At 38.7% G+C, this 144,179-nt stretch overlaps 3 protein-coding genes and 1 long non-coding RNA gene across 4 annotated transcripts in view; all 4 read left to right on the forward strand.

The window, feature by feature from the left end:
• Positions 1-807: 807 nt before the first annotated feature.
• LOC131193446 (trace amine-associated receptor 5-like) lies at positions 808-1,833 on the forward strand. The gene has a single exon (XM_058173637.1). It carries the CDS (start codon positions 808-810, stop codon positions 1,831-1,833), a length of 1,026 nt encoding a protein of 341 aa, XP_058029620.1.
• Positions 1,834-19,734: 17,901 nt separating this feature from the next.
• On the forward strand, positions 19,735-60,344 carry STX7 (syntaxin 7). Its single transcript, XM_058171653.1, has 10 exons — positions 19,735-19,889; positions 29,504-29,644; positions 40,607-40,676; positions 41,580-41,670; positions 46,755-46,892; positions 49,046-49,095; positions 50,371-50,461; positions 51,541-51,613; positions 53,192-53,274; positions 58,647-60,344. Exons 2-10 carry the CDS (start codon positions 29,560-29,562, stop codon positions 58,740-58,742), a joined length of 777 nt encoding a protein of 258 aa, XP_058027636.1. The 5' UTR covers positions 19,735-19,889; positions 29,504-29,559; the 3' UTR covers positions 58,743-60,344.
• Positions 60,345-83,202: 22,858 nt separating this feature from the next.
• Positions 83,203-136,757, forward strand: MOXD1 (monooxygenase DBH like 1). The gene is made up of 12 exons (XM_058171667.1): positions 83,203-83,951; positions 102,952-103,098; positions 104,149-104,316; positions 104,432-104,515; positions 120,080-120,259; positions 121,768-121,870; positions 123,692-123,858; positions 125,983-126,174; positions 131,159-131,218; positions 132,724-132,866; positions 134,616-134,784; positions 136,291-136,757. The coding sequence occupies exons 1-12, from the start codon at positions 83,544-83,546 to the stop codon at positions 136,459-136,461; spliced, it is 1,992 nt and encodes a 663-aa protein (XP_058027650.1). The 5' UTR covers positions 83,203-83,543; the 3' UTR covers positions 136,462-136,757.
• A 3,951-nt stretch (positions 136,758-140,708) lies between these two features.
• Positions 140,709-144,179, forward strand: part of LOC131188532 (uncharacterized) — an 11,475-nt gene continuing 8,004 nt past the window's right edge. The window contains exon 1 of the long non-coding RNA XR_009152797.1: positions 140,709-141,093. This is a non-coding gene — a long non-coding RNA (uncharacterized LOC131188532). The remainder of the gene's footprint in view (positions 141,094-144,179) is intronic.

Raw genomic sequence — 144,179 nt, forward strand, 5'->3', positions numbered from 1 at the left:
AGGTCCACACAGGATGTCACCACCACACATCCATCCAGAAAGCAGACCCAAACCCACACTGATCAGGAAGCACGACCAAGGACCAGAAGCCAGACCACAGCTGCAACATTAGCCATTTCAAACCCCTCCAATCCATACATGCAGCAGACTGACACCCATTATGAAGATGTAGCACGACCACACGAAGCCAAACAGCAGCAGTGCAGCTCATCAGCTCAAATCCCCCTGCAACTCAGACTAATATATTAAAAAAAGTAAAAGATGTAACAGATGTGCATATTGATTGATGGTAAAGATAAGAACTAAGAATGATTCTACAGTGACAAATCAAGAAAGAGAAGAGCTGAATAATGTTGAATACTGGACCAATGGGATTATACCAGAGGGAATGATGGCACATTTTTCATTTAGCACCTTAGGCTACCGTAGCAATCTTTCAACCTCTGACTCATATTGTTTCCTAGTGTTGGGAATCACATTCTCTGCCTCGTGATTCACATAATCATATTTTTGTTTTGCTTTTTGTTATGTTTGTGTATAAGAGCACAAACGTGCCTACCATTCCTGTGCTATTGTTTTCTTTCATTATATCCAATTAATATAGTTATTACATGCTTGTGCTTATATATATATGCTTATATATTATATAGTTACTTTCATGCTTGTGCTTATATACACTGTTATGACAAAATAAATAAATAAATAAATAAATAAATAAACAAACAAACAAATAAATAAATAATCCCTCCCTTTTTATTACAGAACGTTTGCTGTAGCAGAAAGAGATTTAACGCAGTCGGAAGCCAAATGAGCTCCACAGCAGAAGAAACTATGCCAGTCTTGCTATGCTTTATGATGAATGGATCCTGCCCAAGAACCCTCCATCCCTTTGGAGTCCAGTTAGCCATTTACGGCGTCTGTGCTATTGGTGTGTTGGTTACCATTATGGGCAATCTCTTGGTGGTGATTTCCATCTTCCACTTCAAAATACTTCACACCCCTACTAACTTCTTGCTACTCTCTCTTGCCCTGGCAGATCTCCTCCTGGGCTTAACAGTCCTTCCCTTCAGCACAATCCGCTCTGTGGAGAGCTGCTGGTATTTTGGAGATGACTTTTGCCGGCTCCACACTTTTCTGGACACAGTCTTTTGCTTGACTTCCATATTCCACCTCTGTTTTATCTCTGTCGACCGTCACTCTGCCATCTGTGATCCTTTGCTCTATCCCACCAAGTTCACCCTACGGGTTGCTTGCATCTACATCACCCTGGGGTGGGGGGTTCCTGTGGTTTACACGTCCATCTTCCTTTACAGCAAAGGCATTGAGGAAGACTTAGGCCAGTTTCTGCAAGACTTGCCCTGCATTGGGAGTTGTCAGCTGCTGTACAATAAACTCTGGGGCTGGATCAACTTCCCGGTCTTCTTTTTTCCCTGCCTCATCATGATAGGGTTATACATCAAAATATTTATAGTGGCAACTAGACAAGCTAAACAGATCAGGAACATGAACAAAAAACCCAGAGGGGGCAAACATCAAACAGGAGTTGCAAAAAGAGAAAGGAAGGCAGCAAAAACCTTAGGTATCGCCGTAGGAATCTACCTCTTTTGCTGGTTGCCATTTACCATAGACACTATGGTAGACAGCCTGCTGGATTTCATTACCCCTCCTGTTGTGTTTGATGTTCTTATTTGGTTTGCTTACTTTAATTCTGCCTGCAACCCCTTGATTTATGTGTTTTCCTATCGTTGGTTCAGGAAAGCCGTGAAGCTCATTATAACATGCCAGGCCTTCTCTACAAGAACATCTGCAATTGATCTATATCAAGAGGAATAATCTATGGTTGGGAGGGCAAATACGGTTGGGGGGAAAATAGCATCCCCACACACCTTGCAATCAAAGCACATAGAACTGAAGGTCAATGGAGCTATTTTGGTATCAAGAGGTGAGAAAGTCTTCCTCTTCCTGACAATTAAATAACAATAATGAATTAAATAGCTCATCATTTTCTGCTCTTTCATGACACACACACACCCGCCCGCCAAATCACTTTCTTGGGTATATGCTTTATTTATTTATTTAGTTAGTTAGTTAGTTAGTTAGTTAGTTAATTTGTTTGCTGTACATTGCACCTCCTTTTACTTTTCCTGAGAAGAGTGCTAAAGTCCACTTTCAAAGGATTCCAACTTGATTCCATTATTTTCAAGGCAACCTAACTGTCTACATTTATTACAGGAATGATTTTGTTTTAGTAATGAAATGAGATCAGCCCAAAAGTGCTTTTTCAAGAGGCAGCTGGATTTTCTTGTTTTTCTTTGAAGACATTTCGCTTCTCATCCAAGAGCTGAAGAAGCTTCTTGGATGAGAAGTGAAACGTCTTCAAGGAAAAACCAGAAAGTCCAGTTGCCTCTTGAAAAAGCACCTTTGGGGCAACAATGACTTGGATGACTGAGAATCTCTATAGACAAATGGGATCAGCATTTTCCAGGCCTAGCCATTCATTTCAACCAAACAGAGTCAAAATAGGGTTGAAAGGTCATACAGGTTAATCAGGAAAAATAGGAACCGGAGATTAATTGTAGAAGGCAATTTTACTTGGTGACATCAGTAAATCAAAGCTCATTTGCTTTTAAAATAACACATCTATATTTCAACCAGAATAAGGAATAATAAAAAATTAATAAGGAATAATAACAGAAAGACAAATGGGAGTATATTAAAAAAGAAATGTTCTTTGTGAAAGATGTTATCTGTGGTTGCATGTTCAAAACCTAATCAACACTAATTATTTATTAGGAAATATTTTCCCCATGTTTGATCATATCCTACTTGCAAATAAGAAGCACAAATGAATCTCTTTGGAAATAATTATTTGATGGGAAGAAATATGTAACTATCAATAATCTGTTCCGTATCTTTGAGCTTCAATTATGTCTAAGCAATAAAAGCTAAGCTTTCTTGATCAACTGTATCTTGTCTCCTTTTTGCTTGGTATCAAAGCCATGGACATTGGCTTCTGCAGTTGTATATTAAGCTGCTTGATACATGGAACTATGCCATTATTCGTTTAATCGTATGTTGTTGGGTTAAAGGACAGGCTGAACCAAAACCAAACCAAGTGTATTGTGTATCGGCATCAGGGATGAAATCTAAAAATTTTCCCTACTGGTTTTGTGGGCGTGGCTTAATTGGTGGGTGTGGCTTGGTGGTCAGGTGACTGAATGGGCATGGTCAATAATAATAAATAATAAAAATAATAAAGTATACAAATAAATAAATAATAATAAAAAATAATAATAAAGTATACAAAACTTGGGAGGCCCCAGTCTACTTTCTTTAAAAATAGAGGCCCCGGTCTACCAATTGCCTTTTACTGACAGGCCCGGTCTACCAAGTGCCTTTTACTGAGAGGCCCCAGGCTATCAAGTGCCTTTTTTGGCAGGCACCGGTCTACCTTCTTCAAAAATAGAGGCACTGGTCTACTAACTGCCTACAGCGCTGATCAGCTGTAGTGCGGCCCTTTGAAGTGCCGCGGCAGTCATTTAAGGCTGTTTGCAGCTATATTACCACCGAGAGCTTCAGGAACAGAGAAGAGGAACAGCGAGGCGTGGGCAGTGGGGGGAGGGCAGGGATTTTTGCTACTGGTTCTCCAAACTACCTGCCCCCATCGCTACCGGATCGCATGATCCGGTCCAAACCGGGAGCATTTCATCCCTGATCGGCATGATATGCAAATCCAGCCCTTATCAATTATGATGTTAAGCCTACTTCAGATATGGGAAGAGAGTATGTTGCCACGCCATCCAGTTACTGTGAAGAAGTCAGGAATAGTTGCTAATCACACCTTGTCCTCTTGCTGTACCTCTCCTCCTCTCATGTGCAAATCTCTTTTTTAAAACTGAGCTAGATTCAAATGATTAATTATAACTATGGTCAGTGATGGGATTCAGCCGCTTTGCACCGGTTCGGGTAAACCAGTTGTTATATTATTCAAACCTTCCCCGCCCCACTATAAGTGGATCCTGGGTGCTGTGCTGCAATGGAGAAACAGGCAACTGAGTGGCCGGCAGGAGGGAAGAAGCTGCTTTCCCTCTTTCTTCTCCCTGCTCATTCTCCTCCCCTCGTGCTGGCCACTCCATTGCCTATTTCTCCATTGCAGCGCAGTGCCCAGGATCCATTTTGATAGTCGGGGAGGGGGGTGTAATTTAACAACCGGTTCACCCAGGGTTCACCATACAATTATGGTGGCAATGAAAGTAAAAGAGATTTCATGATAAGGAAGGAAGAAATGAACTGGAAGTGAAGTTCACCCATCCCTCTTAAGCTCACCATTCTGCTCTAGATTAGACAAATTTAGGCAGTAGACATTTTTTCTTAGACTAAAAAAAAAAAAGTTGAAACAATAATTTTCCCCCTCTCCATTACAAAATTAGATTGGGTAAATTTGGTCAGCTTATAATAAGCAATACTTTGGTCAACATTATTATGCTCATTTCAATCCACCATTGTGTAAAGCAAAATTGTTTTGGCTTAGGGGTGAAAGACGCTGAGCTTTTCAACCGGAGTACTTACAGCACCTAGCTGTTGTGGCTCCGGCTCCCGAGCCTGTCCTCATGGAGGAGGATGACTCTGAGAGTGAGGGGGAGGAGCCGACAAGCCTCCTTCTCCAGGTCCCTCTTTTCTGGCAACGCCTCAGGTGCCAGCTGAAGGCCAGGAAGAAGGCATGTTGGAGCCCCCACCGACAGAGGGCAAGGAGGATCAATCCTGGATTGATCCCAGGCAGCGTCGGAAGGAGAAGTGTGCGCAGCAAAAGAAGAGGTGTGGCAGGCCCAGAGAGTGCTGAGTCACTGAGCCACACCCCACAGGGGATAAAAGCGGGTGGAGTTGCTCTGTAGCCCCTGTGACAGACAAAAACTGCAAAGCATGAACTTCGGATCGGTTGTTTTTGAGTTAAGGCCTAGACTGTGAGAAGGAATTATTCTGTGAACTCTTGGCTGCCCCAGCAACGGCCTACAGACACATGGACTCCCATCTCTGCCAGTGATAAGGAACTTGGCAGGCATTTGAACTGTAGCTGCCAAGTCTTTTATCCACAAAGGAAATTCAGGTCGGTTGTAGAATAAATGACTGTTAGACGCTCACCCCTGTGTTCTTCTGTGTGAGGTGGGGAGGGGGGCAGAACACTAGCAGTTTGAAAGCATGCAAATGCAAGTAGATCAATAGGTACCACTTTGGTGGGAAGGCAAGAGCATTCTGTGCACCTTTGGCATATAGCCATGCTGGCCACATGACCACGGAAATAGTCTTTGGATAACACTGATTCCTTCAACCAAGAAATGGAGGTAAAGATTGTGCCCTAAAGTTGGACATGACACGATAGGAAAACCTTTTTGCTGTTCTCCCAATCTTGCAAGGTGCTTAAACTATATTGATCTGTTTTATCTGTTGCAGCACTATGGAGATAGATCTTGGTTCCTAATCTCAACAACACCGAAATGATGAAACATAACTTACAACATATGATGAAATATAACATATGATATCACAATTTGAGTTCCGCTCCTTTGTATTTGACTCACAATATGTGTGCCAATATGAAGGAAGGCAGACTTTCTGTAGCTGGGGATTTTTATAATTAACACATTAGATTATTCATTTCATCATGGCAAGAATGACAAAGAGGATGTCTTCTTTGTCTCACTTCAAATTTGCTTTCGAATGTTAGGTACTGGTTACATATCACTGAACCTTCATGAACTGAGGCAATCTATCTCTGAATAACCGACAAGGAAGATCTCCTGCCTTTGGTGTTCTTATTGTTTTCTTGAGATCTTGCTGACTGCTTGCTAGGAAAACAATGCTGGTCAGCTTTAATCTGACCTTCTTATATTTTTCACTTGGTTATGATACTCTTTCCCCATGAAAAAGGCTTAGAAAAAGGTGAAATATATAGTCCTCATTTAGTGATTGTCTCATTTAGTAATGGTGGTGAAAAAAATAACCTTACAAACAATCCTCATATTTATCAGAGTTATCTGCAAGATGGGTGAGAAATAAATTTGATAATAATTACAACCTTCACAGCTTTGTAAAGAAAAAGAAAGCTGGTATAACATCAGAAACAATTGCAGTGCCACTTAGCAACCACTTCACTTAATGACCAAATTGCCAGTCTCATTTGTGGTACTTAAACAAGGACTTCCTATAAACGTTTCATGGTACAATAGAATCCAACACCTTGTATTCTGAATAAAATCACAATAAATTGGGTGCATTTTACAAGAAAAACTGGTGGTCCATTCTTCATTTAGCTTAGAGGTATTTATCTGGATGCAATGTTGACAAATTGTTCATGAACAAACAACCACACTGAGCAGTATAAATAAGGAAGCTATGAAATGAAAAATGACACCCAAAATCTGCAGTAAAGCAGCAAATTCATTAAGTAGTGAATTAATTAGTATATGCTTTTGAATGGCAACAAACTTTTATTAGATAATAAGACTTCAGAATTTTAGTCAAGGGAAAAAAATATTTCAGCTATGTCTGTACTAGGTTATATTATTGTGAGAACAGTCTGGGTTTTCCAGTGGCCGGGATTCATCACTTCCAAAAGCTAAAATCTCACAAGTCATTATATAGTAACCAAAATATAAGATCTCATTATTCCAAGATGGTAAATATCTTCTGAGGTTCAGCACAAGTTTTATTATATATCAAATGGAAGTATGGATACCATCTAAGAATGGGATAGATACAGGGGTAAAATTCACTAGGTTCTGACAGGTTCTAGAGAACCGGTAGTGGAAATTTTGAGTAGTTCGGAGAACCAGCAAATACTACCTTTGGCTGGCCTCAGAGTGGGATGGAAATGGAGATTTTGCAGTATCCTTCCCCTGCAGTGCCCACCAAGCCATGCCCACCAAGCCACACCACGTCCACCAAGCCATGCCCACAGAACTGGTAGTAAAACAATTTGAATTCCACCACTGGATAGATACCTTGACATAGGAAGGTGCTGCCCTATGCATTTGCAGACTGGATCCTGAAACATACAAGGCAAAAATAACAACAGGATTCATACACAGTACTACATTATAGTTTATTTAATAATGAGCTGTGCATTAAACCACAGTTCGTTTGGTGCATACAACCAGCTGCCACAAACTGTTGTTTAGAAATCATAACAGCTGGGTTCAGACAACAGGCTAAGCCAGGGATAGTCAACCTTTTTATACCTACTGCCCACTTTTGTATCTCTGTTAGTAGTAAAATTTTCTAACCGCCCACCGGTTCCACAGTAATGCGCCGTGTATCGTCGTCTGCACATGCCTCTCACGCATCATGGAATGAGGTTGGGGGCGGCGCTGGCTACCAGCTCTGCTTATCTGTTACAGCTGGGTGGTGTGGGGGGAGATGCGCGAGCTATTCTGGGACGAGGCTCTTTTGTTTGCGGTCGCACTATAGCGCCATTTAGTTTCACTTACATAACGTGAACTAAACTTATGCGCTGGCAATACAAATAGTATATTTTCGGAAATTTAAATTGTCACGGGGAATTTTATGAAAACCTAATGAAAATGTTTTTAAATAATGCTATGAATTTTTTTAAAAAAGTCAATTATATTTTTTTAAAAAAGGAAAGTGCTTCAGTATCGGACAAAACCCCTACCGCCCACCATGAAAGCTGGAACGCCTGCTAGTGGGTGGTAGGGACCAGGTTGACTACCACTGGGCTAAGCCAATAGTGAACATTAAACATTCTTGTTTAATGCAACGTGTGAAACCACTCTGATCCTCACAGCTCTTCACAGCTACCCTAGATGATTTTTGTGTGTGAGAAGATATTATGTGAAAGTCTGGGGGAGCAGGAACCTTGCATATTGGTAAAATGGGTTGTCTGTCTGTTGCCAGGAAGCCATTGTTAGCTTTTGTTGTTCTCTACAGTATTGACTGTGGAAAAACTGTTACACGTGGGTTAAAACTCTGGATGGAAAACAAATACTCACTTACTATAAATGAATCAACCCTTCCATTGATGTTGTGGATGGTTTAATTGATATTATTCTGTGTGTGTTCAAGTTAACTTGATGGTTTAGATTTTTGTTGTATTTATATTTATTTCAACTCTCTCTCTCCCTCCCTCCCTTCTTCCCTCTCCCTCTCCTCTCCTTCTCTCTTTATGTTTTAAATTTTTCTTTAGTTTTTTGTATATGTCTATTGTTCTCCTTCTTTATGTTTATATAATAAAAACAAGTAAGAGTTTTTAAAAAACCCTGTAATCTGCAAAGTTTAAAAAACCTAAATAAATCACACATTCTTTTAACTGCAGATGAAAAGGAAGAGGAAGGTTTGCCATCAAACCAGAAGTTGTAGGTGCTCCATCACTGGAGGCTTTTAAGAAGAGACTGCTCTGGAATGGTATAGGTCAGGGTCTCCTGCTTGTGTGGGGGTTGAACTAGAAGACCTCCAAGACAGAGGTAGGATTCCCTACCGGTTTGCAAATGTGAGCATGTGTCACTTCTGCCCATGCGCAAAATCTTCTGCGCATCCTGTTTGCTCGCACATCACGTCTGGGTGGGTGGGCAGAGCCTCCTGATTCACCCGAACTGGACAGAACCATCTGAATCCCATCGCTGCTCCAAGGTTCCTTCCAATTCTGTTATTCTGCAGAGAAACTCAGAATAATCTCAGATAGGATTTAAAACTTTGCTAACCTCAGGTGAGGCATTGAAAAGAAGTTCTATGCAGCTGGAAAATGTGACAAGCGGTTTCTGAATGCTAAACCTATTGTTAACAACACAGCCTAACATGAAATTCATAACCAGCATAAAATAGTGTTAAAATGTTAGCTTAGGACAAAAATGGGAAACGGAATCTCTAGTCATTCTGCTCCAGAGACTTCAATTGATATCATTGGCCCATTTTCTATGCCAAGTTATCTCACAGGCTTGTTATAGGATCACTTAAGCTCTTGGAGGAATGGCAGGGTGGATATACTGTAAATCTAACAAACCAAAATTTAAAACAGATTGAATAAACAAAACAAGTTTGTTTGTGTGTGTGTGTGTGCGCAGCCCCCACAGGCAGCATTGGCTGTCTGTGGGGGCCTTTGGACAGCATTAGCTAAGTTTGGAAAAGACTTTATGAAACTGATATTTGGCTCCCCCTTGTGACTGGAGGAGATTTTGCATGTATTATCTACAGCTTGCTGACATTATTTCATACTTTCTGTAAGCTTGTCATCTTCTCCCAATATATTACTTGCCAATTGTCTACAGCAACATTTTATTCAATATTCCATTCTTGCATTCCATTAGGCAGAACCACTACTGGGTTTTCAGGATAAGATTCCCACTCCACACATTAAGGCTTCAGATGATGCTGTTAATATGGCTCTGCACTACATCCTACAACATCTTGAGTCTCCAAAGATCTATGCAAGGGTCCTTTTTGTAGACTTTAATTCAGCATTCAATACCATCATTCCAGACATTCTTCTAACTAAGCTAAACCAGCTACAGGTACCGGAACAGACTTGTAAGTGGATCACAAGCTTCCTAACAAACAGGAAGCAGCAGGTAAAGCTAAGCAAGATCATATCAAATACCTGTACAATTAGCACAGGGGCCCCCCAAGGCTGTGTGCTCTCCCCACTTCTCTTCTCTCTGTATACCAATGACTGCATCTCCAACGATCCATCTGTTAAGCTACTGAAGTTCGCAGATGACACAACAGTGATTGGTCTCATTCGAGACAATGACGAATCCGCATATAGACAAGAGGTCGAACGACTAGCCTTGTGGTGCAACCAAAACAATCTGGAACTGAACACACTCAAAACCGTAGAAATGGTGGTAGACTTTAGGAGAAACCCTTCCATACTTCCACCTCTCACAATACTAGACAACACAGTATCAACAGTAGAAACCTTCAAATTTCTAGGTTCTATCATATCGCAAGATCTCAAATGGACAGCTAACATCAGAAACATCATTAAAAAAGGACAACAAAGAATGTTCTTTCTGCGCCAACTCAGTAAGCTCAAACTGCCCAAGGAGCTGCTGATCCAGTTCTACAGAGGAATTATTGAGTCTGTCATTTGCACCTCTATAACTGTCTGGTTCGGTTCTGCAACCCAACAAGAAAAACACAGACTTCAGAGGATAATTAGAACTGCAGAAAAAATAATTGCTACCAACCTGCCTTCCATTGAGGACCTGTATACTGCACGAATCAAGAAGAGGGCCGTGAAAATATTTACAGATCCCTCACATCCAGGACATAAACTGTTTCAACTCCTACCCTCAAAACGACGCTATAGAGCACTGCACACCAGAACAACTAGACACAAGAACAGTTTTTTCCCGAAGGCCATCACTCTGCTAAACAAATAATTCCCTCAACACTGTCAAACTATTTACTAAATCTGCACTACTATTAATCTTCTCATCGTTGCCATCACCAATCTCTTTCCACTTATGACTATGACTGTAACTTTGTTGCTGGCAATCCTTATGATTTATATTGATATATTGACCATCAATTGTGTTGTAAATGTTGTACCTTGATGAAGGTATCTTTTCTTTTATGTACACTGAGAGCATATGCACCAAGACAAATTCCTTGTGTGTCCAATCACACTTGGCCAATAAAAATTCTATTCTATTCTATTCTATTTTACAACCTGACAGAATGGATTGGTTGGATTCAAGCCTAACTTGGATTAAAATAGTCCCATTGAAATCACGAGACCAAATTGGCTCTCGCCCAGGGGTGAAATGCTCCCGGTTCGCACCAGCTCCCCCAATTAGGTAGCGATGGCAGCTGCTGGACAGGTAGCAAAAATCCCTGGCACCATCAGCAGAGGTTTTTTTTTTTTTACTTTTAAAAGTTTTTCTTCAGCTGAAACATGCCTTGAAAAGTAAAAAAAAAACATCTGATGATCGCGGGACTGAGCAGAGATCATCAGAACACTTTAAAAGTTTTTCTTCAGCTGAAACATGCCTTGAAAAGTAAAACATCTGATGATCGCGGGACTGAGCAGAGATCATCAGAACACTTTAAAAGTTTTTCTGAAACAAAGCTGAAACATGCCTTGAAAAGTAAAAAAAAAACATCTGATGATCGCGGGACTGAGCAGAGATCATCAGAACACTTTAAAAGTTTTTTTTTAAAAAAAACCCTTCAGCCGAAGGGGAAAAAAAGAAGAAAAAAACTGGAGGTTTTAAAAGCCTCCTCTGGCGATCCCAGAGGAGTTTCCTAATCCTCACAGGTTTTTAAACTCACTTTTTAACAGCCCCCACTTACAAGAGCCCCCACCCAAGCCCAGCCAATTGCCCCTCCTCACTTACCTATAATTACTGCTCTTTTGGGCTGGCAACAGCATGCTTTCTTCAGCTACTGAAGAAAAAAAAAAGCTTGCTTTGACTTCCTGCTTTGCTGGCTGAGGAACTCTGGGAGTTGAACTCCACAATAAAATAAAATAAAATAAAATAAAATAAAATAAAATAAAATTTGTGCAGCTTTCTGAGATTTGGGGTGTTTCTGTAGTGTTTCACTCTAACTACACAAACACAAAAAATCTCAAAAAGCTGTATATGGCATTTTGTGAGTATGAGTTGTGTGTGTGTAAAATGTGAAAGTTGGTTTTTGAGCTTTTTGTGGCTGTGTGAAATGTGAAGTGTGAAGTATGAAGTGCAGCTGCTTTTACATTGTGTGTGAGTCAGTTGTGTTGTGTTGTGTTGTGTGTGTGTGTGTAAAGTGTGAAAGTTGGTTTTTGATACCTCTTATTGTTTTTTATACTTTGTTTATTATTTTTATTATTTATTGTTATTGGCCATGCCCACTCAGTCATCTGACCACCAATCCACGCCCACCAATTAAGCCACGCCCACAGAACCGGTAGGGAAAATTTTTAGATTTCACCCCTGCTCTTGCCTTTTATTTTTGGACTGATGTTTTTATTGTTGTAGCTATGTTAGAGCCCGTAGCACACACTGATTGAAAACTTTTCTCTTCAGGCATAGGGAGAGATTGTTCTTGAAAATTATGGATCAACTGAATTTTCTTGGGAGAATTTTGCAGTCATAATGAAGAAAAAATGATGATAAATTTATGCCTTTCATGTTGAACTGCAATATGGATAGAACTAGATACATAATTTCTTTTAAATCCATGTCCCTTTAAGTTTTTTCCCCTTCCTCGAATAAAGAAAAATAAGTTTCAATTTTCCATGTTTATGAAAAAAATGTGACAAAGTTTAAGAACAGTAAAGGTGCCTAGAAATATGAATGTGTGTATGTTACCATCAATGCAGGAAATTAGAATTTTTATAGAATGCCTAGGAAATTTATGGATTGCCAAAAATGGAACATCAAAATATGAAACACTTAATATTTCACACATTTCTTTCTGTGCCAACTCAGAAAGCTCAAACTGCCCAAGGAGCTGCTGATACAGTTCTACAGAGGAATTATTGAGTTTGTCATCTGCACCTTTATAACTGTCTGGTTTCGTTCTGCAACCCAACTCATATACTGCACGAGTTAAAAAGAGGGCTGTGAAAATATTTACAGACCCCTCACATCCTGGACATAAACTGTTTCAACTCCTACCCTCAAAACGATGCAACAGAGCACAGCACATCAGAACAATTAGACACAAGAACAGTTTCTTCCTGAACACCATCACTCTGCTAAACAAATAATTCCCCCAACACTTTCATACTATTTACTAAATCTGCACTACTAATCTTCTCATCGTTCCTGTCACCCATCTCCTTCCACTTATGACTGTCACTGTTGTGACTCCGGCCCTCGAGCCTGTTCCCATGAACGAGAGTGACTCAGAAAGTGAGGGAGAGGAGCCAGCAAGGCCTCCCTCACCAGGATCTTCCTCGCTGGCACCGCCCCAAGTTCCAGCTGCAGGCCAGGAGAAGGAGCTGACAAGGCCTCCCTCTCCCACACCCTCCTCCTCCTCCCTGGCAACGCCTCAAGTCCCAGCTGCTGACGATCAATCCTGGTGGATCCAAGGCAGCAATGTAAGGATAAGCGTGCGCAGCAGAGGAAAATGTGTGGCAGGCTCAGAGATTGCTGAGTCACTGAGCCACATCCCACAGGGTATAAAAGTGGGTGGAGTTGCCATGTGGCCCTTGTGATGGACAAAAAAGCTACCAAGGGTGCACTGCAGCTCGGTTGTTGGAGGGTTAACAGACTTTGTCAGTGAGTTTTGGCAACGGATCTTGGACACAAGATAACGGACTCAAAACTTGGCAGGCCTTTGCACGGTCACTGCCAAGTATTTCCTCAGCTGAAGAAAACCAGGTCTGTAGCAAATAAAAAGACTGGGAGACACGCGTCTTGCATTTGCTCTTTGAAGTGGGGAGGGAGAACAGAACAGTAACTTTGTCGCTTGTATCCTTACGATTTATATTGATATTGTTTCCTGATTGCTTATTTGTACCCTACAACTATCATTAAGTATTGTACCTTATGATACTAACGTATCTTTTCTTTTATGTACACTGAGAGTATATGCACCAAGACAAAATCCTTGTGTGTCCAATCACACTTGGCCAATAAAAATTATTCTATTCTATTCTATTTCCTCGGCATTCTATGCAATGCCAAAAGACAAACTGGCGAAGTATAAAACACTCCTGCTAAAATGCAGTCCTACTAGCCTTCCTTGTTCTGACCAATAGCTCAATACTGGTCTTTTCCCCCTTGTTTTTTCAGTAAGAAAGTCTTGTATTTTATTTTGCATTTTTTTTCTTTCATTTTCATACACATCTTTTCAATAAAAGGTTAAGAAGACATTTTTTTAAAGAGGGTATTAGACCACCATTTGTCCAAAATGGGATAAAATCTCCTGCTTGAGCAGGGGTGTGTGTGGACTAGAACAGGGGTCTCCAACCTCGGTCCCTTTAAGACTTGTGGACTTCAACTCCCAGAGTCCCTCAGCCAGCAAAGCTGGCTGAGGAACTCTGGGAGTTGAAGCCCACAAGTCTTAAAGGGACCGAGGTTGGAGATCCCTGGACTAAAAGACTTCCAAGTTCTCTTCCAACTCTGTTATCCTGTTATTCTTATAATAGTAAGATTATTCTTACAATAATCTTTCCACCTTTATTTCTTACATAATGTTCATCCATAATAGGATAAGTTAGCAATGCATTAAATAAATTAGGAACAAGATTGGAAAGCCTCAATAACCTGTTGGTACACAGGTAGTCTTCAAGTTACAACAGTTCATTTAGTGACCATTCAAAGTTACAATGGCACTGGAAAAAGTGACTAAATATTTACGACCGTTGCTTTGACCGTGATCAAAATTCAGACAACTGACTCATATTTATGATGGTTGCAGCGTCCCAGGATCATATGATCCCCTTTTGAGACCTTCTGACAAGCAAAGTCAATGGGGAAGCTAGATTTACTTAACAACCGTGTTAGTTGTTTTTTTTTTGTTTACATTTATATCCCGCCCTTCTCCGAAGACTCAGGGCGGCTTACAGTGTGTAAGGCAATAGTCTCATCCTATTAGTGACTTAACAACTGCAGCAATTCAGTTAACTGTGTCAAGAAAGGGTGTAAAATGGGGCAAAACTCACTTAGTAATGGTCTCCCTTAGCAACAGAAATTTTGGGCTCAGTTGTGGTCCTAAGCCAAAAATTATTCGCATAACATTTCTAAATGCATTAGGAAGAAAATCCCAACACGATGACTGAAATCTGCTTCTTGTTGTTATCAGTCTGCCATCTGGTGGCCAACATGAAAACTGTAACCGTGTCTATGTAGCTGTTCAAGAACAAATGTGCTTAGGTAAAGGCTCCCCTCACACATAAGTGCTAGTCATTGCCGACTCTAGGGGGCGGTGCTCATCTCCGTTTCAAAGCCAAAGAGCCAGCGCTGTCCAAAGACAATTCCGTGGTCATGTGGCCAGCATGACTAAACACCAAAAGCGCATGGAACACTGTTACCTTCCCACCAGAGGTGGTCCCTATTTTTCTACTTGCATTTTTTACGTGCTTTCAAACTGCTAGGTTGGCAGAAGCTGGGACAAATAAAGGGAGCTCTCCCTGTTACACGGCAGCACTAGGGATTCAAACTGCTAAACTGCCGACCTTTCGATCAACAAGCTCAGCGTCTTAGCCACTGAGTCACTGTGTCCCTTTAACATGCTTAATAGGGTCTAAATATCAGTTTATATAAATGCATTTACTTATGTACTTACTTAAAAATATTTGCCTGCCAGTATTTAAATTGTAGGAATTCAGATTTAATAATATAAAAACCAAACTATTAAAACATAATACTATAAAAACAAAAACAATTACAATAGCTGTCTTCAACTAATCTTCAGATATTTTAGAGTTCATCCCATCATAGTTTTCAAAGCCAATGTCTTTTTTTTTACCTAAGAATGCAAAAAGCACTATTTGATTTTTGCAAAGGTTGTGGACTCCCAGGCTCAGAAGGCCCTATATGAAGTGTATTATCTCCACCTTTTGCAGTCAGAATTCAGGAGAGACTTATTGTATTAAGACAGCATTGTTGATACTTGTGGATGACATTTGGAGGGCTCAGGATGGGAGTGGTCTGTCCCTTTCTGGACTCTCTGCAGCTTTCAGTACCATCAACCATGCAATCTTGCTGCAGCAGCTCTGGAGGTTGGGAGTATGAGGCACTGGATGGGGAGAAACCAGCTCAAGTCAACCATTGCAAGATAGTGTGGTTGTGGGCCTTGCCCTACTTCGCCAAGTCAGGATAGGTGATGACCTCTAACTCTTGTTTGGAGTGACACTAACACCCTCCCCCCTGGACAGAACTGTGTAATTTGGGAGTCGCTCTGTACTCATGGCTCCTGCCAGAACAGCAGTTAGCAGCGTAGCCAAGAGGACTTTTGCACAAATTCATCTTAATGTGTTCACTGCAGCTATTCCTGGATCACTTTGCTCATGGTTGCTCATGCCTTTAGTCACTTTCCGATTGGATTACTGCAGAGTGCTCTATGTGGGCCTACTCTTGAAGACCATCCAGAAGCTGGAACGGATACATAATGCAGCAGCATGTGACTTTTGGGGGTGCCCCTCAGTTTGCCAGAGCTGCCCCACTGTAACATGAGCTAAACTGGCTCCCAGTTTGCTTTCTGAGTTCAATACAAGATTGGTAATTGTCCTTAAAGCTCTACATGACACAGGGGCAGATTATTTAAAGGACTGTAAATAAGGTGAGCACATTCAAGGTCTCTTGTCTTAAACGGTGTCCTCTGATCGGACTTTGGAGGCTCATTTTCTCTACAACTACTGAGATCCTTGGGAACAGCTACTCACCTGAGATTTGAAGGCCCCCCTCCATGGTCTGATGTCAGACCCCTTTCAACTTCCAGAAGGTTGCGAAGACATGGTTCACACACACCCCCAGCCTCCCCAAGCAGGGATGAAATGCAAAATTTGTTACTACCCGTTCTGTGGGTGTGGCTTGGTGATGGGGGGGTAATGTGACTGGGTGGGTGTGGTCAACTTTTTTTTTTAATTTTTAAAAGCATTTTTCTACAACCTCTTCGGCTGAAGAGAAAAAATATTTTTAAAAGTAAAAAAAACAACCTCTGATGATCGCGCGGCTCAGCTGGGCATGGGGGGGAGGGCGGCAGGGATTATTGCTACCGGTTCTCCGAACTACCCGCCGCCATCACTACCAGATCGAGTGATCTGGTCTGAACCGGGAGCACTTCACCCCTGCCCCCAAGCATTGGGCTAGGGGTTGTGGTTGAGTCTAAAAATTAATAGTTTGGTTGGTCCGGCCTTTGGTAAGAAAGGTTTTCTTTTAATTTTATTTTTATTGGTTATTATGAGCTGCCTAAGATCACTGTATGAGATATAAGGACTTGTAAGTTATTCAAATAAATTAAATAAATATTAAAACCAACAGTAGCTAACAGAGCAGCTACAACAAATGCAACAAGGCAATAAATCAGGGGTTGGACTAGAAGGCCTCCAAAGTCCCTTCCAATTCTGTTGTTGTTATTATTGTTATTAAATAACTTCTAAGAGACTTGGAGATGATTGAAGTTGTAATGGGGCACATCTGATTGTGTGATTGTCCTCCCAGTCGGATATGGACAAATGGAGGATGCGGTCGTGTACAGGTCGTCCTCGATTTACAACAGTTCCATTTAGTGACTGTTCAAATTTACAGTGACCCTGAAAAAAGTGACTTATGACCGTTTTTCACACTTATGACCCTTGTGACATCCCCACAGTCATGTGATCAAAATTCAGACACTTGGCAATAGACTCGAAAACAGATGTATTATTTGTCTCAGTTGCTGGTGATCCTGGAATTTAAAAACACATGTAAAAAAAAAACCGAGAGTGCACCAACTACGGGAAGTTGGTTTTTTCACACTTATGACCGTTGCGACAACCCCATAATCATATGATCAAAATTCAGACATTTGGCAGTTGACTCATATTGTCGTGTCCCACTCCTCCGCTGACGGCCGGGTCAGGGAAATCCGAATCAGGCTTGCCTCTGCAGCTCTGCCCAAAGTCCTAGCAAAGTCCTCAGAGCAGGCAGGAGACCAGGAAGTGACTTCAGCAAGATAAGTTCGACTTTTGCCTGACTCAGAGACTGCCAGAAAGTAGATCCTTTATATAGGCCATGGGGTGTGGCTCCATGACTCAGCACTCATTAAGGCCTGCCCCTCCCTTCCTTCTGTTGCCTCCGCCTATCCAATCTTCTGATGCGAGGGTCACTCCAATCAGCTGTTGTTGGGGGTAAACCCTCCTCAGGCTCACCTGCTGTGGAGGAGGGGGAGGGGTCTAGCTGCTCCGTTTGCCTGGGCATGGAGTCAGGGCTGGGGCAGGGAGATGCTCCTTCTTCTGCAGTTTGTCTGGGCATGGAGCCAGGACTGGGGCTGGGAGGCATACATTCCTCCGTGTTCGGGAGCAGATAAGAAGGCCCCGGCTGCTCTGAGGGCGGGCAAGACACAACACATATTTACAATGGTTGCAGTGTCCCAAAGTCATGGATTGTATAGTTTTATTATTAATTTTAAACGGGGTTTTAATTTCTATATATTTTAAAATTTTAGGCAAAGTATAATAAGTTTTTTAATTTTGCATTTTATAGATTATTGTCTTGTCTGTTTTTATCTGCCTGTACACCGCCCTGAGTCCTTTGGGAGAAGGGCGGTATAAAAATTAAATAAATGAAATAAATGAATGAATGCTCCGTTTGCCTGGGCATGGAGTCAGGGCTGGGGCAGGGAGATGCTCCTTCTTCTGCAGTTTTTCTGGGCATGGAGCCAGGACTGGGGCTGGGAGGCATACATTCCTCCGTGTTCGGGAGCAGATAAGAAGGCCCCGGCTGCTCTGAGGGCGGGCAAGACACAACACATATTTACAACGGTTGCAGTGTCCCAAAGTCATGTGAAACCCTTTTCTCACCTTCTGACTAGCGATGTGAACGGAGAAGCCAGATACATTGAACAACCGTTTTACTAACTTAACAACTGCAGTGAGAAAAATAGTAAAATGGGCCCAAACTCACTCAACTGTCTCTCTTAGCAGCGTGAATTTTTGGGCTCAGTTGTGGTGGTAAGTTACTTATACTCTTATTTTCATGGATCTAAAATTCACTGTGGGGGAACCAGGATGTGAGAAAAGGAAGCCTGCCCCATGGAACTCACTAAAAATGTTATAATGCATATGGCAAGGGATTCAATGGACTGATATTAGGGGTGAAATCCAGCAGGTTCTGATAGGTTCTGGAGAATCGGTAGCAGAAATTTTGAGTAGTTTGGAGAATCGGTAAATACCACCTCTGGCTGGCTGCAAAGTGGGGTGGGAATGGAGATTTTGCAACATCCTTCCCCTGCCGTGCCAACAAGCCACACCCAAAGAACTAGTAGGAAAAAAAAATTGGATTTCACCCCTGGCTGATATATACCACACAACATGGTAAAACCATTATTGGCTTATTGAATAAAGTTTTAAGTGTGCATATTGTTCTGACATTTAGAGGTGCGTAGCATTTTGGAGAGCAGCCAAACAACAACAACACCCCGCTCTGTTCTTTTACAATATACAATTATTCACAAGGAAAAAAGGAAGGGAAGGTTCAGTTCAAGTAACATACTCTTAACTGTTTGGTTTGTATTACCTTTCGCTAGTGTCATGTTTCTGTGTGTGTGTGTGTGTGTGTGTGTGTGTGTGTGTGTGTGTGTGTGTGAGAGAGAGAGAGAGAGAGAGAGAGAGAGAGTTTAAAGCAGGGCTCTCCAACCTTGGCAACTTTAAGCCTGGAGGACTTCAACTCCCAGAATTCCCCAGCCAGCAAAGTTGGCTGGGGCACTCTGGGAGTTGAAGTCCTCCAGGCTTAAAGTTGCCAAGGTTGGAGACCTCTGCTTTAAAGGATCAGGCAGTTAAAAGATATTTTGTGGCAAATTGATTTCCGGGGACACAGTTTTAGTTGCCTCCACCGCCTTTTTTTCACACACGAGCCTGGTGGTTCGTTGTTGTTGTTGTTGTAGCTGTAGTTGATTGGGACAGAATCCCCGGCCAGCCAGGGGGGGGGAAAACACGTGTGCGCAAGACTCGTAACCGACCCACGCGTGTCTACAGTCTCCCCATCTCAGGTTGGGCCGACCGAAATCTCAGCTGTCAAGCGTCTTTTGGAAACGAGGCGGGGCCTGCCTCGGTTTTCTTCTCCTCCTTTTCCGGGAATAGCTCCTGCTGCAGTAAACGGGGTTGGGTTGAAGGGAGGGGCCATCTCCGGCGGATCAGCTGAGCGCTCGGACGATCCAAGTCCGGAACCCTGACAGCTGGCTGGCCCCGTCTGCGTCCACCCCCGGGACGCGCCGAGTGGCCAAATCTGCGAGCTTGGTGGGGGGTAAGAAGCGTCTGGATGAGGGGGGGGGGTGTCCTGCTTCGGGGCTGCCCCTGTTCCCTCGCGGGCTGTGTGCGTGGCATAGCTCAGGTGGACCGCCGCCCCGCTGCAATCCCAAGGGAAGGATTGGGGGAACCGTGGGGAGTGGGGCTGACACTCTTTGGTGGATGGGGGGGGGGCAAGATAAGCGAAGACTCGCTGGGCCCAATTTCCCAGCTGAACACTGAGGCTGCTACGCTGGCTGGTAGTTCCGCATTTCTCCCCACCCCTACATTGGGGGAGCCGCAGGTTAATTTGCGCCCGCAGCTCTCCTCCTGCTTCAAGTAGCCCCCTGCGCCTCGCCGATCCTGACCCTTGGATACGTTTGCTCCTGCGCTTTTCCTCGGGGTTATCCTACAAGCGGGCGAAGTCTCTCTCTCTTTCTCTCTCTCTGCCTGGCCTCCCCTGCTTTTCCTGCCCTTGGTTTCCTGATGCGGTGGAATTTCGCCTCCCTTTCCTGCTGAGCGGGAGAGCCAGCTCTGCGCTGCCGAGACGGGTTTTTTTTGTGTTGTTGTTTTTGCAGCATCCCTGGCAAGGCGAAGAGCGAAGGTGATTAATTGCGGGGGTGCCTTGTGCCGGCGGACTATGGAGGAGGCCCGTGTGGTTGACAGCCAGGCAGGGGAAATGAGCCCCATCCTTTTTCTGGCTTTTGCTCAGCGCCTCGTTTCTCTGGGCGGAGCAGTCATGTGAGGGTGATCATTTGGGAAAAATGCGATTCCTTATGGGCTAAAAAGCCTTCGGAGGAAGGGGAAACGGGGATTAAGCCTGAGCGTAAACATACATCCGTGCATGGGTGTTTTTTTACACCGGAGTCCTGAGTTCTTGTAGGTGGATGACCGTGCTGCTAAAGTCTCCCTTGTAGAAGTTTGCAATAGAATACATTGTTGGTGTGAAGAGGCCAAAGACGTGGAGAAAATCTGCCTAAAATGTATGCAATCCCCAGAAGTGGAAAACAACTGTTAATGGCACATGATCAATCAGTCACGAAAAGGCCCACATTCCTTCTCAATTTTAAGTGAACTAAACTCCTTTTAGTTTATTACAGTCTCCCTGTCATATATAGGTAGTGGGGCTATATACAGTAAGGCTTTGGGTTTGTTTAACCATGGTTAATTAAAATTGCAGTTGCCTGGATTCACAACCACTTAACATGTTAAAACCATTTTTAGAAAAGCTTGGTGTGGGTTGGCAGGACCGAGGACTATGCAACTGGAGAATGTTGAAAGACGTGAGATAGGTATCTCTTACCCTCCCTGCCATTGTTTTTCACATTGATAAGAATTAGCTACTAAAATTCAGATTGCCTTAAAGAAGCAAGACTAGTAGTAGGAAACAGAAGAAATCTCTTTTAAATTGTTTGTGTATGTATGTATGTATGTATGTATGTATCTTTTTTGAATGTAGCACATTGACTGGTATTCTTGTAACTTTACTTTTTCCAGTGAATGCTGTTAATCAGACCCTTTGGTTCTTCCTTGGAATTAACGCTTTCCAGTCTAGACTGCAAAGAGTGAAGTTTGACAACCTCATTCTGCCTCTTCTATCCTACCCAAAACAGGGTGATTGGGAAAGTCTGCAGTGAAACTCTTGAGAGTTAATGTGCACATTTGTCAATGTAAAGAAGATTAGAAAGTGAGAAAAAAGGCTTCTGGGTGAAAGAGTCCTGGGGGGGGGGAACTAGTTCACTTATTAAGTTCACAATTAATTAAAATTAATAATTGAACTTGGTTGATTGGAACACAAATGTTTGAACCCAACTAGACTATATTTATGACACACAAGACCAGCCTCTATTATAAATTTATAATTAAGCATGTAACCCAGGATTAACTTAACTCTTGTTGTCTTTTTTTTGGGGGGGGGGAATGCTGTGGTGTTGGAAGCCTTATAATGTTTTAAGAGGAGATTAAACAAAAATCATGGCACAAGGTTGTCAATAGCTTCTAAACTAGCTTGACAAAACTTAATAAGCCCTTGCTTTTCAGTGTATTGTGTTATCATTTATATTCTTGATTTATTGTGTATATGTGTTTTTATATATATGTACTGTATTTCCCCGAAAATAAGTCCCTGTCTTATATTTTTTTGAACTCTAAAATAAGCGCTTGGCTTTATTTTTGGGAAGGTCTTATTATTTTGGGGCACATAGAGAAAGATGGGGCTCCTCTTGCCATCTTACCTGATTTCCAGCTCTGTCTCCCTAACCCTAACCAGAGGAAATGGCAGGGACCAGCTGCACATGCGTTTAAATATTTTCGGGATGGGCTTATTTTCAGAGAGGCTTATTTTAGCGCATGCGTTCCAAAGACTGATTGGACTTATTATCAGGGAATGTCTTATTTTTGGGGAATCAGGGTGTATATATGTGTGTATGTATACACACACACACACAGCACACACACACACACAAATAGTAGTAATGGGTACACCTTAGGTCTAGGATCAGGAAGCAATACGTTTCTCATTGCTAATTGCTGGAAGGGCTGAACTGCATCCTCCCTCTGTGGGAACTAAATGCTGGATTGACCAGAAGAGTTGCTCCTAATTTCCTAAGTGGAAAAACAGGTTAGAAAAGATGCAAGTAATCATCCTCCATATGGTTTTCCTCTCTTTCCATTTGTAGTCTTTTGAGGGCTTTTGATTCTTTTATTTTTATTTTTAAATCTGAGTGGAAGAGACATTTCAGTCCATTTTTGCTGAGATGCTGTTTCAAAATTTAAGGAATGTTTGCAAAGTATTTAGGTAAGTACTTAAGTATTCGAAAGATCAAGGCTTAGTCAGGTTGGCATCTCAACTAGTTATTTGAATAAACCCCTCTGTTGAAAATTTGTACATTGCTGTTTATACGTTTTGTCATCAATAGTATAACTAATATTAAAAGGTTTTTTTTTTAGATTGACAGCAATTCTAATTTGAGTTCCATTGAATAATATTAGGGATGCCAAGGAATTGTGTGTGAATTTCTGCTGATTGTGCAATCAGTCTTGCAGTTTGAAACAATGGCTGTTTTCATTAAATGATATTAAATTATCATGTGGTTAGTTTGATTTTGGCTTGGTGTGAATCCACCCATACTGTTTTATAATGCCTGATTTATAGAGTCATGTGTTATGAGCAAACCAGTCAACTGGAATTTAGTTAGCAAAGTGCAGATAAATGAACAGTGGCATTACACTATGTAGGAAGTCAGCCAAGGAATAGTATCTACATTTGACTTCAGTTGAGGCCCACAAATGTAGATGTCTTCCTCTTGGAAGAGGGTTGGTGATATCATCCAGAGCAGGGGTCCAACCTTGGTCCCTTTAAGACTTGTGGACTTCAACTCCCAGAGTCCGGCTGAGGAACTCTGGGAGTTGAAGTCCACAAGTCTTAAAGGGACCAAGGTTGGAGACCCCTGATCCAGAGCATCATGGAAAATGTAAGTGCTACAGGGATATTGGCAGAAATCTCACACTCATGTTAATCTTCAAAGGGAAACTTCTGTAGGATCTCAACTCCCCCATTAATGGAATCTGCCTTTCCAATCTCAGAGAGACAACCATCCAGTATATTTGCCAGTTGAGATGAACTTCAACTTTATAAGCCTTCTTTAAGTTCAGAAAAGGCTGGTGCCTGAATATTAAAACATAAATCTGTGACTTTAAAATTTCCCGATGTATTTGAAAGATAGTCCATTAGCAAAATATCAGTGGAATGGCTTGCCTCCAGAAGTTGTGGGTACTCCATAACTGGAGTTTGTAAGAAGAGATTGGACAGCCATTTGTCTGGAATAGTATAAAGCAGGAGTGTCAAATTCACGTCATGGCATCACATGACGTATAGGGACTTTTTTCCCCTTTCGCTAAACTGGGCATGGGGGTGGCCACCGCATGACGCATCCGTCCTGTTGGCCAGGAGTTTGACAGCCCTGGTATAAAGTCTCCTGCTTGAGCAGGGACTAGAAGATCTCCAAGGTTCCTTCCAACTCTATTATTCTTAGTTAAACTATTTTAGTTGCTTTCTTTTTTTCTAAAACAAAATCAGAACCTAATCCCAGCTTTAAGTTAGCTAAATGTGCAAACAACATATTGCTGATGCTTCTGGTTGTTGTATAATCACAATTCAGTTAAAGAGTTCTTTGTAATAATTAAGCTAAAATGAATATCTATTTTTAAAGTGCATTTGTTTCACTCAAGTAATTTGCTGAATTGCTCCAGTCATCTTATTAGACTTTTCCTGGGAATTCTGGAATGTTACATATTGAACAGTTGGGGTGTCAAACTTGATTTCGCATCAGGGTTGTGTTTGACCTCGGAGGGCCGGTGGGGAGGGGGTGTAGTCATGGTGGGTGTGGCCAGGGGGCGTGGCCATGGTGGGTGTTTGACACAGGCTCAAGATGCATTTTTTCCCCTTCTTTCTTTCCACAGTTCTTTACTATAACCATTTTCCTATCTCTTCTACCAAATACTACTGGCAAACATTTATTACTTATTCTTCATACGCCACTAAACTTTTTATTTCTAAATTTATACCCTATTGTTTAATAGTAAATTGCTTTTTGGGGCAGAAAAGCTATTTATACTATTGTATTTTTATTATTAAACTAATAATAAAAATACAATAGCATAAATTACATGATAATACAAGATCTAACAGCAGAGGTAAATTTCCAGGATAGTAAATAGAAATGTCTATCAATTATAGATTGTTGATTGTAGGTTAAATGGACCTACATTATGTAAAATCTGACGTTAAACTGTAGCATTAACATAGGATATTCCTTGTTTTCTATCTAGATCAGGCACTTACTTGAGGCCACATAATTGTAATCCAATCCAATCCAATCCAGCCCTGCACCACTCTGCCGGCCAAAAACGGGCCGTGCGGAGGCCTCACACAGCCTGTTTTTGGCCAGAAGAGGCACTGCGGGCCAGTCCTTTGATATTTCCAGTCTGGCCTCATGGGCCAGATTTAAGCACCCTGCAGGCCAGATCCAACCCGCAGGCCTTGAGTTTGATACCCCTGGTCTAGTCAGTACTGTAGTACGATTATATGGATTTAATAAGTGTGCCTACTTTTATTCCATATTTCCTTTCTTAGATTGGCTTTGTCTTCTTAGATTCTGAGCGAATTATTAATCAGATTTGAAAAGATACCATGTTTTGAAAATGTTGAAAACCACCAGGTTCCAAATGTACATGGTACACCTGAAAAACCTTAAATGTAGATATGGGTTGCTTACAAAATGGCTGTGGAACTTGTTTTAGGTGTGCAAAGACTGGATTCATGCCTGACGATCAGAAGTATGCTGCTACTGTCCCCCTATATGGAAGGAAATGTAGCAAGAGTAAATGCAAAAAGTATGGTTAAATGTGTCTTGGAAGATATCTGGTGGAATTACGATGTTATCAAGGCCCACGCAACTGACGCTCAGAGATCAAAGAAGTTAGACTTTACTAAGGAATCCTTATGCTAATTTTGGGATAAATGTAAAAACTTGGAAACTGCAGAAGGAATTTATAGGTTTCATTATACTGAGTCAAAACCTTTTTGGATGATTTGAAGTGCTTTGTCCCAGATTTCTTGGCCTCCATTGAATTGTGATTTATAAGATGAATTGCCAATGGACTTGCTTAGATCAGGATTGGCGTCCCCACAATCTTTCATAGAATGAAAGGCAGAGAGCAACAGTTGAGAAATATGGTGTCAGGCACTGAGATATATATCAGTGTGAGAAAGTTTGTTCCACATTTGTTAAACTAGAGAAAGCACATAATAAAGTAAATAGCTTTGGGTTTTGGAAAGTTTTAGATGGAACTGGAGTGAGTTGCTGAATTCAAAACAAGACTATATGAGAGAAAAGCAGGTGAAAATAAATGTAAAACTTGAATATGGTTCAGCGATCAACAGGAAGGATAGGGCGTCATGGTTGTTTAATGCTTTTATGAATAAAGTATAAAGGATGTTGTGATTTTAGAAGGGGACTGGGTGTGCATGCAACTGTGTGATGTTCATGTTTATAATTACTGTCATATTGTTGGCTAGGTCCTGAATAATTTGGAACATATAGTAGCTTGCATGATGCCAAGAAGCATATAGATCTGAGAATTAATGTACCAAGAAGGCAAGGTAATTGGGTATGACAAGAAAAACTGAATAGTTCTTAGCTATGCATACAATAGGTGGCAAAATAGCTAGAGCAGGCACATGCATTTTGTACATTGGCAGAATGTTTTCTAAATAGGAGAAAAAAGCTAGATAAATTGTAAGACTTACAAATTTTGGTAGAAAGATGACACAGGGTAGTATGTGATCCATCATGGAGAAAATCTATATGGTCACTAAGAATCAAAATTGTCTTAATGGCACAAAATCAAACGTATGGTCCCTGGTGAGGAATGAATGTTAAAATAAGTAAAAATCAGCCAGTCAATCAATCAATCAGAATCAGAAGACCTTGGAGATCTTCTAGCCCAGCCCCCTGCTCAAGCAGGAGACTCTATAACATTTCAGACAAGTGACTGTCCAGTCTCTTCTTAAAAATCTCCAGTGATGAAGCACCTACAACTTCTAAAGGCAAGCTGTTCCACTGGTTAATTGGCCTCGCTGTTAGGAAGTTTCTCTTCAATTCCAGGTTGCTTCTCTCCTTGATTAGTTTCCATCCATTGTTTCTTGTCCTGCCCCTTTGGTGCTTTGGAAAATAAGTTGACCCCCTCCTCTTTGTGGCAGCCCCTCAAGTATTGGAATACTGCTATCATGTCCCCCCCCCTTGTCCTCCTTTTCTCTAGACCAGCCAAACCCAAATTCTGCAACCATTCTTCTTACGTTTTAGTCTTCAGGCCTTTAATCGTCTTAGTCAGGCATAAGAGTATATGTTCTGCCTCTTTTGTTAAATGAAAGGAGCAGTGGAGCGTGTTTGGAGAAATGTAAAAGTAAATAATTGCATGCACTTAAGACCTGAGTGGTAAAACCAGAAGTAGATCAAGAATGAATGGGAGCTGAATGAACGTGGATCAATACAGTGAGTGACCAGTATAAGAAGAAGTGGTTTGTTCAAGGAAACTGAATGAATGATTAACTTTCATAACAAATAATTGGAAGAAGTACCTAGCTGTTGGAGAGGGAGGGGAAGACTGGGAAAGCTGGAATTTTTGAGTTCTTGAAAATGATATAGATGGAAAGTCCAAAGATGGAAAGAAAAAACCAATTGTATTGAAATGATGAATCAGTTCAAACAAGGATGAACTGCAAAGATAGAAAGGTATAGTGAGGCATAGGGAAGGATGTTTGTAATACACTACATTTTTGCTATTTCAATATTTTTATTTACTTTGCTTTTTTATACCACAGTCCTTTGTTGCCTCACCTTATTATATGTTGCTTATCCCAAAAGGGGAATAGGGTGATAGGAATGGTGGTTGGTTTTATTTTAGAGTAAAAATATTTTGTGTTTTTAAAGAAAACCTGCTGATTTTTCAAGATTAATATCTTACACAATGGGATGAAGGAAACCCTGACCTAATGAGTTCAATAAGTCTATGGGAAACTTCTTTTACCTCTATATGCCAAATTCTGCAGAAATTGCTAAAGGCTGAAAACGGAGAAAGAGGAAATATCACCATGTGTAAAGATGACACTGTAGTAAAAGGAATTGAAAAAGAACTTAAAAATAGGTTTAAAAAACTGCAACTTGCATCTTTATTGTGGCTTCTGCTAGGATGTTTTTTTGAAATTGGGTGGAAGGCTTCATAATGTTCTTATTCATCGGTCTTAAGCATTCTTAGAAATATCTCAGCTACTTCTTGACTTATTTTCTTTTCTTTTTTTAAACGTACATCTGACAAATAAGTTTTAACAAAAGCGTTTTATGTACACAGAAGAGGTAAGTTTGCAGAGATAAACCTTCCTGAAATAGGCAAAAACAATTCTGTTCTCTTTTATCCTTCATGATGTCTGAGGATTATATAATTCACTGAACCTGGAAGATAACAGTTTGGGGAAAACTGATGCAGAATGCAGAATAACAGAGTTGGAAGGGACCTTGGAAGTTTTCTAGCCCAACCTCCTGTTCAAGCAGAACACCTTATTTCATTTCGGACAAATCGCTGCCCAATCTCTTCTTAAAAGTCTCCAGTGATAAATACCTTCTGGACGCAAGCCATTACATTGGTTAATTGTTCTCACTGTGAGAAAAATGCTTCTGAGTTCTAGAATGGATCTCTTTTTGTTAATTTCAATCTGTGTTAGATGTGTATTTGTTCAAGCGCATCTTTGTATAGAAATGCGTTGGTCTTTTCTACATAGACAGTTTTTCAGAGCTGCGTCTTCCTTCCCCATCTAGCTGTCCTTACTTATTAGTGTGATTCCTTTGGGATTTGCTCGAAGTCTTAACTGCCCTCAATGTCTCATTCTCCTGAACTCTCCTTTTGCTCCCTTGATAAGCTATCGTTCCTCCTTAGGGGTACAAATGCCAACATGAAAGCAAATCTTTCAGAAGAAATGGGAAAGCTATGAAAAAAAACACCATATGGAATATGAAAAGGAACTAAAACAGAATGTAACATTTCTTTAAAAATGTTACAGCTAGTAAAAGGAAAGGAAATTGTGTGCCATATTATTTTTTTTACATGGGAACCCAACAGTAACCTTTGGGATTCTGGTTATGCAGATGTACAGTATTGATATATTTGGGTATTTGTTACTGTCTGTGGGGATTCTCAGTCTTCTAGGTCAGGGGTCTCCAACCTTGGCAACTTTAAGACTTTGCTGGCTGAGGGATTCTGGGAGTTGAAGTCCACAAATCTTAAAGTTGCCATGGTTGGAGACCCCTGTTCTAGGTCATGGTTGTCCCAAAGATGCTTTTTCAAAAGGCAACTGGACGTTCTTGTTTTTTCCTGGAAGACGTTTCACTTCTCGTCCAAGAGCTTCTTCTATTCTGAAGAAGAACTGAAGAAGCTTCTTGGATTAAAAGTGAAACGTCTTCCAGGAAAAAACAAGAACGTCCAGTTGCCTTTTGAAAAAGCACCTTTGGGATATCTGTTACTGATTTCAAGAAGGATTGGATTTTTCTGATTGTAGAAATGTAGGAGATTGATAGCTACACATTTTTACCTTTAGGTGTTTTCTGTTTTGGCTAATCTGAAAAGGGGAAGATGTTCTATTATAGATTTTTATTATAGAAATATCCAGTAATGTGTATTTTTGGAATGATAATATGATGCACATATGGGTAATATGTTTTATTCAGATTAAGACATTATAATATATACTGTTGCTGTTATTATTTGTATTTATATTTTTAGTTTTGTACCTTTTGATAATCTAAAACAAGAGTTTATTTTATTATATAATAGTACTGATACTGAAGAGAGTTGGAAGTAATCTTTTTTTTTTTGTGTTATTCTTGTGTTTGTTTTTAATGTCAAATTTTAAACATTCCGGGTTATTCCCATCTCTCATCTTCTCTCTTTTTTTGTGATTTTGTATTTTAACCTTTTTCTTCAATTTTTTTTTTTAAAGAAAGGACTTCATTAATGTGGGTTCTACAGCACAGTTCCTCATTGTGCGTAAGTCCTTAAACTGTGTTTGTTTATTTTCAGGTATTGTTACTTAGTGGTTCCTGAACTCTATGACTTTACTGGGGTTATAATACACCATGGAGTATAATGCAAACAGTGCTGGGGATGCTAACCAGTTGGCCCAACGTATAACATCTAATATACAGAAAATCACACAATGCAGTAAGTTAACTATTCAAATTAACAATTTTTTGACTGATGCAAATTTAGAAACTTCATTTAAAAGAGATTTTAAATGTCCATAAGTAAATAGCATGCTGTCATTTTTGTAATGCTTGACTTTATTAGTTAGGCAGTGATATTTTGGGCCTGTTGTGTGGCAAATGTTTGGCACTAGCTAGTAATTAAACCTCTTGATAGTCTTATCTAAAGTATATATTTTGAGTGGTGAAGAAATAAGAGTGAATTCACCTTGTGTAATGTTTTTATGCTAAGAAAACACTGCAAACAAAATTGGCCTGGAAACATCCTTTCCCCACATAGAATCTGAATATACACCATTCAATTTCCTCGCTTTATTACCTGTTATTAAACATTGGGGGGGATTATAAACAGAAATTATTTTTGCTGTTTTAAATGATGAAGTGCTAATTCAAGACAGGTATTCATATGTAAAAAATAGAGCAAAGCTCTTGTTAAAATAGAAGTATTGCAGGAATGTTTATGCTTCATATTAATTGGTGAAATGAATGTGGTAAAAGGCGTCAGTATGAGGTTTACGCTTTTCATCCCCCAAAACCTAAAGAAAATTAGCAGTGCACAATGGATAACTCAGTTTTATTTGTTCAGCGCATTTGGCTTCATATGAATGTAGACCCAGAGTTTTATAAGAACAACAGAAAATGTATAATATATAATGTTATAGCGGTTGAATTTCATGAGTATGTGAATTAGATTTCTACAGAAATTCGTTGGTGTTTGTGCTAAAGATTTCCTGATGGTGTTTTCCCAATTCCTAACTGTTGATTCAGTTTGCTTGTAAGTACCATAATAGCCCAAGTGCTATTTTATAAGGGATGTGCCCCAAACAGTCAGTTTCAATTGGTCTCTCCACCCAGTTTGAAGCAAACAGATCCAGGCAGAGGTGGAGAAGTGAAGTGGAGAAGATGTAAGACTAGCAATGGCAGCATGTGGCAATTAGAAGAGGTCAGAAGTAAAGAAAAGGCTCTCCATTTTGGTTTGTCTAGACCAGGGCTATCAAACTCGCGGCCCACAGGCCATATGTGTCACGCGCTGGGCCACTCCCACCCCTGGTTTAGCAAAGGGAGAAAAAGTCACATAACGTGACGCTGCCATGACACCACGAGTTTGACACCCCTGGTCTAGACCAGGGGTCTCCAACCTTGGTCCCTTTAAGACTTGTGGACTTCAACTCCCAGAGTTCCTCAGCCAGCTTTGCTTTGCGGCAAAGCTGCAAAGTCCACAAGTCTTAAAGGGACCAAGGTTGGAGACTCCTGGTCTAGACTAAGCACCACTTAAAATTGTCCAAACAACTGAACCATGAAGTACATTTTCTGTTTTGTACCCTCCTCTATGTTATTACTTATTATTATCACCCAACTCCAGTGGATTCTAGCATATAACAATATATCTAATTTACAAAATGTGGATTCTCTTCCAGTGTGGAAATACTCAACCAGATCTGATGATTAATAATTAGTTTTTATGAGGCCCTGGTAATTTTCAAGGTACATGTTTTTCAGCATCTCGGGCTCCACATTATTATATAGCTTTGTGATTAAATGTAGTAAGGAAGTGGAGTCCCAGGAGGGAGGGGTTGCATTCCAGAGAAGTAAGAGGCAACTCAGTCCAGATGTCATGTGTGAGAAAAATGCCCTCCCTAGCAGTTCACAGAGTATATTGCAGTTCCAAATAGTAGAATCCTCAATCTGTCAAAACTTACAAGAGTGAAAATCGTAAAGAACTCAGCTTGGGAGAATCACCATATGCCATTCTTGTTTCTGGGCTTGACATCTTAATGCTGATATATTTCTGTCTATAAAATTACAATTCAACATTTGGATAACAAAGGTCTCTTTTTTTGTGAGCTCATAAATAAATCTATATAATAGAAGAGTGACAATAGTTGTAACATTTTTTTTATTTCGATGTATCTCCTTTTTAAAAATGGGAGTCCTAACATTACCAGTGTAACACTATTCAAATGGAGGAGGGATGCATCTTGGAAAACCCCAAAATTTTCAGAAATATAAAGAATCCTGGTCAGTTTAATCTGCAAAAGGAGCAGGCAAACTGTCAAGAATCATCTGATATTACAGTTTTTGAAATCTCATGCTAAATGACTGCTTTGCTTTGTTTTTCTAAAGGCATTGCTTTTCTTCGCACCATCCTTTTGAGTAGACACAATTTCTAATGAAACAATGTCCCTATTTAAAAATCTATACAAACCAGGGTTGTTGTTGTTGTTTTTTAAAAAAATCATCTGTGTTATGACAAACGCACAAAATCCTTACTACTTGAATATCCTTGCTTCTTTTCCTGTTAAAGATTGGCATTCAACCATGTTGCTATCCTAGATTTTCAAAGCCGTGAATAATTTTAGTGAATGCTCATTAAATCCATTCTAAAATCATTGCAGGCTTATTATGCATATGAATAACAAGCTGAACAATGGCGCTTTCAAGAATAGTAGAGAGAGCAAACCAAGAGTGGACTGATCTGGATGGCATATTGAACAAAAACAATTGTTTTTTTATTATGAGATTAAGGCTAGCTTGCTCCCAGGATTATACATTTGCTCTTCCTTCTCCCATGTGGCTACAGAGATATTGGAAAGCGTTCGCTACAAGCTAAAATTTATCACAGCTCACCAAGTCATTTGAAGCCAGATAAATGATAGTTTGCTTAGTTGGTGGATATAAGCAAACTTCAACCACATTTGATGAATCTGATTTGTGATCACTTACTATAGTCAACCAGTTTAAAATTCAGTTGGCGTGATAATTTGTGGTTAGCCCAAAACAGAATTGAACCTTTCGCTTTCCTTCTGACAAGCTTTCAGGAGAATATGAGGAAGTTTATGAGATTGTAAATCTTTTCAGAATTAATTTTGAAGGTGCTACAGAGAATTCTACAAACAGGAATGTCTCCCCCAGTAGAAGTAGAGATTTGCATTCAGGCTAGGAACAGGACTTCCTGAACCTACACAACTGATACACAATGAAGCATTTTTAAAACGTCTCTTTGTGAAGTACGTCCCAAGTGTAATGGGTTTCTCAAAATGCAAACATTTTTCTAAAACTACACTTCTGAGTTTTATCTCCCATCTGATAATAAGGCCTGTCTGCTCCATTTAACCTGTATGAAAGCCTTTATAGAGAGATATGCAGCATCCATATACGTATGTATAACTGTTAGCACCTTTTCCAACTAACACATTTTTATTACATGGCATATACTTTTGTGACTGGACTAACTGGTCCTGATCTAGGACTTAAATTTCAGTAAGGAAAAGAGAAGGAAAGATAGGACCAGGTTTTTATCACTTGATCATTGTATTGTGTCAAAAACCCACTGTGCTTCTTGAGATCTTCTGAAATTGCCAGATACCTTTTGATGTATATGAGTCAGTAACCTGTTGCTCAATAGCAGGGTTAAAGTCCTGTTTTCCAAAATAGCCAGTGACAAGATAGTCCTGGAAAGTTGAAAAGCTCTGATACTAACTTTGTCCTTGTTTTGAATCCTTATGTCAAATTTGCGTCCATTAATTCTTTTGTGCAAAGGCTATTCTGATTGCCCCACATTGAATTCAGAGGAGCATTGCAGCCTCCCTGGTCACATTATAGCAGACCAGTATGTGACCATTAAATATTATCTTTTTCATCTTTGAACTCTTAATTCTCCATTTTCAATTTCAGCTGAAATCCACCTGCCTCTATATCTTGTTTTGAATCTGGCATCTTTTATATGTGTGCATTCATACAAACGAATAGTGTAAAGTTACAAAAAAAAATCATTGTTCCATAGCTTTATATGTAATGGTTGACGCTAGAGACAATAACAGATTTAATACTTTTATACAACTAATCTTCGACTTACGACCACAATTGAGCCCATTTCTCTTGCTAAGCGAGACAGTTGCTAAGTGAGTTTTGCCTCATTTCATGAACCTTCTTGCCACATTTGTTAAGCGAATCACTGCCATTGTTAAGTTAGTAACATGGTTGTTAAGTAAATCTGGCTTCCCCACAGACTTTGCTTGAGGGAAGATCGCAAAATGACCCTGGGACACTGCAGCCATCATAAGTACATGTCAGTTGCCGTGTCTGAATTTTGATCAGGTGACCATGGGGAGGCTGCAAAGTTCATAAGTGTGAAAAACAGTCATAAGTCTCTTTTTTTTGGTGCAGTTGTAAATTCAAACAGTCACTAAATGGACTGTTGTAAGTTGAGGACTACCTGTATATGTTTAAAAGTATTTGTTAAGCTTGATTTATTCTACTTCCTCCTTTGCCTTCAACCACATTTTATTTAAATCACAGTTGCCCCATTTGTTTTCATACATGGACATGTAAATATTTACCAGTGTGGCTCATTCTTACTTCACATGCAAATAACATCCAAACTGCTTGGGAGATTTGTTTTTTATGTGTGGTGAAACTGTGGACAGAAGACAAGATACACAAAGATCCTTTCCGCTGAAAAAGCAATTTAGTTCTGACATTTTGAATTATAGCTCCCACTGATCAATCAGAATCAGAATCAGAATAGAGCTGGAAGAGACCTTGGAGGTCTTCTAGTCCAGCCCCCCTTCTCAAGCAAGAGACCCTATACCATTGGGTTAATCCTAACCCTAACCCTATACCAATTATCCTCACTGTTGGGAAGTTTCTCCTCAATTCCAGATTGCTTCTCTCCTTCATTAGTTTCCATCCATTGTTTCTTGTCTTGCCCTCTGGTGCTTTGGAAAATAAATTGACCCCCTTCGTCTTTGTGGCAGCCTTTCAATTACTGGAATACTATCCAGTATTTATGATACTTGCTATCATGTCCCCTCTAGTCCTCCCTTTCTCTAGACTAGCCAAACCCAAATCCTCCAACTTGTCTTCATATGTTTTAGCCTCCAGGCTTTTAATCATCTTAGTTGCTCTTCTTTGCACTTTTTCCAAAGTCTCAGCATCTTTGGATTTGGATGATTTCAACAAAATCATGTAGAAGCTCTAGTTCAAAATATCTGTAACAATCAATTGTTATTCATTTATTTAGGTTTGTAAGGCAATCCATCTCATTGTCATGATGCTAGGTTGTATTTTTAAATTCTTGTGAGCTACCCAAACAACAAATATACAATTGGAAATCAGGATAAAACTATAAACAGCTACCATGTTTCCCCGAAAATAAGACCCTGTGTTATATTTTTTTGAACTCTGAAATAAGCAGTTGGCCTTATTACCAGGTGTTCAAAAGCCCGATTGGGCTTATTATCAGGAGATGTCTTATTTTCGGGGAAACAGGGTATTAAAATCCAACATGAAAACAACTACTTCACAGGCTGTGCCATATATTCCATCGTTGTGAGAGAGGTGGCAGCTTTGATGGTAATAATACATGAAAGGAAGGCATTGTTACATGACAATCGCTTTGAGAAATGATAAGGCATGTAGTGTCTTAGTAATACTTGTGTGTGACCAGTCAGCATCACCTATGATTAGGAAGAGTGGAAGTTGCAACATTCAGGAGTTAAGACATCTGGAAGGCAACAGAGTATTCCTCCCTGTTTGAAGAACATAGACTGACATTGGGTTAACATAAATCTGACATGTAGTGATCAACTGGATCTCCTTAATTAAAAATATAATAGAACAATGTTAGCCACTAACAGTTCCCGCCCACCCTCCACTATTCAGCATTTGAATTCTTTCTTTTTTCAACTTCAGAACTTCAGAAATTGGAAAAGTCCTTGAGTAGGAATGACAGGAGGGTAAACACAGGCAATTAGATTATGCTGTTGACACAGTTCTGTATCTAACCTTACTACTGTGATTTATTAACTTCTGAATCATTCTAGATTGAACAAGATTCTGTTCAAGGGTCATGGAACACTTAGCATGGAATTGACACTAGGAATTTATCTTTAAAACTCCACATGAATCAACGAAACTGCAAAACTATGGTTCATTTGTATTTAAAATGGAGTAAGATGGATGGTATAAATAATTCCCCTTAACTGAATAGTAATTCTGTGCATATTATACTTTCATCCTATGTAGCTAGCAAGGCAGTTGTGATACATATTACATAATGCAAACCCCCTGTATTTTACTTCCGGTCATAAAAGCATTATAATTTTTATAATTTTCAGTTAATAAAATCTGCTCTTAAACTATATATATATATATATATATATACATATTGTTTACATTTATATCCCGCCCTTCTCCGAAGACTCAGGGCGGCTTACAGTGTATAAGGCAATAGTCTCATTCTATTTGTATATTTTTACAAAGTCAACTTATTGCCCCCCCAACAATCTGGGTCCTCATTTTACCCACCTTATAAAGGATGGAAGGCTGAGTCAACCTTGGGCCGGGCTTGAACCTGCAGTAATTGCAGGCTACTGTGTTCTAATAACAGGCTCTAACAGCCTGAGCTATTCCAAATATATAAATTTCATCAGGAAAGAAGAAATCAGTAAAACTAAGGAGGCAAAGCATACAGGAAATATGACCAGATGAGCTGTTTTTAACAGAATCATGCAAATATGAAAGTAAAATTTTCCTGCCATTTTTACAGCCTGAGAAACTAGGGAGGGTCCCTTCTGAGCCTCTTGCCCTGCCCATTGTTCAACTCTGGGCTATGTTCTCTCTTATCTGACCATTCCCTTGGCAGCATCTCTTTACCCTATAATTCAAGGTCTTTCAATTCAAATTCAATTCAAATCTTTATTGTCAATGCACCATATATGTACAATGAGATTGGCTGAGCTCCCTTAGTGCACCACCACCCCAACACAATACAACTCACAGTGAAGACAGAAAATCCCTAACCCAATAAATCATATTAACAAACACCCAGTCCTGTTGCACCTGTGTGAACATGTTACACGTTGTGCCAACCCTGCAAGTCCATCGTACTACGTACTTACATTATTTCATATTCAGGAGTCTGACAGCCCACAAATAAAAACTGTTCTTCAGCCTGTTTTTGCGGCTGGCTATGCTTCTATATCCCCTTCCCGATGGTAGGAGGATAAAGAAGTGCTGACCAGGGTGTGAGTCGTCCCTGAGGATTTTTCTCACTTTTCTAAGGCAGCGAGCCCTATCTATTTTCCCACATACCATTATAGAATGCTTCTTTACATAGTTCTATTCCTTGGGCCTTTTAGCTGCCGCCGGTAATCTGATGTACTAAAATATTCTTATTTTATAAAATAAAGATGAGCATATTTATTAGGTTCACATCTCTTGATGAATCATAATGCATTGACTGAGGGTGTAGTGAACTTTAATTCCTATGATTTACATCTTAGTGTTATAGCTTATAAGCATACTGTTATGCCAACCCAGGCAATTATTCACTACATTAGTGCAATATGTGAATTTGGTCATTACTGTTGATAATAACTTATTAAGTGGCTTAGAAGACCATAAACTTTCTTTTATAAAATAGTCATATTACTATCTAAAAAAACCCAAACATTTCAATTTAATTAACAGTTTATGGTTTAGAAATGTCTTAGGTACTAACTTAATGGTTGCTATTATGTGTAGTACAGGAATAAAATGATGATGATGATGATCTCTAATGTAGAGTCATCTGGTACCCTGAACACCATTTACATCTTTCAGAAGTAACATTATGAAACAATTTTTCTCTCTATTTATCTCAGTGCAGAACAAAGGAATAGTAATGATGCAAAGCTGTTTTATATATTTTTTTTTATTTCTTTTTGTCACAACAGTATACACAAACAAATGTCGTAGATAAAACAGCATATCTTGAAGAAAATATATATATATATAATTAAAATTATGCATCAACTATATTAATTGGATATAATGAAGGGAATAATAGGACAGGAACGGTAGGCACTTTTGTGCTCTAATGTCAAGCCATCATTCCTTAGAGGTTTTTTTTCAGTTTTATCTGTAGGGTGTGGTGTGAAAGTTTATGAAACTTCTCTGGAGCAAGAGTTTTTAGTTTGACTTTTAAGGCCTTTCACCATCATAGTTACATGCTGATCAATAATATTTTGCTGCTTGAGTCTCATAAAGGTGAGTACAGCACTTCCCCTTCTTGCCAAATATTTCATCAGTGTATGTGTCAAGCCATTTTAGTCCTAGAAGGACATGGTTTTAAACAATCAGCATCATTTACAATAAAGTTAAGTGCTTCCACCGGTCCACTTTTCTTTCTATATTCTTCTTGATATACTTATGAGTACAATTCTTGCGTTAGGTGATGCCTTGATCGTATTTGTAAGCAAGGCTGGCTTTTGCTGCAAACTCATTCTCTAGCCATTGGCCATGCTAACTTGATATGATGGGGATTCGAGACATTTGGACTATATCAGACTGCCCACCCTGTTCTAATCCAGCATAGTTAGAATTTTTTTAACCAATAAAAGCATAATTGGTTTACTGAGTTTTCTCCACTTTAGTGGCCCATCCAATATCTCAAATGCTAACATTACACGGTAGAAGTCAAGGGAGAGGTGTAAGAATATAGTTTATTTATTTTTGTAAGAAGCTGGCTTTCGGTCAACTAGATTCACTGTGACTAATTAAAGCCACGTTTTCAATCAATCATAACATCTCCTACAAGTTAAGCTCTTCTCCTGGCATCCTTGTTTACTTGGCAACATCTGGGAATTACCATAGCTTGCCATTGCCATCTGGATGTTCCAGCTTCTCCTACACTACTGATATCACCTGGAGATCTCCTATTCAAATGCTAATCAGACTCTAACCTACTTAATTTTAGAGCCTAGACAAGGTCAGCTAGCTATTGGCACCTATTTGTTCACATCAACAAAGAGACTGCTAAACAAATAGAATGTTTCCTTGTAACTTAGCCTAATCTTTATTTTTTTAAAAAAAATTGCTCTGAATTCATTTAATAGAAGTTTGTATTTCTTGGGCGAATTTTGACATGGAATTAATCTCTAAGGCTGAAGAAAAATGCCCATCAGGTGGCAGTCACCCAGAAAATGTGTTAGTGATCTGTATACCAGTGGTGAGCTGTTGCTGGTTTGGACCAGTTTGAGCGAACCGGTAGTTCTGACCAGCGGCTGGGCCCACCCACCTGCCCTGGCGCTATCACGTCCTATATAAATGCCAGTTTTTGATGCAGCGTGTATGCGCGGAAGATGCACGAGCGAAGCAAGCATGCGTGCCGCTTACATTTTTGGTTCCCGGAGAATAAGTTGTTACAGTATGTGACGCCCACCTGTTGTATACCAATTCAGACCACATTGAATATGGGCAATCAATTAAGTAAATGTAACATCCTTGAAAGATAGGTGAGTTCTGAATGATTAATCTTAAAAGCTTGGGTGTCAGCTTATGCATTTCAGGCATTTTCAGTAGTTCTGCAAATCATTTTTAGATATTTTCTCTACCACGATCTCTACAAACTCTTTAAGAATTAGTTTAAAATATTCTGGGAGGAATGGATACATGTTTAGCAGTCTTAAATTTGTTCTTTATTTTCATCTCGAAGATGGGTAGCAAACAAATTTAATAATAAATAATTTAAATTTAAAAAATACTGTAAAGCTATAAATTCACATTTAAATATGAACTACTAAAATCCTGCTAAATTTGATTTTAATCATAGCACAAAATATGGTTAATATAGTTTCACAGACCTAGGATATTTTGAACAGCATTCCCTACCCCTATCCCTGTGCAGATCAGATATTCTATGGCTTGGCACGATGATCCAATTCATACTAATTTTCCAGGATGTATGTTAACCATGTTGAATTCTTGAGTAAATTTATTCTGGTTCCCTCTGCCTTCAGTGACCTTGTCTAGTGTTCCAGTTTAACACAATTGGTGAGCATCAGTTTGGGGAGGACTACACCAATTTCAGGACTGGAATAAGTGAAATCTAAATTAAAAAGTAAAAAAGATTACTTGCAATTGATAAAGGTGTCCTTTCAACTTAACCACCCCTTTATAGGTGTGATTACAAAATATTTTCATTCTTGATTTCATGTACCAATTGATGTATGTGGAAAGGGTTAATTCTTCTAGCAAGCTTATCCCATAATTTGTGTACATTTGGATGAAGTTTTGGATTTTTAAAGATAGGATACCTAATCACAACATTAGGTCATGTCTACCAGAGGTGGGTTTCAGCAGGTTCTGACCAGTTCTGGAGAACTGGTAGCGGAAATTTTGAGTAGTTTGGAGAACCAGTAGTAAAAATTCTGACTGGGCCCACCCCTATCTATTCTTTGCCTCCCAAATCCCAGCTGATTGGGAGGAAATGAGGATTTTTCCCACCTTCCCCTGGAGTGGGGTGGGAATGGAGATTTTACAGTATCCTTCCCCTGACACACCCACCTAGCCACGCCCACCAAGCCATGCTACGCCCACCAAGCCATACACACAGAACCAGTAATAAAATTTTTTGAAACCACTGATCTCCACATACAATCTTCCTTTCCTTTTGTTAAATTGTAAGTAATCTCTTTACCTTTTTGGGGGGTTGAGAACTAGATTCAAAATCTTTATTTGCCAATATTTGTGACATCTGTAGTATATTCACTGCCTGAAATAATACAGAAAGCAATTATCTGTACCTTGTTATGGATTTGAGGCCCTTCTGGTCTATCTGTTTTGATGTACATTTCTTGTAAGATTGAAGATATGGAATTATTGATACCAAGTAAGAATTTTCTTAAGCATTTGGTGTTTGTGCAGCATCAGTTCTACTTAAAGCGCTAAAAGATTTTTAAAATGTGATTTGAAAGGGTACCATTATCTATTTTATATAGTCTGCATGGATATCACAATAGTTGTGTTGAATTTGATTTCCCCCAACCCTGTTAACCGGTATGTATTTCTGAATTTTCAATTAGGGATGCATGGCATTGGGGTGGAACTGTATCACTTACAAAATCTCTTCCTCTTCCCACCCTCTACCCCCAAACAGCTGCAGAAATACAAAGAGCACTGAATCAACTTGGAACCCCACAAGACACACATGAATTGCGGCAACAGCTGTAAGTGCTTCATGAGATGACCTTTCATTGGGTTGCACTGTAGATAACTTCTCAATAAGTGCTGGGATCTTATCAAAGTGTTCAGCATCTTGAAAACATTTGAGAGAACAAATGAGAGAGAAGGAGCGAACATTTATCTGTTTATTGACATGTTAATACATCAAGTATATTGTTGGCATTGCCAAACACCGGGATGGAAACAACAACAACAAAAAAACATTATTGAGCTAATAAAAGCCATCAAATTGATTCAGAAAGTTTGAACTACATGTTTGCTACCTTCGACATTTATCATTGAATGTTACAGTCAAACTGCAACAAACTCAGAATGAAGATTTTGTGAGCCTCTCTACGTGTTGTTGTTGTTAGTTGCGAAGTCGTGTCCGACCCATCGCGATGGGCCCATCGCGAGGGGCTCATCTTCCAGCGTCATATCTTCTTTCCTTTTTGTACTGTCCATGGGGTTTTCATGGCAAAGATATTGGAGTGGGTTGCCATTTCCTTCTCCAGTGGATCACGTTTTGTCAGAACTCTCCGCTATGACCTGTCCGTCTTGGATGTCCCTGTACGGCATAGCTCATAGTTTTATTGAGCTACGCAAGCCCCTTCATCATGACAAGGCAGTAATCCATGAAGGGGCCTCTACGTATAAGTACTAAAAAAATTTTGTGGAGTTTATGTCACCAATTTTGGTCAATTATTCTTTTTATAAAATGAAATCTGCTCCAACACTATTCAGTTCTCTATTCTTCATTTGCATTGAACTAATAAAGCCAGGAGTTATTTTGAATACATTCAGTAATAAACATCTATTTCCCAAAGGTTTATCTTAAAGATAGTTCATAGTGATACAGTAATGTTTGTAAAATAACCCAGCAAGTCATCTGTAATTTTCTATTCTAGGCAACAAAAGCAGCAATATACAAACCAACTTGCCAAAGAGACAGACAAATACATAAAAGAATTTGGATTTCTGCCTTCAATAAGTGAGCAGGTATAGGAATGTAGTGTTTGTATAAACATTTTGTTTTTTATAAAGTTGTTATTCTTTAAATCTGTGGTATGTGCTTGGAAACATTGATTCCTGAGGTAAATCCAGCAAAACATATTTTAAAAAGTTGGTGTATTTGTCATAATTAAGAAGCTAGATATTTCTGAACTGTTTGGATTATAAATTGGCCTGGTGATTATAATCCTTGTAACAATACAGACTGCAAAATTGTGCAATCATTTTATTGATCTTATTGGGCCTAAAATATACCCAGAGCTGCAATGAATTTCTGGAGTTGGCATATAAGCACTGGCACTAAGCTGACTTTGGAGCCGATATTGGTTGCTGTTTTATATGCAATTTTGTAACTGGTTACAAAAGAAAACATTTGCAACATAGCAGTCTAATGATAACACTGTAACAAATATTTAGAACCATCTTCATATCATAGCCTGTAAACTAGGTTGCTGAATTAAAAAGGACCAGAATAGCTCTTTTTTTTTAAGTTGCCTTTTTTTGGTGAGTACTTCTCACCAAATGTGTGTTAAACATGAGAGGAGTAAGGGTAAAGATTAAAGTCACCCCAAATTCTGGGCACTTAGTCCAAATTTCTGAAACAGCAGATTTTCCAAACATGTCTTGTTTAATGTTTAGGATAAAACACCCAAATTGAAATGTTCCATCAATTTCTTTTAATTGGTTATGTTCTGATGGGATAAATCTTGAAATTCTTTCAGAGATATCAATTAAATTTAGGATAAAGGCTGCAAAAGAAGGTGAAATGGCAGGCCATGCTGACTGCTACTGGACAGTGTTGCTGAAAAATCGGTGAATATAGTGTGTTTTTAAAAACAGTTTGTAAAATATCAAAATAAATCCCCAGAAGTACCAGGGGAATACAAGTCTGCTGTCACCTACTGAAAAAGCAGTTTGTTCAGATTAGAATCTTTATTGGTAAAGCTGAAGGTTTTAATTTCAGCAAAGAAGTATTTTTAAGTTCTTTAAATAATTCCTAAATTACTGGGGTGACATATTAATAGGACAGAAGAGCTAACATCTCAGCCGGTTTTCACTTAGCAGTTCTTCTTGCCTGCAGACAAACCAATCAGGCAGATACGCACAAGATATACTTTTAAAAAAATTTCCCGTGAGACGTTTCCTTAAAAAGTTTTCATAAAAATGCAGCATCGTTTTGTTTGTTTGTAGTAGCCATGTTATCTTACTAAGATCAAATATCAGGTTTCTCATGTCTCCTCCCCGAACTTTATTGTGATATTGTAAGTGAAGTTCTTGTTTGAACATGCAAATGAATTGCTGGTGTGTGTGTGTGTGTGGTGTGATACTGTTTCTTAACTTCAAGAATTACACCCAAGAAAACACATCTCCTATGAGCTTTAACTTCAGTTCATTATCTGAATACACGCTTAAGTTCCCTATAGCATAGAATCTTTTCAAAACAGCAATAATTTACTTGGCAGACACTCTCGTGTAAGTAGTTTCATTTCAAGAAATATAGAGAAGTGGAGATGAAGCTCACATTAAAATGCAAGTAAAATAATTTCTTCACCATTATGATTTATGACAAGGTAGAGTGATGCAGTGGACTAGAGGTAGAGCTCTCGCCTCACAGTCAGGAGGCTGTGAGTTCGATCCTAGGTAGAGGGAGATATTTCTCTCTCTGGGCACACTGAGAATATATCTGCTGGGAAAAAACTCTGCATTGGCGACAGGGAGGGCATCTGGCCATTAAAACTCTACCCCGCAAGGGATTATGGGGTTGTTAAATGATGATGACAAGGTCAACTGTTATTATAGTATCTCTGGATATTAATAAGCATAGTATAATTATTTAGTATAAGTATAAATCTTTAGACATTTAAATGGACATGGGGACAGCTACTAAGGGCTGCTAAACCAGTTCAAACAGACAAGTATTTTGGGTAATTGTGACTTACCCAAAGGTATCCATATTCTGGTAGCTCCTATCCCAAACTACTTAGAATTTAATAATCACATGTATATCCTGCCTTTCCTTTAGAACAGGGGTGTCAAACTAATAGCCTGCGGATCGGATGCATCACACGCAGGCCACACCCACCCCAGCTCCCCGAAGGGAAAACACCAGGGTGAAATGTAAAATTTGTTACTACCAGTTCTGTGGGTGTGGCTTGGTGTGTGTGTGGGGGGGTAATATGACTGGGTGGGCATGGTCAGCTTTTTTTTTCTTTTAAAAGCATTTTTTCTATGCCAAAGAAAAGAGGTTGTAGAAAAAATGCTTTTAAAGGGTTCTGACGATCCCAGCTGAGCCGCATGATCATCAGAGGCTTTTTTTTTTTACTTTTAAAAGCATTTTTTTGGCCAAAGAAAAAATGCTTTTAAAAGTAAAAAAAAAAACTTCTGATGATCACGTGGCTCAGCTGGGCATGGGGGGGAGGGCAGGGATTTTTGTTACCAGTTCTCTGAACCACCTGCTGCCATCACGACTGGATTGGGTGATCTGGTCCGAACCAGGAGCATTTCACCCCTGGAAAAAACCATCATGATACATCACGTGATGGCAATGTGACCCCACGAGTTTGACACCTGTGATTTAAAAGTTCAAGATGATACACATGGAAATTGCTTCTAATCGCTGCATCTGGGGATAACTAGGGCAGAGAACTAACTAAAATCATCAAGAAGAGGATTGACAAATAGATAATTCAACCTGCGTTTGTTTGGTTCCAGTCTTTCTGCCTTACGTACTACATCTGGTAGATAGGTAAATAGGAATGCAAGAAATATACAAGAAGTCAGGGTCCCGTTGATTTGGGAAGTACGTTTGGTGGGACCACCTTTTCAGCAGTAGCTTCTTCTCTATGGAACATCAACAGCCCACCCTGTTGCTTTTCCCAAAAATCCTAAAAACATGGTTTTGTCAGCGGGCCTGTGGACCATGAATATAGAAGGACCAATTGATTATTTGATTGTACTGCTGCCGCCATGGGGGTGACAGTTATAGGGAGTTGTGGTGGCACAACAGTTAGAATGCAGAATTGCAGAATGACTCTGCTCACTGCCTGGAGTTTGATCCTGACAGTCTTCCATCCTTTCGAGATCAGTAAAATGAGGATTCAGATTGTTGGTGGCAATATATTGACACTGTAAATCTATTTAGAGAGGGCTGTAAAGCACCATGACATGGTATATAAATCTAAGTGCTATTGCTATTATAGTTTTTTATGTTCTGGATTTTTATATGTTGTAAGCTGCCTGGAGTCAACTATGTGTGAGTTGGGTGGCCATATAAATTTGTTTTAATAAACCAATTAATTAATTAAACACAATTCACTGATAAGCTGAACATCTGTTTCTAACACATGTGTGCTGAATGGGCTTAAACGAAAAAGTTTGAATAACCTAACTTCTCCTTTCTCAAAAGCACAGGAGGCTATTTAGAGCCCAAACAAAATGAAACCAAATGTTATGCTATATGTCTTTTACATAAACATCCCCCAAGAGAATAGTTATCAGGAGGGATGTGTAAAACATTTCAGCCACCTGTTTTGATCTCGGAATAATACATCCACATTTCAAGGGTTTAAGTCCAATCTCACATCTTTTTTTTTTAATGTGAAGATTTGTTAAAATTCTTCCCCCCAGCCTAGTCAAAGCAGTAGTTGGCAATTAATGCTATTAATTTAGAAAGGGCAGGATGAGGTGGAAGAGAATACGGAGAAGAAAGCAATGGGTTAAAACCAGTGGTGGCGAACCTTTTACTCACCAAGTGCCAAACAGGTATTGTTCACTTTGCGCATGCGCGTGCCATCCATGCTAATGTGCAGCTCCTCCCCATGCACGGTGTGTGCAACCACACCATTTGCGCATGCAAGCAGCTTTCACATGCATCTCCACCGTGTACTGCGCACACATCATCTGCGCACAGCTTTCGTGCACACCCCCATCTGCTGTGCACGCAATTGCACAATCTTCGCATGAATGCTATCTGCGCATGTACACGTTGCACACCAGTACTTTCACATGCATGCGCAAACACGCACGCATGTGCAGGAGAGCTCCGAAGACCAGCTGGGTCCTCTGAATTGCACGCATGCTCTCTAGAGGCCCGAACACCAGCTGGTGCGCACGCACATGCACAGCTGCAGGTGAGTTGGGCGATAGCTCACATGCCCGGAAAAAATGGCTCTGTGTGCCACTTCCGGCACATGTGCCATTGGTTCGCCATCACAGGGTTAAACACAAGAGAAAATATATTTATATCCACATGTCCCCATTATTCCACATTTTGCAATGCAGTCTTGAAAAAGAACGGAAGAAAATTTGTATGTGGGGAATGTGGATGAAAGTGAACACATGTTTTTCCGCTAAATTAAAAAGAATTGCAAATAGGTACAAAATATTAATGATTTGCGTTTTGTGCTTCTTGGCTGCTTTTGTTTTAATTTTTATAATGTTTGTAATTGTTTTTATTTTAATTCAATTTTGTAAACCACTTAAAGTCACTCATTGAAATGGGCGACCATCTAAATTGGCTAGATGGATGATTGGATGGATGGATGGATGGATGGATGGATGGATGGATGGATGGATGGATAGATAGATAGATAGATAGATAGATAGATAGATAGATAGATAGATAGATAGATAGATAGATAGCTGTATCAGAGATATGAGTCAGAAGAAACTGAATTGAAATCAACATCTGTATGTACTTTTACATACATATACTTATTTAAATTATATACTTTATAAAATTACATAAAAAGAATTAGGGAAAGATGATTGCAGAATACTTTGTCATAGTGGCTGAATTTTTACCAGTTTGACATTCATTTTAAAGAAGGGATTTGATTTCCGATGGAATGAGACATGGAATTCTATAGGACAATTCTTTCCTGGGTTCACACATTACGTTATAGTGTAATATAACGGTATCGGATGATATGTGAAACCAGTCTATATGTGGAGGCCTGTCAAATTTGAATAATAGAACATGTATAAAATTAAAATTCTCCAAACTTCATCAGATTAAAGAACTGGTCGGCGGTGAAATTATTTTAATGTATTTGTTTGCCTTCTTTGTTCAGCGACAGAGAAGAATTCAAAAGGATCGACTAGTGAATGAGTTCACCACAGCGCTTACAAATTTCCAGCGGGTCCAAAGACAAGCTGCTGAAAAGGAGAGAGAATTTGTAGCAAGAGTTCGAGCCAGTTCTAGGGTATCAGTAAGTACAATCAATTAATCCATACTTTCACTAATTCTGAAAGATATTGAGATATGGAATAGATGATACCACTTTTTTTCTCATTACAATGTATGTTTTAGAGTGCATGAAGTACAGTATTAATATCATTTCTGTGCGATCCATTACTAAAATTCATTTAGGAAATGCAGTAACAGTTGGTCAAATGCCAAATGTAATAGCAATAAATCATTTGATTTGAGACAAGAGGAAATAATAACTTGAGAGATTTCCTTATGGCCAGGAATCATGCCAGCCCAAGTCAGATCTGAATACAGTGGCATGGTGGGCCAAAAAGGAATTCTGTCAGCCTTATTTTTTTCAGTGTGTGTGGGATTGACAGACACCTGAATAGAATAGTTAACACTGTATAATGTGCAGCTATATGATATTATATTTGCCTAAGTAAATATTTACTCTAAGACTCTTTCCATATTTTTTTTCCTTCTGTTCGATCATATCTGATTCTTAGACACTACTCAGACAAGTCTCTACAAGTTTTCTTGGCAAAGGTTTTTCAGAAATGGTTTGCCAATGCCATCTTCCTGGGGTTGAGAGAAAGTACCTGATCCAAAGTCACCTAACTGGCTCTGTGCTTAAGGCAGGACTAGAAATCTTAGTCTCTTGGTTTCTAGCTCGATGCCTTAACTAATACACCAAACCGTCTCTCTAATCATTGCTTTCTGCTATCTTTTTCCTATGGAGTTGAGATGTGCATTGAACAGTGGGTCCTATGCAGTTATTACTGAACTTGGAAATGTATTAGCTTCATCCTTATTTAGGTGAATTTAAAACTGATAGAATATTTTAATCTGTTGTGCCTCGCTCGCCCCGCTCACCGTAGCCGGGCCCTTCTCATCTCCTGCCAGACACTGATAGTACAGGAGAATGTCCTGGCATGCCTCCAGCCCCCAGTCCTGGCACCATGCCTGGACAGTCCGAGCAAGACGAATGGCCTGACATGCCTCCAGCCGCCAGTCCTGGCACCATGCCCGGTCAAACGGAGCAACTAAACCCCTCCCCCACAGCATGTGAGCCTGAGGAATATGAAACCAGTCATGAAATGGTATTACCAACAGCTGGAGGCTGGAGAGATCCACGCTTCCGGAGAATGGAGAGGCGACGTCAGCAAAAGGAAGGGAGGGGCAGGCCTGGATAAGTGCTGAGTCATGGAGCCACACCCCATGGCCTATATAAAGGATCTGCTTTCTGGCATTCTCTGAGTCAGGCAAAGTCTAATCTGGATTGCTGAAGTCACACCTTGGATTCCTGCCTGCCCTGAGGACTCTGATAGGACTTTGGCAGAGCTGCAGAGGCACGCTTGATACGGACTTCCCTGACCCGGCCGTCAGAGGAGGAGTGGGACACGACATAATCTCTTCATCCCATACAACCTCCTGCACCTTCCCCTCTCCCCTAAAAAGCCTTTATTAGGTTTAGGATTAGGATATGGGATAAAACTGCTGCTGTGGACGGAAAGGATAATCTAAAATTGGATCACTCTTGCACTCATCTCACAATATTTAGAGGAATGTCCCAACCATCTCTGTTCAGGATCACAATAACCAGAAAAGGCAATTTAGTCTTTAATTTGCAAGGAGTTCCTATTTTTTTTATTATTGTTGTAAGCAGTTGCATCTAACCTTATCCCAGTTGTTTCGCCTTGCACATTATAAGATCTGTCTGATATCCTAGACAGATAACCACTCTTGTTTTCTGAAAATAGGAAAATAAAATATTCCCAACCCATTCAGATGGCTAATCTCCAACCTCCATGATGTCCCATTTCTGCCTTCATTCGCTGTCTTTCAGTTTTTATTATCACAATGCACACATGTTCATGTCTATTTTTAATCAGATGTTAGGTGCATTTTTTTTGTCTTTTAAATGTTCTTTATTAAGCCATAGTCTAAATCACATTTATGCTTGGATCTGGCCATCACATTGTGTTGAATGCTTGCAGTACACAAATCTTCTAATATCAGGTTCTAGAACTACATTTCATAGACCCCTTGATTTCTTCAGTCCTCCAGATCTTTTATCTGATTAAGTGCTGAACCCTTGCTGATTAGCATTGAAGTACATTTGACTCTCCTTCCAAAGTTGTAACTTGTTATTTTTCTATTACTTGACAGGGTGGTGCAGAAGAAAGTTACAAAGAAGGAACCCTTGTTTCTTGGGATAGGTAAGAAAAATGATAAAATATAAAATCATTCCACAAAACACTATATTTAATTTTATTACAATAGCAATAGCACTTAGACTTATATAGCACTTCATAGTGCTTTACAGAACTCTCTAAGCAGTTTACAGAATCTGGGTCCTCATTTTGCTGACCTCTGAAAGGTGGAAAGCTGAGTCAACCTTGAGCCGGTTAGGATCGAACTCCTGGCAGTGGATGGCAGGGTTTAGCTTGCAATACTGCATTCTAACTACTGCACCACCACAGCTTCTTATTAGAGATATAAATCCTCGCAATCTCTAATAAGCAACAATAGTCCAATAGGATTGCAATTTAAATGTATGAACGCTAACCAAAATGCAGCTCAAAACTTCTTTAAAAGAATCCTTTAAGAAGTATCTTGTAGTTGAAATAAAAAAGGACACTGGGTGTTGTGACCTAGGCCCAAGTAGTTATTACCTGACGCAATCAGTCCTAAACAAAAGTATTTTATTAGAACAGCTGAGAATTACTTCATTCTCAACTTAGTCCAAATTAATTCCAAAACAAATCCGTCAGAAAAAGTCCTTTGGCCTTATCACAAACCTTTGTCTTCTTTGGCACCCTGCCAAAGACTTTTCTTGGCAAAGCCCCATGAAGTTCAGAAACAAGAGATGCCGACTAGAAACAATTGTAGCAACGTTGCTTTCCTACAAAGAGCCCAAGAGCCTTGCTGCTCTTTTAAGCCTTATGGGAGAGGCCAATCATCTCCTGGCTTTATCTCCCGAGTCATCCTTATTGCTTTAGCTGCTCTTACCTTCTGGCATCTCTTTGCATGCGTCCACTAGGAATAGGCTCCTCCTGTTCCTCTTCCTCTCTGATGTCTGCCTCTGGAGGCTCCGGAGTCCGCGCATCGCTCCCTTATGGCCCTGGCCCCATCTCTGCCTCCAACACAGAACCCTTGTCCAGGCCTTCCCCTGACTCCAGGACTGACCCATTGTCTTCCCCAGCCTCCTCACTCTCCGACTCCACTGCCAGCTCCGCAGGCTGCTGGTGGATCACAACGCTGGACTTCTTTCATGAAAGATTGAACGATTGGATTTTAATAACTAGGAATGATTGGGAGGATTGCTTACACCCATTACTTACTTCGAGGTTTCAGATATCCTGAATTTATGGTGCATCTCTTTTAATAGAGTCGAAATAGATATATACATACATACATTCCACATATAATAGCCTAATAGTGCATAATGTATGTGTAGTGCATAATGTGTTCTGTGTATGTTTAACCCAAAGCCAACCTCAGACCCAAGTACTAGATGAAGAAATCACAGAAGATGACCTTCGGCTCATTGAAGAAAGAGAATCGGCCATTAGGCAGCTGGAGGTGAGCACTGGCTGGTGAGATCAAGAAAAAGATGTTATTTATTACATTATGTCTGTGAACTAAAAGATGGAACTTGTTGTTCTTTAAGTTATTAGTTCCTATAATTTATGAATAAGTACTCCATTACTCAGGACATCACATAGCATTACCTTTCTTTACAAGAGTTTAAAGTTTGCTTTCTTCATGGATACCAGAGTGCCATTAAAATGGTCTTTCATAACCTTGAATCTTGAAGATCTGCTAGGATGTCAATTCCCATTGGAAGTTAGAATCTGATTCCTAAGACAAATGAATTTCCCCAGTTTTGGGGTAAATACTGCTATAGAATAACCTAAGCATAATCCACACATTCAGTAGAGAACTTGCTAGGACAAAAATACACCCATTTGTAAAATCCAAAGTCTTTGAATTTAATGAAGGCTATGGAACCAGAGATACTAGATACTTCTGTCCCCATTATTGTGGTATGATATAAACATGAATTGAATAATTGCCTCAGAATTCTTCTTAAGTTTTTTGTTCTTACTCAGGATGCCTGTGATTTTTAAATGATTTTATTGGAAGAATTAATTAAGCCTAAAATTATATTTTATAAAAGGTAGGAGATGAACATAGTCATATTCCTGTTTACATTCAGCATTTGCAACACATTTATTCTACTTTGTACTAAGTGATTGTTTTCATTTTTGGTTTTAATTAAACAATATGCACACAAATATACAAATATCTCCTGCCTGTGATATTGATACAGGTGATACACACACACACACACACACACACACACACACACACACACACCATATTTCACTGTTATCGATGTATAATCTCTCTTAATAACAACCCATTCATAATTTTTATCTTACCATTCAAACTTATATTCTTCGGTGGTGGTTTTCTACTCTTCTCAAACATACCATATTACAAATTGAAAATTGCTTCCAAACTAGCTGTCTCATCAAAACGTCTCCGTCCTACATCTGTTTTCTCCCTTCTTTCTACTCTAAATTGTTTGCAGTTTATTCCTGTGATTGCATTGTTCTGTGTTGAACATTGTTTTAATACAGTTTCTTTCTTCGTAGTCAGACATTCTTGACATAAATGAAATATTTAAAGATTTGGGGATGATGATTCATGAACAAGGAGATGTGATAGGTAAGCAAAGGTCAACCTTTTGACATCTTGCTTTTTTGCCGCATTTGGGCATGCTAGTTATATTGTATTCGCTTTTACAAGTATAAATGTTGTAGCAGTTGAGGAAAATCAAGAATTAATTAGGAAAAAGACTTGCATTAAGAGGAAATTTGGTACACCAGGATCTGAAGCGAGATTGATTTAAAAAGTTGTCTCATGCTCCTTGAACATATTATATAGCTAGGATGAGAGTTTTAGCATGAATTACATGGGAAGGGCAATTGGTTAGGGAATGTCTTGTTCAATTTCAGTATAATATCAGCTGTCATACAGGTACCTTCATGTAACAAAAAAAACCAACACATGTAACAAAAAAGCCAACACAGTTCTAGGCTGCATAAACAGAGGGATAGAATCAAAATTACGTGAAGTGCTAACACCACTTTATCATGCCTTGGTAAGGCCACACTTGGAATACTGCATCCAATTTTGGTTGCCACGATGTAAAAAGATGTTGGGACTCTAGAAAGAGTGCAGAGAAGAGCAACAAAGATGATTAGGGGACTTGAGGATAAAACATATAAAGAACGGTTGCTGGAACTGGATGTGTCTAGACTTATGAAAAGAAGAACTAGGGGTGACATGATAGCAGTGTTCTGATATATCAGGGATTGCTACAAAGAAGAGAGAGTCAAACTATTCTCCAAAGCACCTAAGGGTAGAACAAGAAACTATGGGTGGAAACTAACCAAGGAGAGAAGCAACTTATGACCGCAGGACATTGCAACCATCGTACATACATGCTGATTACCCAGTTCCCAAATTTTGACCATGGGACTGCAGGAACATTACATGGGTTATAAGTGCAAGGACTGGTCATAAGTCACTTTGTTTAGTGTTGTCGTAACTTTGAATCTCATTAAACAAATGGTCATAAGGACTACCTGTATTGGAAAAGACATGACGGCTCAGTGACTTAATGATGCTGGAGATGGTTTCTGCTCCAGTGGTTCGAGTTCTAACATTGTGTGTCGAGTGAGCTCCCGTCACTCACCTCAGCTTCTATCCACCTAAAAATATAAAAACACGTTCTATGAAAATAGATAAAATAGGTACCACTTTGGTGGAGGGGACGAATTGGTATTCCATACAGGCAGTCAGATTCCTACCCTCTGAACCCTCCTGGTTGCGGCAACCCATATGCGAGGGAAGGGGTCTTGGATGACACTACAGGAAATGCCTTTTGTTTTTCTTCTGGCGCAAAGCCAGCTCGCCCTCTTGTGGCGCACTATGGGAAGTGTGCGAGCATTTCTTACAACAGAGCTGGTACCTTGGCAGCCAAACTAGTAGTCTGCAATTGAACTGTAGTTTCCTGGCTAATGTAACAATGATATATACTACTGCTAATAATAATACCTGTATTGGAAAATGTACCATTGTATTTGCTTTTATTTTAATATGTTTTCAAATAATTCTCGGGATTTATCTCAAAGGCTACAAAATGGATCTAAAAATAAAGTCTCAGAGCAAGATGTTTCTGTATGCATGCACGTCAATTGTAGAAGGCAAATTGTAATGCTTTTTTCTCCTTTCTCAAAGATAGCATAGAAGCTAATGTAGAAACAGCTGAAGTCCATGTTCAGCAAGCAAACCAGCAATTGTCGAGAGCATCCGAGTACCAGGTAAAGATTACCATAAGCAAAAGTACCACAGATAATCCTCATTTATTTATTTATTTATTTATTTATTTTATTAGATTTTTATACCGCCCTTCTCCCGAAGGACTCAGGGCGGTGTACAGCCGAAATAAAATACAGAGTATATACAATTAAAAGAAATTAAAAGAAACTATTAATAAATGGCCGATAATTTAAAAAATTTAAAAAAATTATAAATATTTAAAATCTCTAAAACCCCAATTTAAAATCAACTATTTATGCCAGTCCTGCTTGAGTAAATAAGTATGTTTTTAGCTCACGACGGAAGGTCCGAAGATCAGGAACTTGACGTAAGCCAGGGGGGAGTTCGTTCCAGAGCGTTGGTGCTCCCACAGAGAAGGCCCTACCCCTGGGAGCCGCCAGCCGACATTGTTTGGCGGACGGCACCCTGAGAAGGCCCTCTCTGTGAGAGCGTACGGGTCGATGGGAGGCATACGGTAACAGCAGGCGGTCTCGTAAGTAATTTAGTATCTGCAATTGGTTCTGATGACTTAGTTATTATGTGAAATGGTTGCTAAGTGAACACGTAACACAGAGAGGAAGAGAGAGAGATGCTACCACATCATTGCTTGCTGCTCTTTCATTTAGATAAAGTTTTGTGGTGGTGCCTTTGGTGCTGTCTAACTTGATATTTTTCTTGCAGACGTTTCATTACCAAGCTAGGTAACATAATCAGTGAAACTTATGCGTGAAAATAACCAAGTTCAAAGAGCACTAAGGACCCCTCGCTTCAACCCTGAGCTCCAAATATTCTCTTCTACAGATAATGTTCTCTAGTATAATAATCTGGTACCTAGCATATTTCTTCGCCTCTTTTTGTCCTCGGGCAAGGCAGAGAGATTGCTTAAACAAGCTATCTCTTCCAGAGCTGTTTTTCTTGGCAGGACAGTGCAACCTTCAAGAGTGCTAACTGCAAGTTGACAAACTCAGTTTTGTGATCTTAGTTGATTAAAACCCACCAGCTAGGCGCAACTTGCCTGAAACTGACCAGACTTTAATCGGTTTCACACCTAAGGCTTTTCTTCTTATAAATGCAGGCATTGGTTAGAAGTTTAACTTTTTATTACCATGCTAAACGTGGAGTGGTGCCTGGAGGTGGAGCTCTCTCCTCACAATCAGGAGGCTGTCAGTTCGATCCTAGGTAGAGACAGATATTTCTCTCTCTGGGCACACTGAGAATATATCTGCTGAACAAAACTCTGGATTGGTGACAGGGAGAGCATCCGGCCATTAAAACTCCAGCCAGCAAGGGATTATGGGATCGTTCAATGATGATGATGATGATTTATGACAAGGTCGACTATTATTATAGTATCTCTGGATATTAATATTAATATTATTTAGTATAAGTATAAATGTTTAGACATTTAAATGGACATGAGGACAGCTATTAAGGGCTGCCAAACCAGTTCAAACAGACATATCTGCTGAACAAAATTCCACATTGGCAACAGGAAGGGCATCCGGCCATTAAAACACTCTGCTAGCTCCATTCAGTTGCCCAGAGTCCACCCCGCAAGGGATTATGGGATCATTAAATGAAGATGATGATTACCATGCTAAACATGGATTGCCTGTATTTTAGACATTTTTCATGTACTAAGAGCTTAAACTACATTTTAGATTAGGCATGCGTTTGCACTTCTCCTGGCTTTCCAAGGATAACCGCCCAGCCGCCCTGTTCCGGGTGACTCGCTCCCTCCTACATCAGGGGGAGCGGGATGACCCGTTGCAGGGACGTGCTGAGGAGTTTAACGGTTATCTATACGATAAAATCGTTCAGCTTCGGGATGGTCTGGACCAAGATTGCGGTGACGCGGGTGAGATGCTCGAGGGTGGTCTTGGCGATATTGTTTGGGATGAGTTTGACCCTGTGGCTCCCGAGGACATGGACAGGTTGTTGGGTAGGCTGAATGCCACCACGTGTTTACTGGACCCGTGCCCCTCCTGGCTGGTGCTGGCCACTCGGGAGGTGACACGAGGCTGGCTCCAGGCGATTACGATCGCTTCTTTGGTGGAGGGCGTCTTCCCAGCCGCCTTGAAAGAGGCGGTGGTGAGGCCCCTCCTTAAGAAGCCTTCCCTGGACCCGGCTGTTTTAGGTAATTATCGTCCGGTCTCCAACCTTCGCTTCGCGGCGAAGGTTGTAGAGAGTATGGTGGCATATCAGTTTCCCTTACACCTGGATGAAACTGTCTATCTAGACCCATTCCAGTCCGGTTTCTGGCCCGGTTACAGCACGGAGACGGCTTTGGTCGCGTTGGTGGATGATCTCTGGAGGGCCAGGGATAGGGGTTGTTCCTCTGCCCTGGTCCTATTAGACCTCTCAGCGGCTTTCGATACCATCGACCATGGTATCCTGCTGCGCCGGTTGGAGGATTGGGAGTGGAGGCACCGCTTATCGGTGGTTCTCCTCCTATCTCTCCGACCGGTCGCAGTCGGTGTTGACAGGGGCAGAGGTCGGCCCCGAGGCGCCTCACTTGTGGGGTGCCGCGGGGTCGATCCTCTCGCCTACTGTTTAACATCTACATGAAGACGCTGGGTGAGATCATCAGTGGTTTCGGTGTGAAGTACCAGCTGTATGCGGATGACACCCAGCTGTACTTTTCTACACCGGACCACCCCAACGGTTATCAAGTGCTGTCCCGTGTCTGGAGGCCGACGGGTCTGGATGGGGAGAAACAGGCTCAAGCTCAATCCCGCCAAGACAGAGTGGCTGTGGATGCCGCATCCCGGTACAGTCAGCTAACCGCGGCTGACCATCGGTGGCGAGTCAGTGGCCCCGATGGAGAGGGTTCGCAACTTAGGCGCCTCCTGGATGAACGGCTGTCTCTAGAAGATCATTTGACGGCCGCTCCAGGAGAGCGTTCTACCAGGTTCGCCTGGTACGCCAGTTGCGCCTTTCTGGACCGGGATGCCCTATGCACGGTCACCCACGCACTCGTGACGCCTCGCCTGGATTACTGCAATGCTCTACATGGGGCTCCTTGAAGGGCATCCGAGGCTGCAGTTAGTCCAGAATGCGGCTGCGCTGGTGATAGATGGAGCCCTCGTGGCTCCCGTGATAACACCCATCCTGCGCAGACTGCACTGGCTGCCTGTGGCCTTCGGGTGCGCTTCAAGGTTTTGGTGACCACCTTTAAAGCGCCCATGGCATAGGGCCGGGTTATCTACGGGACCGCCTGCTGCTACCGAATACCTCTCACCGACCCGTGCGCTCTCACAGAGGGACTCCTCAGGGTGCCGTCAGCGAGGCAATGTCGTCTGGCGGCGCCCAGGAAGGGCCTTCTCTGTGGGGCTCCCACCTCTGGAATGAACTGCCCCAGGACTTCGTCAGCTTTCGGACCTTCGGACCTTCCGCCGCGAGCTTAAAACATATCTATTTAATTGCGCAGGACTGAGTTAGATTTTAGTTTGTGGGTTTTATCTTGGGTTTTAATTTTTATATTTTTAATTAAGGCTTTTGAATAAGTTTTTTAATTGTTTTTAGAATTGTATTTATTGTATTTTTTGTTTTTTAAATGCCTGTAAACCGCCCTGAGTCCTTTGGGAGATAGGGCGGTATATAAATATAAACAATAAATAAAATAAATAATAATAAATGCTTCCTTGCCTCGGAGGCCAAAGTTTTGATGCAAGCCAAGCATCTGTGCAGTCTGAATTTTGTCACTGCAGCTCAATTCCCTCTTCTTCCTTGAGCTCTTCAGCTTCAATAGTTTGCCTCGAGACTGGCTGGAGTGCAGCCAAGCAATGGTAGTCAATTATTTTGCTGCATATGAAGGACACAATTTGCTGCATTACTAGCCAGAGATATGCACTTATGCGAAGTTTAATAAGCGCAGAAATCCTTCTCAATGAGAGAATGCTATTTCTTTGGGAAATATAAACACTCCATTCAGCTTTGGTTACAGGTAGTTCTTGTTTAGTGTCTGCCTTGTTTAAACAACCATTCACAGTTATGATGGTGATGAAAAAGTAGCATTATGACCAATTTGTGATCCTGTAAAGCAAAGGAAAGATGAAGGAAGCTCATAAACGCAGCCGTGGTTTTACTTAGCAACCGTTTTTCTTAACAATCAAGTTGTCAGTCCCAAATGTGATTCTTAAGTGAGTAGTGCCTGGGCAGTTATATTATTGTGCCTTTCATTTGCGAGAGTCCCTCAATAATTCAACTATTTAAAAACAGTTTTAACAATTTGCAGTTAACTTGCAGTTAGCACTCTTGAAGGTTGCACTGTACTGCCAAGAAAAAAAAACCCTTTAACAATTTGAACAAAGCAATTGAAAGACGAACAGCAATAGATGCAAGCATTTTGAACTGACGTCAGTACCAAACTTACAATAACACAGTTTAAAAACCAACTTAGAGCATAAGGTCATAAAGTGTTAGATTCAGCTATTGCTATTTCACACTTCAGGTTACAAGTTCTGATGCTTGCGTGACTGAAGCTCCGCCTGTATAAAAGCGATGAGCTGGTGTCCCTTTTCCTCTCAGTAGTTTTTTTCTGTGTAGAGGCTTCCATACTGAGCCACACTGCCCCTCAGCCTTACAAGACAAGATGCACTTCGCAGAGTGTACAAAAAAATTGTCAGTAACTCACAACTGCCAGTGCCATACTTAACCATTATGCCATACTGATCAATTGGAAGGCTTTAAATTGATACTTGCACAGCAACTGCACACTAACATTAATGTAAAATTGCAGTGGAAAGTAAATTGGATTATCGATTGTCCAGATTCTGGGGGAAAATATATCTGACCTGGCACAAACATTAGCGGATTTTGATGCTACTCGCCAAAGCTGGAAAACCCGGAATAGGATTCTCAACCTTGCATGGCATCTGTCAAGACTGTCTGTTTAAAGGGGGCAGAGTATCTTCCCCTGAATGTGACTGTGGTCCTCCTTGTCAAATACTGGATCATGTAGTGACTAGCTGCCATTTGAGAGCTTATGCAGAAGGAAAAGCAGATTTTTCTCCAACTAACAAACCCTGCGCTTAATTTGCTAGATGGCCTAGATCAGGGGTGTCAAATTCAAGGCCCGGGGGCCGGATCTGGCAAATGGGGCAAAATTCACTTAACGGCTGTCTTGCTTAGCAACAGAAACTTTGGGCTCAATTGTGATCATAAGTTGAGGACTACCTGTACCCTGTCATATGCTAAATAAATAAATTTGTGTAGAGGGAATCTAGGGCATAAAAGCCTAATATTGAAACAGGCAAAAACAACTCCATTGACACTCATTTGAGAGAGCAAGGGGATGATCGCATGTGATCAAATTTGTGTTTCTTTGGAAAGTTAAATTAATAGTATCCTTTTTTTTCTTCCCTTCATTCAGCGCAAGTCCCGGAAGAAAATATGCATCCTCATTCTTATACTTGTGATAGGATTAATTGTCCTTGGGCTAATTATATGGGCATCAGTGAAGTCATAGGATCAATTACCCAAGAGGCTTCTGGTCATGTCCCATTGTGAAAGCTGTTCAGTAAATGATATGTCAAACTTGATAATTTCTGCTTTATCACAAGGTGCATTTTTAATCCAAGAGTGCTTTTTCTTGGCTTCTTCTGTATTAGGATTAATTTGAAGTTATCATTTATATCTAATTCATCAATATTTAACCCTGGGATAGGCAAAGTTTTATATAGTACCTCTCCTTTGCATTTCTTCTCCTCTGGGCCAAACGACTTGGAATTCTGCATACGAGGACAATTTTAGCTCATTGGACCAAGTGGGTCAACCTTTTACACATGGATCAAAGGCTAGATAGAGGGTTGTGCGTGCAGGCTGTCGGTTGTCAAACACCAATTTTAAATATCAATTTAACTGCAACTTTATCGGAACAGGTTTTTTTTTTAATTTTTACAAAGGCTGTCTTTCTGATAGAAGTGTCGTATGTCCCATCTTTGAGATCGTTCATTGACTCATTCCATAAATCAGAGAACGGTCTGCCCATTTAGCTCACTCCGTGCCAAGCTTAGTTCTAATAGGTTCTTGGAGAATGCCTCTTGCCATTTTCCAAAATACATTGCTGCTTTTTTTTTCTTTTGCTTAAAAACTGTTGACTTTCTATTGCCACATTTTTGGTGTATAAACATGATACTGGGTATCGGCAAGCCTGACCAATTCTCATTGAACAAGAAGGCTTGGGCAATGTAGATTTGTGTATGTAACTTTACAGTTAGGACTTTGGGACACACTTAAAACTAGTTGTTTGCACCTTAATTTATGCACTCCTTAGGTGGTTGAAGTTTGAAGTCTACGGGCAAAGTTAATGTGTATAGCTGCTTAACTGCACATTTACTGCAAATGCCCATAGTTTGCACTTCTCTCTTTGGAAAACTATTATTAATTATGTTGTGGAACACAACTGAATGAGGCAGTGGGAGCTCTGTGAGTGGATTGAGTCATGGATCTGAAATCCTACATTCCTGTGTATATTTGTGAGCCACAGGGTCCCCAAGGAGTGGATGAAACTTTTAAACTGGGAGTGAAACATAGTCAGATCATCTGGCTCCCTATTTGCATGACCTCAGATTAAAGGGGGAAGATCTTGCGTAGAGCAATCAATCACAGTTTGAATTATACTTGAACTACTTCAATCAACTGCCACTATGAACAGCAGATCTTATATCCAATTTTTAATACAGCAATTAATCCTCTTTTCCTCATCATGTAACTACTTGGGTACTAAACCTTTTGATTTATGAAGAATTACATACAGTTTAATTGTCTCAAGATTAAAGGTTTTTAAAATTGCTTTTTTGGGTGCCATTTTGAGATAACTTAAATTTAAAAATTTGTTATTTTTGCCAGCTAATCAGTTCTTTGCTTTTTTTAAAAAATGTATTAAATTGTACTGTATAAATTAAACTTATTAAATTACTGTATAAATGTTACATTTTTTTGTACAGCAGTTTGATAGAAAAGCAGCATTTACAGTATGAACTCTTGAGACTTAAGATTTTGAGGGGGTGGGTGAACTAAAGCCAAACCTGGATGATAGCATCTAAATAAAGATACCTTAAAAAGTGAATATGTTGCTGTTTATGTTTTATTGTTATATCTTACGTGTAACATTTTGAAAGGAAGTAATCATAGGGTGAAACATACTCCAGAAAAAGAACACCAACAAGGCTAGTTAAAAATAATACTGCATCATCTGAATTTACTATAATTGTCCTGCTGGTGGTAGTGTTGTTACACTGATTCTCGTTTATAGATGGGTCTCTGCCATAAGGCAAACCTCTTGTCTCAATGGACCATAGCAATTTAGATAAACATTGTATGTGCAATATTTCCCTCTTGCAGGAAGTCAATTACAATTCTGTTTGTCATTTTATAGAAAAAAATGTAAAAACTATATCACAAAGAACAATCTTGTCTAAATTCTTAAAAGCACTTTTGAGCTTTGGGCGAACCAGAACACATTTTGATTGAGTTCCCTGAACAAATATACAATTGCCTAGAAAGTTAATCTTGCATTCTGCTTACCATGGCCCAAAGATACATTACTAATTATTTCTGACGCTCATGATGTCACCTCTATTTCATTCTCCACCCACTGCTGAGGCAATGTAGAATCATCATTAGTTGTTTGATTGTGGAAGGGGTAACTAACTCATTTCTCAACACAAAGCTTGTACAGGCAACATTGGCCACCTTGGAGACATAACTCTGTGTGTGTGTGTGTGTGTGTGTGATGTGATGTGATGTGATCCAAGACTGATCTGCTCAAGTCTAAGGCCATTTAAGAACCTTCCTGTCCACTGACTGGCCAATGCAAGTTTACATCCATTTTGTTTCAGCTATGTGAGAGATCCCCCTTTAACTTCATTTTTTTTATTATATTCTAGGCTTATAAATAGGAACATTAACCTAAAGGAAAACTAGTACTTAAAGAATCAAAGTTAATTTACTGTAACCTTAGAGGCCTCTTTAGATCCAGGGCCAGCTTTCGATATTTTGGTGCTGTAGGCAAAGTCATATTCTGACACCCTCTATAGTTTGGTTCAATTACTGATGAACCAAGCTATACCAGCTCCTAAATTATCTTGAGATTTATTTATTTTTTAGCTTTATGGTAAAGATTTTCAGTCTCGGATAGTTTTTTTTCCTGTGACATGTTCATTCTATTTGCTGTCTCACCCAATTTGAATTACATCACCCGTGTTCATAGGGCAATAATTTTGCAAAATTATATTTGATCCTTGAAAAGGCTTCCTGCGCAGAGATTGTACCATTACGACTTTTCACTTTTTTTTATTGTGTATGTCAGCCTTGTTTTTAAGTCACTTTAATACATTGAGGCACCTGTTGAGCCCTGAAGGCCAACTGGGTGACTTTGCACCAGGCATTCTCTCTCAGCCAACCCTCCTCACAGGGTTGTTGTGGGGAAAATAGGAAGAGGAAGGAATATGATGTCTGTTCATTACCTTGAGTTACTTATAAAGTAATAAAGGTGGGATTAAAAAAATCTAACAAATCCCCCCCCCTTTTCAAAATAAATTGCCTTTTCTGCTGTATCAAATATGAGAAGGAAGAACCAGGGGTGAAATGCTCCCGGTTTGGAAAAGATTACCTGATCCGGTAGCAATAGCGGTGGGTGATTCGGAGAACCGGTAGCAAAAATCCCTGCCCCCGCCCCCCATGCCCAGCTGAGCCACGCGTTCATCAGAGGCTTTTTTTTTTACTTTTAAAAGCATTTTTTCTTTGACCAAAAAAATGCTTTTAAAAGTTTAAAAAAAAGCCTCTGATGATCATGCGGCTCACTGGGACCATCAGAGCCTTTTAAAAGTATTTTTTTACAACCTCTTCGGTTGAAGAGGTTGTAAAAAAATGCTTTTAGAAGAAAAAAAAGTTGGCCACGCCCACCCAGTCACATTAACCCCACCACCACCAAGCCACACCCATAGAACTGGTAGTAACAAATTTTACATTTCACCACTGGGAAGAACATTAAAGTCACTGCCTGGATAAACCATGTGCAATTCAGAGTGAATGCATTTCAGAGAATATGGCAACAGATCTATCTCTGGATGACTTGAGCAATAACGCAAATGAGCATGATCAAGAACTCATATTTGGCATGTCACGCTGAACTGAGTTCCTCCATAAATCAAAATTTGGTTGACTTTGATGTACCCTAAAAGAGAGAGGGGGTAAAATGAGCTGTGTTATTTCCAGTTGAAACTAGAAGATTGGGAAAGATAGAGGGATACCTACCACCCAGAGTCCCTTTGGATAGCAAGACAGGCAGCATATGCATTAAGTAATTAAATATTTGTCTATTATTAAAATATTACTGGCGGTTTTGATAACTGGCTATCTCAAGATGAGAAAAGCTCTACCGTGTTTCCCCAAACATAAGACCCTGTCTTATATTTTTTTGAACCCCGAAATAAGCGCTTGGCCTTATTTTCGAAGAGGTCTTATTATTTTGGGGCACGTGGAAAAACCAGAGGAAATGGCGGGGACCAGCTGTGCATGTGTTTAAATATTTTCAGGGAGAGCTTATTTTCAGAGGAGGCTTATTTTAGTGCATGCACTCAACAGCCCGATTGGGGCTTATTATCTGGGGATGTCTGGATCTGGGCTTGACAGTAAATGAAAATTCAGGACTGTTAGAATATCCAGAACAACCAAAAAATATGGCAATAATCAACCTTATTGTCTTCTCTTAATGTCTGGTCTGTGACTTGCCATATGCACCAGGCAGCCATTTTTGAAAACCAGCAAACCCCTGAAGTTTATAAGGACACATAAAGCACACTTTTAACATTCAATAGCTGCCAAAAGTTGTGTGGCCCTGAATTGCACAAAGAGATTCTTGTTCCTCTACAACAGGGGTGTCAAACTCGTATTGTCACAGTGTCGTCACATGACATATCACGACTTTTTTCTCCATCGATAAACTGGGCGTGGACGTGATCAGCATGTGATGCATCCAGCCCACAGGCCGCGAGTCTGACAGCCCTGCTCTACAACTTCAACTGAAGAAGTGACTGTTCCAGTATAGAATTGTTCTTCATCCATCACACCAATCAAGGAAGAAATCCCTATTCTCAAGAAATTCAGAAGTCAAGTTTGAATATTATTTTAGCAGTTCTACTTTTTTCAGATTGATATTTTGTCACCATAACTGTACTGGAGAAAAATATTCCAGACCTTTACACCTTGATCTGTTTCTTAAATACAAGCTAAATCTATTTGTAACTACTAGTTCTTGCACATGAGTCTTTAACTTAGATAGTAAACTCAAGGATTGGCTCCTGCTACACTTTTAAGAGCACACAATTGTGTCCATTGTATCCATTGCTTAGGTAGCCTAGGTGTTTTTTTTAATGATTCTCTGAAGCCAACAAGATAGTTGCTTGGCCTTTGAGTCTCTCTTAATGCGTGGCTTTCCACTGTAAAGTTTTCACTCTGAATGCCTTCCACATATGGAAAAGTGGAATAGGGCATTATATGCAATCCTTTCAGTGACCTGTGCAGTTCAAGGAGAACAGTTGTCAATATGATGCATTGTAACAGAGCCCAGAGTCTTGTTAAGTCTTCTGCTATTGTCATTATTCTGCCATCCCATGGGATAAATATTGTTTGCACACCTTTTACTCATCTAAGAAAGTAATATTTTGTATATGTGTAGATAGATAGATAGATAGATAGATAGATAGATAGATAGATAGATAGATAGATAGATAGATAGATAGATAGATAAATAGTTTGGGAGATGGAAAAAATGAGAACTGCAGAAGAAAAAGTGTATCTTACTTGTACAAGGTATTTGTATCTTGTGTCCTAAAAATGTTGTGTCTAAGCAGCCTCTGAATCCAGAGTTCCTAGTCTAAATCCAACAATATTCACACAATCATCTATAGGCATGCTATAACAAACAATAAAAATTAATCTCATATGTCTCCCAGGTTTTTCTCCCATTTTCTAGCTTCTGCAATTTCAATTGCAAAAACTGCTTCTAAATGACTATGTTTTTTTCCCAGAATACTTCCTTGGTGTTTTCTTCTGCATATCCATGATCAAAGAACAATCAAATTGCATGATGTTCATGATTAGTTTACAGTTTATATGCATTAGGAGTTAAGGTTTGTTTGTTTGTTTTTAAACCATTTGATTTCAACACAGTAAAACCTAAGACATTGCATTTTAACTTTTTAAGCTAAATTCCTGTTTGCTCAAATTCCTAGCCCTTAACTGGAAGAAGAATAAAATGATGGGATATACAAATATTTTAGCCTGCATAAAAAGTATCAATATTGTAAAACGTTTTTAGTATCTTACAACCTTTAGAAATGTCCATGAGGACATAATTTCATGCTTGCTTGAAGATAGCCAGCTTTAGATGAAGCTATGAAGCTAATGGTATTGACTATTTTTTAAAAGAAAGCAGACCTTCTAGTGCACTTAAGGTCTCAACATGAAGCATGGCATCAATGTGTACAGGAAAAAGAATTGCATGTGGTTGCCTATTCTTTGAACTTTGAGGGCAGGGAGGTTACAGAGATGTTTTTTCTTGCTGCCGTAATTACTGAAGCAAAAATAATGATCATTTCAGAGAGCGTTGTGTGTGTAGGCTTCACCTGTAGAAACACTAAGCTTCCTTGTCTCCTGGTGCATGGGTGGAGTTAGAATAAAATTCTATGGTCTGAAATAGTCCTTTTTCTTACGCATTGTCTGTCAAATTGCAATTCAGCAAAAGCAATATTCACTAAGATGAGGATTATCAAGCAGTCCAAACTCAGTCAGCGGACATAGTGGCTTCTGGATGTAGTGTACAGCATTTAAAGACAGAGTATCAGAATGAAAGTAGAACACTTCAAGAGTTGAAAAGGTGTTTATTATGGGTTTTAAAGCCAAATGGCTAGTTAAATTCCTAACTTTTTAAGCACCAGCGAAGTAATCAGGATTACAGCCATGCCTTACTCCAGGGTTATTCCTGTTGCTTAGGGTGTAAATTTTCTTTTTTCTTACGAATCATCTCTTAATTATTTTTTGTTTTTTACATTGCAAGTACAAACTCTGGAATGGGCATGCATATCTTAAATAGCTCTTACAATACTAGACAACACAGTATTAACAGTAGAGACTTTCAAATTTCTAGGTTCTATCATATCGCAAGATCTAAAATGGACAGCTAACATCAAAAACATGATTAAAAAAGCACAACAAAGAATGTTCTTTCTGTGCCAACTCAGAAAACTCAAACTGCCCAAGGAGCTGCTGATCCAGTTCTACAGAGGAATTATTGAGTCTGTCATCTGCACCTTTATAACTGTCTGGTTTGGTTCTGCAACCCAATAAGACAGACACAGACTTCAGAGGATAATTAGAACTGCAGAAAAAAAAATTGCTACCAACCTGTCTACCATTGATACTGTATACTGCACAAATCAAAAAGAGGGCTGTGAAAATACTTACAGATACCTCACATCCTGGACATAAATTGTTTCAGCTACCCTCAAAATGATGTTATAGAGCACTGCACACCAGAACAACTAGACACAAGAACAGTTTCTTCCCGAACACCATCACTCTGCTAAAAAAATAATTTTCTCAACACTGTCAAACTATTTACTAAATCTGCACTACTATTAATCTTCTCATCATTCCCATCACCCATCTCCTTCCACTTATGACTGTAACTTTGTTGCTTGTATCCTTACAATTTATACTGATATTGATTGTTTCCTGATTGCTTATTTGTACCCTATGACTATCATTAAGTGCTGTACTTTAGAATTCTTGATGAACATATCTTTTCTTTTATGTACACTAAGAGCATATGCACCAAGACAAATTCCTTGTGTGTCCAATCACATTTGGCCAATAAAAAAAATTCTATTCTATTCTAACAATTAAAAAATGGGATTAAGGTTGGGCAGTCAGCCATGATCAAAATTACAATATAATTCAATTTACCTTAAGCTTTGATTCAATGAATTTGCATGCGTGTATGTACAGGAGTTCACTGAATCTTCACTGATTATTTGAAGGCACTGGATTCAACAAGTTAATTTCAAGGTGGAATTTGTGTTGAAACACAAAGAACAACGGAATGTGTAGATGATTAAAAGTAAAACACAAATTGAGGAAATGTAAAGTTCCTCCTTAATTGAAGTTGCTGTAAGCTTCTGACAGACTAACCTTAAATTATTACTATTTTAAACAAAACCAAATAACCACATTCACATGCACTTGAAAATTTTGCTTTGAGGCGAAAAAAGTAATTTGGCTGACGTAAGTGGGCAGGCACAATGGTGTGCGGGAATGGCCTTGGGAGACAGAGGGAAAAGCAGCAACCAGGCCAGATTAGAGGCAATTTAGCCCACAGAAAGAACTGCAAATGTCTCAGAAGTGACCCTCTCTATTTCTTGGGCTGTCAGGGCAATAGGGAAAGAAATGTACTTTCAGATTTCCAAAATTCTATGAATGTAACCCTACAACGGGGTGTCAAACTCAAGGCCTGGGACCAAATCCGGCATGTGGGGTGGTTACATCCGGCCCACAAGGCCACTCCGGAAACAAGAAAGAACCACCCCGTGGTGCCTCTGCCAGCAAAAAGGGAGCTCAGGAGAGCCATCCTCCCAAGCTCTGTTTTTGTTGGCAGAGGGTTACAGGGGGCTGTCACAGCCAAAAATGGCATTCAGGAGCCCATTTTCACTGGCAGAGCACTTGGGCTACCACAGGCGTCCCTGACATAAGTGACGTTGAACTGGCCACATCCACCCTGGCCATACCCAACCTGGCCCCGTGAGTTGAAACACAACTCTGATGTGGCCATCAATGAAATCAAGTTTGACACCCCTGCCCTAAATAAAGCAGAATTAGTTTATCTGGGCCTGCTTCTTAACTGGATTGCCTTGCAATATCAATAATAGGTGAAAAGGTACCATAGGCTGCTTGACTCCAAGAAGAAAGGCAGACAATTTAGCTCAGAAAAGCAACGATCATATTTCAGGGGTGGACTGGTAAACTGAATTTCCTCGCATGTAGTGGAATGAAGGGTCAGCAAGCAAACCAGCACTTTAAAATCCCTCTATTGTAGATGCCGATAAATGTATGCAGTATGAGCACAGATGCTTGCTTCTTTATGCAACTGTTTTGCAAACATGTTGCAAGGTTAAAGAAATAAATCTATCAAAAGCACCTGATTGGTTAGAAAGCATAGTAATAGAAATTGTTAGCATAAAAGCTTAAAGTTTTGGTGGTGGACATTAAAGCCGTAAGAGAAGAAAAACCAATCAAACCCTGAAAAATCTCTTGAGAATCAGAAGGCAAAAAAAAAGGGAAATGAGGCAGATGTCTACCTGTATTACTTCCAAATGCTTTCAGCTTCATGCAGAGACATATATAGAGATAAATGGTTTCCCCAATCAAATAAAGCAGATCTTTTATTTCTCATGATGGAGGAGGAACTGGAAATGAGGGAGTAGACTGGCTTTTCTTTGAATTTGTGTAATGAATGGCAGCTTCTGCTCCATTGAGGCCCAACTTTGCAAAACCACAGATCCTCCATATCAGTAGTGGGTTTCAATTTCGTTCGCTACTGGTTTGTTCATGGGCGCGCATGCGGGACACTTCTGTGCATGCTCAGACACATCCGGGCGGGTGGAAAGAGCTTCCTGCCACCACCGCTACCGGTTCGTCCAATTTGGGGTGAACCGGTAGCAACCCACCGTTGCTCCATATGCAAGTAAAGGTAGCATCCACAATAGTCAGCGTGGGTACTGATGAGCAATTACAGGATGGAGTGGCAAGGTTGAAACCAGACCTAATACAAGTTGAGTCCCAAATCTGAATTCTGGGGAAATTGTAAAGATCAGAGAAAGGAAACTGATTTTGCCATCCATTATATCTGCAATTATAAATTTAATTTTATCTTTGGTTAACCCATTTATGGTAACATTCAAATGCAGATACCTTCAAATACTGGGGAAGAATTTCCTCTTTCTGACTCAGAATTTGTTTTCAGTTTTCAAACTTCAGAATTCTTCCCTGTAAGTACAGCAGTCAATGTTGAATGAGATGAATGTGGCCTTTTAAAGACTTGTTACATGAAAATATATTTGATTTATTTGACCCAATGCTCTCATATGTTCACACATACACACCAAGGAAATACAAATATAATGATGTGAAATCTCAATCAGTTTTGCGGCTTTTTAGCAGCCCCAAACTGCTACATAAATAAAATGCAGTTGGTTATAAATGCAGTTTGATGAGGATTTATATGCCACCTAAAAAAAGAGCTTTTGAGGCACAGGAGGAGAAAGGGAGAAAATGCATTTCACTGAGAAATTAAGGGTAACTTTGACACTAAAAATGAAAGGAGAAGAAGATTTGGATTATTTTATAACACAGGAATTATTTTACATATCGTTAAATGACAGATATTGAGATTAGAGGAATGGAATTGGATGAAATATGGTCTACATGAGAAAGAAAAACTGACGAACTATTATTTTGATAGTTATATAATTGATACTTTGATGGAAGATAGTATATATTGTAAAGATGATTGATATTATTGCATATTTGTTTATACATTACTGTATATTTGTTTTTATATACAGTATATAAGTGATTATAGTGACGATGATGATGTTTGTATGTTAACACCTAGAGAATGCACTGCTCAACATAGAAATGGAATGTATGATAAAAAACAATAAAAAATATTTCAAAAGAAGAAGAAGAAGAAGAAGAAGAAGAAGAAGAAGAAGAAGAAGAAGAAGAAGAAGAAGAAGAAGAAGAAGAAGAAGAAGAAGAAGAAGAAGAAGAAGCATGCCCAGATTAACTAAGTCTGCTTTATTGTAGGGCAGGGATGTCAAACTCAATTTCTATGAGGGCCGCATTGAGGGTTGTGTTTGATCTCGGGGAGCCAGGGTGGGTGTGGCCAGGGTGGCGTGGCCAGTTCAGTGCTGCTCGTGTAAGGGACGCCTGTGGTAGCCCGAGCGCTTTGCCAGCAAAAACGGGCTCTCAAGCACCATTTTTGGCTTTGACAGCTTCCTGCAAGTCTCTGCCAACAAAAACAGCTCAGGGGAGCCTCCCGAGTTTCATTTTTGCTGGCAGAGGCACCATGGGGTGGTCCTTTGCTGTTTCAGGAGCAGCCCTGCACACCAGATCTAACCACCCCATGGTCTAGATCTGGCTGTGGGCCGTGAGTTTGACACCCTTGTTGTAGGGTCACATTCATAGAATTTTGGAAATCTGAAAGTACATTTCTTCCCCTATTGCCCTGACAGCCCAAGAAATAGGGAGGGTCACTTCTGAAATATTTGCAATTCCTTCTGTGGGCTAAATTGCCTCTAATCTGGCCTGGTTGCTGCTTTTCCCTCTGTCTCCCAAGGCCATTCCCACACACCATTGTGTCCACTTATGTCAGCCAAATTATTATTTTTTTGCCCCAAAGCAAAATTTTCAAGTCCTTGTGAATGTGGTTAATTGGTTTTGTTTAAAATAGTAATAATTTAAGGTTAGTCTGTCAGAAGCTTACAGCAACTTCAATTAAGGAGGAACTTTACATTTCCTCAATTTGTGTTTCACTTTTAACCATCTACACATTCCATTGTTCTTTGTGTTGCCTTTCAACCAGTGTATATTGTATCACAATATCTAAAGTAATATTGGTAATTCTTTGTGGGCTAAATTATAATATTTTTAATGTGCCTAATTTATCTCACATATTACATGGTGGCCTCTCCCTCTCTCAAGCAATTTCAAGACTCCCAGATAATTCTGGGTAGTTTACTGTTTTAAAAATAGGAACAATATAATATTCTTAGCATGGTGAGTTATATTTTCTGGAAGCAAAATCCTATGGAATATAGTAGATTAGTAGAATTGGCTAACAATAAACAGAAGCATTCTGGACGGAAGGGCCCTTCCAATGGATCAGGCCAACAATCTTACAGTACTCTTCTTCAAGGTTGTTCCCTATTTTGATTGTACTAATCTTTCTCTCACTCTTTCTTTCTGCTTAGTAGCTCATTGCAATTCAAAGAGAGTTTGAGAGAAAAAGAAACTAAGCTTCCAATCAGACTTGGAAACTAAAAAGAATAGACATATTAGAAAATTGATCATTAGGAGGTAGGTTTCACATGACCAATTTCATTCTTTGGGGGATTTCTAAGATGTGAGTAGCCAGATGTTATTATATGGAGGTCAAGCCCTCTACCAGGAAATTAGAGATCTTTACATTTGAGTTCATGATATACAATGCAGTGGCTTTAGGAGACACCTGGGTCTTAGTATTTAGCAGATATAGGAAAGGAGAGGGGGAGGGGGAGAATTCCTAAACCCCAGAACCAGATGGTTTAAAATTGGCTTTTGGACTAGGACTAGATTGATCTTCCCATATCAAGAGTTCTTATTCAAATAGCAATTGGAGGCCCAGATTCTTTTGATGGATGAATGAGGCCAAAATTATTTTTCCTTTTGCGTCTTCAATTTCAAAGCAATAGGCAGCTGGAAGAACAAGGTAAATATTTTCCTGATATACAATGGCAGACTGCATTGTACCTCCTTTTTACCTATGCTTAAATAACGTTCTGCTTTTTCTATGGTTGTTCTCTGCATCTTGATCTGTTGCATGATGGCTGAAGACAGTGTACATTTATTTTCATGGATCTATTGCCTATATTGCCTTCCTCCCAGCCATTCATCCCCTGCCCCCCAAATATTAGCTTTTGAATTTGGCTAGGTTAAGAAAATACACCTGAATATACTTTCTGAAGCTTTGGGTGTAGATCTCACAATCCCATATCAAAGTCTTGCTGGATGTTTGGAGATTATGGGATCTGAATGGGAAAAAACAGAATCAGGCCCCATCCCAGTAAGATTGAGTGGCTTCCAAAATTGAAATTTGAGAGATGCTCCCCTGCCCCCACATCCAGATTGAATTCATGCTTGATCAATTTCATCTATTTTTGGACTAGGAAGTCCTCCCAACAGAAGCTCAGCTTTGGTCAGTTTATGGACTTTGTTCTTTATGTGGCAAATCTGAAAGATCCCTCAGAGGCTTTATTCAATAAATAAATTACAAATCTTCCTATCATGTGTACATGATATATGTTGTTAACCCGGAGTAGATTTCACAGGGAAATCTGCAGGTTTCATGCTCACATCTTGTCAGTTCTGAGTCTGCTGGGGGTATCACGTGTGATTTAGGGCCCATTCATGATAAATATATTCATACCTTACTTTCAGTTTTCACCATTCACTTTTCAGTTACAGCCTTCAACACAACTGATATTCCTCATCAACAAAGGTGTCTGGTTGTGTAGAAAATAAACCTGTGTACATCTTATAAAGTTACATGTTTTCTTTTGTTCAGATCAATCATTCTGGTAAATATAAGAAAACTAAGATTAGAAAAAATGGGGCCTCTCTAGCACCTATTTTGCTCACAAATATTAACAAGTACCTTTCCCATCACTTTCAGTTTTGCTTACAATATAATGCTGACTCTTTATTTAGAGCCAATTTTAGTGGAGCTTATTTTCTGCTAAACATACAATTTTAGCCTTAGCTCTACTCAGTATTTTTTCCTCCCATTTACAGAAGAGATATGAATTAAAGACCAAAACAAAGGGTGAGTGTGACTGTTTATACTATGTAAGTTGAGAGGTCAGAAACCTATATACTATAAATATATATATAATATTTAATACTATAATATTTCCCAAAGTGAGTATTATATTTTGGGCAAATACATTATTATTCTTATAACTATGTCATGTATGATACTATGAATAACTTTAATTGTGTACCTAATACTTTCCTTAACTTCAATCTCTTTAAAAACCCTTTGCATATCTTTATATGTCAAAATGATGGGGGGTTTTATTCAGGTTTTCTACAAGAGAATTGTTGCAGCTATGGATTTGGCAGATTTTTATAACTGATTTTAAAAAAGTATGTTTAATTTAAATTTTACTTGCGATATTAAAACAAAAATACTTTAAAGGCTTCCTTGTCCTGACTCTAGCTCTGTCCATTAAAAGAAGAACTGAGCAGGGAAAATGTAGTAATCGTTGATTGTATCTAAAGTAGGTTTTCAAAGCTATGGAAGATGCTTATAGTTCACTGCAATGAGAACTGCCTAAACTTTCTCTCTCGCACCCATCCTCCACTCCCTATCCTGGTTTCCTCAACATTGCCAATATCTCCTGTCATCCCTATTAAATGAGGATTATGACAGCTGTACTTCAACACCTACAAAAGGTGCCATGCTGCGGAAGATTATCCTAAATGATCATTCATCTCAAGCCAAATGAAATATTGTAGAGCAAATAATGTATCTTTGGGGATGAACAACCAAGGTTGGCTATTTATTTGCTCAAACTTGCAGCAACTCGAAAGCCATCTGGAACAGGAAAAAAAAATAGTGAGGGCTATAATTACTTAACCCTTTGTTGCCTGCAATTTTTCCACTTAAAATTCCTCAAGTAATTGTTAGGGAGCAAAAGCTTTAAGAAACTTTTAGGCCAAACATGGGAAAGTAATATGTGTACGCTGGATTGGTACGGCTTTTGTCTTAAACGTTTTGAAATAAAAGCATGAAATCAAGATGTCCTTTTCCCCACTTACACAGAGAAGTTTACAATGGCTTTCTTTCTTTCTTTCTTTCTTTCTTTCTTTCTTTCTTTCTTTCTTTCTTTCTTTTTTCTTTCTTTCTTTCTTTTTCTTTCTTTCTTTCTTTCTTTTTCTTTCTCCCTCCCTCCCTCCCTTTCTTCCTTCCTTTCTCTCTTTCTCTCTCTATCTCTCTCTCATTCACACACAAACTAGATCAGCGGTTCTCAACCTGTGGGTTGCGACCCCGTTGGGGGTCGAATTACGATTTGCCAGGGGTCGCCTAAGACCATCGGAAATATGGGAAGTATACTTGCGAGTCGAAGAATCGCGCTCCAATGGTTGACTCCACAAGCAATCACTCCCAATCGCTAGCCTAATCTGGCTTCAGGTGCGATAAACTTAATAGGGGAGGAGTCTCCGCTTTAATGCCTCCGTCCTCAAGGCAATCGCAAGCAGTTCAGATCGCTAGCCAATACGGCTTCAGGCGCGATAAATTCAAAAAAACAGTTTGCCGCTTTTTTTCCCCTTCTGTGGCTGCTGAGGCACGCTGAGATTGCTGCGAAAATAATTTTACGGTTAGGGTCGCCACATCGTGGGGAATTGTATTAAAGTGGTCGCAGCACTATAAAGGTTGAGAACCACTGAACTAGATGATTCCACATTTGTAATGCCTAGCAAATTGTCTAGGTTTTCCATTCCTAACAAAACTTCATGATTATTTAGCTGTGCATCTTAACCCAAATAATTGGCATACTTATGAAATGGCAAAATTACAGATTGAACTATATGCTGAGCCTGTAAAAAACAACAACCAACCAGCTGAAGTCTGTACATGTTGTTTAAGGTTGTATTCTGAGCAAAATATGGTCATGTTAATTGGCCAATTATCATATTTGTATAATTAATTTTAAAAAATGGTATCTCAGTCCCATGATATTTCCAGGAGTGATTTTTGTTCACTTTTTTAGTGTATCTGGGGTTTTTTTTTAATGAATAAACAAGGTTCAAATAGAGTTCACATGTGCAAGGTCCCATATACACATACATTGAGAATAGAATAGAATAGAATAGAATAGAATAGAATAGAATAGAATAGAATAGAATAGAATAGAATAGAATTTTTATTGGCCAAGTGTGATTGGACACACAAAGAATTTGTCTTGGTGCATATGCTCTCAGCATACATAAAAGAAAAGATACATTCATCAAGAATCATAAGGTAAAGCACTTAATGATAGTCATAGGGTACAAATAAGCAATCAGGAAACAATTGTATATATAAAGCAACAAAGTTACAGTCATACAGTCATAAATGGAAGGGGATGGGTGGTGCAAACGATGAGAAGATTAATAAATGTGCAGATTTAGTAAATAGTTTGACAGTATTGAGGGAATTATTTGTTTAGCAGAGTGATGGCATTCGGGAAAAAACTGTTCTTGTGTCTAGTTCTGGTCTGCAGTGCTCTATAGAGTCATTTTGAGAGTAGGAGTTGAAATACTTTATGTCCAGGATGTGAGGGATCTCTAAATATTTTCACGAACCTCTTCTTGATTCGTGCAGTATACAGGTCCTCAATGGAAGGCAGGTTGGTAGCAATTATTTTTTCTGCAGTTCTAATTATCCTCTGAAGTCTGTGTCTTTCTTGTTGGGTTGCAGAACCAAACCAGACAGTTATAGAGGTGCAAATGACAGACTCAATAATTCCTCTGTAGAACTGGATCAGCAGCTCCTTGAGCAGTTTGAGCTTTCTGAGTTGGCGCAGAAAGAACATTCTTTGTTGTGCTTTTTTGATGACGTTTTTGATGTTTTTTTTTATTTACATTTATATCCCGCCCTTCTCCAAAGACTCAGGGCGGCTTACACTATGTTAGCAATAGTCTTCATTCTATTTGTATATTTATATACAAAGTCAACTTATTGCCCCCAACAATCTGGGTCCTCATTTTACCTACCTTATAAAGGATGGAAGGCTGAGTCAACCTTGGGCCTGGTGGGACTAGAACCTGCAGTAATTGCAGGCAGCTGCTGTTAATAACAGACTGCATTAGCAGTCTGAGCCACAGAGGCCCCTGTTAGCTGTCCATTATAGATCTTGTGATATGGTAGAACCTAGAAATTTAAAGGTCTCTACTGTTGATACTGTGTTGTCTAGTATTGTAAGAGGTGGAAGTATGGAAGGGTTTCTCCTAAAGTCTACCACCATTTCTATGGTTTTGAGTGTGTTCAGTTCCAGATTGTTCCGGTTGCACCACAAGGCTAGTTGTTCAACCTCCCGTCAGTATGCAGATTTATCATTGTCTCAAATGAGACCAATCACTGTTGTGTCATCTGCGAACTTCAGTAGTTTAACAGATGGATCATTAGAGATGCAGTCATTGGTATACAGAGAGAAGAGAAGTTGGGAGAGCACACAGCCTTGGGGAGCCCCTGTGCAGGTATCTATCTGATGTGATTCTGCTTAGCTTCACCTGCTGTTTCCTGTTTGTTAGGAATGGAGATATCTATGTATTCAGCAATTCTGCTTATTCAAACATCCACTACTGTATAGGTAAGATTACAGATTCCATATATACAGACTTATATTCAAAAGGGAAGAAGCAACAACTACTCTAAACTTTCTCTTCCCCTCCCGCCATAAATATTATCAGTTAAACAGGTAAAAACAGGGTAGGATGAACATTGCCTGTGCCTTTGAGGGCTGGATATGTACATGCATGCACACACTCGTGCGTAGTCTTATACCTGTCAAACTCATTTGCCATGCTCCAAGCAATATTCTTATTTTGCAGCAACCTTGCTTTAGAATACTTATTTCCCAAGGCAGAGAGAGCTCTCTTTCTCAGCAATGTCCTTGGAAGACACGTAACAACCCTGTTAATCGAAATGAGGCAGTCTTTGAACATGATCCTTAGGATGAGGTACAGGGGTGGGCTTCAAAAATTTTAGCAAGGGGTTCTCTGCCCGGATGCTGGGTGGGCGTGACCATGGTGGGTGTGGCCTAATCATCCTCCTGCACCACAATGAGTGGGAGGGACTCCAGGAGTGGTAAAAATGGCCTCCCCAAGCTCCGGAGGCCCTCTAAAGGCCGGAAACAGGCCCGTTTCTCCCCTTCCTGAATTTCCAGTAGGCTCGTTATTCACCCTTCCCAAGCCTCTGCCCATGCCCTGCACTTATCTGCATCCAAAATGGGCTGCGTGAGGACTTATCTGCATCCAAAATGGGCTGCGTGAGGACTTATCTGCATCCAAAATGGGCTGCGTGAGGACTCCTGGGAGCGGTGGGGTGGGGTGGGCAGGGCAGGGCCAGCCAGGAGTGGGATTTGGATGTTCTCCGAACTACACAGAATCTTAGCTAGAAGTTCTCCCAAACCCCTGTGAACCCCCAGCAGCCCACCCCGATGAGGTGGGATATGAAGAGAGGTAGAAAAACATTATGATTTCCTACATTACAATTGGTCTAAAGAACGTTGGAGAAATCTGATCAAGTTTACATAATTCACTAGGAATGAAAGAACTAGTGATGTTTAAGCTTGAGAAGATGAGAAGGTGAACATCTGTTCTTCCTTGTGTAGGATAGAGAAAAAAATGGAAATTTGAATATCAGGAAAACAATTTTAACAAAAAGAAATGTTTGAAAAGTTGAATTGATTATTCAGAAAGGCAGAGGTGTCAACCTCAGTCTTTTTTCTTTCCATTTGGAATAGCAATGCCATATTACTTTCAGACAATTTTAAGGTAAATAAATGCCTGAAAGATCGGGGGGAAAGGTCTTAGTGGCAGACTAATTCCAATTTACTTGCCTTCAGTAGTCTACGTAAACAGATTTGAGCCATAAGGAAATTGTGCACGCACACACACACACACACACACACACACACACACACACACATATATATATATATATAGAGAGAGAGAGAGAGAGAGAGAGAGAGAAATATATATAATATATTTCAAGATTTCAATATATATATATATCTTGAAACACATATATTTCAGACAATTAATCTAGATTTCTGGGTATATGTGTGCATGTACATATATGGAAAAATCTAGATTAATTATCTGAATACACCCCCACACAAAAATCTCCTGAATATATATATATATTTCAGATAATTAATTTAAATTTCTCCATATAGGTATGCACACACAAAGAAAGACATGGAGAATTACATGTCTCTCTTTGTATGTGCACAATTTCCTTATGGTTACTGTGGATAAATGAACTCAGAATATCTTTCGATTATTTAGATTTAAGTAGCCATTCAATATATCCTCTTTAATGGATCAAACATATTCCCCATTCTACATTGCTCCTACTTTTAGCAGTATTCTAATCCAGTCAATATTTTAAAGAGTTTCCCTTCATTATCTTGAAGTTTTCCCCCTTCACTTTTATTCAGAGATCTTTTCTCTCTTCAGTGGATACAGTTCTGCAAGGCTTGCTAGCATCTAAACAAATTAGCACATAGGTCTCTGATGGAAATACACATTTTAGATCTAGGAAACAAGTGCGTGGAAAAAGCCTGCTGGCTTGAAGGCAATGCTCTTTGAAATGCTCGGGGGACACTCAAGTTTCAGAAACATGTTCAGAACATCTGCTCCATTGAACTATGAGCTGTGGATGAAGGTGTTTGAGATGAAGTCGTGAAGGCCTGCAACAGGAAATGTTTTAGGTGAAAATGCCTACACAGCACAGCTTAGGAAAATTTCCAAATGGAAACCTAAAAAACAAATTGCAAAATTGTGATTTTGTGTTTGATTCCAGCACTTTGGCATGTATATATTTGAATCGTGTACGTAACAGAAAAAATCCTATTGATTTCTAAGAACTATCTTCTTTTTATGATTTATTTTTCTAAGCAATGGTTTCATCTTTTTATTTCTATTATGACACTACTGATTGGTTACTTGTATACCCTGCCCATCATTCAGCTACAGACTATTCCCTTCTCTTAAAACGTGCACTTAAATCCAAGATCTCATTAATGCAAATAATAATAAGTAACTGATTCACCCAATTGAGAATATTATTTTATTTGGAAGGCTCTTCTGCTTTCTTTTGTTTCCTTTTTTCCAGCAAATCCATTTTTATACCCAGAGATTTGGCTTGTTTGTTTAATAAGAGATGTTTCTATTAAAACCTTTCTCTTGATTATAATTGCATGGTTACGCAGCTATGACCTATAATTCAGGACTGGCCAAAGATTAAGTTTATTATTTCTTCAGGCTGCTGGGAAGTAACTCAGCTAGATATCCCAGAGTGTATCAAGATATTTTCCTAGTGATGGCCTTTCATAATGAACTTTCATAATGGAAACTAGGAAAGAAAGGGACTAAATGAGTCTTCCTCCCTGCCTGTAATAAATAAAATGAGACATTATTCTTGACATGGAAAATTGTTACATCGGAAATAATATTTCCTATTATCAGATATTCAGTTGCAAGCATGTTAACTAGGGCAATAAACACAGTTTTTTTGGAGCTTTCTGGGTACAATTTCTTTCACACCAGCTTTATTTCTGATTATTTCCTTCTAAGTTTCTTTCTAAGTTTCCTTCTAAGTTTCTTTCAGTATAGAAGGAGTTTCCCATTGGCCTTTTCTAGAACATTTTAAAAATTTCAGGCTAGCATGCAGACTTCAGACTGCCTGGATGAGAACACTCTCACTGAAATACTAAGGTCTTGTTCAGTTTATGGGACCTGATAAAATGCTTTTACCAGCTGAAGCAAAAGCAGAAATGAATTTTAAAAGGTTTTTAAAAAAAATAAAATAATATGGCACTTCATACATACTTGTCTTTGAGTCCTAATTTCATAACTGACTTGAACTTATTTGGAAGCCATCCAATTCGTTTGGGGTAAATAAAAAAAAAGAGTTTGGTAACTCTAAAATTCCATTGTTTAGTAGACAGATCTTACTGCTCCAATTAATTAGCAGAAAAAAGAGTATATATGCATTTATTGATATTTACAATATAATGTAACTTCAAATTTGATGATGATGGCAACAGGAGGAAGGGCCAGAAAATGTTATTAACATTTCAAAGCACTGGTTTTCACCTACATTCCTTGGCTCTATATTCTGTAGGAATCATTTGTCCAGAAAGGGTATGCCTGGCCAATGTGTACATGCAAGATCCCATCCATAGGATAATTCAGTCAGAATCAAGTCTCAAAGCAATCCTTCTCAGTTGTGGTCTTCATGCATTGGAAATGGACCTGGTATTTTTCTATCAGTCTTCAGCTATGTAGTTAAGATAATTTTATCTAAACAAAAATTGAGAGTTTGAGTTCTCTGAGTTGTTTTGATTACTTTGTTTTTAAACTCTATTGTAAACTGCTTAGAGTCAGGACACTATAATTGTAATATATAAATAAGCAGGATTTTTCTTTAAAAAAATGATTATATTGCAAGAAAACGTCCTTTCCTTTTGTAGAAAAATAATAATTCAAATGTTGAATTGAACTATATCAACAATCCATTACTTCAAATGAGGCGTACATTTTTCCTTCCATACTAATTTGGTTAGTCTATGACTCCTCTGCCAAAAATGCCTTTATTCTTGATGTCTTAGTAATTTTTCTCCCCACCCCCTCAACCCACCTTCAAAACATTAAATGTTCCTTGAAATTGAACCTGTTCAGTTTGGAAGTGTATGATAAGCTTAACTGAAATAGACTTGGGAGACAGTAAGAAAAGAAGTATAAGAATTCACCCACCCCTTTAATATCATGTGGTTGCATGAGCAATCACACAAACTGATTGCTGTGAACATGACCAGGTAATTTTAACTTGAACTGAAAAATACATTACAGAGGAAGAAAACTGGGCATATCACTTAATAAAACACTTAGTATTAGCTAGGACCAATATGAAAATATAATGTTTACACAAAAGTAGAATCAAAATGGAGCTAAAGGAGGTAGTCTCTCTATGGCCGACTGAGTTAATAAACTGGAACTAAACAGGAAGAGGAGGTGTGTTTAAACAAATTCAACTCAATCTCAGGCCAATCAGATGAAGTTAACAAGCTTGATGGGTTTTGCGGGTGGAGAGTTCCACTCTGCGGTCTTCCGTTCGGAGACCTTCTGCTGCATCTGAAGGTATAATGTTGGAGGAAGAAGCCAAGGTGGCAATTGGGGTGTCTACGGTAGGAACCTTGAGGAGTAGGAATGGCACCAGGGTGACCCCATTGATGTTGGATGGTGTCCAAGAAGAGCTTGGGTGAAGGAATTACCCGTTGCTCTGAGACTGGTTCAGTAAAGAGGAATTTGTTGGGGTCTGACAGATCTGAAGCTCCTTCAGATTGGCGTAAGGCAACCCCCATGTTGGCCGTAACTTTTGCCTTGTGTAGTAATGTGTAGAAAAACTCATGGCGAAAAAGGCCGGTGGGAGCAGGTTTGTCTGGGGCAGACTCTTCGTCTTCAGACAGATTATACTCTGCTATGTCTTCCTCCCCCAAAAAGGAGTCCTCACTATGGTGTGAAGGAGTTGGAGAGCGTGTGCGCAGCGCGCATAGTCTGGGTGGGTGGCTATCAGAATGGGGTCTTTGGTCAGAGCTGCCCGAAGGAGATGGAGCTGGGAAACCTCTCTGAGTGAAGGCATTGTCAATGCCTTGAGAAATGGTTTGCATGATAAGATGACGTATATCCTGAGAAATGGCAGGATTACTGTCCTCTCTGTGGGAGACTCCCGCTGCTGTGGGAGTGAAGGTGGCAGAAGGTGCCTGATGTGGGGGCTCAGGCATGGCTCTAGAAGAATCTCCAAAAACTGTACAAATTGTTTCCTGGTTTTCTCCTGAACCACTAGGGATAGTGGGGACCCAGATTGTTGGGGGCAATAAGTTGACTTTGTATATAAATATACAAATAGAATGAAGACTATTGCTAACATAGTGTAAGCCGCCCTGAGTCTTCGGAGAAGGGCGGGATATAAATGTAAATTAAAAAAACAACAACCCTCTTCTTTGCCCTTTGAAAGCAAAACAAATCCAGCTTTAAATGCTCCTGCTTGTTTGAGCTATAGTACTAGTAAACAGTAGAGACAAGACCTGAGTACCAAGTTTAACATTCCTCCCCCAAAGCATAAAGATTTAGGAATCTTGGTGTTATCATTTTGATATCCTGGTGGCACCCTAGATATGATGTTGCCACTCACATCGCTAAACTAAAACCTTGGAAAGTCACTTCCAGACAATCCAGCTTCCACTAGGTGAGTTGGGCTAAGTCATCATAAAGCAACTTCTTAAACAGGTTCAACTACAAGATTAACAGAACGTTATCATAAGAATATTAACTCAATAATGTGCTGTTAAAACAAGCTTTATTTAAGCTTGTTTTGTTCCTTCTTCTGACAAGGCAGTTGATCCTGATGGTCTCTAGAAGAAGAGAAGAAAATCCTACTTCCAGTCTGGTGGAGCAATATACATTGGAAAAAGCAATGGGTGCAGTTGACCTTCTGTTTTCTTCTTTGTCCATCTGATCTAATCAAAACTACACCTCTATTACACAATTGGTGCTTTTGTGAATTTCAACAGTTTGCTAGCCCTTGGGTTCAACATTTGGTTTAGAAATTTTCCAAGATGCTATCAGTTATGATTTCAACATTTGTTTGAATGACTGGAAAAATAACTTTAAGGTAACTCTTCTATGTCTTAGAGAGTAAAATTGATTATACATAGCAGCCCTTTCTGGTGCATAGAATTTATAGTTGTATCACATGACCTTCTGCAATAAACATTGTTTTGCTTGAGTTCATCCTTTGAATTTTCCATTAGTCAAATATAGTGTCTGAACTCTCATCATTCTTAAACTTTAACATTATTCAGAGCATGGTTACTTTAAACATTCTTTTAAAATGTCTTTGTATTAATATTCTCATATATTTTATACACGTTGCATAGAAAAAAAATGGTGATGAATAAACCACTTTGGTATCCATTTTACTAGGTAATTAAATGAAACGAGCACCTAATTAGCAGTTAAGATGAGTATGCATAATCAGTATTTTTCACAGGATTTTTACGTAAATCTTCTGGGATGCAGCTTTCACTCTGTTATGACCTGTCTTTAGGTCTTAAGATACAATAGCAGAAAATGTCAAAATAAGAAATGTTTCCACCCTGTGTAATTGCACGATATGCTGTGACTTGTCCAGACTGCAGTTTACCTCATGGTTAATTCAATGCTAGAATAGTGGGAAACAGTCTGGATGGTAGCCCAGCCAGTAAAAATGGTAGTGGTCATGATTTGATTCGTTTTTTGGTACCAAGAGATTTTTATTATTATTATTTTTGCTAAAGTCTCTCTTCTGAATCACACTGATTATGCCCTAACCTGCTCATCAGCTTGTTGGATTTCCACAGAAGGAATCTGGCATGCCAAATCTCTGCACCCAGCCTCTGAAGAAAGTTTCTCCTTGCAGCACAAAACTTAGGGCAGTTTCATAGTAATGTTACGTTGTCTTTTCCATCACAGGCCCTTGCTCTGCTTCTGCTGAGCCTTTGAACATCTCTGCCAACCTTGTGAGATAGTCCAGATAGAAAATAAATCCAGATGAACAAATTCTACTTTATTCATAGAATCTTGCAAGTCTGAAAGTGTATTTCTTTCCTTGCCATCCTTACAACCCAAGAAACCAAGGAGGGGCTGGTTTCAGAAACATTTGTCCTGCCCACAAGCTATGGCTCTTCCTCCTTTCTCTGACAGTCATTCCCACATGCCATTACACTTGTAGCCCTGGGACTTGGAAATTTTTTGACAGTGAGAACAATCAACCAATGGTACAGCTTGCCTTCAGAAGTTGTAGGAGCTTTATCAATGGAAGCTTTCAAGAAGAGACTGGTCTGCCATCTCTCAGAAATGGTGTACGGTCTCCTGCTTGGGCGGGAGGGGGGGGGTTGGACTAGATGACCTACAAGGTCCCTTCTGACTCTGTCAATCTGTTATAATTCAGTATGCAGACTGAATGATGTTGCCTTCAAGAGGCAATGAATTTCCTGAATCTTCCACCCCACTCTGGAAAAATAAAATCTTCAGCCTATCTTTCCTGTCCACCCTCTCTCTGCTTAATTTCACCTTTTTACAGGATTGTTCAGCAAAGCGAAGTGGCAGGTAGCCCATCCCTTGAATTGGCAGCAAATTGCTTTTAATTTTTTAAAAAAATATTATTTGTTTGCCAGGCAACAGGAGAAGAGCTGGTAGGATTTTCTGACTCGGGTGCCAAAAATAACTTGGCCGCCTTACTCGGGGATCAGGCTTATGCCCCGTGATGTGCAGGAGGAAAATGATAAAGATGCCCTGTTGCACTGTGCTTTAAGAAGCAAAATAAAGCCTCTCTCAGCCCTTCCTCAGCACCTGGGAAAGAGTTCCTAGCCTCAGGACCGGCAGAAAAGGGAAAGCTGCTTTGGCTGCTTGACTCTCTCCAGAATCGAGGACGGTCAAGCCAGCCTTTCCCGTGGTGGGCTCTCCGTCCCATCTTCAGCTTCTGCCCGCTTTTCCCCTCTCAGAAGGCGGCGTCTGTGACTCCTTCGACTCCCGCTCGCCACCCCGTCCGCTTCACGTCTAGGTTTCCACCTCCAGCTGCGCCGCCCCGCCGCTCCTTCGCTCAAGCCCTCGAGGCCAGGCGAGACCCCCGCCAATGAGGAGGCTCAGCGACTGGGGAGGCGTGAAGAGGCGGCGACGGCAAGAGCGGCAGCTTCAAGCCGAAGCGCAGTCCGGGCCCTCAGCAAAGGGCGCGCTGGCGCCAAGTCCGACTCCGCGTCCTGGAGCGCGCGTCGAGATGCGCTGCTGGCGGCTGCCGCTGCTGCTGGTGCTCTTTTTCTGGGCTCTGCCGCCCGTGCCCGGTGGGCGCCACTACCCTCACAGCGCCATGTTGGACGGCTCGTCCCGCTACCGGCTCTCGTGGGCTCACCAGGGCGACACCATCGCCTTCCGCCTGGAGGTCCGTACTCGAGGCTACGTGGGCTTCGGCTTCTCCTCCACGGGAGCGATGGCTTCGGCGGATATGGTGGTGGGCGGCCTCGACCGGGGCAAGCCCTATTTGCAGGTGAGCAGCGAGTGGGGTGGGAGGGGGGGGGGAAAGAGAGGGACCGTGAGAGGGCCACCTTCTCTTCTCCAGGCAAGCAGTCGTTCGTTCTGGGTTTTATTACCCTGCTAGCATTTTGAGTATATTCAGAGATAACTCCTGTTTCCACCTGAAGTTCGTTCATAAAGCTTAATACTTGAATTGGACTCGGGAGCAGCCAACAACGGAGGCGGTGGGACATCCTTCAGTTCCGACTTCTGAGTTTGAGTCGGCTGGTCCAGCAACCTCCCTCAGTACGTTTATTCGTTTAGTGTCAAGCAGATTTCGAGTGGAGTCATTTAAACGCACGCATGCATACAAATCCAATAAGTTTCTTGCTCAGTAAAAAGACAACACAACTGCTACATTTGACTATTATGATGACTCCCCCTCTCTCTCCTTCCCTCCCTCTCTTTCCTTCTCTCCCTCCCTTTCTTTCCTTCCTTCGCTCCTTCTCTCTCTCTCCTTTCTTCCCTTCCTCCCTCACTCTCTTTTCTTCCCTCCCTCCCTCCCTCCCTCCCTTTCCTTCCCTCACTCCTTCTCTCTGTCTCTCCTTCCTTCCCTCCCTCCCTTTCTTTCCTTCGCTCGCTCCTTCTCTCTCTTTCCTCCCTCCCTTCCTTCTTCCCTCCCCCCTCCCTCCCTCCTCTTCTCAATTTCTTTGCAGGGAAGATCTTGCAATCCTATGCTACTTGTCACAGAGAAAGAGTGAAAGCTGTTTTTAACAAGAACAACTGGCTTCTTTTATTATTTCCTTTTATCAGTGGTGCCTTTCAGACTTCCCTAAGTCTAATTGCAAAATGACCAGCATGCCACCTAGCAAAGCCACAATTACAAGGGAAGGGTTCCTGTGCATTTCATATATCGACAGGCAACAATTGTGTCCCTTTTATATTTTCAGTCAGTAAAGATGCATTTCAGCTTTATCTTAGTATCTTGAATTACACACTTCATTATTTTGCTGATATATATTTTATATTCGTGTTCTCAGAAGTACTGTTAATAATATTTGTCTTTGTGCTTTGTGTTTGCACAACAATTTGAAATACTCTTGTTTGCCAAGTCTCTGGTAGTGGCCCCAGGGCGAAGGCAAATTAATTGAATAATGTCTGTCTTTCTCATTTAATAGTTAATTAGCATTCAAATTTATAAATGATATGGTAAAAACATATGTGGACTGAATGAATGCATAATTTAATCTCTTAGAATCATGTAGCTGTGGATTTGGAATCAACTACAAACATTATCTAGTCCAACCTCTGTTTTTAGGTCATAATATAAAGTACGATGTAATCTCTAAGTATTTATTTAAATGGCTCTAGGCAGAAAAGTAGCAAATATAGATGCAACTTCAGATCAATTCCATACTTAGTGCAATGATCTTTGGTTATAGTTCTGTTAGCAGATAAGTTCTACCAAAATGAGAGAACCATACTAACAGTAACTTAATACTGCCTTAAAGAAAGTGGCATGGTTATGTATTTTAATTAATATTTTTATCCATGCAGTAATTAAATACATAATTTTTGTTCATAGTTTTAAGTGGGAAGAGCTGGTTGATTGGATATACTTCTAAAAAGTGAGATTCTCACAAGAAATCCTAACATAAATTGAGCAACTAGAACCACCTGGACAAGCATTTTGTCTGTCTAGCTCTATAATGACAACTCTAATTTAGACTGACAGCATTAGGATGTATATTAGTTGGCATTAATGAATCAATTTTTCTGTTTAGTATATGCAAATTTATCTACATTTTGGGTGATATTAATGATTCCAAAAAATACTGAACAAATAACCAACCATCAGTTACTAGCTTCTTCAAAAGCTACAGCATTTAAGAAGACCTACGGCACAGAAACTAAATTCTAGACTTGTGAAAAATTAACTTTTAAAGGAAAATATATGCTGTTTCCTTAGAAATGTCATCTGAAAGTCAGACACCGATACATGCAGCAGTGAATTTTGGTTCTTCAGTCCATCTACTTCAGTGATTCAGCTCTGCACTGAGTGCTCACAATAAGCTTCCAGATGTTTTCAGAATAGGAACTGATTATAGTGTCTTTTTATTTAAATATTTAATCATATTTTCTTGTTAGTTATATGTTTATTTCTATCCTTAAGTCAAGCAACTAGTCACAATTGCTGGTTATAATGTCATCAATATCTGTGGTGCTTTCCTTGTTTTAGTAGAATAAAAAAGACAGATCTCTGGTTCAAGGGTCATTGCAGGTCATATCAATTCTGAAATAAAATATATCACTGAGTTGGCCAATTTATATTTCTGAGATGCAAGTTGTCTTTTTAAATAAAATAATAATAAAAAAGATCTTCCATTTACTAATAGAAGAAAACGTTTTCCTTCCAGTGTTCATGCTGGTTCTAGAGGAAGAGGCTTTTCCTTTCATTGCAGTCCGTTAGTACAGAAATATGACTAGAAACCAGGAGACCATGAGATCTGGTCCCACCTTAGACATGAAAGCCGGCTGGGTGACTTTGAGCCAGTTATTCTCTCTCAGCCCAATTCACCTCATAGGGTTTTATAGGGAAAACATGAGGAGGAAGGCATATATGTTCCCGCCCTGAGTTGTCAATAAAAATAATAAAGGTGGGATATAAATAAATACATAAATATGTATATGTGTCTGTAAATTTTGGTCATTTATGACCAAATAATGAGTTGCGACACAAGAAGAATGTAGTTGATGCACACATAGAAACACAAATAGATACATACCAATTACATAAACAAGCCAGAATGTTCTTTTAAAAGCAACCTATTTTCTAGGTATCAGCAAAGGTTCTGATAAAAACATAAATAATACTTTTTGGGGGCCTGTTCATGTTGTCACTATATTCTATCTAAGGTTGCTGCTTTAAAATTTCTTAGGATAGAGTACAACTTAAAGCAGGGATCCCCAACCTTGGCAACTTTAAGCCTGGTGGATTTCAACTCCCAGAATTCCTCAGCCAGCTTTGCTGTATTCTGGGAGTTGAAGTCCTCCAGGCTTAAAGTTGCCAAAGTTGGAGACCCCTGACTTAAAGGATTCTTCTTTTGCCTCCTACAAATAGATCAATCAGGTTGAAGGGTGCAATTACATTGTAGAGACTGAAACACAAAAAGGATCTTTCTAAAGATACAGTACAGTCAGCTAATTCCATCACTGACCATTGGGGGCGAACTATTGGCCCCCACGGAAAGGGCTCGTAATCTGGGCGTCCTCCTGGATACACGGCTGTCTTTAGAAGATCATACGATAGCCGTCACCAGGGGAGCCTTTCATCAGGTTCGCCTGATACGCCAGTTACGCCCCTTTCTGGATCGGGCTTCCTTATGCACGGTCGCTCATGCCCTTGTTACATCCCGCCTGGACTACTGTAATGCTCTCTACATGGGGCTCCCCTTGAAGTGTGCCCGGAGACTCCAACTGGTCCAGAATGCGGCTGCGCGGGTGATAGAGGGAGCACCTTTTGGCTCCCATGTAACACCCCTCCTGCGTAACCTGCACTGGCTCCCAGTGGTCTTCCGGGTTCACTTTAAGGTACTTGTCATCACCTTTAAACGCCCATGGCCTAGGGCCGGGATATTTACGGGACCGCCTACTGCCACCATTAGCCTCTCACCGACCAGTGCGCCTCACAGAGAGGGACTCCTCCGGATACCGTCAGCTAAACAATGTCGGCTGGCGACCTCTAGGGGAGGGCCTTCTGTGGGGCCCCTACCTCTGGAACGAGCTCCCTCTGGGGCTTCGTCAACTCCCCGATCTCAAGTCCTTCCGCCGCGAGCTGAAGACGTTGCTGTTTCGAAGAGCAGGACTAGCCTGAATGTAGTTTTTTAAATTGGGATTTTTAAAAAAGGGGTTTAAATGAGGTTTTAAATTTGTATTCAAAAGTTAGAGCATCAATTGAATTCAACTATCTATTCTTTAGCTGTTTTTAATCTATTATATGTTTTCTGTTGTTTTTTGTCTGTGAACCGCCCTGAGTCCTTCGGGAGAAGGGCGGTATACAAATATAATAAATAAATAAATAAATAAATAAATAAAGGACTGGCACATTCAAAGGTATGGCTGAGAGGGAGTGTGCAGAGGATGATGTATTAATGATAAGGATTCTGGACTACAGAGAACCTAGTACTACTTGGAAAGTGTAAGATCCATGTTTAAACAGCAGGAATCTGTCAAATACGTGATTCATAGATTTGTGAACTTTATAACAAAGAAGACTCAGAACTGAGCAAACAGGAAAATACTACGAAAGTTTATAGAACGATGTAAGGCCAATCAGGAGCACGTTTTAAGGTCATTATGGTGATGCAGACTGGTGAGCTTATTGTGAATATGTTAAAGTATGGAGAATCGAACCCCCAACAGTGCAGTGATGGAAAGATGTTGGCTGGATAAATATAAGATACTGGCTGGATAAATATGGGTGCTGCCTCAGAGAAATTGTTCAATCTGTTCAGGCTTGTAGTTATATTATGCATGCAATATTGCCAAAGTAATTTTTTTACAGACTACTTGCCACAAGAATGCTCAAGGCAGCTCTAACCTTTGCATCTTTTTTTTTTTTACTATTAAAAAGCCTTTAGGGCTTACTTGCACACTCCTTGAGTTTCCATTCTGCAGCTCCATTCTTAACCTTCTCTTTCGTTGTCAAATCCTCTTTATTTTGGTCTGGGATTGTGCATCCCTAACTGTAGCTCCCAGTATCCATTTTGCAGAGAATAATCCTTCTTTATGAATGCGGGTTTTGTGTGATTTATTTAAGAAGGTTGCATTGTAAGGGCCTTCTGTTGAACTCTAACATAAAAATACATTTGAGGATTATTTTGTGAATAGCTCTTCATTAGTGTATGAAAAATGCTATACTCATCACACTCACTAGTTTGCTGGTACCCCAAATAAAGAACACCTGCTTATCAAATACAGTATACGCATGGAAATCATTTTGATAAGGAGTAATCGGATTTTAAATAGTGAAAAGCCACGGATGGAACTCTGCTGTTTTTTAAACATAGTCTTGACAAAGTTTTTAGCAAAGAAACAGAAAGATAGAACAAGGAGAAATGTCACAGTGGCACACATTTTAAATATCACCTGGTGTGCTTGATTGTAGATACTGCATGCCTTTGGGAAACTCACTGTATCTTTAGGAATCTTTTCTGGCATCTTAGCGTGAGATTAAAAAAAGATTCTTAAAAATGCAAAGTGTTCCCCAAAGGCATGCAATATCTACAGCCAAGCACCAGCTAAGGCATGTTAACACTGCTTAGCTATTGGTTTTTTCTGCTAGCGCAAGGATCTTTCTGGAAGAAGTCATCATTTGTTATGCTTTCCTGCACATGATGTTTAAAGAGCAGATGAAATAAAATGCATGCACAGGTCATTCTTAACCTGTGAGAGATCTTGGGCATTTTGGCCGCAAAGGCAAACCCTGTCTTCTGTTTAATTTAATGTATCCAGCTTTCTAAAAATGGTGACATTCCTTAATCACTCAATTCTTTTTCTTGTCAATTCAGTTCAATGCTCTGCATCAGTCCCTTACCCATTATGTACTGTATATTGGAATTACATAGAATTTCATATTTGTAATATTGTAATAGTAAAATTGTGGTTCTCCAGACATCCATGTAGTGGATTTTGGATATAATGGCAAAATTTGTATTCAGATCTCACCCCATAAATAACCAAGATCTACAAAAGAATGGAAAATGTAAAAGAGTGCAGAGAAGAGAAACCAAGATGATTAGGGGACTGGTGGCTAAAACATAGGATGAACCGCTGCAGGAACTGGGCATGGCTAATCTACTGAAGAGAAGGACCAGTGCTGACATAATAGCAGTGTTCCAAAATTTGAGGGGCTGTTACAGAGAGGAGAGGGTCAAGCTATTTTCCAAAGCATCTGAAGGCCAGACAAGGAATAATGGATGGAAACAGAACAAGTAGAGATTCAATCTAGAAAAAAGGAGAAATTTTCTGACAATGAGAACAGTCAATCAGTGGAACAACTTGCCTTCAGAAATTGTGGAAACTTCATCACTGGAAGCTTTCAAGAAGTGTCTGAATTGACATCTGCCAGAAATGGTGTAGGGTCTCCTGCTTGGGCAGGAGGTTGGGTTACATGACCTACAAGGTCCCTTCCATCTCTGTTAATCTGTATCTGAATCTACATCAGGGGTGGGCAATTAATTTTTATCAGGGGCCGCATGAGAAGCCTGAATTGTGTCAGAGGGCCACCAACTTTCTTTCATTGTAAAATACTTAAATTAAATATTTTGAATAGCTGGTACTGATAATCAGAAGAATAAAGCACTCTGTAAATATGTATATTAGGTTATGTGAAACTGTGGTCTATTGGTTAAATAAGAAAAACAATTATTGAACCAGTGCAATTTATTTTTTATGGTGTTTATGATTGGCCTCACGCGGGCCGGACAGGGACGTACAAAGGGCCGGATGTGGCCCGCGGGCCTTAATTTGCCCAGGTCTGATCTACATCTACCATTCTATTTATGTTTTCCAATACATACAAACTACATTTATGGGAGCGACTGAAAGCTGGGAGAAAGGCAGGCAATGCACTGAGTTTCTCATGGAGGGAGAAGAAATGAGCTAGCTTGAATGGATTCAGAACCAGAGAAGAAGCAAAACATCTAGTAACCAAGGATCAAGTTAAGGAATACCAGTCTACTGAAGAAAGCTACTATATGTTCCATGGTGATGCAAGATCACAAAAGAAAAGAATGGCACAATGAAGAATCCATATAATCTGTGCAGATTTCCATAAAGAGAAGAAGAACCAATTCTATCTACTTGGTGGAGATATCTGGAGTGAAAAAAGACACAATTCTGTCTATCTGGTGCCGATATCCAGGGAGAGAAGCAGGTCTGAATTTCACAGTTGTAGTAGCAGCTGTGAAAGGCTTCTAGCTAAGTTTAGTTAAAGCCCTTGATTAACTCTTTGGGGAATTTAGTTGCAGCTACATTTTAAGTTTGGCAGCTACATTTTATGTTAACAGAAGCAATAATGTTGCAGAGGAGAAAGTTAATTTCATAGTAGTAGAGCAATTAGGCCACAAGGCAATTCACTACATTCCTTTGAACACAGAAGGAAGCAGCTCTATTTACATACCTTAGCTGAATTCTATTTGCATAATTAACTGGCAGAAAAAGTCAGTCTGATGCCTATTGTTACGCTAAACATAGAAATAGACTTTTCATTATTTATTTATTTATTTATTTATTTACATTTATATCCCGCCCTTCTCCGAAGATTCAGAGCGGCTTACAGTGTGTAAGGCAATAGTCTCACTCTATTTATATATTTACAAAGTCAACTTATTGCCCCCACAACAATCTGGGTCCTCATTTTACCTACCTTATAAAGGATGGAAGGCTGAGTCAACCTTGGGCCTGGTGGGACTAGAACCTGCAGTAATTGCAGGCAGCTGTGTTTTAATAACAGGCTATCTTACAGCCTGAGCCACCACAGCCCTTTATTTTATTTATTTTGTCTGATCATGTCTAAGAAGTTATGGCCCAACTGATTTCCAAACACTTTCCAGGCAATTGATTTAATTTATATTATTTGCATTAATTTACATCATTTATGTAAAATGATGCAAAATGAAACTTTAAAAAAAAAGCAACAGTGATGTAAACTCAGATTTAATGGCCATATTTTCCTTCCTTAAATCCATTAAATTAGCTTTTGTTGCAGAAGAAAATGTCAGTATTATTTAACTCATTTAGATTATAGACATAAATAATCTTAAAAATTATCTGCTAATTTATTATTAGAGGCCAGGCTTTTTTCTATCAGAATATTTTATTTTAATAAATTTAATAAATATTACATTTATTAAAATATTAAATTAAATTTAAGCCCATGATATTTAATAAATAAATATCATGAGCTTAAATCTTTCTGTTTTCATTCATATAGTTCTATTCAAGATAATTAACTATTCATGAATAGTGAATCAATAACAAATAATATTGGCTCATTAAAACAAAATTCACGTAACATTGAAATAAAATAATTAAGGGTGTTTTAAAAACAGACAGTGGGAAACTTCCAAAGAATCTTTCAAAATGGTGATATCCAAAGTCAGCAAATGATGCCCACTTTGGAAAATACTTGCTAGAAGTGTAGTTTCTAATGAGAGAAAATAATTTGGATTGCTCAGTGAAAAATCAATCTAATATGAATTAAATGGCAAATTCTGAATTGGGGATTATTAGGAAAAATGTAAAATAAAACTCTGAATATCACCATTTATTTTCCACAGATTTCTAGCAGTTTTATTGTAAATAAGCAGAACAAAAATATTTGGGGGAAAAAATTAAAAAGAGTCTTAATTAGATTATAGAGTGAACCTATGCCAGAAAGGAAACTTTACCAGCTTCCAGAAAGTTGTTAAGGAAGACATGAAAACTGCTTTTCACTAAACAAATTTCACATTTAAGTGCTGGTACCAAAAGGCCTGTTCCATAGCTTTAAACAAGTTGATTCAGAAGTTGAACAAACAAGGGCCAATTCATAAATAAGAAGCAGCCTTTCAAATATCCTGGTCTTAGATGTTTCAGTGTTTTAAATGTCATCACCAAAAATACTATTTAATCCAAGTAATGTAAACTTGCTTTTTGGTTGAGGTTCACTTCTGGTAATTTGCGTAGAGACATATAGAGAGAGTTTTTCTTGGTTGATCATGAAAAACTAAGCTGACCAGATTGGTATAGAAATTGGTATATCCAGAAAGATTAGGGCTGTAAGGTTAGTCTAGGAAAAGAACAATAAAAAGTTCTTTGTACTGTTGCCAAGAAAACTACATGAATGTGTTCATTAACTCACCAGCTTAATGAAGTCTTACACTTAGGCAAGACAAACAAAAATTACACATATAGTCTGGGTGAAACCAGCCTTAATAGCAGTAACTGTGAGATGGATCTTGGAGTCTTAGTGGACAACCAATTAAATAGGAATCAACAGTGTGTGGTGGCAGCCAAAAAAGCCAATGCAATTCTAAGTTGCATTAACAGAGGGATATAATCAAGATCAAGTGAGGTACTAATACCACTCTATAAAGCCTTAGTAAGACCACACCTAGAATACTGCATCCAGTTTTGGTCACCACACTATAAAAAAGATGTTGAGACTCTAGAAAGAGTGCAGAGAAGAGCAACCAAGATGATCAGGGGACTAGAGGGGACTAAAACATAAAAAATGGTTACAGGAACTGGGCATGGCTGGTCTAGCGAAGAGGAGGACAAGGGGAGACATGATAGCAGTCTTCCAATATTTGAGGGGGGAAGGGGTCAAGCTATTTTCCAAAGCACCTGAAGACCAGACAAGGAATAATGGATGGAAACTGAACAAGGAGAGATTCAATCTGGAAATAAGGAGAATTTTTTTGACAGTGAGAATAATCAACCAATGGAACAGCTTGCCTTCAGAAATTGTGGGAGCTTCATCACTGGAAGCTTTCAAGAAGAGTCTGGACTGCCATCTGTCAGAACTGGTGTGGTGTCCCCTGCTTGGGCAGGGGATTGGACTAGATGATTTACAAGGCCCCTTCCAATTCTGTTAATCTGTTAATCTTAAACTATCAAGATCAACTAGAGATAATTTATTTTCACCATATGAAATTTATAGTTAGCACAAAAATTGCTGCATTTTGGGCAAACTGGGATTTTTGAATAATTTTTCAGAAGCAGCAATATGCAGAAACAAGAAATAATTAAAGCATATTATATGTTGTTGTAAACTGCCCAGAGTTGCTTAGATAATATGGGTGATGTAGAATTGAATACAATAAATAAATAAATACTTCTACTTGACTAGGTTTCTATTCTCATGGAATAGATGACATAGGTACCCTTCAGTTTTCTATTGTTACTACCACCACCTGAGGCTCTGGATCATGCCCAAAGAATTTTCAGTACAACAAATAGGTTTTTGATGGGATTAATTTTTCATTCAGTCTCCAACTCACAATTTGGATTTTCCCTCAATGAACAGAGTCTGTTGTTTGATGAATCAGTATGAAGAAAGTATGCAGATTTTATCATAATTACATACATTCCATTTATATTTTACAAATATTAATTATATTTTTGGTGTTTTTTTGAATGTGTAAAATCCCAGTAGCCATTTAATGGACATTTAGCTCTGTTAGAAATCCTACATTCTCAAAAAAATTTAGTCCTTTTTTAAAAAAAATATTGGATAGGTAAGATACATACAATTTTGCATAATGCGGAGAAAGTTGGCATACACACAGTCTGATTTAAAATACTGGAATGTAAAAACATATGAAACTGAATGGAAGATTCCCAGTAAATTAAAAAAAATATTTTACATTTCTTTAAGTGCATTAAATATGGAATTTATTGCCAGATTATACAGTGAGGTTTAACTTTGAATAACATTAAAATGGGTTTATATTCACAAAAATGCTTCACTTCTCATCCAAGAAGCTTCTTCAGTTTTGTAGAACTGAACTGAAGAAGCTCCTTGGATGAGAAGCAAAATATTTCCAAGGGTAAGAAATCAAGAAAGTCCAGTTGCCTTTTGAAAAGCATCTTTGAGAGAACCATCATCTGAGTGATTGAGAATCTTCATGGACATTTGCTTATATTTATGGAAATATACTATGGGCTGCAAATTGTGGAAGCTAAAAATAACTACTGATACCAGAGTTACTCACTAATTGTGGGAAAACAAAAGAAAGGGGCATTTCAGTTTACACCCTGCTATGAGCTTACAGTAATAGGATCTGCATCTGCTTCACCATTGCAAAAAAGAATGCTGGTTTATAGAGATAGAGGATGGTATGATGCTACATAGATTTCTTTACACTCATAAAGGTTTCTTACTTCCATACCCAACATAGCAGCTACTGTACCGGTCCAATAATTAAAATGTTAGCATAAATGCATAAAATATTAGCATAAAATATTCAGAGGATAATTAGAACTGCAGAAAAAATAATTGCTACCAACCTGCCTTCCATTGAGGACCTGTATACTGCACGAATCAAGAAGAAGGCCGTGAAAATATTTACAGATCCCTCACATCCTGGACATAAACTGTTTCAACTCCTACCCTCAAAACGACGCTATAGAGCACTGCACAACAGAACAACTAGACACAAGAACAGTTTTTCCCTGAAGGCCATCACTGCTAAACAAATAATTCCCTCAACACTGTCAAACTATTTACTAAATCTGCACTACTATTAATCTTCTCATCGTTCCCATCACCAATCTCTTTCCACTTATGACTGTATGACTGTAACTTTGTTGCTGGCAATCCTTATGATTTATATTGATATATTGACCATCATTTGTGTTGTAAATGTTGTACCTTGATGAACGTATCTTTTCTTTTATGTACACTGAGAGCATATGCACCAAGACAAATTCCTTGTGTGTCCAATCACACTTGGCCAATAAGAAATTCTATTCTATTCTATTCTATTCTATTCTATTCTATTCTATTCTATTTATTTATTTATTTATTTATTTTGTCACAACATCATACAAAAAGATTATATAGTATATACACATATAAACATATATAGGAAGAAGAAAAGAAAAACAATAGGACAGGAACGGTAGGCACGTTTGTGCGCTTATGCACGCCCCTTATGGTCCTCTTAGGAATGGGGTGAGGTCAATAGTAGAAAGTTTTTGGTTAAAGCTATTAGGATTATGGGAAGAGACCACAGAGTCAGGTAAAGTATTCCAAGCACTGATGATTCTGTTGCAGAAGTCATATTTTCTGCAATCTAGATTAAAGCGGTTTACATTAAGTTTAAATCTATTGGTTGCCCTTGTATTATTGCAATTAAAGCTGAAGTAGTCTTTGACAGGAAGGACATTACAATAGATGATTCTGTGAGTTAAACTTAGGTCTTGTCGAAGGCGACGGAGTTCCAAGTTTTCTAAGCCTAGGATTTCAAGTCTGGTGGGATAAGGTATTTTGTTGTTTTCAGAGGAATGGAGAACTCTTCTTGTAAAATATTTCTGGACACGTTCAATTGTATTGATGTCAGAGATGTGGTGAGGGTTCCAAACAGGTGAGCTGTATTCTAGAATTGGTCTAGCAAATGTTTTATATGCTCTGGTTAGTAGTATGGTGTTTTGGAAAAGAAGCTACATAAAATTAGGTTTACAACTCTTAGAGCTTTTTTGCTATGTAGTTGCAGTGGGCTTTGGCACTTAGATCATTTGACATGAAAACTCCAAGGTCTTTAACGGGATGGGGTCGTCTGTAAGGTAATGTCCATCTAGTATGTACTTAGTTTTAGAGTTCTTTTTCCTATATGTAAGACTGAGCATTTGCTGGTTGAAATTTGGAGCTGCCAATTTTAGACCAAGCGGTTAGATGGTCAAGGTCGTTTTGAATGATAGAAGTGTTGTCTGTGGTGTTAAATAGTTTGACATCGTCAGCAAAGAGAACACAATTACTTGAGATATGGTCACAAAGATCATTAATGTATAGAATAAAGAGTGTTGGTCCAAGGCGCTGCCTTGAGGAACTCCACTCTTGACAGGAACAGGATTTGATAAAGCATTGCCAATTTTGACCACTTGTTGTCTGTTAGACAGAAAAGCAGATATCCATTTGTGGAGGGGTCCTGAGATGCCATAGGATGTTAGTTTAAGGAGAAGTTTATCGTGTACTACTGAGTCAAAAGCTTTGCAGAAGTCTATGTAGATTGCATCTATTGATTTGCCTTGATCTAGATTTGAAGTCCATATGTTTTTGCAGTGGAGAAGTTGTAAGTTACATGATAACCTGAAACCAAATTGTTTGTTGGAGAGTAGGTTGTTAGTTTCTAAGTGTGAGGTAATGGATTGATTGATGATAGATTCCATGACTTTGCAGGTGACGCAGCAAAGGGAGATCGGTCTGTAGTTTTCGACTAAGCTGGGGTCTCCTTTTTTGAAGATGGGGATGACTGTGGCTAGTGACCAAAGTTTGGGAAGAGAACTGGTAGTGAAAGCTTTATCAAAGATAATACTTAGGGGTTCAGCTATATTAATGGAAAGTTTTTTTAAGAAATATGCACATAGACCATCAGGTCCAATAGAAAGCGATGGTTTTAAGTTGTGAAGAGCTTTACCAACGTTGTCTTCTGTGAAATCTATATGAGTTAAATCATCATAGTCATTGCTGGTTCGTTTGTGGAATGTTGGATATGTGTTATCGGAGTTAACAAAAACTGAGCCAAAGAAAATGTTGAAGAGGTTTGCTTTGACTGTTTCGTCATTGCATTCTTTGTTGTTAGAATCTTTTAGTGGTGGGATGGATCTTGAATCTTTAAGTTTACTGTTGACAAAATTATAAAAGGCACGATTGGAATTTGTGGGTAGAAGGTTTTCTTCTTGCTTGGTGTGGTAATTTGTGCATTCAGTTTTAATTTGGTTGCATATGTTTCTGTAACGGTTTCTGAAGTTTGTAACATAGCCTTTTTTGTTTCTTTTCCAGAGGATTTTTTTGATTGAAGCTTTTTATTGATATGGGTAGTTTGTTTTCTTGGACATGGTAGTCATTCGTGGTACATATAATTTAATGACTCTATTGATTTCAAGTAGGAAGATTCTATAGAGGTCATCAGCGGTTATGCAGGTTGCAAACAGATTTTGCCAGTACAGAAATGAAAGATCGTTGTTTATAAGGTCGTAATTGGCTTTCTTGAAGTTGTAGTTGGGAGTTCTGGTGTTATGACGATTTAAGTATGGACGATATTGAGACGAAAATCAATCATGCAGTGGTCACTGTTTGAAAAAGGTTCTTTAATTTGTAGTCCGTAAATTGAGTTTGGATTGTTGCAGAAGATGAGGTCAAGGCAGTTGTTGAGTCTTGTATTGTTAGTTACAAGTTGTTCAAGACCTAGGTTTGTAACAGCGTTGTATAGTGTAGTATGGATTGGGTCAGTTGAACATTCATTGGTTGTCCAGTTAATGAGAGGTAGATTTAAGTCACCAAGGAAGATAAGAGGGTATGGGCAAGAGGTAGTCCATGTTAGCATTGAGGTTAGCATATTTGCGTGGGTAATGTCATAGTCGGGGGCTCTGTAGCATAGTAAGAATCAAGAGTAGTGTCAAGGGATAGGTCGCATACTATGGTTTCAGGAAGAGAGAGTTTATGTGCTACTTGGATATTTTTAGATTCAGTGTCTTTTGTAAAGATAGCCACTCCACCACCTCTTCGGTTTTCCCGATCTGATCGATAGACTTGATATTCTTTGTTTGAGATAATGGAGTCAGGAAGGGATGAATTCAGCCATGTTTCACAAACAAAAATGATATCAAATGTGCCACTGTTTAATAAGAGGATAAATTCAGGTAATTTGTTGACTATGCTTCTTGCATTTATCAATTTGCATTTGAGATCTGATATGATTGGTGTTGAAGAGGTAAGGGGCGTGCATACCTAGTTTTGGGTGTTAGTAGGTTGGGGGTTGTGTACAATAGATGGTTGTATAGATGGTTGGATGGTAGTTTGGGTGTTTGGATGGATGGTTGTTTGGATGGCTGGTTGGGTGGATTGTTGGGTGGCTGTTTGGATGGCTGGTTGGATGGCTGTTTGGATGGCTGCTTGGATGGCTGCTTGGATGGCTGTTTGGATGGTTGGTTGGATGGTTGGTTGGATGGTTGGTTGGATTGTTGATTGGATGGCTGTTGGTTGGATAGTTGGTAAGATGGTTGGTTGAATGGGAGGTAGGGGATGGGTACTTGGTTGAATACTGGGATGGCTGGTTGATTGTTATGGGTGATGGGGGTTTGAGGTGATTTTTGATTGCAGGTTTTATTTTTATGCAATCAGCATGGTAGTCGATGTATAGGTTGGATTCACCATTGTCTTGTCTTCTTTTAAGTTCTGTGCGAAGTTCACGAGCGTATCCGTTGTAGAAAGGATAGGTCAGGACGTGATCTAAGTTTACTGTAGGTAGGGTTGGATTTAGCAATTGAGTTTATAGTCTTTATGAATTTGCGTTTACTGTCCTCATTAGTGCATATAACTCTACAAAATCTTGGTGCTGTTGTCCCATCGCTGTTTTTATATTCTGGTCCATCTCTGGAGACAGCAATTATTTCATTTGGGGAGATGGTTGATGAATTATAATTTCCAATGATGTTGTGAATCTTATTGATATCTGGTTCATTTGTGTTTTCAAGTCCAAATAATATTGCATTATTTATTTTTTGTCCTCTCTCCATTGCATCTCTGATTAGTTGATTAGTAGTTGTTTGTTGATTGGGTTGTGTTGTATTAATTTGATGTCTAGGTTGAGTTGTAAGTTGTATATTTTGTGGTGATAGATGAGTTTGGAAGAGATTTAGATCATTAGAGTTTTCATTTTTTAGTGTTGAAATTTGTTTTATCAAATCTGTGAAACTTTGTTCAATAACTGATAGAATTTTTTTTTCTAAGTTTTGTTCAATATTTTGAATTCTTTTTTCTAGGTTTTGTTCAATATTTTGAATTCTTTTTTCTAGGTTTTGTTCAATAGCTTGTAATCTTTTATCTATGTTTTGTTCAATAGTTGTTAATCTTGATTCTAAGATTTTATCAGCGTTTGATTTTCTGGCTGGCATAATGATGATCTTTCTTATTCCTTTGTTTTATTTCACACTCTTTCCAATTTTAGTAATGATTAAGTGTCTGTCACTTAATCAATTATCTTTGATTTTATATCTGTCTCTTTAACTTTAAATGGTAGTCAATTTGGCAGTTGCTATGGTAATGGGGAGTCACTATGGTAACAGTGAGATTTGGCGGGAAATTTAAAATGGTGAGAAAGGGTGGTTGAAGAAGCTTCTTTACAGGTGGCTGTAATGGCGGGAGATTCAAAAAGTCAGTAGAGGCCGGGAGACTGGAGTCTCCTAGGAACTCACCAGTAGTCCTGCAGCAGTCCTGCCGATTGGGGGATAGGTTGATTAGGGTTGTTGTAAATGTTGCTGGGCTTTTATCTCCTTGGTGGGAAATTTAAAGTTTGAAGCAATGAGGGAGGGCGATGATGGAGGGCGGTGATGGCAGCGGTGCGACTCACGGTAGCGGCAGCGGCAGCGGCAGCGGCAGCGGCAGTCCCGGGTCTGGTGGGGTGGCTTTTGTGGTTTCGGGTGTCTTCAGCCGCCTTTAATGCGGTAGCGGTGGTCTCGGGTCTGGCGGCGGCTCCGGCGGCACAAGCGGCAGCGGCAATCCCGGGGCTGGCGGCAGCTCTGGCGACGGCTCTGGGGGCACTCACCGGGCTGGCGGCACAAGCGGCAGCGGCAGCGGCAGCGGCAGTCTCAGGGCTGGCGGCTCCGGCGGCTCCGGTGGCGGCACAAGCGGCAGCGGCAGTCACAGGGCTGGCGGCGGCTCCGGCGATAGCGGGCGGCTCCAGCCTCTTTCAGTCGACGGCCTCACGGCAGCGGCAGTCCCGGCTCCAGCGGTCTCCGACTCTTCGCCCACCGCCTGAGTCCTCAGCAGCCTGGAAGAACCTCGGCAGCCTCAATCCACGGCAGCCTGGAAAAACCTTCGGCTCTGGAGTATCGCCAGCAAAGAATCTTCGGGGAAACTGCTCTCCTAAGAGCTCAAAAGAGCCCTTTTACAGAGAGCATTTCTCCGGTGCAACCTTCCTGGTCGCCATCTTCCTGGGTCTTTTGGGTCTTTTTCCTGGGTCTTCTATTCTATTCTATTCTATTCTATTCTATTCTATTCTATTCTATTCTATTCTATTCTATTCTATTCTATTCTATATAATTGCTTGAATCAAGGTCTCAGATAAATTTGGTAAACTTTTATGCTAGAGAGCCCTAAACAGTATTTTCTTATTACTGACCTCATTGTTAAAAGAAGGCAAAATCTACTGTAGGTTGCATGGATGTAGAGGATTACTGCTCTGTATAAACACCTGTTGAGGCCTATGAAGACAGCTGTCATTTTTTTTCTCAAGGTTTCTTTTGCAGCTGTGCTCTCATTTTTTTAGGGCTAAAATAAAACTTATTTGCATCTTTCTGCTACATCCTTAAGAAATTACTCCCTGCCATTTTGTATAGCAGTAATCAGAAACCATATCAACTGCAAATCCTTTTTAAGAGAACAAGTACAGGGTCACAGCCTGTGAGAAGCAATTCAGCCTCAATGCCTTCATCTATAAGAAATTATACACCAGAATTTTTATGATCTCTAAAATCATCTTATTGTGTATTACTGCAATTTCTAAATGACTTCTATTGAATGAAACATATCGGATTCATTCATTCTATCCAGCAGCCTAGAATTGCCTATAGTAGGGTGTGATTGTATGTGAATGTGTGTATATAGGTTGATTTCAATAACTGCTACACAACATGTTAACTTTACCATAATAGAGATAGCTGACTTGCAAAATAGACAGCCCAATGTCTTCCAGATGTTTTATCTTCCAGCCTATAAAATGAGAACTGCAATGAATGAGAATTGTTCAAAATATCTGGAATGCAGTGACGCAGGTTGCCATGTATGGACCCATGTTATTAAGCACCAAAATGGTGGTGACAGTAAATATTCCATTCACGATAATATGTAAACTGAGTTTTTGCCTAATTACAGGTAGGTTAAAAAATAGGTCATGTAACATAAATTGGATGCTTATCAGGGAAGTGACTAAATTTCAAACAAAATAAACAGTTGTGTCTCTGAAGTTCTACTAATCAGTGGTGTCAAATAACTGCTGATTACTACAGATAGTATGATGTCACATTATTATTTATAAAAACAAACTTGCAACAATTGCTAAAATAAGTTCCTTACCATAAAGGGCTGCTAGAAATTTCATTTTGCCCATAGATTTCCATTCTGTTGATTTTTGGGATTGATCTTGCCTATCTATTCTTGTCTTCCACTTAGCCTAAAAGCTTTGGGAATGGAGACATTTACAGCAGTATCCTTTTATTTACATTAAAAATTTTAATTTTTTTTTAATTTTACTCAGATTTCTGTTAAAAAGAAAACACTCCTTTAAACTGTAGCTTTGCCACCTCCTTAAAACACCTGCAAATTTTATATCTCTATGTGGTCACTGCAAAATAGAAACAATTGCATAAAGTTCTTAGAAAACTCTTAGAAAGAACATTAAGCAATGTTGTCATCCTAATCTCAATGGAATGTGTTTTTGGAATAGCAATCACAAGAGTTGCTGAAATTGTGGTGAACTGGATGGTCAAAAAAGCAGCTGCACTTTATAGCAGAATTCAGAGGTGAAGAGGTTAACGATAGTACATTATTAATGCAGCTTATTCATAATACGGTCTTTTGCTACAACGAGGACTAGGATAATCTGTCCTTGAAACAGCAGGGAGACTCTCTAAAACATTTCTATAGTTTGACAAAATGAGGCGGTATACGATATCATATTCCATTTTAATGTTTTCTCTCTAGAGAGTATATATTAGGATCACAATAAGTGGTATGCTTATTCCCTTATAAATAAGTGCATGGGAACTAAGAAAATGGATTTAGAGTTACAGTAGAAATATCATATTTCTTGATTTTACTCACCACCCAATAGGGAAAAGCACAAAAAAAAATAGTGCTTGTATTAAGTAGTAGCCAGAGAAAATAACTATGAAGTCAAGTTGAAAGTGTGCAATGCAGAGATACACTATTTTTACAATTTGTTCTTGAGGATCATATTTTTTTCAAATATATGTTTGCTAAGTCCACTAATACCCTTAATGGTTGCAAAATAGATACCTTTTTAGATAAGGGTCCTTTATTATATCATACTTACTGAATGTGAAATTTATGCAATGTTAATTATGTTCAAAAGGATAGATTAAAAAAATAATCAGATTTTTACTCATTGGTTAATGTAAAGTATTTACTTGGAGAATTACAACACATTCTTTATACATTCTTTCCCACAAAATTGAAAAGGTTGTGGAGTTCAGAACATTTAAAAAGAAGAGCAGCAGGATAATGTTTTGATTTCTATCTTCAACAGGATTGCTTCACAAATGCAGACAGAGTACTGAAAAAAGATTCTCAGCAGGATTACCATCTGGAGTATGCTATGGAAAATAATACTCACACAATACTAGCTTTCAGCCGGCAGCTTCACACTTGTGACCCAAATGACAAGAGCCTAACGGTAAAGGGCAGTGCTAAACCTAACGATGAACCTAAATTAGAAAAAAAAATGAAGAAGACAAAGAGCTTAAATATTAGCTTCTCGTTCTCAGTCTAATCATATGCTGATTATTCTACAATAAACAGTCTGTATTGCTGCATGTACTGATTAGGGTAGATACGATATAAGTGTCTCTTCCGATCTGTAATTCAGTGAGAGTTTATTCTGTTGTGGGGGCACAATGGCTCAGTGGTTAAAGACAGTTAGCTTGCCAGCTGACAACCCAGGTTTGAAACTCGAGCACTGCATTATGAGGTGAGCTCCTTTTTTGCACAAGTTCCTGCCCACCTAGTAGTTTAAAAGCATGCAAATGCGAGTAGATAAATAGGTACCACTTTGGTGGGAAGTTAACAGCATTCCATGTGCCTTGGCATATTGTTATGCTTGCTACATGACCATGGAAGTTTCTTCAGGCAACCCTGGCTCCTTTGGCTAAGAAATGGAGATGAGCACAGCCCACTAGAGTTGGAAACAGCTGGACAAGGGAACTGGGCTGAGGGCTGAAGAACTTTGAATATATAGACGATGTGGCAAGTTAAGAACAAATGCTATAGGGCCCTTGAAGTTTATTCTAGATAACAGCGTCACAGCCATACTAGCCTGTGTAGATTATGCTATAGTAAGCCAAAATGGAAGGTTACCTAAGGAGATATTACTTTTGTATCAAAATAGTTTACAATAAAAATACAAAAGCAAAATGTAAAATTAAAATGGGGCAATAATAATACCATTCAGGTTTGAAACAATATACATTTACAATGTGTATTGATATAGAAGTGTGATCAGCAGTATTTGAAACATGTGACCTATCAGAGCTTTCTGAACTTCTGAACCAGTGTTCTTCAACTTCGGTCATGCTGATAGCAACTACAAGCAATTCTAATTTTGAAACATCTGGAGGGCCATATGCTCCCCAAACCTTTGCAAGATGGAAAATATATTCAGGTAGGCTGTGATCATAGGATTAGATTTCTCTTTGCATAACTCAGAAATAGCTTTCCTTTTTTCCAGGAAAGCACAGTACGAGTAATATGGGCCTATCACGACAAAGACTTTAAATATGGGGGTCAAAATTACCATGGTTCTAATCGTGGAACTAAGAGTCTTCGTTTATTGAATCCCGAGAAGAATGCTGTAATCCCTCCCTCCCTGCCATATTTTGACTTGGCAAACCAAAACGTAAGTTACTTGGGTTAAGTATCAGTGTAAAAGGGACAGAACTGTATGCTGAATTGTCTGGGGAAAAACAAACTTCATATTATATTAATCTTTTCTTTCCATTTTATTAAGACAGGTGGCTATACCGGAACAAGACACGACCTATTGGTGTCAAATGTTTAAGATACCTATCCTGCATGAAAAACATCATGTGATAAAGGTATGCGATCTAGCTACTGATACATACAGAACTTCCTATTTGAAATTCTATTTCTTTCATGATGCGACTAACACATAGTCTTGGAACTATGAGCTAGAGCATATTTATTGATCTGTAAACAATCAGCATTGTTGCAGTAGATTTCAGTTCTTATGTCATGCCAATGGTCCAATAGGAATCCTAGCTAAACATGTTTTTATAAAGAATTTGACCCGGTACTTTTAGGGAAAATGATAGTGACCAACAGCTTCTTCTAATTTGGATAAAAATTTGGAGTTTTGATGTTGCTGAAATGTTGCTGAAACAGTTATTTCCCTGGTTTTATTTTCAAGACATTTCTAATAAGAATTATGAGACCAACGAACTGTGCTATTGTTATCTTCATTATCATTTCTTTAATAACATATATTGATAGCTAAATATTAATTGATTTGGAGGAAAAGTATTTATTTCAAAGTAGTTTTTCTGCTTAGACGACTCTTGCTGTATATAAGTTTTGAAATCAAGCAAAAAGTAGTTCTAAATGCATATAGAAAAAAAATCAGAGTCATTGATCTAATTCTTTTGCTATGGAACTTCTAAATTCACACTGATGCCAGTAATAAAAATTCTCCCTTTTTTGCTGTTACCTTTTCTTTCAATAAGAAGTGGAGGAGCCAATTCCCAGTCACATTTTGCATAAATCACGGTTTTCTCCATTAATTATTAGGAATATGGGAGTAAGATCTATCTGTTATCCAAGTAAGAAGCATTCTTCCATACATCTTCATGCACTGTTTCCAGCCATCTCATATAGTTTTTGTTATCCATCTCCTTTTGGATACATTTCAGATGTTTTTCTATATCAGGAGAGCAGTTATAATTTTCTCAGAGTAATGTGGTCTCAAGCTCTTAATTTGTATGTGGTGCTTGTTTTGTTCACAAAGCTGAATTTCTGCTATAATGGAAGAGTCACTGAATTGTGATGAACAGTATATAATATATATTGAATATTATAAAATAAATGTATATCAATTTATAGATAGATAGATAGACAGACAGACAGACAGACATTTATTTTGTTACCTTCTCACCCAGTCAAACTGCAACAATCTTTACCTCCGTATTTGGTTGCAACCGGTTCACTGAACTTCCTTTAAAATCTATTTCCTATTGTTCCTTTTATCATTCCTTCCTATCATTCATGTTGTGCAGAACTGATACAGCTCTTAGCTGAAATCACTTATTGCTATATATAATTTTTTTCTGAGCATATATGTCATCTCTGAACACAGAAGTATGTTAGTCTTTCTTGAAAACTCAGAATAAATTGTGGGTGTTTTGTGGATACCCACAATCCCCAGACTATGGCTCAGTATCAGGCTACAGCCTATTGGGAACTAGGCCACACATGCGGTAGACAGGTATGTGAGCGTGCAAACTCAATTTGTGTAAGCAGCACACACTTGTGTGTTAAACCATCCCCTCTCTACCACTGCTGCTGCCAGTCCGCAGAGCCAGAAAGATTGGGGGCTGCTGCTTAAATACCGTTTCCCTGAAAATAAGATATCCCCTAATAATAAGCCCACTAATAATAAGCCCAATAATAATCGGGGCTTTTGAGCGCATGTGCTCAAATAAGCCTCTCCCCAAAAATAAGCCTTCTCCAAAAATATTTAAATGCAGAGCTGGAAATCAGGTAAGATGGCAAGTGGAGCCCCATCTTGCTGCATGCACCCCAAAATAATAAGACCTCCCCAAAAATAAAGGCAAGCGCTTATCAAAAAAATATAAGACAGTCCACAAATAAATTAATCCCTTAAATTAATCCTATAATACTTAAATGGAAGATGAACTGACTTGGTCACAACATTCTTTAATTTATTGTTTATTTGTTTGTTTATTGTTATTTGTTTATTATTATTATTATCATCATCATCATCATCTATTTTATTTTATTTATTATTAAGCTAGAGATAATTAATATTTGATGTAAATCATATGTCCTACACTTTTTGGCATTGGGTGCTTGACTCCCCTCTCTTTAAGCCATAAACTGAATTATGCCATAAATAAAAAATCATGCTTTAATATAGTTTGGCTAATAACAACAACAACAACAACAACAACAGAATAACAGAATTGGAAGGGACCTTATAGGGCACATAGTAAACCCCCTGCTGAAGCAGGAGACCCTATACTATTTCTGACAGAAATGGCTGTCCAGTTTCTTCTCGAAAGCTTCCAGTGATGAAACACCCACAACTCCTGAAGGCAAGCTGTTCCATTGGTTGATTGCTCTCACTGTCAGTTGATCTTAAATTAGAATCAAACTGGTTTTTAAACAATAAATATTAAAAGCATTATGCTATTATTCCTTATTTCAGCAACAATGGTTTAAGGAATAGAAGATCAATGAAACATTACCAGTATGCAAAAAAGAGGAGAGAAACAAGAGATTCAAGCAGATATAAGATATCTTTCAGAATTATTTTAATTATATGCTTTTATTCTGAATGAACAGCCCCAAGATAAGATGTTGTTAAGTACATTAAAAATTATTTGTAGATTATGAAGTTTTACAAATTTAGATCTCAGCTATATGCAGTCTTCACATAGTAGCCAATACCTCTATATGCAGAGAAATTTGATTTGTGGCTAAGTCTGGTTTTGCATCATACTGCTTTGTTTACATAACTGATGCCAGAGGCAAAATTCCTTGTATATTATTTTTGCTGACACATAGTATTAAAGCCCTAGGTGTTCTAAAAGACAAGAAAGTACAAGCCTGTATATATTACACACTCAACTCAAACTTTTCTAAAAAGCTGCCTTCGATTCCGTTTCATTTGATGATTGGAAAGCTTATTGTTCTTCTCTAAAGTAATTCATAATTGTTATATGATGATTGGCTCTCCAATCCCTTTCTTGGATCTCTATTTAAATAAACACATGGAAGGTATAACTGCATGATGCTTATAGATATAAGGGAAAGGGAATTCATTAATTCATTCTTCTCCAGAAAGATTACACTACTAACTAGAGCATACAAAACATTTGCTAGACCAATTCTTGAATACAGCTCACCTGTCTGGAATCCACACCTCATTTTGGACATTAATACAATTGAGCGTGTCCAGAAATATTTCAGAAAGAAGAGTTCTCCACTCCTCTGATCACAACAAAATACCTTATGCCACCAAACTTGAAATCCTGGGTTTAGAAAATTTAGAACTCCGTCGCCTTCGGCATGACCTGAGTGTAACTCATAGAATCATCTGCTACAATGTCCTTCCTGTTGAAGACTACTTCAGCTTCAATCGCAACAATACACGAGCACACAGTAAACTTAATGTGAACCGCTCCAATCTTGATTGTAGAAAATATGACTTCAGTAACAGAGTTGTTAATGCCTGGAATGCACTACCTGACTCCGTGGTCTCTTCCCAAAATCCCTAAAGCTTTAACCAAAGACTATCTACTATTGACCTCACCCCATTCCTAAGAGGTCTGTAAGGGGCGTACATAAGAGCACCAGCATGCCTACCATTCCTTCCTAATGTTTCTTTTGACTGTATCCAATTCATATGGTTATTTCATGCTTATACTTATATATACTGTTGTGTTTGACAAATAAATAAATAAATAAAAATAAAATAAAGATGGAATGGATATATAGGAATCAACTGAATTACCTGTATGAACAATTTTTAAAAGCTTTGATTCCTGTTTCGGATGTGCTAACTCTGGAAAAAATTATGGTATTGTGTCTTTGGCACGTAAGGCATGTGTGTTGAAAGGTTTTTATTTTCCTCGCTCCCAGAAGCATGAAGATTTTTAGTTCCCTGATCATGCTTCAGGAATAAAGAGCTAACCATAATTAAAAGTTAAGAAGAGATGCCCATGGTTAAATATAAAGAAGCTCTCCCTGTTATGTGTGTGTGTATACACATCTGCATAAATATATGCACATTTAAATATATGTTCACACATACACTATCTAAAAACTCATAGTCTTTAAAATAAATGGGAACAATAATTTGAAATCTGTACCTTTAATTAAGAATTTTATTGTTTTTCTGTTTTAACAAGTTTTTTAAAAAATCATTTCATGATGTTTCATTTGTCAGTCTACATCACCTTGTTGAATCAATAATTTTTTTTAAAAAAATTAATGCTAAAAGCAAAATCGCAATCTCATTCTGAATGCGAGATACAGTGTATGAGGAATTCAAGTTTCAAGGAAATATTTTGACTTGCCAGATGATTTTCAAATAGCTTTTTCAGTTAGCAAAGAGGGATTCAAGTCAAGAAACAAATTGTTTTTCTTTCTCTGATTTTAAAAAAAGAAAAATATAGAATATGATTCAGTAAAAAGGCATTTATCAAGAACTTAATTTTGTAGCCCAAAATTGCAACCAATGCCATGACTGAAAAAATCTGATCACAAAAATCTAACAAAGTTTACATTGCATACCAGAATTGATACCTATTTAGATCTGGTAAATTTCCAAAATCAACAGATAGCATAATTGCTCTTAGTCCTATGCTGTTATCTTTAACCATGCTAATTGCACTTATTTAGTAAAGTTTTGGAAATTGCAAATATTTATTATTCTTCAATCTTCAAACAAATCACTAGAATCCTTATTTTCTTTTAACTTTCTATTACCAGTATGTTATTTATTCTTTCATAGTCTATTCAAACTCATTCTACATTACCCTTTAGAGTGCAGATAAACCCCTGGAAAAAAATACATATGGTTAATGAAAACTAATTTTCTTTTAGATTAGATTACTCCTAGATCAGTTACACAATTTGAATTGCTTGTGACCAGTTTACTCCTTGATACATTAAAAATTAAAATGATTTTTGTTATATTTTAATATTTACTTTTTCACCTGCTTGTGGGTAATTTATCTTCATGCACTGCCACAAGACTCGGTTTTTCTCTAATTCAGTTAATTCTCATCTTTCTCTTTACTGTTCAGTGCTTTTTTGCCCATATTATAATAAACTGGACTTTGAGTGTAGCTTGAATGCTGATAAATTCATGGAGACATTAATATATTTTGCTTGAATACAAAACTGGGTTTTATTCATAAATTTCCAATCTAGTCTGCTCCTCTGGATTCTGTTTCCCATCCAATAACTAGCCCTGTCCAATTTTGCCAAAGTTTTTGAGATTAAGTTAATTCAGGTAGGTATTCAATAGTACTTGGGCCTTTAGTATAGCAAATGTTGTTCCCTAGCATTCCTTGTGCACCACTGCTGCACCATCATCCTTCTCATTCTGTCCATAGCTTCTATTTTTTATTCTTTCTAACCCAATAAAAAGAAGTGCAAAGACATTTTATAAAGAGTCTTAGGTCCTGCCTGTCCATCAACAGGGCAACCCATTGAAAACAGAATAAAATAGGACCAAATTTGGAATAGTGGACAAACCTGGCAAATGAATGATTTAATTAGAAAATGAGCAGAGATTGCAAGGGGGGTGGGGAATCCCAAACATTCTCATGTATCCACAGAGGCAGGGTTTCTCTTCTTGTGGGGTGTTTTGCCCGTGGTGGGTTTCAAATTTTTTTACTACCAGTTCTGTGGGTGTGGCTTGGTGGGCATGGCATAGCTTGGTAGGCATGGTAGGGGAAGGATACTGTAAAAAGGGCCTGTGGTGGCTCAGCAGACTAAGTCTGTCTGTTATTAACACAGCTGCTTGCAATTACTGCAAGTTCAAGTCCCACCAGGCCCAAGGTTGACTCAGCCTTCCATCCTTTATAAGGTAGGTAAAATGAGGACCCAGATTGTTGGGGGCAATAAAGTTGACTTTGTATATAATATACAAATGGATGAAGACTATTTCTTTTTTTCTTTTTTTTTTTTATAAAAAGTTTTATTTTTACAATCATATCAAATAATTCATCCAATGTACAGTTATATACAATTAGTCGGGCTTGCCCAGTCACCACCACCCTTTTTAACACTCTTCCCTCTTCTACCTTCTTTTACTTTCCAAACCTTCCTCTCCTTCTCTTATCTACATCCACTCCTCCCTCCACCCTACACCTTCCTTCTTCCTCTACTATCCCTCTTCCTTCCTCTTCTCCTCTTTCCTACCTCCTACTCTCTCTTTTCTCCCTCCCCACCGTTCTAAAATGGTAACTATGCAGACCCGACCCTACATTAATTATATTTCTTCAATAATCCCTGTACATTAACCATCACTCCATCTCTACCAAACCCCCAATTCCTCCCCTTACCCCCACCCCCACCCGACTTCCCAGAACAAAATGCAGGGTATCAAAACTAACAATCATAATCCAAAATAATTCCTAAATTATAATCTTTAGTCACACCACACTTAGTCACACTCTCAATTCCCCTCTCCTTCAAAAATATATCTAATACAAAATATTTCCTAAATTTACTCATATGCTATTCGATATTTTTTTTTTATCTGATACTTATTTTAAATATAATCAATCCACATTTTCCATTCTAAAATATATTTTTCTAGTATATAGTCTTTCAAGTAAGCGGAGATTTTTGTCATCTCTGCCAGATTTGATACTTTGAGTGTCCATTTGTTGTTTTGTTTTGTCCATTCTTCTTGTAGGTAATTCTTCTTTCTTCCAATACTGAGCAATCAAAAGTCTTGCGACTGTTATTAAGTTCAAAATCAATTTAGTCTCTATAGCTGTATAGTCCATAATTATTCCTAGTAGAAAGAACTGCGGAGTAAACTTAATCTTCTTTTTCAAAATATTCTGCATGATCCACCAGCCTTTAATCCAAAATACTTTAACTTTTTTACAAGTCCACCATATATGGTAATAAGTAGCATCTTCACAATCGCATCTCCAACATTTAGCAAGATCTAATATGTGTTTCTTGTAAACAGGTAATGTCATTTTTAAATTATTTCAAATAATGAAATACTTTCCTTCTCTTCTGGTGAATTCAGGCCATTAACATTCCAAGATAATAGTTTAATTGCCATTATCGGCCAAAGGAAACTTTTGGAACACCAGCCAGATCACATTTTACTTTAGGCCTTGCTCCTCCCACTGTTTCCATTGTAGTAGTTGCCAGTTGTTGTTGTGCCTTCATCTCTTGTTCCTTGCGTTTAGCAACAGCTCTAGTCAGCCTTTGTTCTTTTGAATCTAAACCCGTCGTATGTATTTCCAACACTTGTAATAAATCTTCTTCCATCACAATCTGTTCTTGTACCTGCTTCACTTCTCTTTCCTTCACTTCAGCCTCCCTTCTTCTAACTTCCAATGGGGGAAGACTTCCAACTTTTAATACCTCAACATAAAATTCTCTTGCTTTTCCAACCGTATTGAAACGATGTACTTTCCCTGCATAATATACTATTATACCAGTTGGAATATCCCATCTATATTCAATCTGATGTTTTTTAAGTTCATTCACCAGGAAGGCAAATTCCTTCCTAGCCCTTAACATTTTTGGTGGAATTTCCTTTAATATCAAGATATCTTGACCAGCAATCTGAATCTTCTCCCCCTTATATGAAGCTTGCAAAATCTGATTTCTCACTATTCTGTTTGTAAAATAAATAACAACATCCCTTGGCAACTTTTTTGCCTTGCTATCCAAGAATTCACACGATATATTTTTCAATTTGATAAGCCACATCTGCTGGACGAGCTGCTAATATCTCAGCAAATACTTCAGAAAAATTTCCCTTAAATTCTCTTCCTTATTTTCTTTCAAACCTCGGATTCTAAGAGCAAATTCCATATTTCTGTATTGTATCAAAACTATTTCATCCTCTGTCTTTTCCATTTTACTTTGAAATTCATCCATTTTATTTTCTAATTTTGAATTATGTTGCTTAATTACTTCAACCTCCTCTTCCAATAAAATCACATTCGTTGCCAAACTTTGTACTGCCATTACAAATCCTTCTTTAACTTCTTTATTTCCCACTTGAATTTCTGATATCTGCTCTTTCATTTCAGACATCTCATCAGTTATAACTTTAAATTTTTCTTCTATAAAGCCTTTTAAGTTCTCTTGTAACGCCTCTAAATTCAATGTTCTAGTCTCTGCTGTATGAGCTGGAGAGGCACCAGCTGATAAAGTTCCAAAGCTCTTTGTTACAGTAGACTTTAATTGTTTGGCTGCCATCTTCTATAAAATTATTAAATCTAGGGAGATTTTTTAAATACTGCTTTAAAAGACTGTGTTTCTCAGAAGTTAAGAAGATTTAAAGTGAATATTAAGTTGGAAATAAATGAAGACTATTTCTTAACACAGTGTAAGCCGCCCTAAGTTTTCGGAGAAGGGCGGGATATAAATTCAAATTAAAAAAAAAATCTCCATTCCCTCCCCAGTCCAGGGGAAGGTTACTGCAAAATCCTCATTTCCTCCCAATCAGCTGGGACTCAGGAAGGCGGGGCCAGTCAGAATTTTTACTACCGGTTCTCTGAACTACACAAAATTTCCGCTAACGGTTCTCCAGAACTGGTCAGAATCTGCTGAAACCCAACTCTGGTACAGACAGAGTCCAGGAAAGGTGTAAAGAACTTTTAGTTGTAAATCCACCTCTCCCAAAGTTTTCATTGTATTGTTTTCATTGTTAATTTGTGTTCACTTTTGGTGTTTAGATTTTGGAGAGAGATGTATATGAAGATTTCACTAAAGATTGTTACGATGGCAAAAGGTTTATAATCCTGATACTGGGGAAATAGTTCAGCATGTTTGTCAACTGCTCAGTTCTACACTGCTCACACGCCTTCCTCCCAGCCCTCCTTCCCAGTGTTACACATACCTTTTGATTTCCCATGTGTACATATACACATGAACAGACACACAACAGGTGGAGAAATGCACACATCGCTCAGAGATGCAACACAGTCTTTGGTACCAAAAAGAAAATACAGAAATGTAAACATCAACCTTAGGCCACTGGTGGCAGAGAAAGAAATCTGGACTGTGTTCTGAATGCTTTCTCTTATTCTTCTTTTAGATTCTGCTTCTGTATTTCCTTTGTCTTACTACCTTATCTGTGCTGCTGCTTGTGAGAATGCATCTCTAACAATTTCTTCAAAATGTACAGTGATGCTAACCCTAGTGTTGAATTACAGAAGAGGAGCAAAACAGAAAAAAACCCCACAACTGTCCCTATTTTTAATGCTTTGGGGTGAATCATAATGCAAACAATGGCTATTTAGAATTCTCGCTGTGCAAAGATTAGTGGGCAGTCAATCATGTAATATATATTGTATACTTGATATGGATCAATTTCCTCTAATGTAAATGCAGCTGGAATAGGGGGCTGTTTGTATGTTACCCTAGCTTTGTGGGAACCACTGTTTTTATGGATGACTCTTTTGCAGCTGGGGTAACTCTTTCAATGACATAAATACTGGGATGCAAAGGCACTGATTGCATGAGATTTCCCTTGTATACCCTACCAACATCAGGAATCTCCCAAATTTCCATTCATAATCTATATAACTGATCAGTGTTTAAACCATTTAAACTTCTGAGGTGGCCAATAATTGTAATTATTAAATAGACTCTATACTGTTAGCAGAAATATGTTTGTTTTTTTCTGGCGGAAATGAAATGAAATAATTAAGTTGGTTAATTCCATGGATTTTAATAAGTATTTCAACGCTTGCATTATGTTTGTGACTTGCTGTTTTAGTGGTTTTGCTTTATATTGTGTAGATATATTACATGTATATATTTCTTATATATTTCAAGATGCAGGTTATCAATGAGCAGCAATACAGTATAAAACAGATACTGTGCTATTCAGTTGTCAGTTTTGCAAGAAACATCATAATCCCTTATAATTGGATATATAATTGTATTTCACAGTAGGTAAACCAGTGCTAAAATGAATTTTTTTCAAGATTATCAAAATGTATTGAAATATTACTATAGGTGACTGATTAAGCAAGCAAGCACTCTAGGTAAAAATGATTTTCAAATAGGTATCCTTTGCATTATTCTTACTAAAATAATCATTCTCAAAGACTGATCATTGATGATGTGCAAATAATCAATGAGAAGTCATTATGGCCTCTCTATGTTTATTTCCAGTCAACTTCCCAAGCCAGCTTTCACTCACTCCATCAATCCCTGCGTTCCCTCATTGCAAGTGAGTTGTTTCCCAAAAATGCATCAGTGGTTGAAAGGTGGTTCATTGCAAAATAGGAGTGATAATGCAAACAGCAACATGAGTACTAACATTCATAAAATTGTTAGCAGTGAACAGGCTTTGAATCTGTATGTATGAAGAGGGAATACAACAATTATATAAGAGAGAGAGTGAGTGAGAGAGATTTTTTATAATTAATTTCAAAATCTTATATGAAAAGTCGACGTTACAAAAATTTTAGTCATTTTAGTTATTGATAACTGTCTTAGATCAAAATCTTTATTTAGCTTTTTTGCTGCCTATTTCAAATACTTTGAATTCTTAAACTTATAATTAATTTTTCTTTTATTTGGACTTAAAGATAAAACTTACCCAATGACTTTTCAAACTTGTTGTTCTGAAGATCTCTAATAGTTTTAAGATGGTTAATATGGCAATTTTCAAAAGTGATTAGAAAGATGAATTTTTAATGTACTGGATCATTATAATTGTGCAGAAGTTTTACAACATTTTTTAACTTCATAGTCAGAGACTCTGAAACAACTTTCATCTCAAGAGATGTAAACCTGATACAGCCTTCACCAACCTGGTGCTTTTTAGAAAAATGAATCCTCAGAGTTCCCAGCCAGCTAATTGGAGACTATGGAAGATGCAGTCCAACAATTTTCAAGGATAACAGGTTAACAAACAATGATTTAAGGAACCAGCTTCTCTTATTCAGAGAATAGGAGGACATCTCTTATCAGACATCTTACAAAATGGCATGACTTTGCATTAATGACTCTATGAATGTCCTGTTGCTACTCTTGGCTCTTCCAACTCTGACCTTATATAAAAATATGGCTTTCAGCAAGCATGAACTGGCTCAGCTTAATGTTCCTATGTCACAATCATGTTATTGTGCAATTTTGTTCTGGAACACATTCTTTAGCTAATTAGAGTGTTGGAGAGACACTAAATATTGCCTGGTGCTATAAGAATTATAAATGTGCACACACTTGAAACCCTAGGAGAAAACAGCAAGAAGAATTCATTCCATCCCAAGGATTGAACTACTTTCCAGAATTTCTGGGCTCTGCATTTTGAGACTTAAAACAGAAATATACTGATCTTAGAGTAAACAGGCCCTCCTTTTATGCTCTCTATTCTCACCACTTCCTAAATTTTCTCTTGATAATTTTTTTCAAATATGAATTAATTGTCCTGCTTCAATCACTTACTTCCTCCTACTTTTTCTTCACATGTATATTCATTGCTAGATTTGAACTTAACTGTGGTATAACATCATTTAAAATCTTTAACTCATGGCTGTTACAGGCCATCAAAGTCATTATCAACATTGCCTCTTGTATACTAAGTTGTCTGTGTGAACACTGTGTGAGCACACTAATAAAAATCTTTTAGACTTTACCTTCTTAAAATTGATTTTTCTGTCAACTATCCTAGCTCATGTGTGGTAAAGTGCTATAAATATCAGGAATGTAAGTGGTTTCTCATTGAAAAACAAGTTAATTAATCAAATGTCTTAATTACTTCTGAAAACATGCTTACTGAGAAGGCAAATACAGGCTCAAAACCATTTCAGTGAGAAATCACACAATTTGAATTTTAGTTCAAATAAAACACAACTCAGAAAAGAGAGGAAGATCCTAGCTGTATAAATTAAGAAAATATTTGCAAAAACTACTGAAATACACATGTCAATGGTATTCCACATGAATACATGCCATCTATAATTGAGATGATAAAAGGATAGTGTTATAAAAAAGTAGAGTTTGCTTTTCAGTGACTGGAAATGCAAGATCTGACAAGACCAGTTGTCAATGTTTTATTTTGAATATTTATCTGAGAAGGGGGGGGGGATTGGCCTATGTGGAAAATCTAGTACTGTAATTTATTTATAAATCTAAAACCAGGTCTAATGTAGCTTTGAAGGCCAAAAATGGGGTTTTAATGTGGGGTTTTATTTTTAGCATTATTTCATCTGTGAATATGCATGAATTACAATATTATGTCACCCACCTAGTGGGTAGAAACTAAGTGTGTAGAGACTACAGGTGAATGTTCTACAGGTAACCTTTGACTTATGACTGGATACTTAATGACCCTTTGCATTTATGGTGGCTATGGCCTGCCTGTTGTAAACAGACACACCATTTCCCTCCTGTCAAGATTGTTGAGTTCACTTAAAAACACCTGCCAAAAAGGTCATAAAATCACTTCTGGTCATGTAGGCACCTCTATTTACAACTGTATTGACTTATGACTGTATTTCCAGTCTCAGTGGCACTCATAAGTCAAGGAGTACCTATCCTATTAAAAAAGTACAAAGTGCACTTGAGGAGCAAACTATATACGTTACCATCTGAAGGACCTGTTATACATATTACAAATAGCTCAAGAGGTGAAGAGTAATACAGAGCGAAAGCTGGGGACTGCTAGATTGCTGTCTGCTTAAACCACGCATGTATTTGTATGTATCAACCATACATAATCTGCCTCAATTAGTGCATCTCTGTTTGGAAGCAAGCTGTCCAATTCAGTATGGTGAGTTGTTCTGTATAAATGGAATAACCTACTGAGATTGAGCTGATGTCTCTCAATTTGCCACTCCTTTTGTGAATCTGATCAGAGTGATACATCTGATGCTTCTCAGTGGAATTCTCCTCCACATGTTTAGATGGATTGGACTGAGAGAGAAAATGATTAGCCCAAAGCTACCTAGCGAGCTTTCATGACTTAAAGTAGGACTAGAACTCACAGTCTCCTGCTTTCTAGCCTGATGCCTTAACCACTAGACCAAACTTTCCTGGGGGATTATACACACTTTCAACATTGCTTTCTAAATGCAAAGAATTTGTCTCTAATACCAAATTTGGATATTTGATTGAAAACAGAGAAGCAATTCAGAAATATAACCTGGAGAATGTCCAACTTCGATGATCTAAAGTCTCTTTTTTCATATGGCTTATTCTACATGTGATACAAACTAGAAATGCATGTAAGATTAATGTAATCAAGTGTCTATATGAAAAGTGCATCTGAGATATTCAATTGTAACCCAAATATGAATTCTTCTTCTTATTATTATTATTATTTATTAAATTTTTATACTGCCCTTCTCCCAAAGGACTCAGGGCGGTGTACAGCCAAAAGATAAAAAACACAAAAATATACAATTAAAACAATTAGGTAAAAGGCAAGAATTGCTTTACTTGGTATTGTTTGATAGTAAAAATAGACACATAGCTAACCAAAATTTGTGAGAGCTACATGCCTTTCTGTTACCCTCCACTTCTTTCTACGGTATACTGCTATTGAATTGCCTTTAAATCTATGAAGATAGAACAGATAGATGTTCCTATGTTATTCAGAATTTTCCTAGATAATGGTTCTTTATTTTTTTTAAAAACACTGGATAAGAATGAATATGAATAATGTTCCCTTATAACTTATAAGAGTGATTATTAAAGTGACTTACAAGATTTTATAGTAGTATATGCTGGAAAATTCCTATTTTTCTCTCTTTCTTTCTCCATTTTTGCAAGTCATTTAAAAAACTGTATATATTTGCATGCAACATAAGATAGGAAGTTTGGTTTTTACTACTTGTCCCAAGTAGTTCAATAATTCATATATTTATTATCTAGAATGATTATTCTATCAATCAATATTGCTAACTTATAAAACCTACAAAATGATCTCAAAGAAAGACATTCATAAGACCTTTGCATTTTGGTGGGGGGGAAGGAGATTTTCCTTTTAATAAAAATATGAGCAGGCAAATAATTATTAGAAACTTGATGTTCAAGAAACTGGGAATGAAAGCCAACTTTAGTAATGAGTCATCACTTTGAAGATAGTTGTTTTTTTAAAAAATTGTGGCGAAAAGCATAACAAGTGTTAGTGTCCTAAAGAGACAGGTGGCTGTTGCACAAGTTTGGACAAGTGTCCCATTTATTTCAAGCAGAGATCAGTAGAATATTCCCATAACCTTTACACTGATTCCTTTCTTATTTTTGTTTAGATGTTCTGAGTTCTTTTGGATTCTTGCCCTTTAAAAATTCTATTGCACATCATGTGTGGGTGGATTTGTTTATATTTCCTACACCATAGCATTCAGTAACAAAAGCACCATGCATTTTATGGCAGCTTGACTGCAGCTTTCATCTAAGTTTGTTCCTTTTCTTTTCTCTCTCCCTCCCCCTCCCTCCTGCCCTCCCTCTGTCCGTCCCTCCCCCCCCCTCTCTTTTGGCTCATACACATTTTATTTTATACAGGAGAGCATGAAGGATTAGAAAATAATGCCATGCTGAGATACAATTAGAAATTAAATATTCGGCATTAAACACTGATTGCAGTGCTGTTTTGCCTACATAGCAAGCAAATTTTAAACTTTAATAGTTCAGACAAATCAAACTGAAAGATCTGGGAGGCCTTAGTCTAAATCCTTTCCCAGTCCCCAGAACTAAGTGATATTACAGAGGTCTTGCTATCAGTTCTAAAAACTGTATAATTTGACATCATCATATCTTACCTGTATTTCATATCAGTGGTGGGATTCAAGTAATTTAACAACCGGTTCTCTGCCCTAATGATTTCTTCTCACAACCAGTTTGCCAAACTGCTCAGAAAGTTAACAACCGGTTCTCCCGAAGTGGTGCGAACTGGCTGAATCCCACCACTGTTTCATATCCTACTTTCAGCATGCAACTCTGTCTTAAAGTTAGGGTTGTATCCAATGCTTGGACTACCAGTTGTGGCCCTTCCCCTCCACAAATGGGAAATATGGAAGTTGTAATAGAAAATACATGGAAAGTACTAGGTCAGGTTTAGTTGACTTAATATATAAACAGAGTCCCTTGGATTTCAAGGAGATAAAATCAGTCAATCTTAAAGGAAATCAATCCTGACTAATGTTTGGAAGCTGAAGCTCAAATACTTTGGCCACCTAATAGAAAAGGGCTGATGAGAAAAGACTCTGATGTTGGGAAAGATTGAAGGCCCAAGGAGAAGGGGACAGCAGAGGATGAGATCTATATATATAAAAGCAAAAACCACTCATGCCTTAATCACAAAATCTCCAGAACCGTAAACCCTACAAACTTGAAATTTGCCATGCATGTTCCTCTTAGTTCACTAAGAAAGGATTTTTCAAAATGACCATCAGAGCATTGGTATTTCCTATATTATTGTAACACACTCTGATGCTAATTAATTAGATGTTCTACTCCCCCTCCCAACTTGAAAATAACTCTGGAGAGAATGGGATGGCATAGGAGAGGCTTCTGTGGGGCAAGGGTGAGGGAGAGAAGGGATAGAAAGCCTGAGGGAGAGAAGGGGATAGGATAGGAGATGTTTCTATGGGGCAAGGCTGAGGGAGAGAAGGGGAAAGGAGAGGTTTTTGTGGGGCCAGCCTGTTTCTAATATTCCCTTATTATATTGACAGGTTGAACCACTCATTCAGAAAGGTCATGAGAGTATAGTGCACCATATTCTTCTCTATCAGTGCAGCAGCAGTCTGAACGACAGTGTTGTGGATTATGGCCATGAGTGCTATCACCCAAATATGCCAGATTCATTTCTCACCTGTCAAACAGTCATTTTTGCTTGGGCTATTGGAGGAGAGGTAAGATTAATTTTAATTTAAATGTCTTTCTCGAATAATGTAAAGATTCCTTCAATTCACGCTTTAATTTTGGGGACTGTTTAATTGCAGGGGGTGGGGTTTGGCAGGATTTTGCCATTCTCTTCTTCCAGGACTCTTTGAGTTCCTAGTTTAGCCAAAATCGCTGAACTTCTGAAGTGGTTTCCACAGCCGAGTGCTAGCTAGAGCCCACCCCCATTTATTTTCTAAAATTAAGCCAAATTTGGCACAAGGTTGAATTTACAATAAATGCTTTTAAAGTTTTTTTTTATTAGTGGAGTGGTTGTAGAACTATTATAACGATTTATTTTAATTGGGGAGCAAACTTGATGTTTTAAAAGATAAACAAAATAAAAATCATGAAGTAAATGTATTATACGTAATGTAATTGACTATTATTTTAAAATGAATATTTGTACTTTTTGCTTTATTGCATCAATATAATAATCAGTTAGGCTGGAGTTGGTAATATACAGGTAGTCCTCAACTTACAGCCATTTATTTAGTGACTGAAGTTATACCGGCATTAAAAAAGAGACTTATGATCATTTTTCACACTTATGGTCATCGTGGCATATCTACCGTCATATGATCAAAATTTGGACATTTGGCAACTGGCATGTATTTATGATGGTTGCAGTGTCCCAGGGTCATGTGATCACCTTTGTGACTTTCTAACAAGCGAAGTCAACGGGAAAGTCAGATTTACTTAACAACTGTGTTACTAACTTAACAACTGCAGTGATTCATTTAACAACTATGTCAAGAAAGTTTGCAAAATGGGGCAAAACTCAATTAGCAACAGAAATGGCGGGCTCAGTTGTGGCCTTAAGTCAAGAACTACCAATAGTGGGTGGTCGAAATTGAATAATGTTAAAAAATATTAAATACGCTTGGCAGGTTTTTCTTGGCCCTGTATTTGCTTGGCCCTGTATTTGCTTGGCCCTGTATTTGCTCTTTTAGTATATTTCCTTGATACAGGAAACTGTTTCTTAATTTTCATCTTTGCTAGCAACAAGTATGCATTTTTAAGTAGAATAGTAATGCTCTTTCATTGACTTTTCAATTTCCTTTCTGTTTATTCACTTGTTTTGTATTCTACTTTATTCTTTTTCTTTTCTTTAAGTGTTTGTTTTTATTACTGTATAAAACTCTTTAATAAGGGTGTTAATAAATTATTTTTTAAAAATAGTAATGCATGATTACCAACTGTTTTCTGTTCAATGATGGAAAAGCATGTCCATATAATACAGAAATATAGAAATATTAACATATATATAATATAAATAAAGTTACCAAACTAGAACTAAATATATGCTCAGAGTAAAAAACCCCAAAGCGCATATATGCTTGCTGCTAACATATGCTTGCTGTGATTTATTTTCTGTATAAAATTATATCAGTAAAGCTACAAATATATAGTTAAAATGAGATTTAAATGTTTATACCATTGAATCTGTTTACTTATGTTGATATGTTTCCAATCTCAGGGTTTTATCTACCCTCCTCATGTTGGCTTATCCATTGGAACAGCATTAGACCCTCAATATGTACTAATGGAAGTCCATTATGATAACCCTTCATATGTGGAAGGTATGTTCCCTCACCTATTAAAATGTGTTGAATGTGTATATTCCTTACAAAAACATGTATCTTGCCAGTGATCTACATCTGATACAATTGTACTTCCTTAATGCCAACACGCATAAATCTAGATATGAGGATTTTAAGTGGGATATTTAAGATTAAAATCATTACTGTACTTTTGCACTGAGCCTCCATTTCAAAAGAAGGCAGGAGTATTTATCTACCAGTATTTTCTAAGCTAGCTAGCTGTCCTTAGGCTCTACAATCTGACAAATCTGTTTTGTTTGTTTACTTTTGTGCCTTTGAGTCTTTCTTTCAGATAGCAAAATGGAAAAATCCATGTAGTGTTCAATACACCAAACTGGTTCTCACCCACAAAACTATAAAAATTGTTATAAGCCATTCTTTCGTTTGTGTTTGGGTTCTTTGGAAACTGTACTGAACTGTTCACAGGGGATGCAGCAGTGGTGGGATTCAATTTTTTTTATTACCGGTTCTGTGGGCATGGCTTGGTGGGCATGGCAGGGGAAGGATACTGTAAAATCTCCATTCCCACCCCACTCCAGCGGAAGGATGTTGTAAAATCTCCATTCCCTCCCAATCAGGTAGGACTCAGGAGGCAGAGAATAGATGTGGGTGGGGTCAGTCAGAGGTGGTATTTACCAGTTCTCCAAACTACTCAAAATTTCCGCTACCGATTCTCCAGAACTGGTCAGAACCTGCTGAATACCACTTCTGGGATGCAGGTGGAGGGAATATGTCTTGGGATGTCATGATGCTTATCCATGACTTATGTTTTTCCATCCAGTGCTAGGATGTAAATATAAAAGGTCAATCATTAGATGCAACATATATTCCTTCATTTTTTCCCCATTATCATAGTTTATAACATATATAATAAGCTTGTGTTTATACTATATGTGTTTTAGGTCATAGTAAAAATGAGCTTTTTGAAGGAAACATGAATAAGACTGAATGCTACATTACCTAATTCCTATGCTATGGAAATAGTTGTGTTATTGTTTAAGGGTAGAATTGGCTGCACTGTTTGCCCTTGAACAGTGGTGGGATTTTCAGTAGATATTTTATAAGAGCACCAGCGTGCCTACCGTCCCTGTCCTAATGTTCCCTTTAATTGTATTCATTTTATGTATTCAATTCATGCTTATACTTATATATATTATTTAATAAGTATTTGACAAAATAAATAAATGAATAAATAAAATAAATATTGCCACCTTCTCTGCTTTGATGAACTATCTGTACCCAGTTCTGTATCACAGCAGGCAGTGAATCCCTTTTCCCTTTCAAGGCTGCTCAAAAGTTACCCTCTTCTGCTTGATTGGCATGGCAAATTTCCAGATTTCCAAAGCTTAATGGACAAAACAGAAATTAATTTCTCATAATTCTTGTGTATTTTTTTTTCTGGGGAGGCTGCTGCAAATGAGATATGCCTGCAGAGCTATGTTTCTGTACTGAAAGACCTCTCACAAGAACAGTACAACAACTAGGTTATAGACTGTATTAGAAAGTGGCCATCTGGAAAAGCCCCAACAGAGGCATAAAACTGAGCACAAATGTTTGTGCTGGTCAAAAAAGTCTAGACATTTGTTTTACTTCGCAGCTTTCTTGAGATTTTGTGGAGATTTTGCTTAATCGGCATTTTTAAAAAAAAATTGAAAAACTTGTTTGATCCATCTTAACTCTAATTCCTCCTTCTCCATGTTATAGCTATGGCCCAAGTTGGTAACTAGATTCCAAAAGTAAATTCAGCCAATAGGGTATTATATGCTGCGTTATAATGGGCAATTGCTCTTTTCTTTCTAGGGATGATCGATAATTCTGGACTGAGGCTATTTTATACTGCAAATTTAAGGAGATACGATGCTGGAGTTATTGAAGCAGGGCTTTGGGTCAGCCTGTTCCATAACATTCCACCAGGCATGCCTGAATTCGTGTCGGAGGGCCACTGCACACTGGAGTGTCTAGAAGAAGTATGTTTCCTGACTAGTGCAAATGTGCCTTTTATAAAAAATAGGCAGTTTCAGTATCTTTGTAAGAAATGGTGTGTATTATTTCAGTGGTCCTGGATCAACAATTGGAAGAGGAGAAGAGGATTTGGGATAGCAATGGTGCCATCAATTGAAAATGCCAATCTGTTTTGAAAAATAGCAAATAAGAACAGGCAAATTATGTTTGAGCATGCCATTTAGTTTCTTTGGTTTGTCAGTAAAGATGGATAAATGTTCATAAATATATTAGATCCAATTTCTGCATTAGTCTTCCTGTTTTTTTAAAAAAAAAAACCTCAAAATTTGCTCTTTTGTATACTGAACCTTTTCCTGTGCATATATTTTTGCTCAGAAGTTCCCTCTATATTTTGCCTGTGAACATCCATTGTTAATCTACGAATCAGTGACAATTAATTCTATGGAAGAGAAATTAGATCAGCTTATTCAAAGACTCTCATAAAATTATTTCCCTTATTTTATTGTCACTGAACCATTATAAATAGCTTCAAAAATCTTTTTTAAGCCTAACACAAAGCCTAACATTTTTTATATTTGTAAAATGAAGTAAGGATTGTTATGATATTTTCATTGTTTAAATCAAAGTATCTTATTGTGTACTTAGCTAAGCTTTCTTTAGCTTAAGAAAGGAAAAGGTTCTCTGTTGAATGTCTCTAAAGGGTCATAACTCATATTAATAACCCAGGAACAAATGCACGTGTGAATGTGTCCCTGTGTTCTTTTGCTTAAAAGTGCTTGCTAGTTCATTTTGTGTTGGTGGGGGAGCTTCCATCTAAGAAATTTGAAAACAATGAGTGGACAATATCATTTTGAAAAATGAAAACCAAAGGGACTCATTTCTCATGGATAGAGATGATAGGAGTTAGAATCCAATGCCATCTTACCAACATGTGTTTTAAATGAAGAGCAGGTGGGAGAAAATGAAACATCATAGACTATGGAATTGATTTATCAGATAGATCTAATAAACAGATGTAAGACATGGTTTGTTTATTTCCTTTAACCCTAAAAGCTGATATTTTGTGGCATTTGCAAAGATTGAGGATGTTTTAGGAAAGCCAAAGAGAATTAAAATGATTGTGTCTGATGCTATATGATAGGAGAGTGCTTCAAATGCCATGTGAATATTGCTCAATAAATCTACACGTACCTTCTTCTCTAGTTAAGATATAGAATTTTATATCATTTGAAAAATATTTGTTTCATATTTGAAATTGCCATACATTTGTTCTTGTGTAAAATTTAGCAGCCAGAACTAAACCAAATCTACTCATTCAATAAATACTTCAACATTCTATCTGTAAAAATGATGAGCCAAGTGAAGACCTTGTAAACATATAGATTAAATTTTAGTATCAACACTTTGGATTCAAAGACAAAAAGTTACTCACATGCAAGGATGCCCATGTAGCATTTCCCTGCAACTTATTAAAGCATTTCCCTGAAACTTATTAAAGCAGCTGTATCTTTGATCAGTGACTGAAAACTTTATGGATTTTTTTTTTTTTTTTTGCTGAAAAAGGTTTTGCTGAATTTGTGACTTACAGGTTTGAGGATTAGAAAGAGTAGTTAATAGAAAGAAGAAAATTGTATGTAACCTTGGAAAAATATAGGTAAATGCATTTATAACCCTGCCCAAAATGTCAGAAATTGTTTCTTTATAAATCTTTTCTCCTTCCTTCCTTCCTTCCTTCCTTCCTTCCTTCCTTCCTTCCTTCCTTCCTGCCTGCCTGCCTGCCTGCCTGCCTGCCTGTCTGCCTTCCTGCCTTCCTTCATTCCTGCCTGCTTTCTATAGTTTTTCTTATTCACCATTCTTTCTTATTTTCTTTGCTTTTTTGCTAATATTTGTATTGTTTTTATCTTCTTAAAGATTTATTCCCTAAAATTATATTTTTTAAAAATAGCTGCTTCTTTTTCTAATATCACACTGCTCTTTTCTTTGCTGTAGCATGATCGGCTGATTTCAGACAAATTACTTTTGTACCACTTTGTTCTCTTCTGAAGCAGCTTTTGCCTTCAAATGCTGACCTGTCTATACCCCATGTTTTCTGCTAATATTGAATGTGTTCTCTCATTGGTCTTTTCCAGGCTCTTGATGCTGAGAAGCCAACCGGGATCCATGTCTTTGCTGTTCTTCTCCATGCACATCTTGCTGGCAGGGCATTAAGGATGCGTCATTTCCGCAGAGGCAGTGAACTACAACTGCTGGCTTACGATGATGAATTTGACTTTAACTTCCAGGAGTTTCAGTACTTGAAAGAAGAAAGGACCATCTTGCCTGTATGATATTTGTTTCCTGTTTTCCTAGCTTTATTGCCATTTCTGTTTCTACAGGCCAAATTATCACTATTTTAGGTTATATTTGGGTTCAAAGTTTCAAATACCCATATTCATTCTTGTGTGACATACATATTTATTCTTTCTGAGAGAAAAAACTGAAGAAGGATCAGAACTAAAGGACAAGTGGACAAAGGATGAAACACTTCTTTCATCTATTATGAATATGATCTAGCAGGAAATTAAAAGTTCATACGCTTATATGTACTTCGTTTCCCCCTCCAACATTTTTATCTGATTTTCTTTAAAGGATATATTTCTCCTTGGGGTATTTTCTGTTTTTGTTACAGCTAACAGTTTTTATTTGCTTGGTAAGTAAAATGTGAACTAGAGTCAGGAATCACCTCCTCACATCAATCTGTCATCCCTAGTCAGTGATACCCTGCCTGGTCAGCTATACGCCTCTCAAGATGTCCAGGGCTGACAAAGAAGGCCGTGTAGTTGCAAAGCGGAACATTTATCATCTGCAGCAATGCTATTAATATGAGCTAAGAACATTGATTATTGCTTAAAAAATCTTTAATCTGAACAGATATTTAAAAAAAATACACCATATTTCCCCAAAAATAAGCCTTCCCCTGAAAATATTTTAACATGCGCAGCCAGTCCCCGCCATTTCCTCTGGTTAGGGTTAGGAAGACAGAGTTGGAAATCAAGTAAGATGGCAAGAGGATCCCCGTTTTGCTCCATGCACTCCAAAATAATAAGACCTCCCTGAAAATAAGGCCAAGCGCTTATTTTGGGGTTCAAAAAAATACAAAACAGGGTCTTATTTTCAGGAAAACACGCTAGTATTATTTCTGAAATTATCGATTCAATATCGAATCAGTCCAAAATTTATGTTGCTAAGGGAGGCAGTGAGTTTTGCCCCAATTTGCAACCTTTCTTGCAATGGTTCTTAAGTGAATCACCGCAGTTGTTAAGTTAGTAACAAGGTTGTTAAATGAAACTGGCTTCCCTGTTGACTTTACTTGTCAGAAAGTCACAAAAGGTGATCACATGACCCCCTGCAAACATCTAAATATAACAAGTTGCCAAGCATCTAAATTTCAAACATGTGACCCTGTTTGACTGCAATGGTCATTAAGTGTGAAAAACGGTCATTTTTCAGTGTCGTTGTAACTTAGAATGGTCACTAAACAGAAAGTTGTAAATCAAGGACTATCTGTATTATTCTAGAAAGTATAATAGAAGGCAGTCTATCAAAGCTGCTTTAATTTGTATTCTAGCACAGAATTAGATGGCACTAAATGATCTTTCTAAGGCAGGAAGTGTCAAACTTGTGGCCCATGGGCTGAATACGTTATGCGCTGGCCACACATCTTTATTTTATTTTATTTATTTTATTATTTAAACTTATATACCGCCCTATCTCCCAAAGGACTCAGGGCGGTTTACAGGCATATAAAAAACATCAATATACAAATTAAAATAATCATTAAAAGACTTATTCTAATGCCAATAGTTAATAAAACCAATTGTTAAAAATAGAAATATAAATATTAAAATCGATTTAAAACCCCTCTAAATTTAAAAAATCTAAGCCAGTCCTGCGCAGATGAATAAATGAGTCTTGAGCTCGCGACGGAAGGTCCGAAGATCTGGAAGTTGACGGAGTCCTGGGGAGTTCGCTCCAGAGGGTGGGAGCCCCACAGAGAAGGCCCTTCCTGGGCGCCGCCAGACGACACTGCCTAGCTGACGGCACCCTGAGGAGTCCCTCCTGTGAGAGCGCACGGGTCGGTGAGAGGTATCTGGTCGCAGTAGGCGGTCCCAGATAACCCGGCCTATGCCATGGAGCGCTTTAAAGGTGGTCACCAAAACCTTGAAGCGCACCCGGAAGGCCACAGGTAGCCAGTGCAGCCTGCGCAGGATGGGTGTTATGCGGGAGCCACGGGGGGCTCCATCTATCACCCGCGCAGCCGCATTCTGGACTAACTGCAGCCTCCGGATGCCCTTCAAGGGGAGCCCCATGTAGAGAGCGCAGTAATCCAGGCGAGGCGTCACGAGGCGTGGTGACCGTGCATAGGGCCTCCCGGTCCAGAAAGGCGCAACTGGCGCACCAGGCGAACCTGGTAGAACGCTCTCCTGGAGACGGCCGTCAAGTGATCTTCTAGAGACAGCCGCTCATCCAGGAGGACGCTTGTTGCGCACCCTCTCCATCGGGCCAATGACTCGCCACCGATGGTCAGCCGCTGATTTAACTGACTCTACCGGGATGCCGCATCCACAGCCACTCTGTCTTGGAGGGATTGAGCTTGAGCCTGTTTCTCCCCATCCAGACCCGTACGGCCTCCAGACACCGGGACAGCACTTCGATGGCTTCGTTGGGGTGGTCCGGTGTGGAAAAGTACAGCTGGGTGTCATCCGCATACAGCTGGTACCTCACACCGAACCCACTGATGATCTCACCCAGCGGCTTCATGTAGATGTTGAACAGAAGGGGCGAGAGAATCGACCCCTGCGGCCCCCCCCAAGGGAGGGGCCTCGGGCCCGACCTCTGCCCCCCTGTCAACACCGACTGCGACCGGTCGGAGAGATAGGAGGAGAACCACCGATAAACGGTGCCTCCCACTCCCAATCCCTCCAACCGGCGCAGCAGGATACCATGGTCGATGGTATCAAAAGCCGCTGAGAGGTCTAATAGGACCAGGGCAGAGGAACAACCCCTATCCCTGGCCCTCCAGAGATCATCCACCAACGCGACCAACGCCGTCTCCGTGCTGTAACCGGGCCGGAAACCGGACTGGAACGGGTCTAGATAGACAGTTTCATCCAGGTGCAAGGGAAACTGATATGCCACCATACTCTCTACAACCTTCGCCGCGGCGGGTTGGAGACCGACGATAATTACCTAAAACAGCCGGGTCCAGGAAGGCTTCTTGAGGAGGGCCTCACCACCGCCTCTTTCAAGGCGGCCGGAAAGACACCTCCACCAAGGAAGCGCCAGAACGCCTGGAGCCAGCCTCGTGTCACCTCCTGAGTGGCCAGCACCAGCCAGGAGGGGCACGGGTCCAGTAAACACCTGGTGGCATTCAGCCTCCCCAACAACCTGTCCATGTCCTCGGGAGCGACAGGGTCAAACTCATCCCATAAAATGTCGCCAAGACCACCCTCAGCTGTCTCACCCGTATCACCGCAATCTTGGTCCAAACCATCCCGAAGCTGAACGATTTTATCGTATAGATAACCGTTAAACTCCTCAGCACGTCCCTGCAACGGGTCATCCCGCTCCCCCTGGTGTAGGAGGGAGCGGGTCACCCGAAACAGGGCGGCTGGGCGGTTATCTGCCGATGCAATGAGGGAGGAGGCGTAGCTACGCCTCGCTTCCCTCAATGCCACTAGGTAAGTCCTAGTATAGGACTTCACTAGTGTCCGATCAGCTTCTGAACGGCTGGACCTCCAGGAACTCTCTAGGCGTCTTCTCCGGCGTTTCATCCCTCTCAGCTCCTCGGAGAACCAAGGACCAATCTGGTTTACATCTGGTAAAATGAAGGGGGGGAAAAGTTGTGATATGTCATGTGACGACTCCGTTACACAAGTTTGACACCCCTGTTCTAAGGCATAAAACTTGCATTGTGATGTCATGATGCAAACTCCACAACTTACATATTTGATTGCAATGCTGAAATGCAAATATAAGGGTAGATTTGCATTGTGATTCCATGACACAGTTTTTTTTTATTATTATTATTATTTATTTATTTATTTATTTTATTTACATTTATATCCCGCCCTTCTCCGAAGACTCAGGGCGGCTTACATTGTGTAAGGCAATAGTTTCATCCTATTTGTATATTTATATACAAAGTCAACTTATTGCCCCCCCCCCCAACAATCTGGGATGGAAGGCTGAGTCAACCTTGGGCCTGGTGGGACTCGGGCCTGCAGTAATTGCAAGCAGCTGTGTTTTAATAACAGGCTATCTTACAGCCTGAGCCACCCACGGCCCGTGAGTGAAAAGTTTTCTTCACTTTTTCATCTTCACACTTTATATCAGAAGCCAAGGTTTCCAACTCCAGGATTTTATTATTCTATGAAACAATAAAAGTGGATTCACATAATGATTTGGTAAAAAGTAGCCCGGGAATCCATATGTATCTTCCCAAATCCTTACATGCATATCCAGAAGCCTTAAAAAAAATTATCAGTTGTAATTTTCAATGTAGAAGAAAGAAATTGTTACAGAGATGGGATTCATATTAAATATTTTAAGTTAAATTAAACCCATGTTAATTTTTTCTTGTTTTTGCTTCTTTTTGTCCTGCCTTCACTTATTTATTGAATGTAATCTCTCTCTAAAGTCTGTCTAAGCCTAAATTTTATAACCCTCTAAGTGCTATTCTTTGCTTTTGAATAATGAAAAATGTGCTGCTTTTGCTATTTTGCACAGTATAACAATGTTTTACTCATGATTACAAGCATATGCCTTAAAAATATTTTTCTAATCTACCAAACCTTATTTCATGTAGCAAGCAAAAACGGTTCAAGTGATCATATGAATCAGATTTTAAGGCTATTTGTCTTACATTCCTACTCTAAGTGCTATTATTTCTTCCTGTTTTCAGGTCGTGGTGTGCTTTGCTGTAATGCTGGATTCTTGGGTGGTGTGTGTGTGAAATCTTTGGATTTGTTAGAACTGAATCCAAAAATATCTTGAGTTGGGAAGACTAATATAGAAAAAAAATGTGAATTTCTTTTGACATATTGGCTTCTAAGGAAAACAAAAAGCAGGAAATAAAAGTCCAGTATAATTCGAAAAGTTATTTTCATAGCACAATTGTTAATGTACATATGGATCAATAATGGAACATTTCAGCTTGCATTTTTAACTTTTATAGCAAATTCTTCAATAATTTGACCATGTATGTATCCATAAATTACAATGACTCAAATTTGTAAGACTGTCTTTCTTGACATTGCATTTCAGGGAGATAATTTAGTCACTGAATGTCACTACAGCACACTCAATCGATCGGATATGACCTGGGTAAGAAATTTTATGACCTGGCTTGATGTGGAATGAAAATAGAGTAAAATTAACTTGTTTAAGTAAATGTTGATAGTGTTAACATGTAAGCATTATTATTAAGAAATAAGATTGATTTTTATGTAAATTTAGAATAGTTCATTTCATCTAGTTTCTTCCGGTAGGTCAACAGTAGCATGGCAGATCCCTCCACTACTGGAGACATTAGGACAGAGGTGTCAAACTCGATTTCATTGAGGGTTGCATCCGGGTTGTGTTTGACCTCGGGGGGCAGGGGTGGGTATAGCCAGGATGGACATGGCCAGCTCAACATCACTTGTGTCGGTGCCTGTGTTGGCTCAAGCGCTCTGCCAGCGAAAACAGGCTCCTGAGCTCTATTTTCACCTGTGATGGTTTCTGAAACCCTCTGCCAGCGAAAACAGGCCTGCGGGCCTCCCAAGCTCCATTTTTGCTGGCAGAGGCACCGCGGGCCAGTCTTTTGCTGTTTCCAGGGCAGCCCCACGGGCCACAGCTAAGCACCCCATGGGCCGCATCCGGCCCCTGGGCCTTGAGTTTGACACCCCTGCTTTAGGAATAGCTCATTCAAATAACTGAGAAAGATGCCTAGGATGCCAAGTTAATTAAGACCAAATTTTGAAGAAATAAAATCAAATAAATGAGCCACTAAACCAGTGTTTCTCAATCTTTACAATTTTAAGATGTATGGACTTCAACTCTCAGAATTCCATAGCCAGCATGCACTAGAAACATAGCACTAGATTCATTAGATTGCAATTTTACTGTAATTTAATATTCCTTTAAATAAGCTACTCTAAGTGAAAGATGAACATTTTTTAAAAAAAATATCATTATTTACCATGCTCAGAATTGAGTTTGCTTCTACATTAAGGGTTCTAAATTAGTTTTAATGCAGAGATTCCATGCTGTTTTACACAGTCTCGGTTTAAAAGGAATGTTAAAACCAAAACTTTATTTCCCTTCAAATAATGCATATGTAAACTTTAAGAAAGCAAAACAAGTTTTCCGCATAGATAATACCTGCTTGTTTCTCTGTAAGGTGCTATCCCATCTCTCATAAACATTTGAATTCCTTTTACATTAAAAAATTCCACCAGCTGAATCTGAGAATTACAACTATGCAAGCTAAGCAAAATTTATTTCAAATGGTGGTAAATGTATTGTACTATATAGTTTTTTCATGCAGGCAGAAACCGAATCTCCAAACAATGTCATAAAGTTACTGGACTATACTAAATTTAGCTTATTTTAGTCACATATAATTTCATATTATTCTTAATTTTGTTTCATTTTTGTGTAACTGTCCAATGCTGATGCTGTTCTTTTCTTGGCTGCCATTTGAGATGGATGCCATTTGTTCATAGTGGTATTAATTGCACTCACAGTTAAATGCAGAAAACAGCAAGAGGCAGCATTGGGTAGTATTAGGCCTGAGTTCAGAGGCAATCTCTGAAGTCTGCATTGGTGATTTGTTTTTCTGTTCCCAGGGTGGTTTTAGCACCAGAAATGAAATGTGCCTATCCTATCTTTTATATTATCCAAAAATAAATCTTACTCGGTGTGAAAGTATTCCTGACTTAATGGAGCAACTCCAGTTCATTGGTGTTAAACAAATTTACAGACCAGTGAGGTAAGTAAGCATACTACAGAACTAATACCTGCATTTACTGTCATTTGAATAAATGCTGAAAATTGTTCTTGATATTAATTTCTAGGGAAGGATTATCCCTCTGAATGTATTGCATTTATCAAAAAGATAATGGTCTATCTTTAAGAAAACTAATTGGTGGCTTTTCATAATCAAATTGGTAGGTGGGGACATGGAGGCCTTCCCCTGGTCATGGCCCTGGACCACAGTTCTTGCATCTGTGCCATAAGCCAGGGGTGAGGAAGACAAGGAGTAGGAACTGGGTGTCTCATTAATCAAGCAGCTTCCTGAAGGGTTAGGAACAGACCTCATTCTGATTCTGATGAATGGGCTATAAAAAGACCTTCACTTTGGAACAGGCTCAGAATGGAAACAATATGCATGATAGGCTGGTATGTTTGTTGAATGGCTCTGGTCTATTCTGAATCAAGCCAGAGGAAGTATATCCATCAGGATTTATCTATATAATAAATGTTAGCTGAACTAGTGATGAAAGTTTCTAGTAGCTGCAGCAGCAAGAAACTCAGCAGTGCTTCTCTAACTATTTAAAGTTTTGATATTTTTATGTCTCAGAATAAAATATACTGTTGACTCTTACAGCTGTTTTTATATTAATGTTCCCAAGAGCCTCGTACTACAGACTGATCGGCACAGAGTCTTTCAGAGAGCTGCATCCTCAGAGAATAATACTTGCAGACTTCTTCTGTCTTTTTATAATCACTCCTGACAGCTAAGGGAAAAAACACATGTTCTGATTTAGAGCCTACAATTAATCTTTCTAATCTCTGCAAGTAGACAGGGTAATAAGTGAATCACTCTCCAAAAGGAACATTTATACCATTGTTAACAAAAATGCACATTTGACCCAAGATGTTTAGGGAGTTCAGAAAAAGGAAATATTGCTTTTAAGATAAATTTAAAAAATTAGTAATAGTTCAAGCCTTTGAAACTCCTCCAAAGTTCATGAGTTCCAGTTTAAAGCAATTTAATGCTTTAATTTTATTTTGTGACATGTCTGTATATCTATTTTATTAAGTAATGTACTTAACAAAAAGAAAATGTGCAACCTGTCCACAGGTATTTGAGGTCTATATAAATGTACTTATTTTTTAAAAAATAATAATAATGTGTTAACTTGAGAAGTTCTTTCTAGATTGAATTTTTTCCAAATGTTTGTTTTGCTGTGCTTTGTTCTTAAAAATTGAAGTTTTCATCCCTGTTTTTGCTGTTGGGTAAACCTGTTTCCTGTTTAGCTTTTTTGCTTTTTGCTTTTTCTTCTTCTCTGTCTTCCTGCAATATCATAGGACATGATAGCATACACCATGGTATGAAACCATGAAGATATGTATAGGACTATTTTTGGTAAAGGATTTGCATAACTCCTACTGCTAATAAATTGCTTTGGGAAGGGGAAGAAATAGTAGATTAATTATGCTTCAACTTAAAAAATATTTATTTATTTAGATAAATGAAAATGAATGTTCTTCATAATCTGAACAAATCTGAGGCTATGCCCAATATGCATGTTATAGCTTTTGTATACTTTTTCCAGCTTGAGTCTCCCGTGTATTTAGCAAATCTATTTCTAAGGGATTTATTTTCCAAACCACTAGAGAAGATGTTAGGAAGAGAAACATAAAAGGGGGAAGATTGCAGTCACATCTTGAACAGACCCAATAAGTATAAATATCTCAGTAATAGTTTGAAATGTATTTTTCTTTTTATATGTAGAACCTGGCCATTCATTATCAAGAGTCCAAAACAATACAAAAATCTGTCTTTCGTGGATGCAATGAACAAATTCAAATGGTCCAGAGAACAAGGTCATTCCTATAATGACTATGTTCTTAAGTTACCATTAAATGTAAGATGTACCAAGACGGAAAATGCAGAGTGGACTGTAAGTTGATTTCTCTGTTTTCCTTTGTGATTGAGAGATCAATTGCATGGATCGTAGGACATGTGTATTCTAAAATAGCCCTGTTGAAAAGATGAATTAACAGTTTTATTTAAAAAATCATTTCACATAAAGGCTATACCATAGTAACCCCTGTGCATATTTCAAGGGCAGAATAATATAGATGAAACTGTAATATTGACTGAAAACTCATGTGAGGTAAATGTTTAAGTATATCATATGATTTAATAAGGTATGTGGATCTAAAAAAAATTAATGTATCAAAGATCAAGATAATTCTGTTTGACAGGAAAAATTGAGTAAATGATTTTATGTTATATTTAAATAATGGAACGATAGAGCATATAGATGAATGATGTATTTTAATAGAATATTTACCACAGATGATGAAACAGAAATTTTAAGATATGCAAATACTGATAAACATGTAATGGATAATATGTGGCTTTTAATCTGCAGTATGAAGGTCTTTTAACAGAAATAAAAATATCTATGGATGACAGGGCAATCTGCTCATTTTGTTATATAGAAATGAAAGCAGGGAGAGTGGCATCTTCAAGCTTTTGTCTCTTTAAGCACTACCAATGAAGGAAAGGGACGCGGTGGCTCAGGGGTTAAGACAGCTGAGCTTGTCGATCGAAAGGTCAGCAGTTCGGTGGTTCGAATCCCTAGTGCTGCCGTGTAACGGGGTGAGCTCCCTTTACTAGTCCCAGCTTCTGCCAACCTAGCAGTTTCGAAAGCATGTAAAAATGCAAATAGAAAAAATAGGGACCACCTTTCGTGGGAAGGTAACAGCGTTCCATGTGCCTTTGGCATTGAGTAATGCCGGCCACATGACCACGGAGACGTCTTTGGACAGCGCTGGCTCTTCGGCTTTGAAACGGAGATGAGCACGGCCACCTAGAGTCGGCAACGACTAGCATGTATGTGCGAGGGAAATGAAGGAAAACGCAGCACCGCCTGAGGCAATTACTGTTAGGATTTTTTTTCCCTTGATGTCCCACTGAAATAAATTTCCTTGTAATTTAAAGCTGCTCTTTCTTGTCCAATCTTCTGGACAGTTTCTGCTCTGTTGGTCTTCTGCAAACCAGTCCTCCAGATAGTTGAAGACAGGTGTCATCTCTCTCCAAAGCCCTTTTTTCTCCAAGTTAAATGTACTTAATACCTTCAAGTACCTTTCAAGTAAAGGAGTAGGGCTTCACTTGCCCTCCTATGCTTGCCTTCTAGCAGATTTTACCTTTCCTGCAATTGTCTGCTCTTACACCTTCTAATTTGATAGCATTAATCATATTGAAAAAAAATTAAGCAATTATTAAACATTGCTATGCGTTCTTTTGTTTTTATATTATTTGATTGTTTATATTTATAGCCTTCCTGAATATTGCCTACCTGAAAAAATGTAGCATAAATGTATTTGAACAGAGGGAAGTAAATTCAAACTAGCCATGTGTCTAAATAAGTAGATAATCCATTTCATTTATATTTCAGATTCATGGAATGATGGCTTTACCACCTGAAATTGAAAGACCTTACACTACAGAGCCAATTATATGTAGCTCATCTCCCTGGTTAAATGCCAATTTGTTTTTAACTGTGTTGATTGTAGTGCACATCTCAGCCATTGCTTCAAGGAATCATGAACCTTTTGTACAATTGTAGATTATATTCACTTGTGATATCTGTGCCATGCAAGTCCTCAAATGTTTGCACTGTCACTCTTGTAGATTTATTTTTTTTACATAGTAATAAACTAATTTTTTTTACAAATACTGTGTTTATCTCATTTGAAACAAAACATTACAAAAATATGGTCTTTTATGTATATAAGGTTCACTGGTTTGTGATATCCAGCTAAACTAGTCGATATATAGTTTCATTTGTTTAATTCTGGCATATCACTTTATGATTCTAAAAGCTGCTCTGTATTTAGAAATCAAGGAAATAAACTAAACTTTATCTATGTAACCTTATTAATCATGAAGTCTGTTCTTATTTTGCCTCTGCTTTTGAGACCTACAAGTTACAAAATGACATAAGCTACAAATTACAAAATGGCATTGTATTTTGTCAGTCCCAACTGGGCATATAAATTATTCCTAGTCTTTTCAATAGAAGTCATAAATAGTTCTGGAAATTGATCTTGACTACATTCCTGTGCTCTAGATATGTGAAATACACACATTTGGAAGGCCTTGGTTCATCATTCTATTTTGTCTCAACTGGGATTCCTATGTCTCTGAAATCTCCTTTCCTTAATTTAGATACCTACTAGGGATGTAGTATGACATCATAATTATTGCTATTTGGAAAAAGATATCAAATGTTGTATAGGTTAAGTGGATATGTTTAATATTTTAAATCTACTAGTGATGCATTTTATGGCTTTCAGAGCTGGAACTCTTGTAAATGATGATGTACGACACAATATAAATACAACTGGTGTCACTTCAAAGGAGTTAAATCAGGGAAAACATGTTTCTGGGAATATCTTTAATTCCTTTGTTGTTAATAATAGAGGAAGATAGTTGAACAGAAAGGCTGTACTAAAGTAGCAATTTACAGAATAAAAAAGAGAAAATTAATAACATTCAAAAGGTCTACTTCCTGGCTCACACCAATTTAATATCATGTCATCCCTAACTTTTCAATACAATAGCAGAGATGGTTATCATCAACATATTTGATTTAGCTGCCCTGCTACTCATAAGTTCAATGTTCATTTTAGAGCAAAGGTCAATTTATTTTTCAATACATTTGAAATATGCTTTGAAATATTAACATTTCTACTGGGGATTCCTTCCTGCAAAAACTCATATGCTAGAGGACTATTGTCTCTATTCACAGACTATAGTAGTGCACAAATAACAATGTAGAGTATGTCCACTGTGTTCTAAATTGATCAAACCATACTTTTACCGTGTTCAGTTATAAGTACTGTGTTTAGGTATAAGTACCATAACTTAATAAGAATTCTGGCTAAGTCAAATAGGTTCAGAGAAAAGCAAGAAGGAAATTCACTAGGATCAGTACTATTGTAACAGCTAGAATAGAATAGAATAGAATAGAATAGAATAGAATAGAATAGAATAGAATAGAATAGAATAGAATAGAATAGAATAGAATTTATTGGCCAAGTGTGATTGGACACACAAGGAATTTATCTTGGTGCATATGCTCTCAGTGTACATAAAAGAAAAGAAAAAGCACATTTACAACACAAATGATGGTCATAGGGTACAATTTAACACTTAATGATACAACACTTAATGATAATCACAGGGCACAAATAAGCAATCAGGAACAATCAATATCAATATAAATCACAAGGATCACCAGCAACAAAGTTACAGTCATACAGTCATAAATGGAAAGAGATTGGTGATGGGAACGATGAGAAGATTAACAGTAGTGCAGATTTAGTAAATAGTTTGACAGTGTTGAGGAAATTATTTGTTTAGCAGAGTAATGGCCTTCGGGAAAAAACTGTTCTTGTGTCTAGTTGTTCTGGTGTGCAGTGTTCTATAGCGTCGTTTTGAGGGTAGGAGTTGAAACAGTTTATGTCCAGGATGTGAGGGATCTGCAAATATTTTCATGGCCCTCTTTTTGATTCGTGCAGTATACATGTCCTCAATGGAAGGCAGGTTGAGAACAATTATTTTTTCTGCAGTTCTAATTATCCTCTGAAGTCTGTGTCTTTCTTGTTGGGTTGCAGAACCAAACCAGACAGTTATAGAGGTGCAAATGACAGACTCAATAATTCCTCTATAGAACTGGATCAGCAGCTCCTTGGGCAGTTTGATCTTTCTGAGTGCAGAAAGAACATTCTTTGTTGACCTTTTTTGATGATGTTTTTGATGTTAGCTGACCATTTTAGATCTTGCAATATGATAGAACCTAGAAATTTGAAGGTTTCTACTGTTGATACTGTGTTGTCTAGTATTGTGAGAGGTGGAAGTATGGAAGGGTTTCTACTAAAGTCTACCACCATTTCTACAATTTTGAGTGTGTTCAGTTCCAGATTGTTTCGGTCGCACCACAAGGCTAGTCGTTTGACCTCTCGTCTGTATACGGATTCGTCATTGTCTTGAATGAGACCAATCACTGTTGTGTCATCTGCGAACTTCAGTAGTTTAACAGATAGATCATTGGCAATGCAGTCATTGGTATACAGAGAGAAGAGAAGTGGGGAGAGCACACAGCCTTGGGGGGGGGCTGTGCTAATTGTACAGGTATCTGATGTGATCTTGCTTAGCTTCACCTGCTGCTTCCTGTTTGTTAGGAAGCTTGTGATCCACTTACAAGTCTGTTCAGTTACCTGTAACTGGTTTAGCTTAGTTAGAAGAGTGTCTGGAATGATGGTATTGAATGCTGAACTAAAGTCTACAAAGAGGACCCTTGCATAGGTCTTTGGAGACCTATGAGAACTTAGAGCCATGGTGGTACAGTGGTTAGAATGCAATACTATGGGCTACTTCTGTACTATGCCAACTACTTTGGCAGTTCGATTCTCACCAGTTCAGCCTTCCATCCTTCCAAGGTTGGGTAAAATGAAGACCCAAATTGCAATATGCTGACTCTGTAAACTGCTTAGAGTGGGCTGTAAAGCACTGTGAAGCGGTATATAAGTCTAAGTGCTATGTTATAATATTGCAATTATGACTGCGCTTCCTCTTTCTCACTTTATCTTCCTGTGAACTAGGAAACAGGTTGTCTGAGATATTTTCTCAAGTTACTTTCTTGACTTTGACTCAGTCCTCTTTTATTTGATTATTGCCTTGCTAGAGGCTCTTCCACCTAAATTTCAAAACTATTCCCTCTTCCCTCTACAGAAATTAAGTCTTAATCATTTGTTCGTTTCAGTTTTATCCCACCTTTATTATTTTATAAATAGCTGAAGATGGTGAATATACCTAATAATGAAGAGACACTGAAACTGGGAATGCTTAGCCTTGAGAAGAAAAGTTTCAAAGAAGAACACTCATTAAATATTTGAAGTGATATTTGTAGCAATGCTGAAGCCTGCAGTGTAGAAGGTTAGCGTCCAAATCCCCCCTGCTCCAGGAGACCTTTGAGACTTCATAATGTCTCACCTGGTTAGTAGTTCCTGCTGCTATCAGTAACTAAAGGCATGTCCCACTTGGCATGCATCTCCATTGTCAGTATGGAAGAGAGACTGGGGTCTCATATGCTGTGCTGCCTTTCTGATGATTAAAAGGTCAACCTTCAGTCTTTCCTTCTTTCTTTAAGAGATATGTTAATCTCAGGAGATAAACAAGATCAAACTTTATTTTTAAATATGAAGTGAAATATAATTTCCTTTTTTTTAACTTTATAGGTGCTAAAATGCAGATCTACAGTGTGGAAGAAGGTAAGTACAGAGCTGCTCAAATGACTTGCAAATTAGCTAAAGAAAAATTCAAAAGAAAATTTAATCCTCCAAATAGAGCAAATGTAAAGAAAGAGTCAACTCCAATTCTCCAGAGAGACTGGAGAGGTTCAAATCACTACAGAGATTAGCACAACACAAAAAGAACCCTAGGACAAATGCCTAGTTTTGCACATGTCACTTATTTCTGTTAAAGGTGATGAAAACCCCACTTCTAGCCATTGTTCTCCTACACTGCATCCAGCAGAGGGAGGAGCTGTAACAATCTGACTGTACATGGTAAAAACCTATATCTCAAAGGGATGTGGACAGGGGTAAAATCTACTTACCTTCCTTACCGACTTGGAAGTGATTGCGCCGCATGCGAGTGCTCACTTTGCTTGTTTGTGCGCATGCATCAAATGTGCATGCAGACCTTCTGCACATGCGCAAAACCTTCTGCACATGTGCAGAAAGTAAAAAACACATTACTTCCTGGTTAAAACCAGGAAGTAATGACACACGGGTGCATGGGCAGAGCTTTGCTCTGCCATCGCTACTAGATCGCCAAACTACCGGCCACGATCGCTACCAGATTCCGTGATCTGGTCCGATCCAGTAGCATTTCACCTCTGGATGTGGACCTTGAGCTTCAGCCTGCAATCTGATGCAAAAGGTGCATTTACAACAGTATCATGCAGAAGGTCAAAATCTATTTTCTGCTTTTTCCATAATGCAAGGCAGAAAGCAGGTAGTCCTTGACTTATGGCCGGTTGTTTAACTACCCTTCAAAGTTACAATGGCCTCAGAAAGGGTGCTTTATGACCTGTAAAGTACTTTTGGCATCACTTTGCCCCTCCACCTCGCATATTGCATCTGGATGCTCGTTTGGACTTATGCCCAATTGCCAAGTGTCCCACAATCAGGTGACTGTCATTTGTAATCTTCTCTCGTGGTTTCCCCAGAAAGTCAATGGAAATTTTCAAGCTACTGTCATCTGTCAAGAGGACTCTCATTTCTAGGGGTTGGCTGAAAGAGCTGTCTGCCACATAGAGCTGAGATTCCCCCCCCAGTAGACCAGCTTTTTCTGAGACCATCTCTATGTAGCTGTTCAGGCATTCTTTTAGATCTCCTATAGATTGGTATAAAAATATTGGCTCCTATATTTGTTATATGCGTATGTACATGTGGTGAAATCCAATTTTTTTACTATTGGTTCTATGGGCGTGGCTTAGTGGGTGAGGTGTGACTTAGTGGGCGTGGCTTGGTGGGTGTGGCAGGGGAAGGATACTGCAAAATCTCCATTCCCACCCGACGCTAGGGCCAGCAGAGGTGGTATTTGCCAGTTCGCTGAACTACTCAAAATTTCTGCTACCAGTTCTCCGAACTGCTCAAAATTTCAAATACCGGTTCTCCAGAACCTGTCAGAACCTGCTGGATTTTACCCCTGATGTAAATGTATAATGTATATGGAGAGAGAGATATAGATGTCTTGTTAATTTCTCTTATACTATTTCAGAGAAATTGACAAATTAGGGATAATTTTTTAATTGTATGGACTCCATACCATAAAACAGGGGCGTAAAACTCACTTCATCACGGCAGCATCACGTGACATATCGGGACTTCCCCCCCTTCGCTAAACTGGGTGTGGGCGTGGCCAGTGCATGACACATCCGGCCAATGGGCCGGGAGTTTTACAGTCCTGCTGTAAAATCTTAATGGCCCTTATAATAAAAAGGCAGGGAGGGGGGAGAGGATCAATTTCTCTATTTCTGATTTACCATTGAATCTATTTATTTTCTATTGGAATGAAAAGATTGAATATGTGTTTCTGTGGCCACAAATAGAGACTTATTATTTGGAATTTTTAAAATCTTGGCAAGTATACTGTCCTAATTACAGTCAGAGTTCTATTGTGTTTCCAACAATGAAAAGTATTTAGATATTTTGGGTGTTTTAAAGAAAGAAATAAAATTTTGATTCTGTTCCCATAGGAAACTTACTCTTTGGAAAAATCATTTTAAAATAGTGGGGAAAACATTTTTTTTCCCTGCAGTTTGATTAGAAAGGGGATTATTATCCCAGCTCAACCCAGCAATGAGTGGCAATGAATTCTTATAATATATATTTGTTATAATATATATTTGTTATGTGTTCATTTTATTCCCCCTTTGGGAAAGAAGTCTTCCATCGCACAAAACACACTCACACACAAAGACATCTGATTAGGTCAGTTTTCTATCTTGGCATTTAACCTCGATGGATGACCAAACAGCATAAGCAGCCTTTTGTTTCAAGTAGTGCATTTATATATGTTACAAAAAGTCTTGTCAGAGTTATTTTGGTAAAGCAGTGTGACATAATCTGTCTGCATGAGACCAGAACTTCCATTATTTTCTTGGAATGGAAGGAAAAATCTGATAATTGGCTTAGTGGATTTAAAAAAAAGAGAGAGAGAAATAATCACATACTGTCTAACCTTTGTTCATGGTTACTGGTACTGGTGATATTAGAAACATGAGAACTGTCAGTAATGTCTCCTAATGAATTCTTCCTGGAGAACAAACTGAAGGAATTGAAGAGTCCATGAGTATTGTACACTCAACAATATAATGCAATTTTTTAAAGAGTTCTCAAGAATACTGAACGATGATGGACGGCTGAAAGTCCACGTTATGTTATTGCAAATTGCTGGATCTATAGTACCGTAGTAACCAGCAATAAGGGAAGGGATTTATGATTGTGATGCAGTTTGATATTGGAATGTGACCATTCTACTCCCCTGGAAAGGTTGATCGAATAATATCAGAGAAGGTTCTCACACACAGGTCTTATTGTCTCTGAATTATAGAGAGCAGGTGATAAAATAAATGAATTATTTATTTAAATAAAATTACGCAGAAAGAAAAATTTAAAAATTTAAAAGCTAAGATTAAATTTACTATTCCTACCTATTTAGAAGTTTTTTTTAAAAAAAAAAGTTTACATAATTTCTAATATTTTTCAATTTTTTTTCCTCAGCATTGAGTCTTTTTTCCTTTGAAAGCTTACAGTTTATGTGTTTTTATCCATCAGGTTTTTCATACATAAAGCAAGATAAAAAGAAATTATTAAGCAAACATTCATATAAAGACCAGGGTTCTTCTATTTCATTTAAAAATGTATCAGACTGGTGCTTAATTGTAGTCAGTTATTAATGGCATATTGCTTTTGAAGGCAGGGGGCTCCATTTTCAAACCATTGTTAACAATATTTTTACTTTTATAGGATTACTAAATATATTGAGTTTCTCTCACTGAACCTTTTCCAGAAAATGATTGAGTGAGTGAGGATGAATTAATTGATACTTCATCATAATTCCAATAATTTTAGCTTGCTTTTCCACATCTTGTCAGTTGAACTATTAGACTTCCTTATCTTCCTTATCATATTTTATTATGAATCTGTTATGGTTCATAATAAAAGACAATATTTCAATTAATACAAGGAGCCGAGGTGGCGCAGTGGTTAGAGTGCAGCACTGCAGGCTACTTCAGCTGACTGCTAGCTGCAGTTCGGCAGTTCAAATCTCACCAGTTCAAGGTTGACTCAGGCTTCCATCCTTCCAGGGTCAGTAAAATGAGGACCCAGATTGTTGGGGACAATATGCTGACTCTGTAAACCACTTAGAGAGGGTTGTAAAAGCACTATCAAGCGGTATATAAGTCTAAATGCTATTGCTATTGCTAATATTTCTTAAAGATAGGTAGCCACTTCTTTTTTTATTTTTTTTTTATTTTATTTTTTTGCAACAAACAAACAAAAAGAAAATACATTATTACACCCTTGTGCTATACATAAAAGGAAGATTTGGGTCTTCGGATATATCCTCATGATTGCCAAAATCCACGTTCTCGAGGTACAGGTACTGAAGCGTCCAATGTTCCAAGCGCAAAGTCCACAAATGGTTTCCAAGTCTTCCAGAAAATATCTTCTTTATACACACCACTTCTAATTTTAATATCACATG

The sequence above is a fragment of the Ahaetulla prasina genome, chromosome 1 (assembly GCF_028640845.1).
Source record: "Ahaetulla prasina isolate Xishuangbanna chromosome 1, ASM2864084v1, whole genome shotgun sequence".
NCBI classification, from domain to species: domain Eukaryota; kingdom Metazoa; phylum Chordata; class Lepidosauria; order Squamata; family Colubridae; genus Ahaetulla; species Ahaetulla prasina.

Bases quoted from the DNA above. Each gene is read 5' to 3' on its own strand.
- MOXD1 (XM_058171667.1), top strand. From the start codon at position 83,544: ATGAGGAGGCTCAGCGACTGGGGAGGCGTGAAGAGGCGGCGACGGCAA. The intron at 83,952-102,951 runs GTGAGCAGCGAG...TATCTTCAACAG, and splicing joins GGGGCAAGCCCTATTTGCAG to GATTGCTTCACAAATGCAGA. The intron at 121,871-123,691 runs GTATGTTCCCTC...TTTTCTTTCTAG, and splicing joins TAACCCTTCATATGTGGAAG to GGATGATCGATAATTCTGGA.
- STX7 (XM_058171653.1), top strand. From the start codon at position 29,560: ATGGAGTATAATGCAAACAGTGCTGGGGATGCTAACCAGTTGGCCCAA. The intron at 29,645-40,606 runs GTAAGTTAACTA...ACCCCCAAACAG, and splicing joins ACAGAAAATCACACAATGCA to CTGCAGAAATACAAAGAGCA. The intron at 46,893-49,045 runs GTAAGTACAATC...ATTACTTGACAG, and splicing joins GAGCCAGTTCTAGGGTATCA to GGTGGTGCAGAAGAAAGTTA.
- LOC131193446 (XM_058173637.1), top strand. From the start codon at position 808: ATGAGCTCCACAGCAGAAGAAACTATGCCAGTCTTGCTATGCTTTATG.